At 49.5% G+C, this 139313-nt stretch overlaps 5 protein-coding genes, 1 long non-coding RNA gene and 3 other non-coding genes across 19 annotated transcripts; 6 read left to right on the top strand and 3 right to left on the bottom strand.

Moving 5' to 3' along the window:
- Window positions 1–7227: 7227 nt before the first annotated feature.
- On the bottom strand, window positions 7228–9079 carry LOC125116932 (translation initiation factor IF-2-like). Its single transcript, XM_047762639.1, has 3 exons — window positions 8718–9079; window positions 8109–8166; window positions 7228–8012 (listed from the first exon to the last, which is right to left on the bottom strand). The coding sequence occupies exons 1-3, from the start codon at window positions 9077–9079 to the stop codon at window positions 7797–7799; spliced, it is 636 nt and encodes a 211-aa protein (XP_047618595.1). The 3' UTR covers window positions 7228–7796.
- On the top strand, window positions 9057–34301 carry MSI1 (musashi RNA binding protein 1). Of its 6 annotated transcripts, none has more exons than XM_047761216.1 (15): window positions 9067–9209; window positions 9379–9419; window positions 9982–10063; window positions 10195–10279; window positions 13131–13172; window positions 14670–14762; window positions 18331–18379; window positions 19569–19651; window positions 20384–20501; window positions 24663–24743; window positions 26380–26436; window positions 29234–29302; window positions 30321–30475; window positions 30924–30987; window positions 32487–32736. In XM_047761216.1, the coding sequence occupies exons 1-14, from the start codon at window positions 9151–9153 to the stop codon at window positions 30963–30965; spliced, it is 1056 nt and encodes a 351-aa protein (XP_047617172.1). In that variant the 5' UTR covers window positions 9067–9150; the 3' UTR covers window positions 30966–30987; window positions 32487–32736. The 6 variants fall into 6 exon arrangements, with proteins under 6 accessions (XP_047617175.1, XP_047617173.1, XP_047617172.1 ...); XM_047761215.1 differs by having other exon boundaries at window positions 9073–9209; window positions 30288–30475; window positions 32487–34301; XM_047761219.1 differs by lacking the exon at window positions 26380–26436 and having other exon boundaries at window positions 9057–9209; window positions 32487–32737.
- LOC125117099 (U6 spliceosomal RNA) lies at window positions 22526–22634 on the bottom strand. Its single transcript, XR_007132475.1, has one exon. It is a non-coding gene; the product is annotated as a U6 spliceosomal RNA (small nuclear RNA).
- Window positions 34302–43549: 9248 nt separating the features above from the next.
- On the top strand, window positions 43550–52013 carry PLA2G1B (phospholipase A2 group IB). Its single transcript, XM_047762104.1, has 4 exons — window positions 43550–43680; window positions 46897–47056; window positions 47568–47695; window positions 51801–52013. Exons 1-4 carry the CDS (start codon window positions 43647–43649, stop codon window positions 51917–51919), a joined length of 441 nt encoding a protein of 146 aa, XP_047618060.1. The 5' UTR covers window positions 43550–43646; the 3' UTR covers window positions 51920–52013.
- A 10323-nt stretch (window positions 52014–62336) lies between these two features.
- Window positions 62337–76703, bottom strand: SIRT4 (sirtuin 4). Of its 3 annotated transcripts, none has more exons than XR_007132172.1 (5): window positions 76651–76703; window positions 71506–72003; window positions 68655–68949; window positions 68316–68528; window positions 62337–62764 (listed from the first exon to the last, which is right to left on the bottom strand). XR_007132172.1 is itself a non-coding variant. In XM_047760287.1 (4 exons), exons 2-4 carry the CDS (start codon window positions 72000–72002, stop codon window positions 68376–68378), a joined length of 945 nt encoding a protein of 314 aa, XP_047616243.1. In that variant the 5' UTR covers window position 72003; window positions 76651–76693; the 3' UTR covers window positions 68198–68375. The 3 variants fall into 3 exon arrangements, 1 of the variants encoding a protein (XP_047616243.1); XR_007132171.1 differs by having other exon boundaries at window positions 68230–68528; window positions 76651–76693; XM_047760287.1 differs by lacking the exon at window positions 62337–62764 and having other exon boundaries at window positions 68198–68528; window positions 76651–76693.
- Window positions 76704–79607: 2904 nt separating this feature from the next.
- LOC125116435 (uncharacterized) lies at window positions 79608–80509 on the top strand. Its single transcript, XR_007132322.1, has 2 exons — window positions 79608–79760; window positions 80077–80509. It is a non-coding gene; the product is annotated as an uncharacterized LOC125116435 (long non-coding RNA).
- On the top strand, window positions 79611–79751 carry LOC125117159 (U4 spliceosomal RNA). Its single transcript, XR_007132517.1, has one exon. It is a non-coding gene; the product is annotated as a U4 spliceosomal RNA (small nuclear RNA).
- LOC125117158 (U4 spliceosomal RNA) lies at window positions 80360–80500 on the top strand. The gene has a single exon (XR_007132516.1). It is a non-coding gene; the product is annotated as a U4 spliceosomal RNA (small nuclear RNA).
- A 7714-nt stretch (window positions 80510–88223) lies between the features above and the next one.
- PXN (paxillin) lies at window positions 88224–138775 on the top strand. Of its 4 annotated transcripts, XM_047759838.1 has the most exons (15): window positions 88224–88368; window positions 126967–127193; window positions 127479–127594; window positions 128025–128161; window positions 128247–128448; window positions 129109–129244; window positions 130689–131552; window positions 132713–132979; window positions 133177–133491; window positions 134135–134233; window positions 134501–134671; window positions 134790–134963; window positions 135510–135591; window positions 135730–135878; window positions 136652–138775. In XM_047759838.1, the coding sequence occupies exons 1-15, from the start codon at window positions 88356–88358 to the stop codon at window positions 136916–136918; spliced, it is 3219 nt and encodes a 1072-aa protein (XP_047615794.1). In that variant the 5' UTR covers window positions 88224–88355; the 3' UTR covers window positions 136919–138775. The 4 variants fall into 4 exon arrangements, with proteins under 4 accessions (XP_047615794.1, XP_047615795.1, XP_047615797.1 ...); XM_047759839.1 differs by lacking the exon at window positions 132713–132979; XM_047759840.1 differs by lacking the exon at window positions 133177–133491 and having other exon boundaries at window positions 88225–88368.
- The last annotated feature ends 538 nt before the right edge of the window (window positions 138776–139313 follow it).

The following is a 139313-nucleotide window of genomic DNA, read 5'->3' as shown; positions in this document are numbered from 1 at the left end:
ACAACCCAGATTAAGTAAGATACAGTCCTGTGTTTTCTACTAAAGTGACCTCTCACTGCATGTGGCTACTGAGCATTTGAAATGTGGCTGGTCCAAACTAAGAAGTGTTGTAAGGACAAAATATACACTGGATATCGATGAATATAAAAAAAGAATGTAAAATTTATCTTAATTGTATGTAGTTGACAGCTCTGGATTGTATCTAGTACTATTGAACAGTGCTGGTATAGAAGAAGATCTTCTTCCTCCAGAAAATTCTTTCTTGCTTACCACCCAATATCTACTCCCTTCCTCCCAGAACAAACACTATTCCAACTTTTCTCCCCATAGATTCGTTTTGCCTGTTCCAGAATGTCTTATAAATGGAATCATGCAGTACATATTTTTTGGTGTCCTGCTTCTTCTTCGTCGTCTTTTTTTTTTTTTTTTTTTTGCTTTTTTAGGGCCACACCCACAGCATATGGAGGTTCCAGGCTAGGGTTCTAATCGGAGCTGCAGTTGCCGGCCTACACCACAGCCACAGCAATGCAGCAGCTGAGCGAGTCTTCGACCTACACCACAGCTCACGGCAACACTGGATCCCTAACCCACTGAGCAAGGCCAGGGATCAAACCCGAAACCTCATAGTCCCTAATCGGATTCGTTTCCGCTACACCACGACAGGAACCCCTGGGGTCCAGCTTCTTTTGCTCAACGCAGTGGCTTTGAAATTCATCCATATATTGGTCACTTGTCCCTTTTTATTTTTGCATAGTATTCCACTGTGTGAATATATCATAATTTATTCATTCTATTATTGATGGACATTTGGATTGCTTCCAATTTCTGACTATTATAAATAATGCTGCTATGACTATTCTTGAGAAAATCTTCAAATAGTCTTACCCAAATTATTTTTGCTATGTTTTTTGATTGTTAAGATAAATCCATACCCACAGGAAAAATCCATCCACATACTAACACATAATATGAGTCGCCATCCCCCGTTTGATGTTAATGGTTTGTGGTTTGATGTAGATCCTTTCAGACCTTTTCCTCCATATGTAGAATCAAGTATTATCACTATTATTAAAATTGTCACTTTGGTAGTTTTCCCCTTGGCTGCCCGATCTCTAGAGATGGCTGCATAACTCTTGATTCTTGCCTTTCTTGTTTGAAAGTCCCTAAAAGATCAAAACTGGAAAAGACAAAATGTGGGGTTAGTCTACAGAAGGCAAATATATGGTACTCCTTCCATATTCCCTGATTACCTGTATCCATGTCAGACATAACTAATCGATCACAGCTTTCTATCCTTGCCCTACCCCAGCCACTACTAATCAATAGAAAAACTGAAACCAATTTCCCGTGTCTGAAATAATCTGGCTACCTTCCATTTTGCTGATGAATAAACTAGGGCTCAGAGCGGGGAAGATCCTGCTTCAAGGTCAGAGATGGAGCCTCAGGCTCCAGACTCCCCTGCCTAACGCTTTTTCTACTACATTCACTGACTCCAAAAAATATTTCCCTGGGATACCTGAAAACCTGGTCTCTAGGGAGAGGGCAATTTGTTCCCCAGACTAGGCTCATAGATGCAACCCACTCCTATAGCCAGCTCCTAATCTTTATGCCCTGCCTGAGTGTAACCAGAAGCCCCTGCCAACAGACTGGCATCCCTGCCCCCACAGTCACCACCGACAGACCTGCGGTTTCTGTTCTCCAGGTCTGCAGTTTCAGTTTCCCAAAATAAACACTTAAAAAAATAAAAAATAAAGGAGGCATGCTCTTAGCATCTTTGTCTTCAGCCCCAGGATTTTGGAATTATTAATTGACCAGACTCAATCAAATTGTTAATTACAGCAGAGAGGGACTTCAGATGCTGAAACCGTGAAACTCCCAAAGCATCTCCCTTTCACCAACACATCAAACCGACTCTGGCTGTCATTGGAAGCGACAGTGAGAAAGTGGGAGAGTCAGCAGGTCTGGACAGATTGTGGGTGTTCTCAGCTGGGCAAGCAGAATAGTTTATTTAATTCTCTCCCTGCTCAGGCAAGGGGGAAAAGTCAGAGGGGAACAAATGGAGAGAATGAAGTGTAATGTTTGAGTCAGGCTGAGCTGGGTTTAGACTGACCCCACACACTTGCTAGCAGTGAACCTGGGCATGTCATTTCTGGCATCCTAATCTCTGTTTCTTCATCTGTAAAACAGATGTGTTAACAGAACCTGCTACAGTGGATTATTGCCATGATTAAAAAGACTTGCTTAAAAGGCTGTAAATATAACTCTTGTATTTGGCTCTAGGTTATAAGCTCTGCAAGGGAAGGGGTAGATGTGTGTCTCATTCACAATCACATTCTCCAGCCCTGGCACAGGGACTGGTTTTAGGCAGGTGCTTATTCAACATCTAGTGTAGGATATGGTCCTGAGGATGGGGGTGATGGTGGAAGAGATTGTAGAGAGTCTTAGCAGAGGAACCTTGCTCTTAAGCAGCTCTTATACCAGCCTAACAGACAGCTCAGAACCTCTATGATATTGCATTGTTAGGCAATAAATAGGTAGATAATAATGTCGTAGTCCATGGTGGAGATTCTGGCATCAGACTTGTCAAATCTCAACTCCCTGACTTGCTACTGTTCTGATCTATACTAGCAAGTTTATCTCTCCATGCTTCCATTTCCAATCTTTAAAATAGGGGCCTGCTTCCTAAAGTTGCAAGAATCGAATGAGTTTCCTGAAGCAAAGTGCTTAGTACAGTGCCTGGAACATAGTAATTACTCAGTAAATCTTGACTATTACTTTTACTGTTTACTATGTGATTTTGGACAAATACTAATCTTCTGTAAGACTTGTTCTCCTCATCAGTGAAATAAAAATTCAATACTTCCTACCTTGAAGAGTTATTGGGAGAATGAAATGGGAAAATCCCTGAAAAATGCTTAGCACAATGTCTGGTATATGGAAAGTACTTAATAATTTATAGGTGATGGTAATAATAAGGTGCTATGGGAGAAAAGAGTAAATTCATTTTGATGGATAGACATTAGGCTAAGAGAAAGTTTTATAATAGGTAAGGGTTTTTTTTTTGGTGACAGCTTTATTGATATATAATTCACATATAGTATAATTTATCCATTTAAAGTTTATAATTCAATAATTTTTAGTATATTCACAAAATTGTGCAACTATCACCATAATCAATCTTAGAATATTATCATCACTTCACAGAGAGATCTGTACTCATTAGCAGTCACTTCCTTCTCCCTAGATCTCCCCTACCACCAACCTCCTAAACCCCAGGCAACCACCAGTTTACTTCCCCTTTCTGTGGATTTGCCTATTGTGGACATCTCATGTAAATGGAATCATAACACTGTGGCCTTTTGTTTCTGGCTCCTTTCACTTGGCATCATATCTTCAAGGTTCATCCATGTTGTAGCAGGTCTCGGTACTGCATTCCTTTTTTATGGCCAAATGCTATTCCATTGTATAGTGTTGACAAACATTTGGCTTGTTTCTGCTTTTTGGCTGTTATGAATAATGCTGCTATGAGCTCTTATGTACAAACTTTTGTGGGGATTATATTTCATTTCTCAGGGGGTATATCCCTAGGAGTGGAATTGCTGGATTATTGGTAACTCTCTGCTTAACCTTTTTTTTTAGGGCCAAACCTGAGGCATATGGAAGTTTCCAGACTAGGGGTAGAATTGGAGCTGCAGCTGCTGGCCTGCACCACAGCCACAACAATACAGGATCCAAACCACCTCTGCAATCTATGCTGTAGCTTGCAGCAACACTTCATCCTTAACCCACTAAGTGAGGCAGGGATGAAATCCACATCCTCAAAGAGACTAGTCAGGTTCTTAACCTGCTGAGCCACAATGAGAACCCCTGTTTAAACTTTTGAGCACATGCTTTTCCAGACTGTTTTCCATAGAGTTGTACCATTTTACATTCCCACCAGCAATGTACAAAGGATCTGATTTCTCCACATCTTTACTAACACTTGGTATTATCTATCTTTCTGATTACAGCTATCCTAGTGGGTGGGAAGTGGCATCTCACTGTGGCTTTGATTTGAACTCCTCTGATGGCTAATGACATTGGGCATCTCGTTATGTGCTTATTGGCCATATACACATCTTCTTTGGAGAAATGTCTACTCGGATCCTTTGCTCATTTTTAACTGAGTTACATGTCTTTTTTTTTTTTTTTTTCCTTTTTTAAGGCCGCACTCTCGGCGTATGGAGGTTCCCAGGCTAGGGGTCTAATTGGAGCTGTTGCCACCAGCCTACGCCACAGCCATAGCAATGCAGGATCCAAGCCACATCTGTGACCTACACCACAGCTCACAGCAACTCTGGATCCTTAACCTACTGAGAGAGGCCAAAGATCAAACCCGCAACCTCATGTTTCCTAGTCAGATTCGTTTTCTGCTGCGCCACAATGGGAACTCCTATATATCTTTTTATTATTGAGTTGTACAGTTTCTTTATGTATTCTAGATACAAGTCTCTTATCAAATATATGACTTGCATAATTCTTCTCCTATTCTTGGGTTGTTTATTTCACTTTCTTGTTGGTGTCCTTTGAAGCACAAAGGTTTTAATTTTAATGATGTCCAGCTGAGCTTTCTTTTTATAGTTTACATTTAGGTCTTTGAACCATTTTGAAGTGATTTTTTTCTTTTTAAACAAGTCTTTTTTTGAAAAATTTTTTGGTCGAACCCAAACCTGTGGATGTTCCCCGGCCAGGGATTAAAACTGTGTCGAAGTTGTGACCTTCATCACATCTATGGCAATGTGAGGTCCTTAACCCACTGCACCACAAGGGAACTTCTTTGAATCGATTTTTTTATATGGTGTGATGAAGAGGTGCCATTTAATTCTTTTGAATGTGGCCATCCAGTTGAAAAGACTGTTCGTTTCTGTTGAATTGTGTCCTTACCTTTATCAAAAAATCAGCTGTGTCTCAATGGGATCAGCAGTGTCTTGGGAGCTCTGGGACCTGGGTCCAATTCCCAGCCCAGCACAGTGGGTTAAGAATCTGGGATTGCCACAGCTGCGGCTTAGGTCGAGACTGAAGCTTGGATCTGATCACTAGCCCGTATGCCTCAGGGCAGCCAAAAAAAAATTAGTTGATCATAAATGTAAGGGTTTATTTCTGACCTAAAATCTATTTTATTGATCTATATGTACGTCCTCATGCCAGTTCCACACTGTCCTGAAGTAACTGAATTTTGAACTGGACAAAGTTAATCAGACTTGGGAATGCAGTCACAGAGCCTCCTTACCTTTCTATAGTGCTACAGAATTCTTAAGGTGTTTTCATATACATGATCTCACTTAAGTCTCACAGCAACTGAGAGTAAATGGAAGCTCAGAAGGCGGAGTGGCAAATCCCAAGAGACACTCAACCGGAAACAGTGGTGGGTGCAGGATTAACCTGTGGATCCTTTGACTCTTGGTCAAGTGCTCTCATTATTCCAGCCAGCTGCCTGATGGATGAGTCCAGAAATTTAGAAAAAGTAAAAATTATAGAGAAGAATGAGGGTAAAAATGGGGAAAAGTGTGTAAAACACACTAATTATAAATGTTATTATAAATGTTTGGCTCCTTATTAGCTTATGGTAAATTTTTCCTTCTCCTGTATGGACAAGAAATGGGATGTTCTGGGTAATCCAGGGTTTTGCTTGGGTATTGCATTTTCAGAGAATGAGAACACAGTGAAATACTCTCAACACCAAAACCACACAGACTGTAATTTAATCTTTAATTTTGTTGTTGTTGTTATTCTAGAAGACTCTTTAGTATATTTAAAAATAGTGTTTCTTCAACAGTGGTCCAAGGAAAACCTCAGTTATCAGCATCATCAGATAGAGGTGCTTGTTGAAAAGATGCAGTTTTCAGAGCCCCCATCCACTCTGCATCTGAAAATCACTGGATGATTTTTTTTTTAATGCATGTTAAAGTTTGGGAACCACTGTTTTAGAGCAGTGAAAATCAAATGATGAATATTAATTATCATTGCACTTAAAAGATGCAGACCTGTGGCTTAAGGGAGAATTCTGGATAACAGAGTAAAGGATCTCATTTCCTTAAGGTCTTTGCTAAAACATCACCCTCTCTGTGAGAACTTTCCTGATTTACAATTGCATATCACCCTCTCCCCCATGCCTCCACCCTCCCTATTCCCCTTCCTTCTCCCTAGCACTTACCAACATCCACCTGACATATTACTAATTTATCTATCTGTCTGTCTATCTATCTATCTATCTATCTATCTATCTATCTGTCTGTCTATCTATCTTCTGACTCCTGTCTCTAATGAGCAAGTTTCACTAAGGTAGGTAATAGGAAGATAGCACCTAACACAGTGTCTTAGGTGTTCAATAAACATTTGTGGAATGAATGAAAGTGCCAAGTTGCATCTCGGTGCTTGGGCATGATGTCATTTGCCCACTGTATTTCCCTAAAGGATTTTTTTAAAGTATAAAGCAATTTATGCTTGAATTCTCTGAGTGATGTTCAGGGTGCGTCAAATTAGAGAGAAAGAGCTGGAACCATATCCTCTAATTGCCTAATTCTGGGGTCTGGGCCCGTTGCTCTAAAGATCATTTTTTTCTTAATATGGCTGAGATCTTCAATTTACTGTGAGGATCATCCATTTACACCTGTATTGTCTGTGAGGGCTACCCCTAGAAGGAATCTTTGTCCCTACTGTGAACAAAGTGGAAGGAAGCAGTGAAACTGGGGTGAACCTGCAGTAGGAGGTTCTGTAAGTTCACCCCACATGTGACAGGTAGTGTCAATAAGCAGAGGCTTCCTCTTTTAAGATCCTGCATGAAGATGCTCATAAATAGATCCTATCTCATGCAGGCTTGGCTGGCTCTGAACAGATGACCTTTACTCATTTCCTACCCTCCAAGCCACCTGCCCAACAGCACAGCACCAAAATCAATGCTTATGGGCCCTTGGGGCTCCCCGCTCCCTGCAACTCCATACTGGCCCCGTTTTACACACAGGAAACCAGAGGTTTAGACTTAGGAATAGTCAGTGCCCTAACACCAGAGGTACTCCCCGCTGACCCCCAGGGAGTCTCTTCCAGGACACACCTGATGTTCCAGTTTGTACTAAAATGGTGAGAAATGCCCCATGGTGGGGTGTCCCCCACCCCCAGTCCAGGGAATTCTGAGAAATTGTGGTTTGAGTCTGATGATAAACAAACAAACAAACAAACAAACAAACAAAAAACAGGAAAAAGCAAGTTGTTTCTAGTGTCATGCATACAGGGTGGCAGGATATACCTGCTGAGTATTCCCAGAAGGTCCCAGAGGAAACCATTAACTTGAGTCTCTCACGTTCTTATCCCAGAGGTAGTTGGGGTGGGGGCAGGGGAGGTGTACTAAGAGGAGGGGGATGGGCACCCTTACAGAGGTCAGGGTTGTGTTGCCCAGAGCTCTAGCACACATTAATAAAAAGGTGGGTGACTTGAGAATGGAGGTCAAGGTGGGCAAGGAACTTGTCATCAAGGACTGTCACTGGGTTACACTGGCTAGATTGAAGGTGGGTGGGGGAAGGAGTGGGAGGCAATTGGGCAGGAGTGGCTTGTGTGGCACTGAGACCCCCAGCAGGGTTAGGGATTTGAGCAGGAGTGGCTGGCTGCCTCAGCCTTTGGCTTTGACAGTTTCTTGGCTGATTTCAGCCAGGGGATTGAGGCGGGGACATGGATTTGGAGAAGGGGAGACAGGGAGAGTACTCTGGATCCAGAGGTGATCCAGGATGGGCTTCCTCGGGGTTCCCAGGCTAGAGGGAGGGAGTTTAAGGGGGTGGGTGAGATGGTTCCCAGGAGCCTGGGGCGAAAGCACTGGAAGATTTCAGAGACCTAGAAGCCTGGGTGGGGGGGGAGAAGGAAGCCGGGAAGGCATTTGCCTCCATGGGGAGTGGTCTAAATTGAGATGGACTGAGAGAAGTCACTCCAAACACAGTGGGCCGGCAGCTTAGGTACTTCCAATCCGATGGGGTGGGGTTAGAACTCTGCAAAAAAAAGGGGGGGGGGGTCATTGTAGCGGAAGATGCACAGCTGAGCCACCAGTCTCTGAGCTAAAAACGGGAGGCTCTAGAGCCGCTGACCTTTCTACAGCTTCCGTGGGGAGTGGACGGGGAGACTCTGGAACCGGCTTTCCCGAATCTAGACAGAAGTCCGAGTAGGGCTGACAAGAGTGAGACAGGGAGAGAGGGAAACAGTGGCGACGCCTCACACCCGGGGGTGGGGAGTGGGGGGCCGCGGGGCAAGGCAAACTAAAGACCCGAGCTCGGGGCAGGGAGTTTTCTTCGACTCTGGACGAAGGGGTTTGGGGGACCTGAGGGGAATTCTCACTCGGAGACCGAAAGGGTTGAGGAGAACTGACACGGTTTCTACTGGGTGCTGGTGGAGGCTCCCCGCTCGGGACGCGAGGCACTGAGAGGGGTTCCCACATTGCATATGGGGGACATGGGACACTGGGAGTGGACTGAGGGCCAATGAAAGGGACCCCTCAATTAGGTTCAGAGGAAATTGGGGGCTCGGAGGGCGATAATCGCTCCGACTGGGAGAATGGAGGGATCCTCGCCAGTTGGAACGTGAGAGGATTGGGGGGCTATCTCCCGCCCGACCCAGAGAGATTGGGGACCTCTTAGATTCAGGAGAGCAGGGACCTGAGAGGGAGGACTGGGGAGGTCCCCGATCCGGAACCGAGCTACCTTGAAGGCACCGGGAAGCGCTTCATTCCGGGAGGGCGTTCCCGCGGCCCGGCCCCCGAGCCGGGGTGGGTGTGGGGTGCGGCCGCGCCCAGGTCCCGGCCCGCCTCGGGATTCGGGGTCTCTCTTGCCCTCGGGGACCCGGGAGCCCAACGGGAGTGGGGTCCGGGCGCCGCCGCCTCCGCGGGCGCCTGGGCGCGCGGGCGAGCGCGGGGCTTTATGCTCGCTGGGCGGCGGGGGGAGGAGCCGGCAGGTCGGCCCCCGGCGGGCCCTCCCCTCGGCCGTCCCCGCCCGCCCGCCCGAGCGGGGTCGGGGGAGGGGGCAGCATGGCCTGTCCGTCCGGCCCCCTTCGCCGCGCTCCTCATCTGCCCCGCGCCGAGCGCTGCCGCCGCCGCCGCCGCCGCCGCTCCGCTGCCCGCGCCGCCCGCGGCTCCCGATGGAGACTGACGCGCCCCAGCCCGGCCTCGCCTCCCCGGACTCGCCGCACGACCCCTGGTACGGCCCGGCCCGGCCCGGCCCGGCCTTGCTGGCCCGCGCCCGCCCCGGCCCCGCCAACATGGCCGATCCGGGTCGGGCCGGGCCTCCCCGGGGCCCGGGCCCGCGCCCCCTGCGCCCGGGCGCCCGGCGCTCACGCGGGCCCTTTGTGTCTCTCCTCCTCCCGCAGCAAGATGTTCATCGGGGGACTCAGTTGGCAGACTACGCAGGGTGAGCGAGCCTGGGAGCGTCCGCCGCCCCGGCGGGGCACCCGGGACCCCCCGGCGCCCCGGAACCGGCCACCCCAGCCCGGCCCTGCGCCCTGCTGACCCCGGGCGCCCCCGCGCCGTGTTTCGCGCCCCGCCCGGGGACCCAGAGAGCGCAGGGCGATCGGCAACCGCACACGGCCCAGCGGGTGGAGGGGAGGAGATGAGGGGTTCAGGGGGCATCGGGGGGGTGGGCTGGGCCCCCGGGGCCCGCCGGCGGCAGCGCCAACTCCGCTCGCACCTGCGGCTCAAACTTTTGTGAGGTGGCTCCCGGAGCGGCGGGAACCCGGCCGGAGCCGTCCCCCCTCCAGCCCGGTTCGGCCCTCGGCTTCCTGGGGCCCCCGTGGGCTCTCGGAGGCTCCCCGGGAACCCAGGGAGAGCTGGCTAGGGGGGAGGCGGTGGAGAGCGTGCAGGCTGCTTGGCGCGGGGGCGGCCGGGCCGCGCCGGGGTCACTGGGGGCAAAGGACGGGGGAAGGGGGGCAGGGCGCGGGGCGCGGGCTGGTCCGAAGGCGGGTGTGTGGTTACAGAAGGGCTGCGCGAATACTTCGGCCAGTTCGGGGAGGTGAAGGAGTGTCTGGTGATGCGGGACCCCCTGACCAAGAGATCCAGGTGAGCCCCTCACCCCCTCCTCCTGCTCCCGGCCCGCCCCTCTCCACCACCACCACCACCACCACCACCACCACCACCACCACCACTCACTGCCTTGTAACCATCTGCCTCTCCCTCACTACGGCGCGCAGGGGTTTCGGCTTCGTCACTTTCATGGACCAGGCGGGGGTGGATAAAGTACTGGCGCAGTCGCGGCACGAGCTCGACTCCAAAACAGTGAGTGGCCCTCGGGGATTCGGGGGTCCTTTGGGAGAGGGAGGTCGCTGGAGGAGAGGGTCAGGACTCTCCCCAGGGGACAGTCGGATGGGGTCCTGAAGGAAGGAGGGAGTTTTCTGAGTAAAAGGGCTGCCACGCTCTGAAACTTTGCCACTAGAGTTGAGGGGAGACTGAGCAGAAAAATCCGAGGCCTTCTAAGAGATGTTACATCCCCCCAGCCCCTCCAGTACTGGTGAGGGAGGACGCAGTTACCACCCCCTCCCTGTACATACTAATCTTGATGCCTCAGAGAGGAGCTTGGGGTGGGGCTAGGGCCCTCCCCTAGCCCAAATTGGGTGAGTCAGGGCTACAGTGACCCACCCGTGGCTTCTCTGAACTCTAACTAGTATTTGGCTCCCCCTCCCACCCCATTCCAGACCAATGGCAAAGCCTCACTGAATCCCCCTCCCTTCCTCCCTCCCTCCCTCCCCTGACTTTTGGTCAATGAGCTTCTTGCTTTGTGTGGAATAGGTGAACCTGCTTTGCCCATGAAGGGATTTATGAGAAGGGAGCTAGCTTGCCTGGATACAACCCTTCCTGTCCAGATCTGAGGAAGAAGCTGCTTGTTTGGCCTTCAAACTCCTGGAACATTTTGTGGCCGTCCCACTGCTCCCCAGTGTCTTGGGCCCTGCAGGGGGCGCTGGCCCAGGCCCCAGCTCCAGGGGACAGGGAAAAGGAGAAAGCAGAGGAGGGGTTCCTCTGTGATGGGGTGACTTGTCCGTCAGGGGGCTGCAATCTCTCTCCACACTCCCTTTCCTCCAGCCCTGGGCCTCCCTGTTTGGGTCACTCACTGGCTCCTGTTTACCTGCAACAATAGCTGGTTGTGCCCAAGAATTTGTTAAATTACCGCCTGTCCCCAGCTCCTGTTATCTCTGTCCAGTGGCTCCCACTCCTGCTCCACAGTAATGAGCAAATGAGGCCAGGCCTCGACTTTGCCGGCTCTGAAAGGATCTTCTTGGCGCAGACTGAGTGACCCAAGCTAGGAATGGAGAGACAGTGGCCTATTGTTTTTGGTGATTATCTGCCATCGAGCTGCCTGTTCTCCTACCATCTCCTGTCCTCAGCACTGATGGCTTCAGCAGCACCCCGGAAGCTGAGATTTGAGGGCTGAGGCTGGGGAAGGGAGCATGGAAGACTGATAAGGGGAAGAGAGAGGGGAGGAAGGAGGAGAGATGGGCATCCTTTTGAGATTTGGAACTTGAAAAGGGCAAGGGCTTTGTGTTTGGCGGTCTCCAGCCTGGGAAAGGGGGTGGAAGGGAGGTTTATTGTTTGGAGTCTATTTTAGGTTCTGACTTTCACCTTTTATTTACTTGTTGGGTTTTATTTATGTTGCCAGCTGTGAGTCAGAGTGGAGGTAGGGTGCGTCAGGGTTTGGGTGTGCGTGGGTCTGTGGGACATGGCTTTGGTACCATTTCACCATCAGGGTCTGTGCAGGGGGACTGAGGTATGCTTGGGTGGCTTCTAGGAAAAACGGAAGGATGAACATGTCCATCCAGTATGAATCACACCTACAGACGGGGAATGGGCAGCTGTGATTACACCTGGAGCCCCTTGGGATTTGCGGAGAGAGGAAGCCTTGGCCAGTGTGGATTTTGGAGATTCCTTCTCTGTGGTTAGATTCCAGTGGGGGAGCCTGGAAGAGGCTGGTCCCTGGTTCGAACCATTCAAGCAGAGGAATCAGAGCCTGTTTCCTAGAATGAGGCTGAGTTTTGAATGGAAGGAATTTTGGGAAATGATCTTCCCTGGGATTAGCTGGTTAACTCTGAGTAGTGTCCACCCTGTGAGTGGCAAGAAACTCTGAAATGACTGAGGCTCATAGGTCCTGTGTGCTCTGGTTTTTGCTGTTTGTCAGTATGAATATAGTACCTTGGAGTACCCAGGTGCATCTTACTTTTTCCCTCTGGTTGTTCACAGCCAAGGGCAAAGGTGGCCTGCTGGTAATAGCACCTTTGTTTGTGCAATGAAGGGCAGTTCACAAAGGAATGCTTTCACCTGCGTTATCTCATTTGTTTCCCTACAGCTGCCCCTGGGAAAAGTGGGTGTTATTGTTCCCACTTTGCAGATGGGGGTACTGAGGCTCAGAGAGGTCAGGCAAGTTACCAAGATCACAGGCTTGGCCAGTGGCCCAAAGTGTCTGAGTCCAAATCCTGTGCTCTTGCATGTCGCCAAAGCCTACGCTCTGTTTCACCCCATGCCGAGCTGCATTACCAGGGAACTGTTTGTTTGCAGCCTCAAGAAGGGCTCTTAAATGTCAATAGTATTGGGAAGACAGAACTGAGTCTACATTTGGTAGTTTATGAACTCTTATCTTGAAGCCTTTTTCAGGCACAGAGGGTTTCCATTCACAAGGCTTCCAAAGTCTGGATTGCATGCCTCACCTGGACAGATATCTGTCAGGCAGGAAGGCCCTGGATATACCTGATGCTAGAAGGACTAACACCTTTTTTTCTGGTTCTTGCTGAGGGCTAGACACCATGCCAAGTGCTTTGTAAACATTATCTCAAGTAATCTGCAGACGACTCTTTGAGGTAAATGTTAATATTGGTCCATTTTGCAAGGGAGCTCAAGCCTAAGGCTCAGAGAAGTTAAGTAATCTGTGCAAGACCTCACAGCTGGGAAGCAGTGCAAGTGGGATTTGGACCCAGCAGCCCAGCTTTAGGGTCTAATGCTTAACATTTACACTCTCCTGCCAGACGCTGTGGCAGTTTCTGTCACCTCTGTGTCACCTCTGTGTCCTGAGATGAGAGAGGTCCTCAGATCTGCAGGCTGAGTGTGATAGCCAAGCCCCCTCCACCTCTCTCTTCTCTTTCAGATTGACCCCAAGGTGGCCTTTCCTCGGCGAGCACAGCCTAAGGTAGGTGAGTCTGTGTCTGGGAGCAGCTCTGTACCACCAGCAGTGATTTTCCCAGCATGCCCTTCCATGGAAGATGCTTCTGGTTGGAATGTTAATGGCATGGACTGGGATGGGAGGAGGGAGGATTCTTGTCCTTCTCTGTGGATCACAGATGCCACGCATTTTCCCATTTGTACTCTGGAGTGAACTAGGGAGAAGGGGCTGCATGTGGTGAAAGAAGGAGGAACCTCTCAGGGGATTCATTGTCCTCTATTGGAAGCCAGTAGACTTTGGACCCTGGGTCTAATTCTGACCTTGGAGATCATAGCCTCTGTGCCCAGCACTTCTAGGGGGTCAAACACAGAACAAACTTACCCCCTGAGGCTGAGCTAGAGTCAGGTCAGGGAGCTACCTCTGACCCCCAGTCACCCTCCACCCCCAACCCCCTACCCCCACCTCTAGGGTGAGGTGTGTTGGGCTTGCAGAGCGGGAAGTGATCATAGAGTCTGTCACCTGTTATCTTTCAACTTGGGTGACTGTGGCTGCCCCCTCCAGTGTTCTTTTTCTCTGGTGCTGTGGTGAGTTTTTCCGGGTGTAAGGAAAACAGATTTCTGAGCAGTTGAGCTCTACAGAACTCAAAACTTTGTGTGCAGGACAGGGGTCTAAGAGTTTATTCCAGGCTTGAGGGCAACTGGCCACATCTTAACTTTTAAGCAGTGGGAAGCAGGAGATAGCTGGAAAGCTGACTATGGTGTGGGGAGCATGACCCCTGAGTCTGCTGGCTGATCATGTGTCCTAGGCCTTGGTCCCTCTCCAGGAGATCTCAGTTTCCCCCTTTGCAAGGGGTTGGTGAGAACTGAGATGATTCAAGATTTTGAGCCATGGCAAGGGAGAGAGGCGGGTTTTAGGAGACAGGAAAAGGGCATCACTGGAAGGGTCCAGCAGAGGGCCTGAAAGCAATTATGGAGCAGGTATTCGAAGGAAGCCGCACCAGGGAGCACATGGTCGGAATTGGGTTAATTCCATTAAGCAGTTTGGTGACAGAAGGTGCTTTAGTGTTAGGATGGGGCTGGGAATTGCTGTGGATTAGCCATGCGCTCCTGGGGTAATTAGGACCATGTGTTCTTCCTAAAACAGGGCTGGAACCACGAGGCTGCCAGAGGTTGGGTTGGGAGGAGGCTGATGAGGAAAATGTCGGTGTTGAGTTCAGGGGGACTCTGGAATGGGCCTTCGGTCTCTCCCAGGAGTGGCTGGTGGGGTCTTTGAGGTAGGCTATAGGTCACTAAGCCACCCCCTTCCTGACACAGACCTCAGGGAGCGAGCCAGCCAGGGTGTGGGGTGCACAGCTGCCTGTGACAGGCCTAGAGGTGGGGGTCTGAGGGAGAGCTGGGGGTGTCCAAGTAGCTGGGGCCACAGAGAGCTTGTCAGCTGGCGCCCTGGCAGGAGGGCTGGAGCCCCTGCTGGTGGCAGTAGGCCACAGGACTCAGATGCCCACTTTCTCATTCCCTCCCCTAACAGATGGTGACTCGAACGAAGAAGATCTTTGTTGGGGGCCTATCAGTAAACACCACAGTGGAGGACGTGAAGCAATATTTTGAGCAGTTTGGGAAGGTGGGTCAAAACTGGGGGTGCCGGCTGGGGGTACGAAAGCCCTGTAGAATTTTGGTCAGTAGTGAGCAGAGTCCAGCCAGGCCATTCCAATGCCTGCAAGAGTTGAAAAGGGGGCAGGGTCCTTTTGTGGGTAAGACCAGGCCAACCCACCATGCAGGCTCCTGGCCTATCTGTGGGCCTCAGACTCTGGATGCATCCCTAGGGAGAGAAGCCACACAGTAGCTGTCCCTGTTGTTGCCCTTCTCCTGCTTATCTTCATTCTCCTGAGGGAGGCTGTGCTCCCGAAGCCAGTTCAATCCAGTCACCTCTTAGCCTCCTGGGAGTTTGCACCTGTCCAGTCCACCAGCGGTTGTACCTTCCCCCACTCCTTCCTGGTGAGGATGATAAGGAGGCAATAAATATGACTCCTGGTTGTACTCAGGACCCTGCTGGCACAAGTGGGAGCGGGGGGGGGGGGGGGGGCGGCAGTGTATGCTGATCTCTTAGCTATTGGGAAGGGGCTGAAGAGACCACCCCAAATTCCTGGTCAGTTCCAGAGGATTGGCTCTCAGCTCTGAGGTGCATGGAGAGCTTAAATTTCTGGAGCCATTTAGTCCACGAAGTCAATGTGGTGACATTAGACAAAAGGATGTCCCCAGAAATGTGAGCAATTTGAACTTCAAGCTCCCATAGGGAGATGGCAAAGGGGGCCAAGTTTTAAGTCTTGGGGTGAAGTAGGGCTACTGTGCTTAATGCTGGAGTCCCTGGTCTTTTCTGATGAGCGACAGGCTGCAGGGCTGAGTCTCACTTTCCCATCAAGGCTCTTTTAGTTCCCTGTTAGGCAAAGGGCACATGAGAACGTGGCATGGGAATGGGATGGGAGCTGGGGACTGGGTGGGTCTCCAGCCCTCTGTCCCTAGGGTAGAAGAGGAGAGGGCAGGGTATCCCCTGGCCAGCTGATGCTGGTGATGTGGGGGCCAGAGGCCTAGGCTCAGGCGCCTCTGCGGGGACCCGCGTACAGGACCGAGGGCAGGTCGGCGGCCTGGGCCCCAGAGGGAAGGGCGCTCCTGGGAAGCAGCAGGCCGCTAGGCTCCGGTGGGGTGTCTTTGTGTCTGAGCGCGGAGCATTAGAGCTCGCACTAATCTGATCCAGCAGCTGTGATTGGAGGCCGCCTGCCCCCGGGGCCGGCGTTGCCATGGCAACCGGGCCCCAGGAGAAGCCGTCAGCGGCCGCGTCTTTTGTTCGGGCCTAAATCGGCGTTGGCATGTGAAACCGGCCCGGGGAGGCCAGGGGGAGCCGGAGAATAGGCTGCCAGGGAGCGAGGGGGACAGCCGGGAATGCCAAGGGCCCCGCGGCAGGGGGCCCCCCGCCCGGATCGAGGGGCCGCCGCCGAGGGGGGAACAATGGTCAGCCGCCATGGCTGCCACTCAGGCTTAGCGGCCGCCGAACTTGGCGGCTCCCACTGGTCAGCAGGCCTCGGCCGCCTCCCCTCCCCCTTCCCGATCCCCCCTGCCCCTGGGTTCCCATGGAGACCAAAGCCTATTAAGGACACTGGGCTGGGAGCTTCCCTCCCCTCCGCTGGCCCCAGGAGGGTAGGCCGGTGGGGGTCCCCTGGACCCCCAGCCACTTTCCTTGCTCTGTGCCCTGGCCTCAACCTCACTGCCCTACTCGGAGTTCGCCCAGCCAAAGCCCAGGTTGAAGGGTGTGTGGGGCTGGGCTGGGGGGAGTTGCAAGGTTGGGTGGAGGAAAGGCGGTGGATTTGGGCTGAATGTGTTATGGGTCCACCAGAAACTCAAGGCTGCAGGATCAGAGGAGGAGGGTATGGCTGGTTCTTCTATTCATTCATTCAAAGAGTAATCATTGCGCACAAGTGGAGGTGCCCAATAGGATGGTCCTGGTCATAACTGACACAGGCACTGTCTTCATGGAACCTTCAAAGCCAGCGGTGTTGGGCCGTTTCTCTCTAGCTTTGCCATCCTCCCCCATGTGACTGTGGGCAAGTGCCTCTATAATAAAGGTACTACTATTAATCATAATAATAACTGTTACTTATTAAGTACTTACTGTATCCCAAGTGTTACAAGGCACTATCTCATTTAACTTCTCCCTATAAGACACAGTTATGCCCATTTTACAGATGAAGAACTTGAATCATGCAGACATAAGTCACTTGCCCGAGTTTATTTTCCAGTTCTGGCCTGTCCTACTCTCAAAGCCTATGCTTTTATCACAACCCTCTCTTTCCAGGTTTCTCTTTTCCATGTACTAAGCATGAAGTGTCTGTCCAGTTTGGATGGCCTAATCAGTTTGGGATTGGGACTCAGAATCAGTCCATAAGGATGGGAGTGAGGATGGCACTGTGCTACAGGGCCCTGGGTCAGGAGCCTCCTTGGGAAGAGAGATGTCATTTAGCTCTAAGATTCTTTAGGGACCCAGCTGCCTCCTGGCTTAGTGGGGGTTATGGTCCTCCCAGGGGGAAGTTGTGGGGGGCCTGGTGCAGCTTAGTGCCTAAGAAGAGCTAGCTGGAGGACCACCCTGATCAGGCGCTGCCCTTACCACTTTGACAATGCAGATGCCCGGCCTGGAAAGAGAGCAAAGGAGAGTGGGGAAGAGGCTTGGCCCCAAGGCCTAAGGAAGTTTTCCTTCATCCCTTGGGTGTCTGACCATTTGGGGGAGGTCAGCATCTGGAGTGGGGTGGGGGGATGGTAGGCAGTATCAGAGCCAGCCCTTGATTTCCACTGAGGATGAATCAGACCTTAGCTTAACCCCATGAGACAGCTGACATTGGCTGAAGAATTAAGAGGGCAAGGAGAAAGCAGCAGATGTAGGCAAAGGGAAGGAGATGGGACTGCAGAAGGGAGGCAAAGGCCTCTGGCAGTCCTAGTATCCAAGAGGATACCCTGAGGGAGTAGCAAGAAGAGAAGACTGGGGTCCAAGGGATGGGGGATAATATAGACCCTCCCACTTGCTCCTCCCCTTTCCCCTCCCCCAGTCAGTGGGAGGCAAGCAGCCCAGGCACAGAACTCTACTTGCTTTAATTACAGCCTCTAGCAAGAGGAAACCTCAATTAGAGGAAAAGATCCGTACCAGGAGAGGGGAGTTGGGTCTGGCTGGAGTGGCTGCTGTCCTCCTGGCCTTTTGGAAAAAGGAAAGAGGCTTTCACTTCCCCATCTCATATGCAGCTCTCGTATTTTCTCCTCTAGCACCCACTCTGTGCCTTCTCATCTCAGGCTTGATCTGAGATTTGCTGTGTGACCTTGAACAGGTGGCTTCACCTCTCTGAGCCCATTTCTTTATCTACAAAATCAGGATCTTACCATGCAAAGAATGTGGAGGAGAGGGGCAAAGTACTAGGCGTATACTTGGCGCTTACTCTTTGCAGGCCAGTCCATTGAGACTCTAGTGATTGAATGAGGGTGCCTCTGTGGCACCCAGGGTTGCAGATGGAAAGTTATCCCCTACCTAGCACGCAGGTTTAAGATAAAGCCTGGACTAGACAAGTCGACAGTGGGTGTAGGAGCCCTTGCTTCTGGGCTGCAGTGGTTCACCCCTCGTGTCTGGTGAGTCCTCCACGGCAGCTCTGTTTCAGGTGGACGATGCCATGCTGATGTTTGACAAAACCACCAACCGGCACCGAGGTGAGTGTGGCCCCCTCCCCCTTCCTTGGCCAGTCTGGGGGCCTGTGGTCAGCCAGGGGGCTGCAGGTCACAGCTGTCCTTTCATCTTGCCTCCTGACATCCTATCCCCGAGGATCTGCATCCTCTCCCCGGCCTGGCCTTACAGAAGGCTTTTGTCCCGCTGTTTCCTGTGCTAGAAACTTGCCGAATTACAGACACCCGAGAGGAGCAGAGGAGCAGACCTCTCCTCCCCCTGCAACTGAGCCTCCGCCCCCGCCCCCGCCTGGTGTCTGCCCAGCCCAGCCGGAGTCCGCCGCCTGGGCTTACCTTGTCCCTGGTAACCGGAGCTTAGGCCAGGCCACCCCTGTGTCAGGCTGACTCCACAGCCCAGGGCAGTCTCCTCCTGCCACTGCCCCCTCGCCCCACCCATGGGCTGAGCCCGGCCCCCAGCCCCCTTGCCCCTGAACCTGTGAGCATTTGGACCACCATGTCTGCACTGCCTGGTTGTTTTTCTCTCAAGGGCCTTGCCTTCTGAGAAATCCCATTCCAGCCCCTGGGGTGCACCCAGGAGGAGGCGGGTTTGTTTCTCCAGTGCTTTCAGAGCTTTGGGCCTTTTAGTCTGTTTGGGGTGTGGGGTATGTGCTGGGACGTATGTGTGTGTGTGTGGGGGGGGGTGTTTGTATCTGTGCATGTGAGGATGTCCTGAGTAGTTGTGTATATCTAGTGTCACGGGTAACTGTGTACATGTACACAGGGGCCTTTATGCTTTTGTGAGCACTGGTGAGTGAGTGTCTCTGTGATATGTGGGTACCTAGGGGTGTGTATATGTGTGTGTGTTTGTATAAAAATATATTTGGGTGCCCACACTTTTGTGTACGTTTTAAGAAGTGTTTGTGTGTGTGCTCTTCCCCTCTTTGGAAAGCATCTGAGGAAGAGAAAAGGCTTGTTGAATGTATTTGCATCGTGGCTCTGCCCCTTTCTGATTTGCTGTGTGACCTTGGGCAAGTCATGTCACTGAGCCTTGTTTTTCACATCTGTGATTTAGAAGTTGAAACCCTGTCTCATGGAGTAGTTGAGAGGTTGCTAGGCTGTGAGCAGAGCCTCTCATTAATGCTTAGACACTTGTCTGTGAGGGGAGCGTTGGTGGTTGTATGACTTGGGGCTTGGTTTGGACCCTGAGACCGGTTCTGGCCCTGCCTTTGCCCTCTAGGGTTTGGCTTTGTCACATTTGAGAGCGAAGACATTGTGGAGAAAGTGTGTGAAATCCACTTCCATGAAATCAACAACAAAATGGTAAGCTGGAATTAAATGGGGTGAAAGTTCAGAGGGAGACTGGGGCTCCAGGCTGAGGCAACCAGGGATATTTGGGGGGGGGTTCTGGAGGCAGACAGAGGAGCCTCACAGTCAAGGGAGACAGAGCCAATTCTCCCACCCCCTCAAAATCTGGACGGGAAGGCAGTGTCCTATGGCTGTTAAAAAGCATGGCCGGGGAGTTCCTGTTGTGGCACAGCAGAAACGAACCCGACTAGTATATATGAGGATGCAGGTTCGATCCCTGACCCTGCTCAATGGGTTAAGGATCCGGCATTGCCATGATCTGCAGTGTAGGTCACAGACGCAGCTCGGATTCTGCGTTGCTGTGGCTGTGGTGTAGGCCAGCAGCTGTAGCTCCACTTCAACCCCTCGCCTGGGAACCTCCATATGCCTCGGGTGTGACCCTAAAAAAATAAAAATAAATAAATAAAAAAGCATGGCTGGTAGGCTCAGAGGGACCTGAGCTGGAATCCTTACTCCACCACGTACTTGTCTTATTATGGGACGGATGGCTTTCCCTCTCTGAGCCTCCATTTCCTCATCTGTAAAATGAGTGGTAGTAGCACCTCCCTCATGGGGTTGATGTGAGCATTCGATGAACTATTGCAGAAATGCTAAGTATGAGATTGACAATAAAGAGGTCTGCAGAGAAATAGGAGAGTCGGTGACCTTGGGACTATAGGAGGGACTGACTACCAGGTCTCATTGCAGGTGGAATGTAAGAAAGCTCAGCCAAAAGAGGTGATGTCGCCAACAGGCTCGGCCCGGGGGAGGTCTCGAGTCATGCCCTACGGAATGGACGCCTTTATGCTGGGCATCGGCATGCTGGGTATGTGCTGGGCCTGCACCTGCAGCTTCTTCTTGCCCAGAACTGCTCCCTGGGCTACCAGGAGCTGCGTGGGTGTTGTATCTCCTCTGTGGTCTGCCCTCTTGTCTGAGTCACTGGGCAGGAGTGTGGAGGAAGCATCTCAGGTCTGGCAGCCCTAAGGAAGGTGGGCCGATGTGGTTGTGGGGTGCTGCCCTCTGGTGGTGCTGCTCCTTATTAATTGGTCCTGTCCATCAGTCCATTCCATTTGTTTGTCTGCCCATCCATCCCAGGAAATAGCGACTGGGTAAATGCCAGGCCTGAGTAAATGCCAAGTGACTTTCCTTGGAACTTTATGGTGTGGCAGGGAAAACAAGTAAGAACATAAATAGTTTCAGGATGGAGAAGAATAGTGTGCCAAGGGAGTATGGTCAGAGCAAATTTGACCAAGAATTGGAGAAACTAGGAAGGAAGTTATATTTAAGCTGAGTCTGCAGGTTGAATGGGAGCTAGTTATGGGAGGGCGGGGAGCAGGGAAGGGAAAAAGGTGTTCAGGCAGATGGAACAGCATGTAGAGACCCAAAGGCCATTGGGAAGGTAGAAGAAGGCTGCTGCTTCTTGTACATGTAACTAAATATTTGTTGAGCAGCTTCTGAGAGACAGGACCTGCCTGCCTTCCTGGGGTTTCCCATCAAGTAGGAAATAGGAATGTCACTGTAGAGTGAGAGGAGGCTGTGGGGGGCCTAAAGAGGCATCTAAATCCTTCTGGGAGTCCAAGGGGGCTCCCTGGAGAGATCAAGGCTACCGTGAGACTTGGAAATTGAACAGGAATCAGCAGCTCTTGGGGCGCATGACTGAGGGTGAAAAATCTGAGCTGGGCCCCCAGGAAGATCACAGTCTCCCTGGAGAGAGAAGATTACATATGTTCAAGAAAGGGAACAAGGCAGTTCCTGTTGTGGCTTAGCAAGTTAAGAACCCAACTAGTGTCCATGAGGATACAGGGTTGGATCCCTGGCCTCGCTCAGTGGGTTAAGGACCTGGCATTGCCGAGAGCTGTGGTGTAGGTCACAGACGTGGCTCGGATCCCATGTGGCTGTGGGTAGGCCGGCAGCTGCAGCTCCAATTAGACCCCTAGCCCAAAAGGGAACAGTACTAGGGGGTCATTATGCCAAGGTTGGGGGAGGGGTGCTCTGGTGACTCAGGAGGAGGTATGGCCTGGGCTAGAGGGTCAGGATTGGGATCACAGACAGAAGGGATGAGGAGTACCCACTGAGTGGACTACTGTCTTCTATAATTTTAGTGGTTTTGTTTGTTTGTTTATGGCTGCACCCTCAACATATGGAAGTTCCTGGGCCAGGCATTGAATCTGAGCCGCAGATGCAGTCAGGGATTGAACTTGTATCTCCTGGAAACCCAAACCACTGTAGTTGGATTCCTTTTTTTTTTTTTTTTGTCTTTTTGCCATTTTTCTTGGGCTGCTCCCGCAACGTATGGAGGTTCCCCGGCTAGGGGTCCAATCGGAGCTGTAGCCACTGGCCTACACCAGAGCCACAGCAACGAGGGATCCGAGCCGCATCTGTGAACTACACCACAGCTCACGGCAACACCTGATCCTCAACCCTCTGAGCAAGGCCAGGGATCGAACCCGCAACCTCATGGTTCCTAGTCAGATACATTAACCACTGCGCCACGACAGGAACTCCTGTAGTTGGATTCTTAACCCACTGTGCCACAGCTGAGAACTCCTTTTTTTTCCTTTTTTAAAATTTTATTGGAGTATAGTTGACTTACTGTGTTGTATTGGTTCCAAGAGTACAGCAAAATGAATCAGTCATACATGTACCTATATCCATTATTTTTTCCCATAGAGGTTAATACAAACTATTGAGTAGATTTCCCTGTGCTATACAGTAGGTTCTTATTAATTATCTATTTTATATATTCTAGTGTGTTTATGTGTTATTCCCTTCTTCCTAATTCATCCCCCCTCCTCAGTTTCCCCCATGGTAACCATAGTTTGATTTTGAGATCTGTGTGTTCATTTCTGAAAAAATATGGAACACGTCACGAATTTGCATGTCACCCGTGTGCTGGGACCATGTTTTAATCTTCTCTGTATCAGTGCAATGTTAGCATATGTGCTGCTAAAGCGAGCACTTCTATAGTTTCGGTGCTTGTTTGTTTGTTTTTTGCTTTTTTCCTTTTTAGGGCTGCACCCACAGCATATGGAAGTTCCCTGGCTAGGTGTTGAATAGGAGCTACAGCTGCCAAGCTACACCACAGCCACAGCAAAGCAGGATCTGATCCACATCTGTGACCTACACCACAGCTCATGGCAATGCCGGATCCTTTAACCCACTGTGCAAGGCTGGGGATCAAACCCGCACCTTCATGGATACTAGTCGGGCTCATTATCCCTGAGCCACAACAGAGACTTGGTAGTTTTGTTTTGTTTTTAAAGCTTTTCATTTGAAAGTAATTCCAAACTATCAGAAGAGTTGGAAAAATAAAGTAGTGCCAAAAACATCCATATTGTTGTTGCCAAGGGGAAGGGGGAGGGAGTCGGATGGACTGGGAGTCTGGGGTTAATAGGTGCAAACTATTGCATTTGGAGTGGATAAGCATTGAGATCCTACTGTATAGTACAGGGAACTATATCCAGGCACTTGTGATGGAATGTGATGGAGGATACTATGAGAAAAAGAATGTGTGTATGTGTGTGTGTGTGTACATATACATATATGTATGAATACATATACATATGTGTATGACTGGGTCACTTTGCCGTACAGTATAAATTGACAGAAAATGGTAAATCAACTATAATGGAAAAAATGAAAATCATAAAAAATCCATATGCTCTTTACTAGATTCACCTGTTGTTCACATCATACCCTATTTGCTTTTATCATTTCCTCTATTTGTATATATATGTATATATATACACATATGTACACAGACAAACACACACTATACTTGTGATTTTTCCCTGAATCATTTGAGGATAAGTTACGTGTATTATGGTCCTTTACCCTTAAATACTTCAGTGTGTATCTCCTAAGACTACAGGTGTTCTTTCATGAAACCACATAATTATCAACGTCACACATTTATATTGATAGAATATTTATTCTAATCTATTATTTCCTGATTTTATTAGTCAATCCGGTAATGTTCTTTATAGCTATTTTTCTCCTCCAGAACAAGATCCAGGCTAGAATCATGTATTAAATTTAGTTGTTCTTCTCTTTAGCTTTCTTTGGAATATTAAGAAAATGTTCTTTTCATAATGATTCATTAACTGGTTTCACTTCATTTAAATAGTGGGGGGGGGGGAGAGAAAGAAAACTAACCAACAGCAAGAATTGTGGTTAAGAGACTTGGAGCCTGTCAGATTTGAATTTGAATCCCAGTTACACCATTATTACTCACTATATGACATTTCTTTCAAAGCTGCAAAATATCTATTATATGTATACTAAGTAGCATACATGTGCTGGTGCTGGAGATACAGAAGCCAGAGATGGGGAAGACAGAATCCCGGTCTAAGTTCAGATAATGGTCATCAGTGCCATGAAAGGAAAAAAACAGGGTGACATGATAAATATTGAAAAGGAAAAAACAAGGAGGGTGACATGATAAATATTGTGACTGATGAGAGGGAGGTCTCTTGTGGGATGACCTCTCTTAGGAGGTGACATTTGAGCTGGGACTTGCACTATGAAGACATAGTCATGTGAAAACTTGGGGAAGAGTGTTCTTGGCAGAGGAAAGGTCCTGTGCAAAGGTCCTGGGGTGGGAAGGAGCTTGGTGAACTTGAGAAACAGCAGGGAGGCCAGGGTGGTGGAGCAAAGAGAGAGAAGGGGCAGAATGTAGATGAGGACAGGATAGAGGGAGAAGCCAGAGCATGAAGGGTCTTGATAAGATTTTGGATTATTCTCAGCTAATAAATGTCGCCTTTCTGAAACTCAGCTCCTCTATCTGTAAAATGGGGCTCCTTATGGCACCTCTTGGGAAGCTAATGAGGTTTAAGGAGAGAGCAGTGTACAAAGGGCTTGGCACACAGAAGGCACATGGTAAATTTGACTAATTATTCCTGATACAAGATGGGGAGGGAAGTGAGAGGCTCAGATCCTGACCCGCTGAGGATATGAAGCATCTGACACCGGCCCCCTTGCCTATCAGGTTACCCTGGTTTCCAAGCCACAACCTATGCCAGCCGGAGTTACACAGGCCTCGCCCCTGGCTACACCTACCAGTTCCCCGGTAAGTCCTGCCCAGTGTCTCCTGCTGCCGGCATGTCCCTGGTTCCCTGGCAGTGTGACTCCTCAGGGCGGTATCTTGGGGGTGCATGGCTGGGGGGAGGTCTGCCTGCTGGAGGCTTGGAAGGAAGGGCATGTCTGAGGAAGGAGTGCCTCTCCCTACCCATCCCCTCCCCACCCCATCCCCAGAAACGGGACGGGGCTCCCGCGTGGCCCTGCATGGCAACCCTCCCTTCCAGGCTGATCTCTGCCTGCCTCTTGCCTTTCTCTCTTCCCTACCCTACTCCGGGGTTGCCACTTCCACCAAAAAGGTCACCGGGCTTCTGGTGGGGAGCGTCCCTGAGGGCTAACACTGGTTATGTCTTCACGGACACACTTAACAATGACCATGTGCTGCACTGAGCTCCTTTCAAGGCAGACAAAGCCTTCTGAGACCCTGAATGTTGAAAAATAGTTAAAAGGCATGATAATCACCACTCTCATTTGTAATTCAAAACAAAAAACAACACTAGACCCTCGCATAAGTGGCAAGAAGTCCAACAAAGTTCTGAGCCTTCCCATGATGACTCTTCAGTGTTTTTTTTAAAATCTCAAATATATTTTTGCAAGGCTTTTGTTTGGGTTTTGGTCTTATTTTTCTAGAAAGTCACCTAAGCACTTTCACCTTGGGCTGTCCGGCTTAGAATCCTCTCTACACATTGTTTCTAGTCCTGACAATAATCTGGGGGAGGCACGATGAGCCCCATTTTCTTTCTTTCTTTATTTAGGGCCGCACCCGTGACATATGGAGGTTCCCAGGCTAGGGATGGAATCAGAGCTACAGCTGCCAGCCTATGCCATAGCCACAGCCACGCCAGATCCGAACCATGTCTGCCACCTACACCACAGCCCACAGCAATGCCGGATCCTTAATCCACTGAACAAGGCCAGGAATCGAACCAGCATCCTCATGGATACTAGCTGGGTTCGTTACTGCTAAGCCATGACGGGAACTCCTAAGCCCCATTTTCTAGGTGAGGAATCAGGCTCAGAGGGGAAAGTGACCAAAAAGATAACTAGAAAGTAGCAAGATTGGGAGTGGATCCAGAGTCTGACCTGCTAGGGTCATCAGGGCTGTCTCCCCAGCTCCTCTTTGCCCCCCAAAATAGGAGAAAAGATGGATTCTGGGAGATGTTTTAGTGCAACTTCAAGCCTTTTAAGAAAAACACTGGGGCAGTTCCTTGGTGGTTCAGCGAATTAAGGATCTGGCATTGACACTACTGTGGTACAGATTCCATCCTTGGCCCAGAAACTTCCACATGCTGCAGGCTTGGCCAAAAAAAAAAAAGAAAAAGAAAAAGAAAAGAAAAGAAAGAAAAAAGAAAAACACCAGGAACAGTAGCTCCAGCATCGCCCTGTGCCCAGGGTATAGGTGGCAACTCTGCCCGCTCTCCCCCTCCTCTCTCTCGTCTCTGTCTGTGTCTCCTCCCCCACCCCCTTGCCTGCTGGGGACCGTGCCCTCCCCATTCCATTCCCAGCTCTTGGGTCCCATGCATGGCCTGTCCCCCAACCCAGTGTCTCTGTGGGTGCATTTGTTCTCCCTGGGCCACACCCAAGGGGCCTCCCTGAATCTTCCTAAGCTGTTTTACGTTTCATTTTAGAATTCCGTGTAGAGCGGACCCCTCTCCCGAGCGCCCCAGTCCTCCCCGAGCTTACAGGTCAGTTGCTCGGATTTTGTACACCTCACAGGCCACATGGGGACAAAGAGAAGGACCCAGGGACCTTCCCAGGGAAAGCTAGTGGGGACCCTCTCCTCCTGCCCTCCAGTCCTCTGATGTGAGGATATAGCAGACTCTGCCCGGTCACCGGCTGGTCTGTGTAGTTGCATGGCCCTTAAGGAAGGGGCACAGGGCCAAGCCCAGCAGATGGAGGCGAAGTCACTCATTCATCCATTTAACAAATATTTATCTAGCACCTTCCATATGCCAGGCACCATGTAGGTGCTGGGATCCAGTGGTGAACCAGCCAGGGTCTTCAACTCAGAGCAAAGTGGGCCGGGCAGGGACTTCAGGGCAGGATAGTGGGCGTGGCTCCCCTTGGTGCCGGTGACCATGCCAGGAGGGGATGCAGGCCCAGTATTTTCAGATCTCACTTTCCAAGGGAAGCCAAAAACCCGGCTTTTGCTCTTAAATGAATTTTCCAGTTATTTTCCACTGTTGGCAACAAATTAAAAATTTTTAAACCACCACAGGCCAAATGAAACATATTTGAGGGCCGAATTCAGCCCTCAGGCTGCACATTTGCAACTTCTGGGGCACTAGGATGATGTGCCATTTCATCGAGCTGGAGTTTTCAGTGGGGCTGGTCGGCTCAGCTCTGGAGCTGGAGCTGAGACTCAGACCCAGGCCCAGGGTCAGGTTGGGGCAGGTGCCAGTGAGGTGGACTGCAAGGGATTTCTCTGTCCAACCTGCTTCTCCCCCAACCCCATCCCCAGACTCCCCCCCAACCTAGCCGTGTGTGAAGGATGTGAGAGTGGATGCTGCTTTAGATGAGACCTTCCTTCCAAGGGGTGCTCAAGGGGCTCCCAAAACAGGGGGGGAGAACGAGGAACATGGGGTGAAGGAAGTAGAAGGAGTCCTGGGGAGGGGGGCAGTAGAGCCTCTTCCCTGAGCAGCATGAGGGGAGGCAGAAGGGGGTCTTTTCTACCCATTTCAGAACTCTGTGTTAAGGACCTACTGTGGCACAGTCTACCAAGCCATGGGTGCAAAGCTGGGGCCAGATAGCCAAGCCCTGATCACAGAACTTGAACTCAAGAGAAAGATGAATACTTATTATACAAATGAGTAATGCTTTATCATTGAGATAAAAGCATGCTGATTTTGCTTGGCGGAAATGCCTAACTGGGCCCCAAACCAGACCTCAGCACCCAGCCCTGCCCTTAAAGAACTGAGGGGAGAAATGTCCCCTCTGCAGACATCTTGGCTGGGGAGGATGTGGCTTCAAGGCTTAACAATTCTTGGAGGTCTGGGATCCAAACTTTTCCCTCGCCTTTGATAGACGAGGGTGTCTCCCTCACACATTTAATCAATGTTTGTTGTGCCAAACACTGTCCCAGGCAGCAGGGATTCAGCAGGAATGAGACAGTTAAGATCTCTGCCCTCCTGGAGCTGGGAGTCTAGTGGAGGGAGACAGCAATAAACAAGTGAAACAAGTAAACCATATACTTTCACGGGGTGAGAAGTTCCACAAGGAAAAAACAGGGAGATGTGCTAAGGTATTAAGGTCAGAGGCAAGGGGCTGCCTTAGTGGGGGTGGTCAGGGAAGGCTGACATCTGAGTGAGAAGGTACCAACTATATGAAGATCTTAGGCAAGGCATCTCTCAACAGTGCAGGAATGCTGTCCTAGACTTTAATCCCCTAGCCCAGTGGCTTAGCCAAGGGCTTTCAGGGTTTTTTTCCCTCAGGGTCCCTAGCCCTAGGGCCAGTTCTAGTTAAGGGCCAGTTCTAGTTAATCACCAAGACAGCCCCCAGGTGTGCATCCTTGGATGGGAGGGGGCAAATGCAAACTGCCCAGACCCTGGCCCTGGGTGGGATTATAGCCTCTCGGGGCTGCAGTGGCAGAGCCAAGCAGTAGGGGGCACTCACCCCCCAGGTCCAAGGGAGCTCCCAGCTCATGCCAACCAGTTATTTAAGAAGAGGTCCCCTCTCGTATTGTTCCTTTATTTTATTAAACCCCTGCTGTGTACACGGCAGAGTGCTAGGTACTGTGGAAGTGGGGGTGGCAGTAAACAGCAAACCAGGCGATGGCCAGATCCCTGTGTCTGAAGAGGGGTCAGAGAAAGGGGGACCAGGGGATTTGGGGGAGGGACTGGTCATCTCTGCCTGGACAGTGGTCAGGGGGCCCTGGGGCAGAGAACCAGGTGCACACATTTTATCAGGGACGTGCTCTCAGGAGAAAGGGAGCGAGGGGAGCTGGCCAGGCAGCAGAAGGAGCAAGATGGGGTTGTGGCCTGGACTAGAGTCTAGCTTCAGCCAGACCCCACACAGGGAGCCCTGGGGATGAATGCACATCCAAGTCTGTCCCTTGGGGCAATAGGCTCGGCTTTTTGTATCCATGTCAGTCGGTCACTGGCTCCAGCTGGCTGGAGTTGGGAGAGGGACATAATCTCCGGGTACCCTTGAGCTAAGTGGCCCCCATTTGGCCAAGGGCCCCCACTGGAGAAGGGGGCAGGGTCAGGCAATGCTCAGAACAGCTCAGGGTGGGGTGCCCCCCCTACCCTCTCTGAGATTTGGGGTGTGCAAGTGTCCAGGAGAGAAGCTGAGGCCCAGCTGATCCCTGGGAGGCCATACTCTCGCCTCCTCCTCTCCAAAGGAGCTCTTTCTGCTGGACTCTGGGGCTGTGCTGACCCCTCAGAGGCAGGCTAAGGCCAGAGAGGCTCTGCCCAGAGGGGGCCCTCCCTCATCCACCTCTGCCCCTCACCTGCCACGCTGAGCTGCCCACACCTTTCCTTTCAGCCATTCCTCTCACCGCTTATGGACCAATGGCAGCGGCGGCAGCAGCAGCAGCTGTAGTTCGAGGGACAGGTGAGGCCTTCTAGGGAACAGGAAGCAAGAGAGGGGAGTAGGGGGCAGAGAAGTCTAGAGCGGAGGGAGGCAGCCACTACCACCCCTTTTCAGAGGGACTCACTTGTTCACTCAACAAAGAAGAGCTGAGCACCCAGCAGGCCAGCTGGGAAGGAGACCAACGTGGTCTCTGCCCTCTCCAGCCTCCAGGCTGGTGGGGCATCAGTGTAAAAAGGCAATCATGGAGTTCCTGCTGTGGCACAGTAGAATTGACAACATCTCTGCAGCTCCAGGACACAGGTTCAGTCCCTAGCCTGGCACAGTGTGTTAAGGATCTGGCATTGCTGCAGCTGTGGGTGACATAGGTTGCCTCTGTGGTTCAGATCTGATCCCTGGCCGGGGAGCTCCATATGCCACGTGAAAGCCAGAAAGAAAAAAAAGAAAAAGAAAAGGCAGTCATACTAAGGGATGCTACTGCTCCACCAGGGGAAGTCAGATCAGATCAGAGGAGCTCACAGGCCTCTTGGGAAGGCTCCCAGAATTCAAAGGCAAAGAGGAGGAAAGGTATTCCCAGCAGAGTTATATCAGGTGCAGAGGTTCAGAGGCCACTTAGCATGGGTGGAGTGCAGGAGTGGGGAGTAGGGAGGAGGTGGAAGGAACCAGGTCCTAGGGAGACATGGAACATTTTAAGCAGTGGGGTGATGTCCATGTTAGAAGATGCACAGGGCTGCAGGGTGAGGATAGGCTGAAGGGGCTCCAAAGGGGAGGGGAGGTCAGTGAGGAGGCTGCTGAATGTTCAGACAAGAGATGGTGGGGGCCCAGGCTAGGGCTGGTGGGGATGGATGGACTTGGATCTCCAGGCACTGGACCCACATGCCTTGCTGGGATGTGGGGGTGAGGCAGAGGGGGCGGGGTCAAGGTCAGGCTGGGTGGAATGGGTTGGAGGAGATGCTGTGGGGTCACAGTGGGCGCTGGGGCTATCACTGTCTTCTTTCTGGGTTGCCAGGCTCTCACCCCTGGACGATGGCTCCCCCTCCAGGTTCGACTCCCAGCCGCACAGGGGGCTTCCTGGGGACCACCAGCCCTGGCCCCATGGCCGAGCTCTATGGGGCAACCAACCAGGACTCAGGGGTCAGCAGTTACATCAGTGCTGCCAGCCCCGCCCCCAGCACCGGCTTCGGCCACAGTCTTGGGGTGAGTGGCCGGACCTGGAAGACTCTAAAGTTGAAGGAGGCTGAGGCTTCATCTATCTGTGTGGGCAGAAGGGAGGGGAGAGATGATGGATAGAGAGAGTGTTGCCAACCGGGGAACAGTGAGGTTTTTCATTCAATCAGTGAGCATTTAATGATCACCCTCTGTATGCCAGGCATGGGAGGGCACCTATGGGGATATTGTGCAAATGGGACTCACCATCTGCCTGCATGGAGGCTAAATTCTAGCTCAGGAATGCCTTGTTTTTAACCAGGGTACTGATTATGTGCAGATTCCCAGGTACTACCCTGGAGAATCTTTTAGTGGGGGTGATATGGGCAGGGCTAGAAAAGGTCTGTACCTTACCTGGGACTCCTACAGGAGAGAGAAGGAGCCCCTGGACTTTCTCTGCTGACCTAGGAACCAAGGAGTCAAATTCTTTTCTTTCCAGGGCCCCTTGATTGCCACAGCTTTCACCAATGGGTACCACTGAAGCAGGAGACAGGTGGTAGGAGGTGAGGAGGCGGGCAGGGGCCTTGGGTGAGGGTGGCACCAGGAAGACTTGTACCGGGCAGCCCAGTCTGGGGGCACAGAACCCATCCCTGCCTTTACAGAACCCACAGTCCAGTGGGGGAGACAGACCTTCATCCCAGCAATGGTCAAAGAATGGGAGAAGCTGCTCAAACTGCCCCCATAAAGAATGTAAATAAAGGAGTTCTCATTGCCATGCAGCGGAAATGAATCCGACTAGGAACCATGAGGTTGTGGGTTCGATCCCTGGCCTTCCTTAATGGGTTAAGGATCTGGCTTTGCCATGAGCTGTGGTGTAGGTCACAGACGAAGCTTGGATTTGGCATGGCTGTGGCTGTGGCGTAAGCCGGCAGCTGTAGCTCCAATTCCACCCCTAGCCTGGGAACCTCCATATGCCGCAGGCGTATTCCCAACAAGCAAAAAAAAAAAAAAAAATTAAGATTGATGGTGCCCAGCAGTGGTGAGGGGGGAGGGGAATCTGCAGATTGGGTCAGATTTTCCAAAAGTCAGGGTTTATCCAGACTAAACATTCATGTCTTTAATACAATTCCACTTTAGGCATTTATTTTTAAAACTGCAAATAACCAAAATGCCTTATCAACAAGAGAGTGGTTAAATAGACTGTATGCATACAGTGAAATATCACTCTACTGGTAAAACAGGATTCTGTCAACATAGGTAGGTGAACAGAGAGTGAGAAGCAGGGGACCCTGCACACAGTCATCCTGACAAGATGGTGGGGTACTGGATGAACCAGGGACATTCCCTTTGTTTGTTCATTCATTCATTCATGGTTCCTAGTCAGTTTCATTTCCAATGCCAGGATGGGAGCAACTCATTCATTCAATGAACTATTCAGCACTATTGCAGGAAATAGATGTATGAGACAATCAAGACCCCTCCCTCTACAGACAAAAATTATGTGAGCAAGTGAGGTAATTCCACATTGTGTGTGAGGGGTCTAACCTACTTGGGGGGGTTCAGAGGGCGTCTCTGCAAAGGTGACATTTGAACAAATCCAGCCATTCAAAATCTAGGAAAAAGGAGTTCCCCGTGTGGCTCAGGGGTAACAGATCCAGCAAGTATCCATGAGGATTCGTTTTCATTGCCCTGCCCTGCTCAGTGAGTTAAGGACCCAGAGTTGCCCCTGAGCTTCTGTGTAGGTCCCAGACGTGGCTCTGATCCTGCATTTGTTGCTGTGGCTGTGGTGCAGGCCGGCAGCTGTAGCTCCAATTAGACCCTAGTCTGGGAACTTCCATATGCTGCAGGTGCGGCCCTAAAAAGAAAAAAAAAAGAGAAAGACAAAAATCTAGGGAAAAAGGATTACAAACGGGGAACAGAAAATGCGAAGTGTATGAACAAAGTTTGTCTAGGAAGGGATTAGGGGAAGAGGTCTTATGCACGAGGACACCTGTGTTCTGGGGACCCCGCGCCCCAGAAAAAGGCGGGGGCAGCACCCCCATAACCCACCGCTGTGTTCCAGGGCCCCAGCCTGATGCTGACTGAGGACCACGAGTGAGCCAGCGAGGGGGCGGGACACCTCAGCCGCAGCCGCCGCCCCCTCCCCCGCAGCGACTCGGACGCTACTGCCTCCCCCCAAATCCCTGGGCCCTGGCCCCTGCCCTGCTGCCCCACCCCCACCCCAGACATCCATCGTCTGGCTCCCCTACTAACTGCCCCCTCTTCCGCCCCCTCCACCCACCTCCCCTGTCCTGCCCGCTTTTATTTATTTTGGATTAGCCGATTGCCCCCCACCGCCCCGCCCCTGGTTCTCCCCTCCCCTGTCGGGTCTGCGCCCCCCGCCTCCCTGCCGCGCCCCCATAGGACCCCCCCCCCAAGAAGGCTTTTGTATGTGTGCATAGCTAGAGTGAGGGCGGAGGGGGCTGCTACAGGCCGCAGCCACAACCCTGGTTTTTTTATTCTGATTTTCCCTCCCTTTCTCCTCCCCCCCTTTTTTTTAAGAAACCGTTTTTTTAAACTATTTCTAGGTTTGTGAATGTGAAGCCCCAGGCCGCAGGGGGCAAGGGGCCAGGTGCCCCCCCACCAGCTGAGGACAAAATATCTATGTGGGTGTGGGCCCCTGGCCACCTCCCTCCAGCCCTGGAGAGGAGGACCGGGCTGCGTAGGCCAGGCCGAGCCCCTGGAACCATCCCGTCCTGTATCATATGTAAATACTGTGAGGTGAAGCCCCCACCCCTCTCTAAGACCCCTGGGGGGTGAGGGCGGCACCTGCCTCGCCCCACCCGGCAAAGGTTTCCCCCGTGTTTCTGTACCTTCCTCAGACACCGTTACTGTAAGCTTGCAGGCCTCAACTGTGGCCAAGGCAGGCCCGCTCTCTCAGGCCCTAGGGGTCAAGGCCTTGGGCCCGCTCACCCCAAAAACCCAGTGTGGGGGCGAGGGAAGAGAAGGGCTCGCCCGGAGCCACAGCTGGAAAGGAATTAACTCTCCAAAGGTCTTCCCCTGCCCCCTCCCTAGTCAGACCTTCATGGTTTCTGCCCTGAGCCCTCCCATGAGCGGGCATCAGGGGGCGCTTTGGGAAGGGGCGGACCCCAGGGGAAAGCAAAGGGCTTCTCAGGGAACCCCCACATTCTCTCACTGAAGTTCCCCACCAGGATGGTCCCATGGCCAGAGCCCCCTGGCAGCCCTGAGCCCCCCGAGCCCCCCTCAAAGGAAAAAGAGGCTCAGGTTGTGACTTCATGAACAGTGAATGACTGGGCTGGCAAGGGAGGCAGGGCTGAGGCCCACCCTCTGCCATCACCGCCCCCACACCCTGTGTCCCTCTCCTCCACATCTGAGGCTGGGGACCTGAGCTCCCTCACCATCACTGTCCCCACTCCTTACACCCCCTTTGGAGAGTTAATTGTCTGTGTGAGGTGCTTAACCGATTAGCCCCGAGAACACAAAGCAATAATCTTTGTTACCAAGATGCGTGGCTGTTCGTGTTTTGTTTTTTTTTTTTAATGTTTCCTAATAAAAAAGAAGCTGCATTTTATTGGTTTTTATTTTTAATTTTCTACACATTTGAGCTAAGTCATGAGAGACTTAGCTTCCCTCTCCTCCCCTTCCTGTGATTTCTGCCCAACTTCTCCCCCCATCTCCCCGGGCCCACCCACGGGCTCAGAGCCCTGAGATTCCATTTTCTGATTTGTTTGGGGAATTTTTTTAAAAAAAGATGTTACACGGTGTTTCAAAGCCAGCAAGTTACCACCCTCCGGTGTCTCTTCTCTCCACATCTGTAACTTCTTTTTCCAGGTTTTATTTTCAGTTTTAAATTCCTAATAAATTATTTGAAAATGGGCCTGAGCTTGTGAGTGTCTTGTGTCTCTGTGCATTCAGGTCCAGTTTCCCTGGTGATACCCTGTTTTCCCTTAACTTTTATTTTCCTCCTGGGACAGTTTTCACTTTCTACTTGACCCACCTCCCATCTCCAACTTCTTGACCAACCTCAGAGCTTAGTGTTAATGCTAGATACCACTTCACACTCATTAGGATGGCCACCGTCAAAAAGCCAGAAAGCTATAGAATGGAATACTACTCAGCCATTAAAAAAGAAGGAAATAATGACATTAGCAGCAACATGGATGCAACTAGAGAATCTCATACTAAGTGATGTAAGTCAGAGAAAATCAAATGCCATATAATATCACTTATATGTGGAATCTAAAATACGGTACAAATGAACAAAACAAAAACACTCAGAACAGACTCGTGGTTGCTAAGGGGGACGGGAAAGGAGTGGGGCAGAATTTGGGGTTAGCAGATGCAAACTATTACATTTAGAATGGATAAGCAATGGGGCCAGTACTGAATAGCACAGGGCACTATATCCAATCTCTTGTGATAGAATGTGATGGAAGATAATATGAGAAAAAATAATTATATATATGTATGACTTGGCACTTTCTGTACAGCAGAAATTGATACAACATTGTAAATCAACTATAATAATTTTTTTAATATCAAACATCTGTGAAAATGAGGAGAAATCTAAACCTCTGTGCGTTGTTGCTGGGAATGTAAAGTGGTGCTGTTTTCCAGCTACTGTGGAAAAGAGTTTGGTGGTTCTTCAAAAAGCTAAACATAGCTATACTGGAAAAAAAAAAGTTTTAAAATTTAAAAAAAAGAAAAAAAAAAGCTAAACATAGAATTGCCATGTGATCCAACAATTCCACTCCTAAGAAATTGAAAGTAGGGATTCAAACAGGACTTGTATACCAATGTGTATATAGCAGCATTCTTCACAACAGCCAAAAGGTGGAAACAATCTTAAATACCCATCAACAGATGAATGGGTAAATATGATCTATCCATACAGAGCCATATTATTCAGCCATAAAAAGGAATGAAGTACTGATAACATGCTACAACATGGATGAGCCTTGAAGAATTATGTTAATTGAAAGACACCAGACACAAAAGGAAAAACATTGTATAATTCCACACTTTTGAGTTAACGGAAATAGGCAAATTCATTAAGAGAGAATGTAGATTAAATGTTACCAGGGGCCAGGGAGGAAGGAACAGGGAGTTAGTCCTTGGTGGTTACAGACTTTCTGTTCGGGCAATGAAAACACTTTAGAAATGGTGGCGATGAGGGCACAACATTGTGAATATAATTAATGCCACTGAATCGTACACTTAAAAATGGTAAATCCTGTTAAATATATTCTACCACTTTTTTTAAAAAGCTGAGCACTGGAACCCCTTGCTCTAGTTCACCTTTAACTCAGAGAATCCTGAGAGGGTAAGGTGGAAAAACCAGCTCAGGCTGGACTGGGTATCCCCAAAGGGTGAGAGATGGGGGTTCTAGCACCCAGCTCCTCCCCTTCCTAGCTGAGGGTCCTCCAGCAGATTCCTCAACCTCTCTGAGCCTCAATTTTCTCATCTGCTAATGGGAATGATAAAGAAGGCAGATAGAAAAGGCCATAGTGACAGGCAATGAGGTCCTACTCTATAGCACAGGGAACTACATCCAATCACTTGTGATGGAACATGATGAAAGATAATATGAGAAAGAGGGTGTGTATAGATGTACGACTGGGTCACTTTGTTGTACAGCAGAAATTGACAGAGCAATGTAAATCAACTATAACAAATTTTAAACAAATTCATAACGCTATAAAACAGACTGGTAGTGGCTGGAAGGAAGCGGGCAAGGGAGAGTAATGCTTAATAGTTAAGGGATTTCTTTACTCTCTGGGGTGATGCAAATGTTTTGGAACTAGAAGCGGTGGTGGCCCAACATTCTGGATGTACTAAGTGCCACTGAATTGCTCGGTTTTAAATGGCCATTATATGTTACCGGAGTGTCACCTCAACAAATTTAAAGAGAATGGTAGGGAAGCTCCTTGTGGCACAGCAGGTTAAGGATCTAGTCTTGCCACAGCTCTGGGGCAGCTCACAACTGTGGGATGGGTTTGATCCCTGGTCCAGGAACTTCCACATACTGTGGAAATAAATAAAAAGAGAATGTTGCAGAAACAATAAATAAGTAAAAATAAAAAGAATGGTCCAGCTCAGCCATACCCTGCTCTGCCCTATCTGGGGATGCTCTGCCAGGAATGGGCTGGCAGGGCTGTCCCAGCCTCCCTGGTAGGCAGAGACTCTGGAAAACTTTGGGGTCCTGTTTTTGGCCATGTGATCCCAGGGGTGCACATGGGCCCCTTGGGTATCTGGAACAGAAGGGTGAGGGAGGGGCGCACCCCTGCAGTCCTGCTCTGCTGGTCTAGCAGGCAGCTGCCCACCCTACCTCACCCTGCACTGTGGGCTCCTGAGTCAGCAGATTAAGCATTTTACAAATTGTATTTTAAATACAGGTTTTAAACTTGTCAAAAAAAAAAAAAAGAATGGTAGCAGTAACACAAACAGTTGCTAATTAGACAGGAGGGCAGACACAGAGAGAATTCAACACCAGGCAAGGCACAAAGTAAGTGGTAAATAATAGCTGCTCTTAATACTGAGCTTCCCCAGGTGCCTGGAAACCCATGACTGGGGCTCAGCAGTGGCTGAATATTTGTCATTCAACAAATATCCTTTAGCATCTACTATGTACAAGTCATTATCTTAGGCGCTGATATGGTGACCAACTTGTCCTGCTTTGCTGGAGACTTTTCTGGTTTGCAAACAGAAGCATTGAGTTCTCAGAAGCCTTCAGTCCCTGAAAAACCAGGCCGATTAGGCACCTGATTTAGTGCTGATTCAGTTGGGGTGTGTCGGGGGTCAAGTTCTACTGAGATCTGAAAGAAGGGTAAGAATTAACTAGGCAAGGCTTGACGGGAGGAGCATACCAGGTGGAGAGACCAGCAGGTGCAAACAGCTTGAAAGGGGAGGAAGCTCAAGGACTTTAACAAGGAGCTGAGAGAAGGCCTGCTGTGGCTGGAAAAGAGGGTACCCCAGCCCACTCCAAGCTGAGTGACAGGTGGGGCAGATCAGACTGGGACTCTGGGCTGGGTTTGTTTGTTATATAAGAGTCACTGGGAAGGTGTGAAGGGTTTTTAGGCAGTGGAGTGGGAGAGTGATGACATAATCAGGTTTCCATTTGAAAAGGTCACCAGGCTAGACATTGGGAAATTTTCGGAAGAACGCTATTGTGAAGGGGAGCAGGGAGACACTGAGGAGGCCACTGCATCCACCTGGGCAGCAGATGCTGAGAAATAGTCTCAGCTGAGCTCAGATGCAACTAGAGACACCATGTGATAAGAGGAGGGACGGGAATCAGATCCTTAGGGTGACCCCAGCCACGTGAAACCTAGCCCAGTGTTACCTAAGGTCTTCTGGGAACCTCCCAACAGCCAACAACTGAGCTCAGTGCTGGACTAAGAGGTGGGCACACAGAGGTTCAAATCCTATCCCCACCACTTTCCAGCTGTGTGACTTGAAGCACATTACTTAAGCTCTCTGAAGCTGTTTCATCATCTGTAACAGGAGGAAGATGATGACAATAATAATAACTACATCAGAAGATGGTTTTTAGGCTGCAAAACAGTGTAACACTCTTAGGACAGGGCCAAGCACATAGAATCACTTGGCAGATGATAGCTGGTAGCTGCTTTTGAGCTTTTCTGGGAAGCAGGAGCTGTGTTCTCCAGGAGCCAGGCAGGTGTGACCTTGCTGGAGTGTGGGTAAGTCATCACCTGAAGGAGCCAAGCAGCTATACTTAGCTGTTCTTTCCACTGGAGAGTGTGTTTTCCCAGGCTGGGAGAAGCTGTGCCCCGCACACCTGTGCGTGGAGCAGCATCAGGTCATGGTACAGAGCGTAGGGGCCCAGCAGGCCACTCCGTTACCTGCCAGATCCATTCCTCTGCCACCTCTGTTCCCTGTTGAGGTTTGGATTGTCACATTAAGCAGGTCTCTTGCCAGGGGGAGAGGGTTCCAGGCACAGCCGGATCCCTCTCCCACCAGGTGCTTTCCCGAAGTGCTGGCTCCAATCGCACGTGGGAATTTGTCCAGCCCACCCTTGGGGAAAGCTTCCAGCTGCCTGTGGGAGGGGAGAAAAAGAGAGAAGCATACAGGACTAAACTGCCTTCGGGCCTCCAGGAGTTTTTGGCACCCCCACCCACTACCACAATTCCTTATCCTGAGGTGATAGATACTGTGGTAACATAAGAACCAGATCCAGGAGTTCCCACTGTGGCTCAGCGGTAACAAACCGACTAGTATCTATGAAGACTCAGGTTCAATCCCTGGCCCTGCTCAGTGGGTTAAGGATCCAGCATTGCCTTGATCTGTGGTATAGATTGCAGATGTGGCTTGGGTCCTGTGGTATAGGCTGGCAGCTGCAGCGCAGATTCGACCACTAGCCTGGGAACTTCTGGAAATATGCCACAGGGACAGGCCTAAAAAGGCCAAAAAAAAAAAAAAAAAGAACCAGCTCCAACTCACATCTTGGTCCTGCTGGATGACACTGCAGCAGTCCCTTAACCTCTCTGAGCCTCCCTCATTTCTGTAAAATGAGTTTGTCACTGGACCTACCTCAGAGGTCTGTGCCAGGTTCTTAGCATGGGGCCTGGACTAGTTAGGGGTCAGCAAATGGTAGTCAATACTGTTAGCCTTAGAGGATTTTGTAGCACCAGCTACTCCTCCTTCCCCATATCCCCCTTCAGGAGCAGTGCCTGCTCCTCTGTTTTGTCTCACCCCAATGAATCCAATTCTAGAGGGACCTAGAATTTTGCTGAACACGCCTCCTCATTCCTTGGGCAACCTCCACTCATACTGAGGCTGAAGAGGCAGAACCGTCTGTTAGGCCGATGCAGGGATCCTGAGCTAATCTTATTCCCTCCTGTAGCTCTCACAGCCCCCACCCAACTCTGGGCCAGCACTGGGACAGGCGCTGTGACATACTGTCTAACAGAACCTTCTGCGATGAGGGGACCATTCTGTATCTGCAGCCCCAAGCCACATGTAGCTATTGAACACTTGAAATGTGCCTAGTGGGACAAAGCAACTGATTTCCAATGTGATCTGATTTTAATGAATTTACATAGCTACATGTGGCCAACAGCTCCCATACTGGACAGATGTAGAATGTCTCCAGGCAAGTATAGAGAGATGGGTGGCATGAACTCTGGGTCAAATGGGGCAGACTCAGGCCCAAGCAAATAAGTCAATTCCCATCTCTGGGCCCCAGTTTCCCCATCGGCTTACTAGATGCTGTTTCATTGTTATCTCCTTTCCTGGGGCTGAACTGGGGATGAAACACGGAAGCCCTTCCAGATGGATTTCTTCTTTCTTGGCCCCAGTGGATGCTTGAGGGGAAAGTACAGAAAGCCGGAATCCTGGAGTGCATGAGCAGAGGTCAGACAGGTAGAATTAAGCCAGCCGATTCTGTCTCACACGTGACATAACCTGACATAACCTAACATAATTTTGCCCAAGGAGGAAGGAAGTGGTCCCATGGGAAGAGGCAGCTGTGGATTCAAGCCTTGTCATGGCCACTTCCAGCTCTACTCCAGGCTGAAGTTCTCATCTGGAAAGTGCCTGAGATGTGTTCTTTTTTTTTTTTTTTTCGTCTTTTTGAGGGCCGCACCCATGGCATATGGAGGTTCCCAGGCTAAGGGTCTAATCAGAGCTGTAACTGCTGGCCTACGCCACAGCCACAGCAGATCCAAGCCATGTCTGCGACCTACACCACAGCTCACGGCAACACCGGATTGGATCCTTAACCCACTGAGTGAGGCCAGGGATTGAACCTGCAACCTCATGGTTCCTAGTCATATTCGTTTCCTCTGCGCCACAACAGGAGCTCCCTGAGATGCATTCTAAGATAAGAGATCATTAAACATAACCCAGCCATGGGATGAAAATAACACCTTAACTCTGTGACCTTCTTCACCCAAACCCATAACCAATCCCTCATCTAATCAGGAGAAAAACATCAAATTCCAATAGAGGAGCATCTTATGAATACACCTGACAAGTACCCCTCAAAGCCATCCAGGTCCTCAGCACCAGGGAGGCTGAGAAGTCACCACAGCCAGAAGGGCCTCATCGTGGTTCAGTGGTTAATGAATCTGACTAGTATCCATGAGGACGCAGGTTCGATCCCTGGCCTTGCTCAGTGGCTTAAGGATCTGGCATTGCTTTGAGCTGTGGTGTAGGTCACAGATATGGCTCAGATGTGTTGTTGCTGTGGTTGTGGTGTAGGCCAGCAGCTATAACTCCTATTTGACCCCTAGCCTGGGAACTTCCATACGCTGTGCGTGCAGACCTAAAAATACAAAAAAAAAAAAAAAAAGAAGAAGAAGAAGACATGATAATATAATGTGCTTTCTTGGGTGGATCCTGGAACAGAAAAAGGTCATTTGGGAAGTTCCCACATGGCGCATCAGGTTAAAGGATCTGGGGTTGCTGCAGCTGCGATGTAGGCTACAACCTCAGTGTGGGTACGAACCCTGGTCAGGGAACTTCCACATGCATGGTAGCAGCCAAAAGGAAAAAAGAATAAGGACATTTAGGTTTTTTAAAAAAAATCTGAATAAACTATGGGCCTGATTTATTAACATTATTTTTGATAATAATAATATATCAACATTGGTTCATTAACCATAACAAGTGTACAATACTAAGGTAAGATATTAGGAATAAGTGACACTACAGGAGAGGGTGGGAAGGGTGGCAGCAGGGTATATTGGAACTCTCTGCTCAAGAAAAATAAGTCAGAGTTCTCAGTTCCACTGAGTCGTTGGCTCAGTGGCTAACGAATCCAACTAGGAACCATGAGGTTGTGGGTTCCATCCCTGGCCTTGCTCAGTGGGTTAAGGATCCAGCGTTGCCGTGAGCTGTGGTGTAGGTCGCAGACAGGGCTTGGATCCCACGTTGTTGTGGCTCTGGCGTAGGCCAGTGGCTACAACTCCGATTAGACTCCTAGCCTGGGAACCTCCACATGCCACAGGAGTGGCCCTGGAAAAGGCAAAAAAAGAGACCAAAAAAAAAAAAGAAAGAAAAGAAAAGAAAAGAAAAATAAGTCAGTGAAGGTGCTCCTGCTGTGGCCCAACAGGATTGTGGGCATATTGGGACTTGCCGGGGTATAGGTTTGTTCCCTGGCCTAGGACAGTGGGTTAGGGATCCATCGTGGCTGAAGCTGTGGCTTAGGTCACAACTGTGACTTAGATCCGATCCCTGTCTGGGAGCTCCCTATGCCAAGGGAGGGTCAAAAATGACCAAAAAAAAAAAAGAGAGAGAGAGAGAGAGAAAAGTAAGTAAATAAATACATAAATACATTAAATTAAAACAATAGGGAAGGTCCCGTTGTGGCTCAGCAGTAACAAACCCATGAGAATGCAGGTTCAATCCCTGGCCTCGATCAGTGGGTTAAGGATCCAGTGTTGCCATGAGCTGTGGCATAGGTCGAAGATGAGGCTTGCATCCAGTACTGCTGTGGCTGTGATGTAGGCCAGCAGATGCAGCTCTGATTTGACCCCTAGCCTGGGAACTTCCCTATACCAGGGGTGCAGCCCTAAAAAGAAAAATAGTAAATAAATAAATAAATAAATAAAACAATAGGGCCTCCCTTAGTCACAGGGTTGTTGCAGAGATCACATAAAAACCAAATGGCTAGCACCCACTAAGCCAAGTATAAGATATTACATATTGCGTGAAATATCCAAAAGGGGTAAATCTGTAGAGACAGAAAGCAGATTAGTGGTTGCCAGGGGCTGGGGAAAAGTGACGGCGAATAAGTTCAAGGTTTCCTTTGGAGAAGATACAAATTTTCTAGAATTAGGTAGAGATGATTGTTGCACAGCACTGTGAACGTACTAAATGCCACTAAATTGTTCGCTTTAAAAATAAAATGGTTAGGAGTTCCCTGGTGGCACAGAGGGTTAAGGATCTAGCATTGTCACTGCGGTGGCTCAGGCTTCAGCTGTGGTGCAGTTTGATCCCTGGCTTGGGAAATTTCATGTGCCACAAGGACAGCCAAAAAAAACAATTAGTAGTAATAAATAATACTTCATAAATAAATGTTTTATAATGTGAATTTCACCTAAACAATGTTTTTTTGTTTGTTTTTGTTGTTGTTGCTATTTCTTGGGCTGCTCCTGCGGCATATGGAGGTTCCCAGGCTAGGGGTCTAATCGGAGCTGCAGCCACTGGCCTACACCAGAGCCACAGCAACTCGGGATCCGAGCCGCGTCTGCAACCTACACCACAGCTCACGGCAACGCCGGATTGTTAACCCACTGAGCAAGGCCAGGGACCAAACCCGCAACCTCATGGTTCCTAGTCGGATTCGTTAACCACTGCGCCACGACAGGAACTCCTAAACAATGTTATATAAACCTTTGATATGATCGTTCTAAAACCCTTTTTAGTCTACAAGTCAGCGCCAAGCTTTTAGAACCCCAAAGCGCAGGGTTTTCTTTTTCTTACAAACCCACAGTGGGGAATGGGGAGAGGGGAGTGATGTTGATGAAGAAAGAAAAAAATTAACTGTGTGCCTTAGAATCAGACATACCTAAGTTTGAGCTCCTGCTTTGCCCTTTGCTAGCTGTGTGACCTGGTGCAATTTGCTCCTGTTGTCTGAACCTGTTTCCCCATCTACAAGGTGCATAATTGCTGGGATCATTCAGTGAGACCCATGGCTCAGACTTAAGCACATGAGAAAACACAGAAGCAGTAATCATTTCCTTCCTATCCCAGTTGTTCAATGGAGTCGACAGTTTTGCTCCCCCACCCCACCCCCCCAAGCATTCTGATGAAGCTGGACTGAATGCAAAGGGTTGAATGCGAGGGTCAAGATTCCAAGATATGCGACTCCAGAAATAATCCTTCAAAAAGGGCTGATAATAGGAGTTCCCTGGTGATGCAGTGGGTTAAGGGTCCCGTGTTGTCCCTACTATGGCGTGGGTTTGATCTCTGGCCTGGGAACTTCCACATGACCTGGGGGTGGCCAAAACCAAAACAGAACAGAAAAAAAAAGTCCTGATAACAAGTATATCCACTACTTCCAACCCCATCCCCAAAACCCGGCTGGCAGGGCTTGCTTGTTGTTCAGGATCGTTCCTGCGGCCGACACACTCAAGGCCAACCCAGAGTCAGCAGAGAGCAAAGTAAACACTAGAGTCTTATCTTGGGGCAGCAGGGCGGCTATAAGAAGAGAGGCCATAAGTGACATTAGCCTTTTGCTCACCAACCTGACAGCAGGATGAAATTCCTCGTGTTGGCTGTTCTGCTCACAGGTAGGTGAGTCCCCCCAGCTCCACCCCTTCTTGCAATGACATCTCTCTCCTCCTGGGAACCACAGCTCACAGGGTGGCCAGATGTAGAGTCTTTTTCAGAGCTCATGATGGGGCATGAGAGCTCCAATATTGGGGTTCCCTCAAAGGCCCCCACAGCTGGCACCTTTCCAACCTTCAGGTCTGAATTCAGATGACCCCTCTCAGAAAGCCTTACCCCTGTCCATCCAAGCTCAGAGGGCCCCCTCTCCTCTTCCACTGCCATATGGCCTTGGTATAAGAAGTTAGCACCTCCCTTTGCCTGCAATTCATATCTTTTTTTTTTTTCTGTCTTTTTGCCATTTCTTGGGCGGCTCCTGCTGCATATGGAGGTTCCCAGGTTAGGGGTCAAATAGGAGCTGTAGCCACCAGCCGATGCCATAGCCACAGCAACGCAGGTATCCAAGCCACATCTTCGACCTACACCACAACTCATGGCAACACCGGATCCCTAACCCACGGAGCAAGGCCAGGGATCGAACCTGCAACGTCATGGTTCCTAGTTGGATTCTTGAAGCACTGAGCCACAACGGGAACTCCAATTCATATCTTGTTGATTCATTTCTTTTGTCATCATACACCCACACCAAAGCATAGTCTCCTCAAGAGCAGGGATAAAAGTACTGCTCTTTAATCCCTGGTGCTGTTTGCACCTTTATTGAGTGAATTCATGGAATCAGAATTCACTGGTGTCACAGGGGGTTAAGGATTCAGCATTGTCACCGCAATGGCTTGGGTCACTGCTGTGGCTTGAGTTGGATGCATGGCTGGGGAACTTTCACATGCTGAGGGCACAGCCAAAAACACCAAGCAAACAAAAAGAACTTTAGAATTTACTGGAATTCAGATCCCACCTCATTCATCCATTCCACATTGATGGTATCAGAGCTTCCAAGGCACAGTTGAGACTGGGGACTCAGAGGTGAATGAGGCATGTTCCCTGTCTAAGGAACACACACACACACACACACACACACAAACAGAGCAGTAGTTTTGTGCAGGTCTGGCCTCTACAAAGAGCAAAGCTGGCTGGATCAGAGAGAAAGAAAACAGGGAGGCAGGAGTAGAGTTTGGAGATGGGCCAAGGTGGCCAGGACACTCCTGCCAGACCTGGCTCCAGGTTCTGTTCCTGGACACAGCCTCTGTCAGCTGCCACCACAGAGGCAGCTCAGGGGGGAGAGCGGCCAGCTCCTACCCTTCCTTTGCCCTGGAGCTTAAGCGCAGGGGGTATCAGTGTCCATAGCAGATCAAGGAAAGGAAGGGCCAGGCATGTGGCAGAGAGTCAACGCTGGTGGCTGATTGGACAGGATCCACAAATCACTTAGTGCCATCTTCTCTTTAGGACACCAAACTCACAGGGTAGGTAAAATGTCCTGCTTCTCTAAGTCTGCCATGCCAAGCCTTGTGCTTGATTTGGGCGAATACTTAGCCAGAGGCAGACTTATTTTTTTGGCCACACCCTCAGCATGTGGAAGTTCTCAGGTCAGGGATCAGATCGAACCAGTGCTACAGCAGCATCTTGGGATTCTTAACCCTCTGAGCAACACAAGAATTTCTAGAAGCAGACTTTTAAAACTTATTTAATAATTACTGAGTATCTACTATGTGCCAGGCAATTTCTTTAATTCATGTATGGATGATTTCATTCATTTAACGCATGCTATATGTATTGAGTGCTTCCTTTGTGTCAGGCCCAAAGTCAGGCCCTGGGGAATAAAATGCATGAGGCCTGTCCTTGAGGAGTTTGTGGTTCTATGAGAGAGAGGCATTAAATAAACAGAGGGATACAGATGGTTAGAGGTAATATGAAGCAAATAATATGAAGAAAAGCAGTAGTAAAGGAGCCACTTAGCTTGGGTGCTCAGGAAGGACCTCTGAAGAGGTTGCGTTTAAACCTAGATGTTTCAGAAGTTCCTGCTGGGGCTCAGCAGGTTAAGAAATCAACTAGTGGAGTTCCCGTCGTGGCGCAGTGGTTAACGAATCCGACTAGGAACCATGAGGTTGCGGGTTTGGTCCCTGGCCTTGCTCAGTGGGTTAACGATCCAGCGTTGCCGTGAGCTGTGGTGTAGGTTGCAGACGCGGCTCGGATCCCGCGTTGCTGTGGCTCTGGTGTAGGCTGGTGGCTACAGCTCCGATTAGACCCCTAGCCTGGGAATCTCCATATGCCTCGGGAGCGGCCCAAGAAATAGCAAAAAAAAAAAAAAAAAAAAAAAAAAAGAAATCAATTAGTATCCATGAGGATACAGGTTCGATCCTTGGCCCTGCCCTCTGGGTTAACAATCTAGTGTTGCTGTGAGCTGTGGTGTAGGTTGTAGATGTGGCTCGGATCCCGAGTTCCTGTGGCTGTGACATAGGCCGGCAGCTACAGCTCCAATTTGACCCCTAGCCTGGGAACTTCCATATGCCACAGGTGTGGCTCTCAAAAGAAAAAAAAAAAAAGGCCACATATTGTATGATTTCATTTATATGAAGTGTTCAGAATAGGCAAATCCATAGAAACAGAAAGCAGACTAATGGTTGCCAGAGGGGAGAGGGGGAGAGGGGAGCGATTGTTAATGAGTATAGAGTGTTCTTTTGGAAGTGATGAAAGTGTTCTGGAATTAATAGTGATGGTTGCACAGCTCCATTAATATACTAAAAACCATTGAACTGTTAAAATGGTGAGTTTTCTGTTATGTGAATTTTGTCTCAATTAAATATACATATATATATAAATATTTTGGAGTTCCCATTGTGGCTCAGCGGTAACCAACTGACCAGTATCTATGAGGATGAAGGTTTGACCCCTGGCCTCACTCAGTGGGTTAAGGATCCAGTGTTGCCACAAGCTGTGGCTGGGATCTGGCCTTGCTGTGGCTGTGGTGTAGGCCAGCAGCTGCAGCTCAGATTCCCCCTTGGCCTGGGAACTTCCAAATGCCACAGGTGTGGCAGTAAAAAATATATATATATATATATATTTATAAATATAAAAATATATATTTTATATTTTCCAAAAGTTTTTGTTAAAAAAAAAATCCCGACTCACTTCACCTGTCCTTGTGTCCGCCACTCTGCAGGGGAGGCAGCTGGCCAGGGTCAAGGGCACAGCATGGGGCTTGTGGGAGCTGACCAGCAGTGGGGCCTCTGGGGTGCCAGGAGCCAACCAGGATGGATTTGAACTCTGGCTGTGTCTTCTTGCAGTGGGCGCTGCCCAGGAAGGCATCAGCTCAAGGGCATTATGGCAGTTTCGTAGCATGATTAAGTGCACGATCCCCGGCAGTGACCCCTTCAAGGATTTCAACAACTATGGCTGCTTCTGTGGCCTAGGTGGATCAGGGACCCCTGTGGATGAACTGGACAGGTGAGTGATCTATCTATCTGCAGAGTGTTTCCGGACGGGGGTGGGGCACAAACCAAGGATCTCACAAGGCACAGAAAGGAGATTTGCCTATTTGTTAAGGATAACACACTTTTATCTCTTATATAAACACATGTGTTCTAAGAAGACCCTGAATCCGCTGCTCACTATTAGGGATGGAAAACAGGCCTGATGTAAACTAGTGGGTGCTTCTGCCCTCTAGTGGCAGAATTTTGCAGCACAAAGCATCACTGCAAGGATTCCCTCTTCTACAATGGTGAACACCCGATCACTGCATCTTCAGAATACAGCCTTGTACTGTAGCCCTGCAAACATTTTAAAATCACCTTCTGTTGACCTGATATAAAGACTTAATTTTTTCAAGCCACAGGACAAGCACCTCCCAGAGCATGTCAGCCAAAACATTCCCACGGGTTCCTGAGAGAACAGGGACAAGTTGACTTGCTGCCCTCTACCTCTGCTCCTGCCCAGCTCTGTCCCTCCCCATCTCCAGGTGCTGCGAGACACACGACAACTGCTACACAGATGCCAAGAACCTGGACAGCTGTAAATTCCTCCTGGACAATCCCTACACCAAAAGCTACTCCTATTCATGTTCTAACACTGAGATCACCTGCAACAGTAGGTTTACTTGTTGTTGGATCAAGGGCCCTCACTAAGCATGGGGGGAAGTCATAGTGATGATAACCACCACTGACTGATCATTTTGCTGGTGCCAGGCAGTGTCTCCTTTAATCCTCAAAACAACCCAATAATAGGAGTTCCTGTTGTGGCACAGCGGAAACGAATCCACCTAGGAACCATGAGTTTGCGGGTTTGATCCCTGGCCTCGCTCAGTGGGTTAAGAATCTGGCGTTGCTGTGAACTGTGGTGTAAGGTCTCAGACTAGGCTCAGATCTGGTGTTGCTGTGGCTCTGGCATAGGCTAGCAGCAACAGCTCTGATTAGACCCCTAGCCTGGGAACCTCCATATGCCATGGGTGTGGCCTAAAAAAGACAAAAGACAAAAAATAATAACAATAAAATAATACTGTTATTATCCCCATTTTACAGATGGGGAAACTGAGGCTCAGAAGACTGAGCCAATTGTCTAAAGGAAGGCACATAGCTCATAAATGGTGGTGTTTGATTTTTGAATACAGTCTATATGACTCCAAAGCCTCTGATTTTTGTAAAAAAACTATATTTATGGAGTTGCCATTGCGGCTCAGAGTGTTAAGAACACGACATGGTGTTGGTAAAGATATGGGTTCCATCCCTAGCCTCGCTCAGTGTGCTAGGGATTTGGTATTGCCACAAGCTGCAGCATAGGTCCCAGATGCAGCTCTGATCCTGCATTGCTGTGGCAGCTGCAGCTCCGATTTGACCCCTGTCCTAGGAACTTCCATATGCCTAAAAAAGAAAAAAAAAAAAAGCTAAAAAAATATATAGTTGATTTACAATGTTGTGTTAGTTTCTGGGGTACAGTAAAGTGATTCAGATACACATATATGTACCTTTTTTTTTTTTTGCTTTTTTTTCTGGCTGCACCCAAGGCAAATGGAAGTTCCCAGGATAGGGGTCAAATTGGAGCTACAGCAGCAGGCCTACACCATAGCCACAGCAATGCAGGATCTAAGCCATGTCTATGACCTACACCACAGCTCACAGCAACACTGAATCCTTAACCCACTGATTGAGGCCATGGATCGAACCTGTGTCCTCATGGATACTAGTTGGGTTCATTACCACTGAGCCACAATGGTAACTCCCTATATACATACATATATATACATATATATATATGCATGTATACACACATATATGTATATATATACACACACACATATTCTTTTTCATATTAAAGCCTCTGCTTTTAACTGCCATTCTATACTGCTCCATTATTTCATAAAAAGAGCTTGGAACTAGCATGTATCAGGTACCAGGCTAGGTATTTATATGAGATAGGTTTTATTAAGTCCATTTTATAGGTTATGTAGGTAAGGCTCAAAAATAGTCACACAACTTATGGGTGGTAGGGCCAGCATTTGAATTCAGTTGCTTCTGATTTGTTTTTGTTTGTTTGTTTTTTAGGGCCACACCTGTGGCATATGGAAGTTCCCAGGCTAGGGGTCAAATTAGAGCTGCAGCTGCCGGCCTACACCACAGCTCACAGCAACACCGGATCCTTAACCCACTGGGCGAGGTCAGGGATCAAACCTGCATCCCCATGGATACTAGTCGGGTTCATTACCGCTGAGCCATGACGGGAAATCCAGTTGTTTCTGATTTTAAAGTCTCTGGTCTTAACCACTAAGTTCTACAGCGCTCATGGTGAAAAGGTGAAATGTGTCCCTCTCTGAAGGCGGTTGTAAAGAGCAGACAATTCAGAGAGATGTAGGCTATTGTCCTGTGAGCCCAGCATTCTGGATTTCCATCGCCCTTTGGTTTGCACTCACAGACACATTCCAGTTTTAAAACACTGTACATGGAGTTTCTCTTATGACACAATGGGTTAAGAACCTAATATCCATGAGAATGAGGGTTCGATCCCTGGCTTCACTCAGTAGGTTAAGGATCTAGCCTTGCTGCAAGCTGCAGCATATGTTGCAGACATGGCTTGATCTGTCATTGCTGTGGCTGTTGTGTAAGCTGGCAGCTATCACTCCAATATGACCCATAGCTTCGGAACTTCCATTTATGCCGCACCTGCAGCCCTAAAAAAAAAAAGAAAAGAAAATATCTTGGAAAATGTTTTATAGACATACTTAATTCTTTTAAATATCTGTATAATATTTTATTGCAAGAACATTCTGCAATTTTAAAAATATGTGGTTTAAGGAGTTCTCGTGCTTCAGTGGTAACGAACCCAGTTAGTATCCAGGAGGATGCAGGTTCAATCCCTTGCCTCACTCAATGTGTTAAGGATCTGGCATTGCCGTGAGCTGTGGTGTAGGTTGCATGTGTGACTTGGATCCCACATTACTGTGGCTGTGGTGTAGGCTGGCAGCTGCAGCTCTGATTCAACCCCTGGAGCTTCCATATGCCACAGGGGTAGCCCTAAAATTTTTTTAAAAAAGTGATTTAGGAGTTCCCGTCGTGGCGCAGTGGTTAACGAATCCGACTAGGAACCATGAGGTTGCGGGTTCGGTCCCTGCCCTTGCTCAGTGGGTTAACGATCCGGCGTTGCCCTGAGCTGTGGTGTAGGTTGCAGACGCGGCTCGGATCCCGCGTTGCTGTGGCTCTGGCTTAGGCCGGTGGCTACAGCTCCGATTCAACCCCTAGCCTGGGAACCTCCATATGCCGCGGGAGCGGCCCAAGAAATAGCAGCAACAACAACAACAAAAAAAAGACAAAAGACAAAAAAAAAGTGATTTAGAGAAATGGGAGTTCTCTTGTGGCACAGTGGGTAAGAATCTGTGTTGTCACTGCAGTGACTCAGGTTGCTGCTATGGCGCAGGTTCGATCTCTGGCTCAGGAACTTCCACATGCCCTGGGTATGGCAAATTTTTTTTTTTTTGTCTTTTTAGGGCCACACCCACCCCCGGCATATGGAGGTTCACAGGCTAGGGTCTAATCGGAGCTGTTGTTGCTGGCCACAGCCACAGCCACAGCAACACCAGATCCAAGCTGCATCTGCAAACTACACCACAGGGATCCTTAACCCACTGAGCGAGGCCAGGGATTGAACCCACAACCTCTTGGTTCCTAGTCAGATTCATTTCTGCTGCGCCACCACGGGAACTCCCCAAAAAAATTTTAAATAAAATCTAAAGTAGAGAAATTGGCTTATGAAACTTTACTAAGTTGAAATGTACAATACTTAGTTTAGTATGTTTTAATGTTTTCCACAGAGTTTGCAATTGTTTGCCTATGTTATCAGAGCTCTGCAGCTTTATGAGTTTTAAAAGCAGTGAGTTCATTTAGAGGTGTGAAATAGACAGAACTTTCCAAAAAGCAGCTATTACATCTAGGATCACTGTATAAAACAGGCTTCCCAGTTAAATTTGCTTTCTGGATAGACAAGGAATGATTTTTTTTTTTTAGTCTGTCCCAAATATTGGATTCATTGTTGATCTGAAATTCCAGCTTTTTTTTTTTTGTTTTTGGCTAGAGATTGAACCTGAGCCATAGCAATGACAATGCTGAATCCTTAACCACTAGGCCGCCAGGGAACTCCTCCAGTATATATAAATTTTTTGTCTTTTTGTCTTTTTAGGGCCTCACCCATGGCATATGGAGGTTCCCAGGCTAGGGGTTAATTTGAACTGTAGCCACCAGCCTACACCAGAGCTACAGCAACACTGGATCCAAGCCGTGTCTGCGACCTACCACACAGCTTACTGCAACGCTGGATCCTTAACCCACCGAGCCAGGCCAGGGATCAAACATGCCTTCTCATGGATGCTAGCTGGGTTCGCTAACCACTGAGCCATGACGGGAACTCCTCCAGTATTTTTTTATTTGCTTTATCAGTCAACCCTAAATTTGCACCAATGGAATAGCCACCAGATCGTTTCAGGTAATTCTTCCCACCCCAGGATTGTACAAAACACCGTCCACGGTGTTCCCTGGTGTCTTAGCAAGAAAAGTGTCCAGCATTGTCACTGCTGTGGTGCAGGTTGGATCCCTGGCCCAGAAACTTCTGCATGCCATGGGCGTGGCCAAAAAACAAACAAACAGACAAACAAAAACCAAAGCGTGATCCATCCACCCTGACTCAGTCCTCTGCTCTTTCTCTTTTCCAGGCAAAAACAATGCTTGTGAGGCCTTCATCTGTAACTGTGACCGAAATGCTGCCATTTGCTTCTCAAAGGCCCCATACAACAAGGAGCACAAGAACCTGGACACCAAGAAGTACTGTTAGAGCTAAGTACCACCCCTCGAAAATGTCATCCCTATCTGCTTTATAGCCTTCACCCGTACACTGTGCCCTCCAATAAACACCTTATTGAAAAGCCTCACGTTTGGAAATTTTGGGGTTTTTGTTTTCTTTTTCTTTTTCTTTTTATGGCCTAACCTGCAGCATATGGAAGTTCCTGGGCTAGGGAATTAATCTGAGCCACAGCTGTGACCTGAGCCATTGCAGTTGGATTCTTGTTTTGTTTTGTTGTCTTTTTTAGGGCTGCACCTGCAGCATATGGAGGTTCCCAGGCTAGGAGTCGAATCAGAGCTGTAGCTGCTGGCCTACACCACAGCAATGCGGGATCCAAGCCGAGTCTGCAACCTACACCACAGCTCACAGCAACGCTGGATCCTTAACCCACTGAGCAAGGCCAGGGATCCAACCTGCAACCTCATGGTTACTAACCATGACGGGAACTCCAGCAGTTGGATTCTTAACCCACTGAACCACAGCAGGAACTCCTGTAGATCATTTTATTGTCTACTGAACATGACTAGGTCTCCTCTTAGTCCTTTGTGAACATCATTCCTTCCAGCCTTGGAAGCTGGATTACAGGGATATTTCCAGGAAGAGAGTACCACAAGACCTGAATGAAGATGAACAACCACTGATGATTTACCCTGTGCCAGAACTACGTGTCTCTAAATTCTCTGGACAACTCTATAGGATTTAGACACTATTAGCAAATCCTATTTTTCTAAGCTGAGCCTCAATAGGAGAGATCACCTGTCTACTGAGATGCATCTGGTAAGTAGCAAACAAGGGACCTGAACCCAGCAAGTTCAACAGACACATGCTTTTAACCATGATCCTGCCCTGCCTGAAGTGATAGTCTCTTCAATTTGACCCAGATTCACCCCTTCTTTTTCTGATTTCATTTCCAATGTGTTAAAACCATTTTTTCTGTAACTCCTTTCTAAACCCTTCAAAGTCTTTCACCACACTCTACAAGCTTATCTTTACATTGCAGCCATGAAATATAATTAACAATAACAGCTTCTACTTCTTGAGCACTTACTGCATGTCATTGTGCTAATAAGGGCTTTCTGCATCTCATTAAGTGTTCAAATCAGCTCTGTGAATTCGATATTATTGCCCCCATTTTATGGATGAGGAACTAGAAACTCAGAGAAGTTAAGTCACTTGCCCATGATCACACAAATGGCAGAGTCAGGATTTGACCAGATCTGTCTGATTGGCATTGCCTGAGCTCTTAACCACTAAGTCACTTGGCCAAGTTTCTCTACAAAGGTTTGTGACTACACTAGCACTGAAATTCGCTAGAGAGAGTGGGGAGGGGCACAGAAGAGAATTGAATTGGAAAAGCAAAACTAAGAAAGGACCATGAGGACTATGAGGAGCCATCACCAAGCAGTTTTAAACCACTGAAAGCTGAGAGCATACATATTGTTGGATGTATAGTGGGCAGCAAAGGAGTATGTGCAGAGTTGCCTTTTGACCCAATTTCTCCTTCATTTCATTCATCCATTCAATGAGTATTTATTGAGTCCTCACTCTGGGCCAGACACCAAACAAAATGCTGAGGATACAATGTATTTGCAGCTGGCCTGAAGACAATGATTTATTGTTAGTTTAGTCTTCTCTGAGACTTTTTTTCCCTTGCTCTTCAAACTGGCATATGCTACATTGCATGTGCTATGCTCTACACTCCAGACTGCACCAAGCATTTTGCACAATTATCTCATCATCCTCACAACAGCTCTATAATTGAAGGCATTATCACCTCCCCATTTTACAGATGAGGAAATGGGGAAAGATGAAAAGTAACTTGCCAAATGTCACCCACTCATAGGCAGCATAGCTGAGATCGGAATACCAGTCTGGATAATTTATGGGAAAGGTGTCAATACGCCATGAACCTACTGAAGGCAGAGTGAGATGTCTTAATCATTTTAGTATCCCTAACTGCCTGGTACTGTACTTGACACTTGGGGCACTCAATAATTTCTGAATGTTAAATGAAGTGTTGGTCATTAGGGCTTAAGATATTTTGACAGGCAAGAACAGGACTACTTTTCTTTGTCTTTTGTCTTTTTTTTTTCTTCGTCTTTTTAGGGCCATACCTGAGGCATATGGAGGTCCCCAGGCTAGGGGTCTAATTGGAGATGTAGCCACTGGCCTACACCACAGCAACTCAGATCCAAGCCGTGTCTGCGACCTACACCACAGCTCTCAGCAATGCCGGATCCTTAACCCACTGAGCAAGGGCAGGGATCGAGCCCTCAACCTCATGGTTCCTAGTCGGATTCATTAACCGCTAAGCCACGACGAGAATTCCCAGGACTACTTTCAAGTTCAAATTCATCAAACCTAGACTGAATAGCCATTCCATGCATACTGTGCTATAGTATGATTGCAAAGGATACACAATTAAGTTAGACCTGGTCTCACCATTTGAAGAATTGTAAAAGTCATAAATGTCTTGCTTCAATGAAAGGAAACTGCCAGTCCTCTTAGGATGAAAGAAAAATAAGTTTAGGAAACTGTTGCTTATTCCCATTTTTTCACATGATAAAACAAACAACAGAGAGAAGAGAGTCATCGGAGGACTCAAGCTGGGCCCTAAAAATACCCTCTGATGTAAAAACCTACTTTTTTTTTTTTTAGGGTCACACCTGCCGCACGTGGAAGTTCCCAGGCTAGGGGTCCAATCTGAGCTACAGCGGCCAGCCTACGCCAGAGCAACTCAGAATCTGAGCCGGGTCTGGCACCTATACCACAGCTCGGGAAACGCTGGATCCTTAACCCACAGAGCTAGGCCAGGGATCAAACCCCCATCCTCACCGATACTAGTCGAGTTCGTTAACCGCTGAGCCATGAAGAGAACCTATTTGTATCATCCCAAAAGTTGGCGCAGAGAACAAATTCTTTTTAAAAATTTATTTATTAAAGTAGAGTTTATTTACAATGTTTTGTCAGTTTCTACTGTACAGAAAATTGACCCTCCTTTAACGATCTTTTAATGAACATCTTCAGGTGCTCATTACAGGAGACCGAAGACTGGAAACAGGGTTACAGAGGCTGGGACTATTTAGACGAATAAATAAATAAACTAGACTGAGAGTAATGTGATGTCTGGATTATGTGTATCCTAGCAGCCACGGTATCTTCACCGCACTTAGCACACTACACAAGCTATTTAAATAACTGTTCAAGAAGTACTGCCTAGCGCAATGATTGCCCAAGTCAAAGAGAAACCACGTGGCCATATTTACCTTTTCGAATCACGTGATCCCGCGCGCCCAATCCTATTTGCTGGTCACACTCCTAAGACTGAGGATTTCGGAGGAGGAAATGTGATTGGGTATTTTAAGGGCAAGTAGCTCCAGGCTCAGGCCCCGCCTCTCTCGCGCTGGGTTGGAGGTGGGGGCGAGCCAGCGCAGGCGCAGTAGTTGCTGTCCGCCGAAGTCGGGTTCTGGCGTGCTCTTCGCCAGAGTCCAGCAGGAAGGACAGAGTGGAGGAGTCGACATTGAAAAGAGGGTGAAATCATGTGCGTGTGACGATGGGGCCAATTTTCCCGCCACGTGCGTCCCTCTCTGGGTCTCTCACTCCCAAAACACGCCCCTCCTACCGCAGCGGTCCCAGACCTGTTTTCAGTTGGTAACCCCTCCATTGCATTTATCTTGGGGAGGGACCGAGGGGCCAGGGAAGTGGAGTGCAGCAAATCAAACTGCTGCGAAAAGAAGGAATGACCAAGGAGAGAAGTGAGTGAATTCTGGACGAGCCAGGGGCCTGTGGAGCGTTCCAAGTCCTTACTTGAATCCCCACCCCCACCGTCAAGAGAGGGGGGGAAAAAGTGAAGGGATTTGCAGTTCTAACAGCCGTGCTTTTGCTTTTGTTGCCTTCGTTTGCAATGAACTTTTTCCCACTTGGAGATTACCTATTAATATTTCAAGATCTAGCTCAGGTCACTCTGGAAGTTTCTTGAGCCTTACCCCTCTTTTCTCCTCAAACTATAGTTGCTCGGTTACCCCGCCGGATTTCGAGAACATTCAAAGAGAGAGCGCGGAGTTCCTTTTTGGCACAGTGGGTTGAGGATCGGCGGTTGTCAGGGCAGAGGCTGGGTCGCTCCTCTGGCGTGGGTTTGATCCCTGACAAGGGAAACACATGCCATGGGCAAGACCAAAAAAATAAATAAAATAGTGCATTAGAGCTCAGAACTGGACAGACTATGTTTGATTACTGGCCTGGTCAGTTTAGGTGATCTTGGGCAAGTTACATAAGGTCTCCAAGCTTCAGGATCCTTATCTTTCCTTTTTTTTGGGGGGGGGGTTGTAAAGGAGTGGGGAGGCAAGCGTGCAGTGGTTTAATGTGGGATCTCAGTTCCTAGACCAGATTAAACGTGCTGTAGCAGTGAAAGTGCCAAGTCCTAACCACGAGGGAACTCCTAGGGGTTTTTTCCCTTCTTTTCCCCTCATCTTTCAAAAGAAATAATAGTGCGCAGATCATAGGGTTGTAGGAATTAGGTGGGTTGATGCGTTGTAAAATGGGTGTTTGTTGTATCAGGAATGTTCAGTAAATACTATTCTCCCAAGAAGGAAGGCTGCTATTTTTTTTAACTGTTTTTTTCTTTGGCTGCCCCTGAGACATATGGAGTTCCCAGGCCAGGCATCAGATCCAAGCTACAATGCTGCAGCTGCAGCAACGCCAGCTCCTTAACCCACTGTGCTGGAGGCAGGATGAACCTGCATTCCAGGACTCCAGTGAAGGCACTGATCCATTCTGCCAAAGCAGGAACACTTTAACTTTTTTTTTTTTTTGAATGAAAGATTCTTTAAATTCTGTAGTGCTTTACAATTTTCAAAAGTTTCACACTCATGATTTCATATAATACCATAATAGCCTTTTAAAAAATCTCCTACCCCTATGTTTTCCCTCCCCACATCCCTCTGGTAACCACTAGTTTCTTCTTACTCTTCTGTTTTTTTTCAGTCCTTACCCATGGCATATGGAGGTTCCCAGGCTAAGGGTCTAATCAGAACTACAGCTGCCCGCCTACACCACAGCCACAGAAATTCAGGATCTGAATTTCTACAGCTCACAGCCATGCCAGATCCTTAACCCACTGAGCGAGGCCAGGGATCGAACCCACAACCTCATGGTTCCTAGTCTGATTTGTTTCCACTGTGCCAAGACAGGAACTCCACCATTAGTTTATTCTTTATGTCTTTGAGTCTGCTTCTTTGTTTTATACACTAATTTGTTGTATTTTTTTGAGTTTGTGTATATAAATGATATCAGGAGTTCCTGTCATGGCACAGCGGAAATGAATCTGACTAGGAACCATGAGGTTGAGGGTTCAATCCCTGCTTTGCTCAGTGGGTTAAGGATCCAACGTTGCCATGAGCTGTGGTGCAGGTCGCAGACTTGGCTTGGATCTGGTGTTGCTGTGGCTATAGTGTAGGCCAGCGGCTACAGCTCCTATTAGACCCCTAGCCTGGGAACCTCTATATGCTGCAGATGTGGCCCTAGAAAGACAAAAAGACCAAAAGAAAAAAAAAGTGATATCATACAGTATTTGTCTTTGTCTTATATAACTTAGCATAGAGCCCTCCAAGTCCATCCATGTTGCTTCAAATGGCAAGATTTTGCCCTTTTTTAATGGCTGAGCAGTATTCCATTGCGTATATGTGTATATATAGATATAATATATACACACACACGTATAGCATATTTTATTTTATTTATTTTTTGCTTTTTAGGGCCGCACCTGTAGCATATCGAAGTTCCCAGGCTAAGGGTTGAATCTGAGCTGTAGCTGCCTGCCTACACCACAGTCATAGCAATGCCAGATCCTTAACCCACTGAGTGAGGCCAGGGATCAAACCCGCAACCTCATGATTCCTAGTTGGGTTTGTTAACCACTGAGCCATGAAGGGAACTCCTACACTACACCTTCTTTATCCATTCATCTGCTGATGGACACCTAACTTGCTTCCATACTTTGCCAATTGTAATATGATGCCTCTATGAACACTGGATTGTGTTTATTTTTTCAAATTAGTGTTTTGGGTTTTTTTTTTGGATATATACCAAGGAGTGAAATTGCTGGATCTTATGGTAATTCTCTTTTTGGTATTTTGAGAAAGCTCCATACTGTTTTCCACAGTGGCTCGACCAATTTACATCCCCACCAACTGTGTAAAAGAGTTCCCTTTTTGGAAGGATACTCTTTATTTTCTTTAGAAAAGCTTTATTACGGAGTTCCCGTCGTGGCGCAGTGATTAACGAATCCGACTAGGAACCATGAGGTTGCGGGTTTGGTCCCTGCCCTTGCTCAGTGGGTTAACGATCCGGCGTTGCCGTGAGCTGTGGTGTAGGTTGCAGATGCGGCTCGGATCCCACGTTGCTGTGACTCTGGCATAGGCCGGCGGCTACAGCTCCGATTCCACCCCTAGCCTGGGAACCTCCATATGCCGCGGGAGCGGCCCAAAGAAATAGCAAAAAGACAAAAAAAAAAAAAGAAAAAAAAAGAAAAGCTTTATTACGTCAAAGTCTTGGCTTTTGTAATTTTTTTTTTGTCTTTTTGCTATTTCTTGGGCCGCTCCCTCAGCATATGGAGGTTCCCAGGCTAGGGGTCCAATCGGAGCTGTAGCTACCAGCCTACACCAGAGCCACAGCAACACAGGATCCGAACCGCGTCTGCAACCTACACCACAGCTCACGGCAACGCTGGATCCTTAACCCACTGAGCAAGGCCAGGATGGAACCCGCAACATCATGGTTCCTAGTTGGATTCGTTAACCACTGAGCCATGATGGGAACTCCTGTAATTTTTTTTTAAAAGACAAACAGGTACACAAAAAGGAAACATGGCTTTGGGGAAGATCCATGTGAGTCCACTCAAAGGAATACTCAATAGGAAACAAAGATTTGGCAGGTATAGTGGCTTCCCTCCCACCATCCCATCCTTCCCCCATATCCTAGTGATAATGACTTGAGATTTGTTTTTTGTGAGTCAGGCACGGTGCTGTGAGCTACAGTGCAATGACCTCATTTAACCTTCCTGATCACCTAAGGAGGCAGCTACTATTATCTTCTTTTATAAAGAGATTGAATATTAGGTAAAACAACTTGCCCAAGTTCCCCTAATTAGTAAGTGGCAAGACAGGGTTGGAAATCCAAGTGTGTCTATATCCTAAGAGTTTCAATGCCATGCTCTGTATCTTTTTTTTTTTTTTTGGTCTTTTTAGGGTCACACCCAAGGCATATGGAGGTTCCCAGGCTAGGAGTCCAATTAGGGCTGTAGCTGCCAGCCTATGCCACAGCCATAGCAACTTGGGATCCGAGCGTTGTCTGTGAACTACACCACAGCTCATGGCAACATTGGATCCCTAATCCACTGAGCAAGGCCAGGGATCAAACCCGAATCCTCACGAATGCTAGTTGGGTTCATTAACCGCAGAGCCATGACAGGAACTCCATATATATCTTTTCTAATAAATTGAAAAGAAAAAAAAACACACTGCTTTCTTTGATGAGTTTTTTTTTCTTCATAAAGTGGAATTAATCTGTTGTCACATAAAAATTAAGGGATAGGAATTCCTGCTGTGGCGCAGTGTGTTAATAATCTGGCATTGTCTCTGTGGCAGCGCTGGGCTTTGATCCCCAGCCTGGTGCAGTGGGTTAAGGATCCGGCATTACCACAGTTGGTCGCAGCTGTGGCTTTGATTCAGCCCCTGGACTGGGAACTTCCATATGCCACAGGGCAGCCTAAAAAGAAAAAAAAAAAATAAGGAAATAATCTGGATTTCAGAGCACCATCTTGAATCTCATTAAAGATAATATATCTGGATGGAGTTCTCTTGTGGTGCAGCAGGTTGAGGATCTGGTGTCACTGCAGGACTTGGGTGGCTGCTGTGGTGTGCATTCTGTCCCTGTCCCAGGAACTTCCACATGATGAGCATGCACCCCCAAAAGAATAATATACTTGGAATTAACCATTATATCAGGTGGCAACCCTTGCTATTCTTAGGAGCAGGGTGACCAACACATCTTGCAAACTCCATCAGGAAACCCCTTCTATACTGGGCAGCCTGGGATGGTTGGTCACCCTACCTAGGAGCATTGAATTTCCTAGCCATCCTAACTTTGATCCCCTCAGGAAAAGTTTGGCATTTGCTGACAACTGACCTGTATGAAACCCCAAGCATCTCTTGTGGGATTAACTGATTAAGTGAGCTGATAATGCTGTAAAATGCTTTGCACAATGCTTGGAGGGTAGTGTGTTCAATAAATGGCTATTATTTAAGGGGGAGGATCTTCAATGTATGACAGCAATGAAAGAAGGAATACGAGTTAGTGGGAAGGAGATTTCCAGTATCCTGTACTTGTTTGCCTTTATGGTTTCTACTTACTAAAACTGAGAGAAAAGAGCAGTTGTGGAAGCAACTAGGAATGATATGACAGAAAGCTGGGCTTATACAGTTAGAACCAAGCAACCAGGGTAGTGATGAACTAGTAGCACCTGCTAGAAGATGTCTGTTATTCCAACTGAGGGCACTTACAGCAAGTTAGGAACTGCACTGCACACAGTGTTCCTGTTGTGGCTCAGAGGGTTATGAACCCAGCTAGTATCCATGAGGATGCAGGTTCGATCCCTGGCCTTGCTTAGTGAGCTAAGGATCTGGTGTTGCTGTGAGCTGTGGTGTAGGTCACAGATGAGGCTTGAATCTGGTGTTGCTGTGGCTGTGGCGTAGGCTGGCAGCTGCAGCTCTGATTTGACCCCTAGCCCATAGAAAGCAAAAGATGTAAAGTAGGAGACATCATGAGAGGCAACAGCTTCAGAAAATAACAGGTTCCTCTTGAGACAAATTTTTTGCAAAGAATTCCATCTCAGGAGGAAACACAAACAAAACCAACATTCCTAAGGCCTTCAAGACTCAGTTTCATGAACTGTGCCAGCATTAGGTGATCAAAGAACCTGCCTTCACTCCCTGGTGGCCTAACCTGCTCTCTACTGCCCACATGTTAACCATTCCTGGCCTGGTATATTGTTGGCTTCAACTGCTCCTTCAGGCTGACTTTCTTCTAACTATAATCTTCAGATAAATAAGAAGCACTGATGACTAAAAGAACTGGGAGGAAGACCTACGCCGATTCTAGTGCTGGCTTCACAACCATGTACCATGGCCTTAGGTAAGTCTGCATCTTTGTTTCCTTAAAGATAGAATGGGAGTTCCCCTTATGGCTCAGTGGTAATGAACCTGACTAGCATCCCTGAGGATATGGGTTTGATCCCTGGGCTCACTCAGTGGGTTAAGGATCCAGCATTGCTATGAGCCGTGGTGCTGGTTGCAGATGTGGCTTGGAGCTGGCATTGCTGTGGCTGTGGTGTAGGCTGGCAACTGCAGCTCCAGTTTGACTCCTGGCCTGGGAACTTCCATATGCTGTGGGTGTGGGCCTAAAAAGACAAACAAACAAACAAATAAAAAATAGAATTAAGGGAGGGATAAACTAAATTTTCTCTCCTGGCATTCCATGCATGACTCTGTGACATTTTCTGGTAAAGAATGACAGTGGGGGAGACCTCTGTGAGCCACTTGAGAGTGTGAGGTGACCTAGATTTGGGAGTCCCTGTCGTGGCTCAGTGGAAACAAATCATGACTAGTATCCGTGAGGATGCAGGTTTGATCCTTGGCCTCGCTTAAGGATCTGGCGTTGCTGTGGCTGTGGCATACGCTGGCAGCTGCAGCTCTGATTTGACCCTTAGCCTGGGAACCTCTGTATGCCACCAGTGTGGCCCTAAAAAGAAAAAAAATAAAAAGCCCTAGATTTGAATGCCATTATTGGTGGTACTGACTTGAGGTAACTGAGCAAATGTGATTCAGAGCACCTTACCATCCCTCTCTGCAAAGAAGCTGGAGTAAGATTTACTACAACCTTAATGCCTCTCCAGAATTAATGAATGGTTATGAGCAAACCTACAGTTGTGCAGGTGAAAAGAACTCTTTCGTGTTTTCAAGATCTTGGGTTAACTGAAATTTGCTTCCTAGGCAGATGTAGAATGAACAGGTATTTCTTGCCCTAATTTTAGACAAAAGGCTACCCAGAATAGGCTGTGCTTCTCTCATCCGCTTCACTTTTTGATGAGATTGTGCAGAAAGCTTTAGCCTGTGACAGTGATTCTTTCTGGCTAACACAGTAATCAAACAAGTCTTGCTGCTTCCCTAGGCAGAAACAAATCAATTTAAGAACCCACTTGGGAATTCACTGTTTCCTCTCTACAGACCAGGTTCAAGGCCAGTCTCATTCTGGCAGCTGAAATCAAACAGAAATCCTTAGAGAACCATATCATAAAGCCACAATCCCTTTTAGCTGATTAAAAAAAAATTAAAAGGACAGCCCACATACCTAGTATGGTATTTTTAAAATGATTCCTTTATTCCTTTGTTAATAAAAAATTCATTAAAACTATTGTTCATCTATTTTAAAAAATATATCAAAATGGTTCAGTTAAAGACAACCACTTGGAATTATAAATTAAGTCATTTCCTCCCCACCCCCAATTAGTGAGATTCCTAGGGTAGCACTCCAGAGACCATTCTGGCCTACATATTTCCTGGGCTATTTCTTCTGCCTGGTGAGATAAAAAGGAAGTGAAAGCAGTTTTCCTATCAGGAGAAGCTGTGGGGCAAATCTCATCTTCCTAAAGATCTTCACTCGGGCTCTGAAACCTGCTGGGTTTAGAGGTGGGCTGGCAGAGATGTTGGTCTGCTGCCCTCTGTAGGCTACACTTGGTGAGCCTGGATGGCTTAGAGGAAGCAAGGGTGAATCCTTATGGATCTGAAAAAGAAATGGAAACAAGTTAATGCTAAAGTTAGCCAAAAGTGGGGTGTAAAAAATGATTGTGTACATCAGCCTACCACTCAAAAAACCGTAGCACTGGATTTCCCTTGTGGCGCAATGGGTTAAGGATCTGATGTTGCCACAGCTGCAGCTGGCATTCAATCCCTGGCCCAGGAACTTCCATATGCCCTGGGTACAGCCATTTAAAAAAAAAAAGTGAGGAGTTCCCGTCGTAGCGCAGTGGTTAACGAATCCGACTAGAAACCATGAGGTTGCGGGTTCGGTCCCTGCCCTTGCTCAGTGGGTTAACGATCCGGCGTTGCCGTGAGCTGTGGTGTAGGTTGCAGACACGGCTCAGATCCCGTGTTGCTGTGGCTCTGGTGTAGGCCAGTGGCTACAGCTGCGATTGGACCCCTAGCCTGGGAACCTCCATATGCCACGGGAGCGGCCCAAGAAATAGCAAAAAGACAAAAAAAAAAAAAAGTGATTGTACCAGGGGGACTTCTTAGGTACTAGTAGTGTTCTGTCCCTTGATCTAGATGCTCTGTATCTTCATCAAGCTGTCCACTCATGATACATGCATGATACATGCAATTCTTAGGACTTACAGTTTACTTCAATTAAAATGGTTTTTAAAAAGTGATTTTAGGGAGTTCCTGTCGTGGCTCAGTGGTTAATGAATCCGACTAGGAACCATGAGGTTGCGAGTTCGATCCCTGGCCTTGCTCAGTGGGTTAAGGAACCGGCGTTGCCATGAGCTGTGGTGTAGGTTGCAGATGTGGCTCGAATCCCGTGTTGCTGTGGCTCTGGCGTGGGCCAGCAGCTATAACTCCAGTTCAACTCCTAGCCTGGGAACCTCCGTATGCCAAGGGTGCGTCCCTAGAAAAGGCAAAGAGACAAAAAAAAAAGGTGATTTTATAGGCACTCTCTTTCATTGCTGGTGGGAATGCAAAATAGTACAGCCACTTTGGAAAATACTGTGGCAGCTTCTTACAAAACTAAACAAACTTTTATTAAGGATCCAGCAATCTCACTCCTTGGTATTTACCCAAACATCTACACAGGGATGTTTATAGTGGCTTTATTCATAATTGCCAAAAAGTTGTGATCAATCAACATGTCCTTAGGTAGGTAAATGATATATACCATGTGAGTGAGTGTACAGGGCCACAGAGTGTGTGGGAATTCTCTGCACTTTCTGCTTGATTCTGTCATTAAACTCAAATTGCTCCAAAAAAAAAAGTCTATTTTTTTTAAGTGGCTGTACTCCTCTGGAATATATTAAAAACTATTGAATTGAAGCAATCCACAGATTCAGTGCAATCCCTATCAAATTACCCATGACATTTTTCACAGAACTAGAACAAACAATCCAAAAACTTATATGAAACCACAAAAGACCCAAAATTGCCAAAGCAATTCTGAGGAACAAAAACCAAGCAGGAGGCATAACTCTCCCAGACTTCAGGCAGTATTACAAAGCCACAGTCATCAAGACAGTGTGGTACTGGTAGCAGAACATATATACAGACCAATGGAACAGAACAGAGAACCCAGAAATAAACCCGGACACCTATGGTCAATTAATCTTTGACAAGGGAGGCAAGAACATAAAATGGGAAAAAGGCAGTCTTTTCAGCAAGTATTGCTGGGAAACCTGGACAGCTGCATGCAAATCATTGAAACTAGAACATACCCTCACACCATGCACAAAAATAAACTCAAAATGGCTGAAAGACTTAGATATAAGACGAGACACCATCAAACTCCTGGAAGAGAACATAGGCAAAACATTCTCTGACATCAACCTTATGAATATTTGTTCAAGTTGGTCTCCCAAAGCAACAGAAATAAGAACAAAAATAAACCAATCAAACTGACAAGCTTTTGCACAGCAAAGAAAACCATAAAAAAAAAAAAAAGACAACTTACAGAATGGGAGAAAATAGTTTCAAATGATACGACGTACAAGGGCTTAATCTCTAGAATATACAAGCTACTTATACAACTCAACACCAAAAAGCCAACAACCCAATTGAAAAATGGGCAAAAGACCTGAATAGACATTTTTCTAAGGAAGATGTGTAGATGGCCAACAAGCACATGAAAAAATGCTCAACATCCCTGACTATTACAGAAATGTAAATCAAAACTACCATGAGATACCACCCCACACCAGTCAGAATGGCCATCATTAATAAGTCCACAAATAGCAAATGCTGGGGGGGGAGTGTGGAGAAAAAGGAACCCTCCTGCACTGTTGGTGGGAATGTAAGCTGGTACAACCACTATGGAGAACAGTATGGAGGTACCTTAGAAATCTATACATAGAACTACCATATGACCCAGCAATCCCACTTGTGGACATATGTCTGGACAAAACTTTCCTTAAAAAAGACACATGCGCCTGCATGTTCATTGCAGCTCTATTCACAATGGCCAAGACATGGAAACAACCCAAATGTCCATCAACAGATGACTGGCTTAGGAAGATGTGGTATATATACACAATGGAATACTACTCGGCCATAAAAAAGAATGAAATAATGCCATTTGCAGCAACATGGATGGAACTAGAGACTCTCATACTGAGTGAAGTAAGTCAAAAAGGGAAAGACAAAGGGAATCTAATATAGGGCACAAATGAACCTATCCACAGAAAAGAAAATCATGGACTTGGAGAATAGACTTGTGGTTGCCAAGGGGGAAGGGGAGGGAATGTGAGGGACTGGGAGCTTGGGGTAAATAGATACAAACTATTGCCTTTGGAATGGATAAGCAATGAGATCCTGCTGTGTAGCACTGGGAACTATGTCTGTCTAGTCACTTATGATGGAGCATGATAATGTGAGAAAATAGAATGTGTACATGTATGTGTAACTGGGTCACCATGCTGTACAGTGGAAAACAAATTAATAATTAAAAAAATTTAAAAAAAAACTATTGAATTGTATGCAATCAATGAATGACCTGTATATTTGAATTATATCCCAAAGCTGCTATATTTTTTTAAGGTGGTCAGACTCATAGATTAAAAATGCTATAAAAGGAGTTCCCATTGCGGCACAGCAGAAACGAATCCAACTAGGAACCATGAGGTTGCGGGTTTGATCCCTGGCCTCGCTCTGTGGGTTAAGGATCTGGCATTGCTGTGAGCTGTGGTGTAGGCTGCAGACGCGGCTCGGATCTGGTGTTGCTGTGGCTGTGGGGCAGGCCGGCAGCTGTAGCTCCAGTTAGACCCCTAGCCTGGGAACCTCCATATGCCAAGGATGCAGCCCTAAAAAGACAAAAAAAAGAAAAAAGAAAAATGCTATAAAACCCCCCCAAAAAAAACCCGCTGTAAAGGGGAGTTCTCATCATGGCTCTGTAGTAATGAATCCAACTAGTATCCATGAGGATCTGGGTTCAATCCCTGGCCCCACTCAGTGGGTTAAGAATCTGGTGTTGCCATGAGCTGTGGTGTACATTGCAGATTTGGCTCGGAACCTGTGTTGCTGTGGCTGTGGTGTAGTCCAGCAGCTGCAGCTCCAGTTCGACCCATAGCCTGGTAACTTGCATGTGCCATGGGTGCAGCCTTAAAAAGCAAAAAAAAAAAAAGGCTTTTTAAAATACTGACACCTGCTACCATATGGATGAACCTTGTAAACATTATGCTAATTGGAGAAACCAAACACAAAAAGCTACATACTACACTATATGTCTACAATAGGCAAGTAGAAAAATTAGTTCTTGCCAGGGACTGGGGAGGGTGGGGAATGGGGAACCACTGCTAATGCGTATAGAGTTTCTTCTTGGGATGATAAAAATGCTCTGGAATTAATGGTGATTAAGTTACAACTTCATGAGTGTGCTAAAAAAACACATTAATTGTATACTTTTAAAGTATATTTAAAAGAAAAAAATATGCTTGAGGAGTTCCCTAAAAAGACAAAAAATTTTAAAAATTAAAATAATAAAATATACTTTGGAGTTCCCATCGTGGCTCGGTGGAAACAAATCTGACTAGCATTCTTGAGGATGCAGGTTCAAACCCTTGCCTTCCTCAGTGGGTTAAGGATCCAGCGTTGCCATGAGCTGTGGTGTAGGTCACAGATGTGGCTTGGATCAGGGTTGCTATGGCTGTGGCGTAGGCCGGCAGCTATTGCTCTGATTTGACCCCTAGCCGGGAAACCTCTATATGCCCCGGGTGTGGCCCTAAAAGGTAAAAATTAATTAATTAATTAATTAAAAATAAAGTATACTTGGAGTATCCATTGTAGCTTAGCAGTAACAAGCCTGACTAGTATCCATGAGGATGTGGGTTCAATTCCTGGCCTCCCTGAGTGGATTAAAGATCTGGCGTTGCTATGAGCTGTGGTGTAGGTCACAGACACAGATCGGTTACTGCGTTGCTGTAGCTATGGCGCAGGCTGGCAGCTACAGCTCCTATTTGACCTCTAGCCTGGGAACCTCCATATGCTGCATGTGCAGCCCAAAAAAAGGGGAAAAAAATTAAAGAATAAAGTATACCTTTTTTCTCTTCTTTGTAGGGCCACACCTGTGCCATATGGAGGTTCCCAGGCTAGGCGTCCAATCGGAGCTATAGCTCCTGGCCTACACCACAGCTCTGTGAACTACACCACAGCTCACAGCAACACCAGATCCTTAACCCACTCGTCAAGGCCAGGGATCGAACCCTCATCATCATGGATGCTAGTCGGGTTTGTAAACCACTGAGCCACGACAGGAACTCCAAGAATAAAGTACACTTTTATTTATTTATTTATTTATTTATTTTGTCTTTTTGTTGTTGTTGTTGTTGCTATTTCTTGGGCCGATCCCGCGGCATATGGAGGTTCCCAGGCTAGGGGTTGAATCGGAGCTGTAGCCACCGGCCTACGCCAGAGCCACAGCAACGCGGGATCTGAGCCGCGTCTGCAACCTACACCACAGCTCAGGGCAACGCCGGATCGTTAACCCACTGAGCAAGGGCAGTGATCGAACCCGCAACCTCATGGTTCCTAGTCGGATTCGTTAACCACTGCGCCACGACAGGAACTCCTAAAGTACACTTTTAAAGGGTGAACTTTATGATTTGGAAATCATATCTCAATAAAGCTGTTATTTTTTAAAAATGGGGGAAAAGGTAAGCATTCCCATTTGTGGCTCCGTGGGTTAAAAACCCGACTAATATCCATGAGGGTGCAGGTTCAATCCCTGGCCTCGCTCAGTGGGTTCAGGAAAGGTTGTTGCCATGAGCTGTGGTGTAGGCTGGCAGCTGCAGCTCAGATTCGACCCCTAGCCTGGGAACTTCCATATGCTACAGGTGCAGCCCTAAAAAAATAAAAATGGAGGAAAAGGCAATGGCAGATTTTGGAACATCGTCTTAAATAACTAGGTGCCTAGAATTGGAAAATCATAGTCTTTTGAACAATAAAGCTTAATGCACTTAAAAAATTAATTTTAATTAAGAATGAACATACATTAAGAAGCCTAGAACCTTCTTTCCTTTGTCCGTGCTCTCAGTTGAGTGGGAACTGGAATCTAATATCTGAGAAGGCATTTTTACCTTCAGCAGCAGAATTCAAGGGAAAGTTTCAGTTTCCATCTCAGGAACATCAGGCTGTGGTCAGTGTGGGTCTATTAAAGGCAGCAACTCTCCACAACGTGAATCCAATTTCAGAGACGCCAAGTTATCCGACCGTGTGGGACCAATGTTCAGTATTGCAATGGGCAGCTTTTTCTCCCGGGCTGTGAGGATAAACTTGTAACCGGAGTACACCTGTTGCAGGAGAGGACAGGGGGCAGTTCTCTGGATGCGGGAAGAGATAAACCAAATAGGGAGCCTCTCCATGGCCCCCTAGCCCCCAAAAGGGGGCAGTTACCACCCCGACATCAAGTCAGTTACCTGCAAGGATGACCCCACCACCAGGAGAGAGTCAGCTTCTTTTACACGCTTGTGCACAAAATCCACTGTGTTAGGGTTCACTGTGTCCCCGAAGAAGACAACATCTGGTTTCAGGGGGCCTCCACATCGAGAGCAGGACGGGACCTGGAAGCTCTGTACCTGCTCCTCGGTGAGAAAGACATCACCGTCCGGAGCCAGGCCGTGGGCCTCAGCGCTCCAAGTGGGGTTCAGGACTTCAAACCGCTCCTGCAGCACCCTGCGGGGAGTCTGCTCGCCACAGTCCAAGCAGAGGACCCTGAAACCCAAGAAGAGGCCAGCTGAAGAGCCTGCCCCGGGGAGGCACAAAGCTGCCCAAGATGGCTCATCCCCAACCACTTCAAGCTCCTGCAGCACTACTTTCTTTTCCTGATACCCACCATTTTTCCCACTTTAGGATTACCTTCTCATGACCCCTTTAGCTACCACCTTCCTTCCACTGCCAGCCTTCCAGAACAACAGGCATCTGTTTCCTTACTACACATTTGCTGCTTAAATCTTTTGCTGGCTCACTTTTTTTTTTTCTTTTTTCTTCCCCATAGTCACACCCAGGGCATATGTCAGTTCCCCAGCCAGGGACTGAAACCAAGCCACAGCTGCAGTAATGCTGGATCCTTTAACCCACTGTGCCAGGCCAGGGATCAAACCTGGATCCTGGCACTGCAGAGACGCTGCTGATACTGTGCCACAACAAGAACACCAATTTTTTTTTTTTTTAATTAAAGACTTCCCATGAAATGAAAAGAAGTCTTCCATTTGATTGAAAATATTCAAGAGGGAGTTCCTGCTGTGGTGCAGTGGGTTAAGGATCCAGCATTGCCGCAGCTGTGGCTCAGATTCAGTCCCTAGCCCAGGAACTTCCACATGCTATGGGTATAGTGAAAAAAATAAAATATTTAAGAGACAGGGAGAGAAAGGATAGAGTGGACATGATAAAATCTTTTTCTTCTTTTTAGGGCCCCACTCGATGTGGTTCCCAGGCTAGGGGTTGAATTAGAGCTGCAGCTGCTGGCCTACACCACAGCCACAGCAATGCCAGATCCAAGCCAAGTCTGCGACCTACGCTGTAGCTCACAACAACGCTGGATCCTTAACCCACTGAGCGAGGCCTGGGATTGAACCTGCATCCTCATGGATACTAGTCAGGTTCATTTCTGCTGAGCCACAACGGGAACTCCTTTAAAAAATTTTTTTAATGGACCCATAGCCATCCTTGGCTCTCTTGTTCCCTGATATCATCTTCGTCTGAGTCCTTCCAGCTGACCTCTAAGCTACTCTAATCCTGTCTAGACTACCTCAAATGCTATTTTTATCATATTGCTTTCTTGCTCAGAAACCACTAACAGTCCCCTTTGGTCTATCACAACAGACCCAAATTGCACTGCATGATTTTCAAATGCATCCAGGATTTGGGTTTAGCCTTTCCAGACAACCTGATTATTAGTCTTCAAGGAGGCCAGGCAGGCTCTACAAGTTCCCTTCATTTTTGTTTGTTTGTTTGGTTGGTTGGTTTTTTTTTTTTTTTTTTTGGTCTTTTTCTTTTTAGGGCTACACCTGTGGCATATGGAAGTTACCAGGCTAGAGGTTGAATCAGAGCTACAGCCGCCAGCCTATACCACAGCCACAGCAACACCAGATCCAAGTCGAGTCTGTGACCTACACCACAGCTCATGGCAATGCCAGATCCTTAACCCACTGAACGAGGCCAGGGATCAAACACTCATCCTCATGGATACTAGTCAGGTTCGCTACCACTGAGCCACAATGGGAACTCCAAGTTCTCTTCCTTTGGAAAGCCCTCTTTCTCCTCCTTTGCCTAGTCAAACCTGAGCTATTCTCAAGCCCCACCTTACTCATAAAAGTGTTCCTGATGACTGCAATTTTTATTCTGTGTCTCTGAACCTGTAAGATATGTCTATCAAGGAGCGCACAATTTAACAATCACATGTGGAGTTGTTTGTTGTTAGACATATTATTTTGGGGTCCCCGAGCAAAGAGATTACAAATTCTCATATGTAAGGCAGACCACGCTTTATATTTTGGTTTTAACCCCTCCACACCAGCAAGGAGCACACCAGAACATGCCGCATGTTGCAGGCACACAATAAATATTTTACGATTGGCAGACTGATTTCAGTCCTCAGAGGAAGACCTCTGGGACTTAAGGATAAGGAAATAGTCTCCAATTAGCTATAGGTTATTGCCAGGGAAGGCTACACGTGCTCGTTTTATCAATATTTATTGCGTTCTGGCTATATGTATTTTTATTGGTCCAGGTTATCCTGGGTTCAGGCACCGGAGACCCAACAGTGTGTAGCGCATGCTGTTGGTGCTCTGCTCACAGTTCCCTCGGGTCGCTCACAGGACACCTGCACACAATTCTCTGTCTCTCCTGTCTTGGGAATTCTCTGGCCATGGAAGCCTTCTCTGGAGGAGCAGTGTTAGGGAGTTAATCCCCCCAGAGTTACCCTCGACCAACGAAGGATGGGAGATGGTGGATAAGTGCCCAGGCTCCCTTGATGCTGCGAGACAATTCTGAAGCAGCTCTAGACTGTCAGAGAGATAGGCAGGATTGAGCCCCAGCTACCCAAAGCAGTAACCCATTCATAATGTGACGTTTCCCTGGCTTTCCTACTTTCCCTGTTTCACTTCCTGCTCCCTCACTGAGTTTGCTGGGATCCATTCCAAAGTAAACAACTTCCCCCCAAATCACTTCCTGATGGTCTAACGAAGACAACAGTTATGAGGATGGCTAATGTCCCTGTTCTGACGGAGCACACCTGTCTGCATTCCCACTGTTTAGGCTTTCCTGTACCTGTGCATGCATCCGTGGAGTTCTGTCAGGCGCTGACTCCCCGCCTTGGTGTGCAAGGCATCCACATTTTGGGTCACCAACCAGTACAGCTTTCCCAGTCTCTCCCAGTTGCTCAAAGCCCAGTGTGCAGGATTAGGCTGGTGGGAGGAGAACTGAGGCCAGCCTACAAAGTTTCTTGCCCAGTACCGTTGGCGGATTGGAGCGCTCCGTACAAAATCCCCATGCTGGATGGGCCTCCGGTCTGTGCGGGCATAAAGTCCCACCTTTTCTGACCTGTAGTCTGGAATCCCTGACTCAGTGGAGATTCCTGCTCCAGTCATCACTAGCAGTCTCTTGGAAAGGGTGATAAAGCGCTGGAACTCTTTGACCTTCTCAGGGTCCAAAGGAGGACTTGATGGCACAAACAATTCAGTGGATCCACGTGAGCACTGCCGGCTGAGCTTTGCCATCCAGCGGCCTTTTGCTGTCCTAAAAATTAAGCCAAAGCTCATTCTCATTCTAGAGAGAAAAAAAGTCACATGAGAGACCCAGTTTTAAAAACAAAGGTAAACTGGGAGTTCCTGCTCTGGTGCAATGGGATCTGCAGCATCTCTGCAGCGCCAAGGACTCAGGTTTGATCCCTGGCCTGGCACACTGTGTTGAGGATCTGTCATTACCACAGCTGCATAGGTCACAACTACATCTTTTTTTTTTTTAATTACTCAAATGAATTTATCACATCTGTAATCACAACTACATCTTGGATCTGATCCCTGGCTCCAGAACTCCAGATGCCACCGGGTGGCCAAAAAAAAAGCAACAAGGTAATCAAGGGAAGGGGGGCAGGGCAAATGGGATAGAGGATTAAGAGGTACAAATTACTATGTATAAAATAAATAAGCTACAAGGATATATAGTACAACACAGGGAATACAGCCAATGTTTTATAATAATAACAAATGGACTATAACCCTAAAAATTGTGAATCACTATGTTGTACCCCCAAAACTTATATATCAGCTATATCTAAATTTTTTTTTAAATTTTTTTAAAATACCAGTGATAGGAGTTCCTGTCGTGGTGCAGTGGTTAATGAATCCGACTAGGAAACGTGAGGTTGCAGGTTCGATCCCTGGCCTTGCTCAGTGGGTTAAGAATCCGGTGTTGCCGTGAGCTGTGGTGTAGGTCACAGACGCGGCTCGGATCCCGAGTTGCTGTAGCCCTGGCATAGGCTGGTGGCTACAGCTCCGATTCGACCCCTAGCCTGGGAACCTCTGTGTGCCACACGAGTGGCCCTAGAGAAGGCAAAAAGACACACAGAAAAATAAAATAAAAAATGAAAAAACAGTGACAGTCAGAACGAATCTAACTAGGAGCCAGGAGGTTGCAGTTTCGATACCTGGCCTTGATCAGTGGGTTGAGGGTCCGGCATTGCCATGAGGTGTGGTGTAGGTCACAACATGGCTCGGATACTGCATTGCTGTGGCTGTGGTGTAGGCCGGCAGCTGTAGCTCTGATCAGACCCCTAGCCTGGGAACCTCTATATGCTGCGGGTGTGGCCCTAAAAAGCAAAAAAAATTTTTTTTTAAATAATAAATAAAATAATAAAAAAAACACTGACAGCTGGATAAACAAAATGTAGTCTATCCATAAAATGGAATATTATTCAACTATAAAAATTAATGAGGAGTTCCCTCTGTGGTTTAGTGGGTAAAGAACTTGACTAGCAGAAGTTCCCGTTGTGGCACAATGGAAACAAATCCAACTAGTATCCGTGCGCATGCAGGTCCGATCCCTGGCCTTGCTCAGTGGGTTAAAGATCTGGCATTGCCGTGAGCTGTGGTGTAGTGGCCAAAGCAATGTGTTAGATGATACCATTTGTCAATCAGCAAAGTCTATGGGAAAATCTACAGGATGGACAAATCAGTTTCTTCAACAAATAAATTGCAAAAGAAGTTCCCTGGTGGTTCAGTGGGTTAAGGATCCCACATTGTCACTGCAGCAGCTGCAGGGGTTGCTGCTGTGGCACAGGTTTGATCCCTGGCCCAGGAACTTCCATATGCCACAGATACAGCCAAATATTTTTTTTTAAATAAAAAAACTGCAAGAGATGGAGATAAAGAGATATAAAAGAAGATCAAAAGAGATTTAAAGACATACCAATTATGGGTCCTATTTGGATCCTGATTCAAATAAACTTCAAAAATATAATATTTGGGAGTTCCCGTCATGGATCAGCGGCAACGAACCGACTAGAACCCATGAGGACATACTGATAGTGAATTAATCAATGACTTCAGTATCTTACAGGATGACCCCAAAATAAACAAGAATATCTTTCATTGTAAAAGTACAGCCCCTTCCCCACCCCTGCCACACCCCCAGAGTGTATTCGTAATCCAAATCTTTGGTAAAATGTGTAAGGGTGTGAGCTAGCTCAGGATCTAATAACTCAAGAATGTACTGAACACTAGGGCTCCAGGCTGAGAGGAAAAACTGACTTTTGCCATGGATGTGCTGGTAAACTGAGTTCCATCTACCCTCCCCATCAAAAACAGATAAAAGAAAATAATCCCATCATGGCCATTTTCAGGCTACCAATTTGGCTAGTAAATTCCCAAATATTGGAGTTCCTGTTGTGGCTTAGCAGAAATAAATCTGACTAGCATCCATGAGGACACAGGTTCAATCCCTGGCCTCGCTCAGTGGGTTAAGGATCCCGCAAGGCGGTGAGCTGTGGTGTAGGTCGCAGACGTGGCTTGGATCTGGCATTACTGTGACTGTGGCACAGGCCAGCAGCTACAGCTCTGATTCATCCCTGGCCTAGGAACTTCCATATGCTGCTGGTGTAGACCTAAAATTAAAAAAAAAAAAAAAAAATCCCAAATATTTCACAACTGGCCCTCACTGATACAAACCTATTTCAATTCACCTTCCTGGGTCCTATGAAGTCCAACCTGAAACAACAAACTTACCTCTTTATATCTTTTTTTTTTTTTGTCCCTGCCTATAGCATGTGGAAGTTTCCTGGCCAGGGATCAAACCCATGCCACAGAATCCACCCAAGCCGCTGCAGTGCCAATGCTGAATCCTTAACCCACTGAGCCACAAGAGAACTCTTACATTTTTATTATCTTTTTAGTAATTTCTTCTGGTCAAGAATTTCTTTCTCTTTTTTGCTTTTTAGGGCTGCACCCATGGCATATGGAGGTTCCAAGGCTAGGGGTCAAATCAGAGCTACAGCTGCTGGCCTACGCCACAGCCACAGCAACGCAGGATCTGAGCCTTGTCTGCGACCTACAACACAGCTCATGGCAACACCAGATCCTTAACCCACTGGTTGAGGCCAGGGATCGAACCTGTAACCTCATGGCTCCTAGTTGGACTTGTTTCCACTGTGCCACAATGGGAACTCCAAGAATTTCTAATACTTACAAAATAAAACTTTGTCCCCCATACTAGATCATTTCACGACACTCAAGCCAATTTTATCTTCCTACTCTCTTAAGAACCTACAGCCAGAGCTCGTCTATGCAGTAGCCATCAGATGGAAATTAACTATGGCTGGCAAATCTGCCAAGGCTTTCTGCATCCAAGGGAAACTGTATATCTTGGTTTCCTAAAGAAAAAGAGGGGGGGTCTCTAAAAAATAAAGTCTACTTTAAAAAAGAGGAAGGTCAGAGTTCCCACCATGGTGCCATGGGTTAAGAATCCAACTGCAGTGACTTGGATCACTGCAGAGGTGTTGGTTCGATTGCCAGCCCAGTGCAGTGGGTTAAAGGATCCAGCATTGCTGCAGCTGTGCATGGATCACAGCTGTGGCTGGGACTCAGTCCCTGGCCTGGGAACTTCCATATGCCTTGAGTGTGGCCATAACATTTTCTAAAAATTAAAAATAAATAAAAAATAGGAGAAAGGTAAAGTAAAAAACTGATAAAACAGGAATTCCTATTGTGGCTCATCAGTAACGAATCTGACTAGTATTCATGAGGATGGAGGTTCGATCCCTGGCCTTGCTTAGTGGGTTAAGTATATGGCATTGCTGTGGCTGTGGCATAGACCTGACAGCTACAGCTCCAATTCGACCCCTAGCCTGGGAACATCCATATGCCGCACGTGTGGCCCTAAAAAGCAAAAAAAAATTGATAAAGCACAATTCTAGCATAACATTAGGCCTATTCTGTCTCTCCCAGTAACACCTGGCTGGTCAGCAATGAATCTTATAAACTTCAAAAGGTTAATGGCCTACCCCAGTATCTTTTAAGACCGTTAATAGCTCAGTGTTAATCCACTTGTGACATCTAAAGATGCCTCTATCAGAGGAATACATTTATATTTTTAGTTAATAACACCCCTTGGGGGAACTGTGTGTCCCATAAACCTACTTCCCATTTTATTTTATTTTTTTATTTTTTTGTCTTTTTGTCCTTTTAGGACCGCACCTGCAGCATATGGAGCTTCCCAGGCTAGGGGTCTAATCAGAGCTACGGCCACCGGCCTACACCACAGCCACAGCAACGCCAGATCCGAGCCGCGTCTGCAACCTACACCACAGCTCACGGCAACACCGGATCCTTAACCCACTAAGCTAGGCCAAGGATCAAACCCACAACCTCATGGTTCATAGTCGGATTCGTTAACCACTGAGCCACGATGGGAACTCCTGCTTTGCCTTTTTGTCTTTCTTTCTTTCTTTTTTTCTTTTTCTTTTTGCCATGCCTGCAGCATGTGGAAGTTCCTGCACCACAGCAGCAACCTGAGCCACTGCAGTGACAAGGCTGGATCCTTAACCCGCTGTGCCACAAGGGAATATCTACTCCAGCTTTTCTAGTTGTGAAAACAAGGCTTTGACATATTGCATGGTCAAATGCAGAAATTCTCTAGTGACGTGTACCCCATATGTAAACATTATTTCATGCTGAGCTTTCCAAACCTGGGATCAGGACTCTGATTTCTCCTTGACACACCACAGCAACACGTGAACAGCTAGACAAATACATAATCTGGGTTCCTGAGACCAAAGGACTTGGGAAACCCCTTTGAAAACGCTCTGTTGGAACAGCTGCTGTCTCCCAGTTCCCACCAAAGGGCAAAGAAGAGAAATGGTATCCCTTACGAGAAATCCACAATTTTTAGAAACCTGCAGTCTGAACAGAACACACTTACCTTTCACAGTTTAAGGGACACTCCACACCCGGCAGTGGGACTGACTGACTATATTTGCATTTTGGGAAATGTAGTGCATGAAGCTGAAATGATGCAAAAAAAAACTACAAGTCCCACAATCCTATGGGCTTCCCATTTGAGGGCCCCAGATTGTCCCATAGCGCCTCTGTCGGCCCATTATGGTCAGACGTTTCCAACCTTCGTTTGCAAAGTGTGCTTTTCCAAAAAGCCAACAAGCCTATCATCTGTTTGAGAAGTGGTTAAGAGCTTGGATGCTACTGTCCTGAGTGCAATGTAGTACATCCAAATAGCAATAACTTAGGAATTCATTCTCTCTTAAGCTAGAAGCTTTAATACTGGATCTAGATTTTTTTTTTTTCTTTTCAGGGCCACTGGGAAGTCATCCATGGAGGATGAAGTTACCCAAAACAGCTGGTGAATCACAATTTCCCTTGATAGATTCTGACAGAGTGTAATGAGCCACCAATCAAGACTTTCTTGGAGTTTCCATGGCTCAGCAGTTAACAAACCTGGCCAGCATCCGTGTGTGAGGACACAGGTTTGATCCCTGTCCTCGTTCTGAGGGCTAGGGATCCAGTGTTGCCGTGAGCTGTGGTGTAGGTCGCAGATGCAGCTCGGATCCCATGTTGCTGGGGCTGTGATATAGGCCGGTGGTTACAGCTCCGACTGGACCCCTAGCCTGGGAACCTCCATATGCCTGTGGGTTTAGCCCTAAAAAGACAGAAAGCCCAAAACAAAACAAAACAAAACAAAACAAAAAAAACACATTCTCAAGGGCTAAGAAATTCTTTGGATGATCCTAGTTTTTTTATTTCTCATGACTCGACCACACCACAAATTAGTGACAAAGTTCTTGATTGGATCAAAGTAAATTACTTTAAATTAATCGGATTGCTAGTATTTCCCCACCACCACCCTGGCAGTTATGGATGTGAAAAAAAAATTAATTACCCATCAGCATCAAACAGACCTTTTATGTCATGTTTTTTTCCTTTCTAGTCCCACACCTGTGGCATAAGGAAGTTCCTGGGCTAGGGCTTGAATTGGAGCTGCAGCTGCCAGCCTAGACCACAGCTTGTGACAATGCCGGATCCTTAATCCATTGAGCAAGGCCAGGGATCAAACCTGCATCCTCATGGATACTAGTCAGGTTCTTAACCTGATGAACCACAATGGAAACTCCTTATGTCATTTTTTTACATCTAGTCAATGACTACATAAATGGTCATTAAGCAATACTTTGAATGTTTCATGTTTAAAATTTTCATAATAAAATGCTGGAGGAAATGTCATTTTCTTGGAGACTACTATTTGCATCTTATTTAGTAGCAAAAAACAAGTCTTTTGGAGAATATAGTTCAGAGCTGAACCAAGTCTAGGCACATGTTTCAAGTAGCTTTTGACTTGACAAGGCAATGAGAGTGAAAGTAACTTCAAACTCATGAATTGTGGGCATTTCTGTGGAAATAGCCTCTTTCAGCCTCTCTCCTCTGAATTAAGGTGTCTACAGAAAACCCTTTGGGGTTAAACATAGAATTACCACATGATCCAGATATTCTACTTCTAGATAGATACACCCAAAAGAATTGAAAACAAGGACTCAGACTGATATCTCTGTGCTGCTGTTCATGGAAGTATTGTTACAGCCAAATCGTGGAAGCAATGTCCTGTCAAAGAATAAATGGATAACAAAATTCCATACAATAGAATATCAGCCCTAAAAAGGAATGAAATTCTGAAATATACCACAACATGGATGGGCTTAAAAACATTCTATGAAATAAGCCATGCACAAAAGATTAAATAATTATGCGATTATTTTATCTGAGGTACTGAGAGACCAAATTCGTAGAAAGTGGAATAGAAGTTGCCAGGGCCCTGGGGAGGGAAGAATGGGGAGTTGGTGGTTTTTTGTTTCTGTTTTTTGTCTTTTTAGGGCTGCACTTCTGGCATGTGGAAGTTCCAGGGCTAGGAGTCCAATGGGAGCTGTAGCTGCTGGCCTACACCACAGCCACAGCAAGGCAGGAGCCAAGCTATGTCTGTAACCTACACCATAGTTCATAGCAATGCAGGATCTTTAACCCACTGAGCAGAGGCCAGGGATGGAACCCTCATCTTCATGGACCCTATTCTTGTTCCTTAACTGCTGAGCCACAAAGGGAACTCAGGGAGTTAGTATTGTTAAGGAGTACAGTTTCAGTTTGGGATGATGAAAAATTTCTGGAGATGTACAGTGGTAATGGTTGCAAACAGTGTAAATATATTATTCTGAACTGAACACTTAGGAATGGTTCAAATGGTTAATTTTACATTATGTATATTTTATCACAATTAAAACCAACCAAACAGGAGTTCCCGTCGTGGCTCTGCGGTTAACGAATCTGACTAGCTTCTATGAGGACTCAGGTTCGAGCCCTGGCCTCACTCAGTGGGTTAAGGATCCGGCGTGCCGTGAGCTGTGGTGTAGATTGCAGACTCGGCTCAGATCCTGGGTTGCTGTGGATGTGTCATAGGCTGGCAACTGTAGCTCCAGTTTGACACCTAGCCTGGGAACTGCCATATGCCGAAGGTGCAGTCCTAAAAAAAGCAAAAAAACCCCAACCAACAAACAACCCCAAGTCTTTTGGAGAGGTTACACAGCGAATCAGGAGCCAAGTGAACAGCAACTGAGACATTTCTCATTGTCCTCATTCATTGTCTAAATTGTGTATTAGCATGTTCCCTCCCACAATGCTTTGCTTCATCGCCACTTAAAAAAACTAAGTGAAATCAAGCAACTGAATATTAAGAAACAATATATAATTTCCTAAAGGGAGCTTCATATAGTTTTATAATTTCAGCCAATCAATAATTGAGGGTTTTTCCCGGAGACTTAAACGCACCTTTCTGTAATAGGAACCTTACTTATTGGGAGTGATGAGTCGTGGGCGGTGCTTTTCAGCTTTGCGCAGTGGCAGTATCGTAGCCAATGAGGTTTATCCGAGGCGCGATTATTGCTAATTGAAAACTTTTCCCAATACCCCGCCGTGACGACTTGAAATATAGTCGGCATTGGCAATTTTTGACGGTCTCTACGGAGACTGAATCATGTAAGTTATAAAGAAAGCTTGGGCGATCTGAGCGTCTTTCTGTTTATTTCAGTTTTGCGCTTCATCGTTGCTTGATTATTCAAACAATGAGAAAGTGTTTTGCATTTAGGGTTTTTAGTTTGATGGGGTGTTTTGTTTTTTTTTTTATTGTTTTATCTTCTTAGTGTGTCTGTTACCCAATTTCTCCCACAGTTGTGTTTTTTTTGGATTGGTCACGTTCGCATTTGAGATCTTCTTTACTGAAGATGATCCCCTCCCCACGCCGGACCCAGCCTCCCCACCACCCCGTTCGGTTTACTCGTTTTCTCTCTTCCAGCCGCTGTTTCTTAGGAGTTCAAGTCGTAAGCAGATCGGCTCTGTGGCGTCATGCTAATTTGCATGAAATCCCCCAGCATTCCCCGCAAATGAGCTCTCGTTTCTAAAATATAAATGTTCGGCAAGAGATGATCCAACAAGAAGAAGCCCCCCATGCAGACGAGTCTTAGACATAACTGCTCTCAGAGAAACGCTTCATGTCCACGAACTCGCTGGCGATTGCTCACCGTCACTGAAAGGGTAGTTGTCATCCATGGGGGTCAGGGTTCGTGCGGTAGCTTGTCAGCTTTGCGCAGTGGCAGTATCGTAGCCAATGAGGTTTATCCGAGGCGCGATTATTGCTAATTGAAAACTTTTCCCAATACCCCGCCATGACGACTTGAAATATAGTCGGCATTGGCAATTTTTGACAGTCTCTACGGAGACTGAATAAAGGTGCTCTTAAAAAGAGATTGAAATTGTTTAGCAGTATGTGGTTAAGGTGTAGTGGTTCCATTACGGACAGGGGAGGCTGTGTTTTTTCCCCGCTTAAGTTCGTTTAGACCGGGAGGGGTGTAGTTTGGCTGTTGCGCGCTACGCGGAGTATGTTTCTGGTTATAGCAGTGAAGGAGGGTCTGATTTCACCGAAGTAGACGACAATCAAAGAAAGTATTTCATCCTAATACTTTCTAAGATGACCAAAAGGGAGATGGACACAGGCTTGCTCAGGCTTCTCATTGCGGAATCCCGAGCAAGAGCTGGACTTGGAACCATGTTTCTATTGGGGTGCTGGTTTTCACTCCATACTTCTAGCTTTGTCTTGTTAAGAAGGCTGGGCGTGTGGAATTCCTGGTGTATTGCAGTGGAAACGAATCCTACTAGTAACCAAGATGTCTTGTGTTCGATCCATGGCCCTGCTTAGTGGGTTAATAAGGATCCCGCTTTGCCCTGAGTTGTGGTGTACTGGATAATTATAGATTATTACAGTGTTATGAAGAAAATAAACAAGATGTGATGAAGCCATCCAAGAGACCAGCCAAGTTCCAACAGCAACAACTATTGAACACTTACTGTGTGCCTCACTGCATGAAAAGTGTTTAGCATGATTTATTTAATTTTCACAAGAAAACATTCTCCCCTTCTTTTTACAAACAGCTCTATTGAGGCATAATTCATGTTCAATATACTGCACATATTTAGAGCATACAACTTGGTACATTTTGAAAACATGTACATCCATGAAACCATTACTGCAATCCAGCTAGTAAACAGCACGTCCATCACTCCCCAGAGTTTCCTGATGTTTATTTGCAATCCATCCATCTCTCCTATCTTCCTACTACTCCTACTTTGTCACTATAGATTAGTTTGCATTTTCTGGAATTTTACATAAATGGACTCACACAGTATGATTTTTTTTTTTTGAGACTTTTTTCATCAAATTCCAGGGTTTGTTCAACCATTCAGCTATTGAAGGACATTTGAGTTGTTTCCAGTATTTTGCTATCATGAATAAAGCTGCTAAGAGTGTTTCTGTACAAGTTTGTGTGCGAGAGTGTGTAAGATTTCACTGGGCGTTATACTAAGTTGCATGTTCAGTTTTCTAAGAAGCTGCCACATTATCTTACAGAGTGGCTGTATCATTTCACTTTCCAAATGCAGTTTTTAAAAATCTAGGCAAATCCCTCTACCTTTTTTCTTTCGTTCCTGACATTGATTTCTGAAGAGTCTGAGACAGTTATCTTGAAGTCTCACATTCTGACATCACTGATTGTGTTCTGTGTGGTGTTAACACGTTCTTCTGTCCCTTTTATTTCCTGTGACCAAGACCACAGCTTGATTGGATTCAAAAGAACTTCAGGAGTTCCCGTGATGGTGCAGTGCAAACGAATCTGACTAGGAACCATGAGGCTGCAGGTTCAATCCCTGGCCTCACTCAGTAGGTTAAGGATCTGGCGTTGCCGTGAGCTGTGGTGTGGGTCGCAGATGCAGCTCAGATCCTGCGTTGCTGTGGCTGTGACGTAGCTGGCAGCTGTAGCTTAGATTGACCCCTAGCCTGGGAACCTCCATGTGCCACGGGTGCAGCCCTAAAAAACAAAAAAACAAAAAACAAAACAACTTCAGAGATGGCATTGTGAACTGCCTCTGCCACTATAATTGATGGTGAATTTAAGCACCTAGATAAAGCAGTAACTATTCTCTATTGTAAAAGTGCATTTTCCTCTATGTAATCAGTAAGCTGTGGAATGAACAATCCTTGACACAGGAACCATTTGGTACTAAAAGCCCTTTGCTTTCCACAACTGCTTCCTTAAACCACTTCCTGATCAGTCATCAAAATATGGCTAAGTAAGACAAGTTAATTCATTTCTTCTCTGGGACTCAGCTGGTTTGTTGGAACCAAGGAAAACCCTGTGTTCAGGAGGACCTGTGGTCCCAGGAAAGGGAGGCAGAGCCCCCTGAGGAGCCAGTGTTTCAGAACTGAGCAAACATGATGGAAAGAGGGAATCAGTGGTAACTGCCCAAAGGGGCATCCTGAAGAGCCCACAAGAGCAGCCACACAGAGCCTGAAGAGCCCACAACAATCATGGGAACCACAAGAGGAGCCAGCATGCGCTAGCCAGAAGCTGAAATTTAAAATACCCTTGGGAGGAGTTCCCCTCGTGGCGCAGTGGTTAACGAATCTGTCTAGGAACCATGAGGTTGAAGGTTCAATCCCTGGCCTAGCTCAGCGGGTTAAGGATCCGGCATTGCAGTGAACTGTGGTGTAGGTGGCAGACGCATCTCGGATCCCACATTGCTGTGGCTGTGATGTGATGTAGGCCAGCAGCTACAGCTCTGATTAGACCAGCAGCCTGGGAACACCCATGTGCTACAGAAGTGGCCCTAGAAAAGGCAAAAAGACCAAAAAAAAAAAAAAGATCCTTGGGAGTTCCTGTTGTGGCTCAGGGATAAAAAACCTGACTAGTATGCATGAGGCAGGGGCAGGTTTGATCCCTGGGCCCACTCAGTGGGTTAAGGATCCCGTGTTGCTGTGGCTGTGGCATAGGCTAGCAGCTACAGCTCCAATTTGAACCCTAGCCTGGGAAATTCCATATGCTACAGGTGTGGCCCTAAAAAGACAAGGAAAAAAAAATCCTTGGATGTGCATTTTTGCCTACCCGTGGGGTGTTTTTAGGGGAGTTTGGTCCATAGTGGGCTATTTCTAGGGGGACTTTCTGTAGGTGAGATTGCTTGCACAAAAGCCATTCATATTTTGCATTTTAAGATGTGCCCCATGCTGGGTACCCTGAGACTTGAACCAATGTATTCTCCCACAAAGCCACAAGGAGAGCGACTGGAGAATGGTTGATGTGTATATTTGGACGTGCTCTGCCGCTTTCACAGGACTCTTCTGGGTTAGGGAGGGGAAGAGGGGGGAGGGTGAATTCATACCCAGTTCCAACACTTGTTTGTTCTCCAGCTCCTTTCCAGGCAGCGAGCAGGGAGAAGGGGCTGGGTTGGGTGAGGTAATCCTGACCCTCTCCCCTTCCACCATGTATGGAAATATCCTTGCAAACATCAGTTCCAGATGGAGCCAAACCCTCTGACCCCCTCCCACCCCGTCGCTTGAGTCAGCCAGCACCTCCTGGCTCCAGGGGACGGAAAAGCCGGACTCTGAGGAGTCTCTCAGCAGGGAAAGGGTCCACCAGCCCCCAAACAATTACCCAGTGTTCAAGTCACTGCAGGCTGTCTGCAAGAATCGCTTGCTTCTCTAGGTTAAAAATATCTCATGCCCGAGGGGCCCATGGTGTCTGTCTCAGAAGAGAGCTGGCTCACAGCTCCCCACTGCTGGGGAACTTAACTGAGACCAATTGATTGTTTTCCTGTGAAAGCCATACTTTCTGGGTTCAAATCCTCCCTCCACTATTCGCCAGCTTCGTGACCTTAGGCCACTTACCTAATTGCTCTGTGCCTTTGTTTCCCTGGATGTAAAAGGAGTGTCAGGATCATCACATCTGTCACAGAGGCCAGAGAGTTCCCGTTGTGGCTCAGCGGGTTAGAAAATCAAGTAATATCCATAAGGATGCATGTTCCAGAGAGTTCGCTCAGTGGGTTAAGGATCTGGCTTTGCCCTGAGCTGAGCTGTGGTGTAGGTCACAGATGTGGGTTGGATGCTGTGTTTCTGTGGCTATGGTGTCTCAGAAGCCAGTGGGTCTCCACCCTGGCTGAGCACTAAAAATCGCCTGGGCAATAGTGCCCAGGCTGCATTCTGGGCCGATTAAATCAGAATTCCTGGAGTTCCTGTCGTGGCTCAACAGAAACGAATCCGAATCTGACTAGAATCCATGAAGATGTGGGTTCGATCCCTGGCCTCACTCAGTGGGTTAAGGATCCAGCGTTGCCATGAGCTGTGGGGCAGGTTGCAGACGTGGCTCAGATCCCATGTTGCTGTGGCTGTGGCCTAGGCCAGCAGCTGTAGCTCCGATTCAGCGCCTAACTTGGGACCTTCCACATGCTGCAGGTGCAGCCCTAAAAAGAAAAAAAAATTTTTTTAATCAATTTCTGAGCATTTGTTCTGGGCAAAATAAATAAATAAATAAAGCTTCCCAGATGATTCCAACGTGCCACTGGCTCTAGAGATTTTGTGAATATTAAAGGAGATAATATAGGAAAAGTGCTTCCCATGGTGCTTGATACAGAGTTAAATGCTTTGGTGGGGGTCATGGGATCAATTATCCAAGCCAGGGTGGTTGTCAGGAAAGGCTTCCTGGAGGAGGCAATGCTTGATGCAGGTCAGGAGTTAACCAAGAGAAAGAGGACAGGATGCATTTCAGCCAGGGAAACAGTACTTGCAGGGATCTGGAGCCAGGAGAATGTGGCCTCTTAGAGGAAATGAGAGTCATCCTCTGTGACTGGTTAAGAATCCGGCATTGTCATTGCAGCAGCTTAGGTAGCTGCAGTGGCTCGGATTTGATCCCTGGCCTGAGAACTTCCACATGCTGCAGACATTGCCAAAAAAAAAAAAAAAAGAAAAAAAAAGAAAAAAAAAAGAAGAAGATGAAGGACTTCTCTTTGTGGCACAGTGGAAACGAATCTGACTAGGAACCATGAGGTTGTGGGTTCAATCCCTGGCCTCGCTTAGTGGGTTAAGGATCTAGGCATTGTAATGAGCTGTGGTGTGGGTCCCAGATGCAGCTCTGATCCTGCATTGCTGTGGCTGTGGTGTAGGTCACAGACATGGCTTGGCTCTGAGGTTGCTGTAGCTTTGATTCGACCCCTAGCCTGGGAACCTCCACAGGCCGCGGGTGCGGCCCTAAAAAGAAAAAGAAAAAAGCATGGAAAGCATTCAGCCCACAGCCTGTTCATTACATTGATAATCCTCTCATAATTGTTACTGCTGTTCTGATGGGAACTCACTGACCTCCTCTAGAGGACGTATGACATTACTTCTCCATTGCAATATCCCCTTTTACAGTTTTAGCATAGTGTTCACCCAAAAACCCCAGGACTTAATGTGAATTTGACTAATTGTGGATTCTTCTTTATATTTCTCCCAGCTTTAGCCCAGCAGGATAGGTGCCCCTGCTGACCCCTCTGTTCCCCCATTATCATTCCTTACCTTGTATCCCTTACTGAAATTTCCTTCTAGATCTTCCAATGCACCATGGTCTCTGTCTTGCCTAAAGGCCTTTGCATATACTGTTCCAGGCAGCTGGGAATGGTGTGAGACTATTCATCCTTCATATGGTTCTGCTTGCTCTTCTGCCTGCAGTTTTGGACTATAAATCCCCCAAAGGCAGGCATCATATCAGTCCCCCCCCCCTTTTTTTTCCTTTTTTTGGCTGCCCTGTGGCATATGGAGTTCCCAGGCCGGGGATCAGATCCAAGCCACAGTTGTGACCTACATCAGAGTTGTGGCAACACTGGATCCTTAACCCAGTGGACCAGGCTGGGCATCAAACCTGTGTCCCACCGTGCGAGAGATGCCACTGAATCCTGTTGCATCACAGCAGGAACTTCTACCATATCAGTCATCATTTAATCTCCAGCCACAAAGCAGCACAGAACCTGTACAGAAGGAGTGCCGTTAATGGCTTATCACTGATTGAATGAATGAGTGATCTCACTATATTAATCTTCTGTTTCCTCTGTTAAACTGTGAACTTTCTGAGGAAAGGGACTACGGTTTGCTTTGCTCCAAGGGTCGGGCACAACACCTGCCAGCCTTTCAGCAAATATACATTGAATGCTTACTATATGCTACACACATACTAAATACAGATATGTGGTGAGCAGACGTGGACATGGTTCCTGCCCCATGACCTTTTGGTCTTAAAGGGAAAGAGACATTTACCAAATAATCCTACCAATAAATGTAAACTGCACCAGTGAGACACGGCTACAACATGGGAGTACATGAAAGGTGTTGGAAAGGGATGCAAGAGTGACTGCTTAGTTGGGAAGCAGTCTTAGCCCTTGAATTTTAATATAGGAGGATGTAGCACCCAGAGAATAAAGCCACTTGGTTCTTGAGCTTGTCATCCAGCTCAAGAAATGACAACATCCAGATGCAGGGCCTTCAGGGCAAGGCCACATGTTTCCTGGACATTTCCAGCTGAAATGGAACATGATAGGGGAACTGGGGCCTCCTGGACATTTCTGCCCAATGGGACTCCTCTAATGAATGAATCTTTATTCCAGGTTCCCAGGTGGGTTAGCTCCTCCTTTTTTTCTTTGGCCAAACCCATGTCATGTAGAAGTCCCTGGGCCAGGGATCGAACATGTGCTGCAGCTGCAGCCTGCTCCACAACTGTGGCAAGGCTGGATCTCAACTCTGTGCCACAGGGAAACTCTGGGTTGGCTCTTCTTTGTTAGATCTGAGTCCCTCCTTGTCTGTCTTGCTTTTTCTTCTTTCTCTTTCACAGGCATTACTCCAGCTCTATCTCAGCATCTGCTTCCTAGAAGACCTGACCTGACACAGAGGGTCTGGAGGGCTGGATTCTTGTGGGAAGGGGAGCCTGAAGCTGTGCTTACAGAGCACTTTTACCTAAAATCAACAAACTATTATTGTCCCATCCAAAGTGTGTGGAAGTGCTGATACTAACAACCATCTCTATGAGAATTAATTTAATATAGTATCTGGAAGTTCCTGTCATGGCTCAGTGGTTAACGAATCCGACTAGGGTTCAATCCCTGGCCCTGCTCAGTGGGTTAAGGATCCAGGATTGCTGTGAACTGTGGTGTAGGCTGCAGACACAGCTGGGATCTGGCATTGTGGCTGTGGTGTAGGCTGGCGGCTACAGCTCCGATTAGACCCCTAGCCTAGGAACCTCCATATGCCGCGGATGTGGCCCTCAAAAAGACAAAAGACAAAATAATAATAATAATATAGTATCTGGGCCTCAATAAATGGCAGCTGTTGTTATTACCCAATTTCTGAGTCTGTGGGAGCAGAGCCCTTCTAGGGTCTGGGGTGGCAGTGGGATGTTTCAGGAAACTGTGCCCAGCACTGGATACTTCCCTGTAGCTTTTCTTTAATGTCTAAGATGGGGTCCCTTCTGCTCCTTGTGGAGTTTTGGAAGTCTTTCTCCAGGGAGGGAGGATATGTAGAGGATTAAGAGATATCCAACCGCAAAAGAACTGAGTCTGTCCCCAAAGGCTGGACTGCGAGCTGCAATGCCATTGATCCAGAGGGCGACTCCAGGAAAGGTCCTCCAAATATTCCAGTTTCTCCTGGCACTGATTAAGGATCCTTTCGGGAGGTGACTTACTGGGAGATAGGCGGACGAATCTGACTCCAATGGACAGACATACGATGAGCGAGTGACTGGTGGATGGACAGACACAGGTCAGACTGTGAGATGTCAAGACAGGCAGGTGGATCTCTCAGCCAGACAGTCAGGCATGTGACTGAGAGTGACAGAAAGACTGACAGAGGGTCAGGCCTGGGAATCTCCCACCCTCCGGCTCTGCCGCGAGAGGGCGCCGCCGCCCCGCCCAGTGGAGCCCACAGTCCGGGCTAGGCGCGCGCTCGAGGGCCAGCGACAGGGGCGGGGCCAGCGTGCGCGCGGGGCGGGACCGGCATGCTCGCGGGGGCGACCACGGGCGATTCGCACGGCGGGACAGCGGGGGCGGGGCGCGCGTGCTCGCGGGGGCGGCCGGGGGCGGGGCGCGCGGCGGGCGCGGGCACGCGCGGCGGCGGCGCGTTCCGTTCCGGGCCGAGGCTCGCGGCGGAAAAGTTGCACGGCGGAGAGGAGCGGCCCTGGGACGGGCAGTAAGCGCGACGCGGAGCCGGTTCCCGGCGCCTGCGGCCACGCCATGGACGACCTCGGTGAGTGAGCGGAGGCCGAGGGAGGAGACAGCAAAGGGCGCGCGGCCCCGGGCCGGGCGGGCGCGAGCGAGCGAGTGGCGGGCGGAATCCCACCTCCCGCGGCCCGGGTCTTGGTTCTGGTTCCGGCTGGCCGGAACCCTGCGGGGTCTGGATCCCCGGCTGGGCCTGAGTCCTGGGCCAGGCCAGCCTCGGCGCCGTCCTCTCAGCTCCCAGCCCCCAGCCTCGAGTACAGCCCCACCTCCGGACCCCCCAACCTCGGGGATCCAGCCCCATTTCCCAGAGCAACCCCAGGGACGAGCTTGCAGGTCAAGGACCCTCCGTGTCTGCCTCAGGGACGGGCCCCCCCACTGCGTGAGGTGACTGACCATCTTCCCAGCTATGGGACCCTCACTTCACAGACCGCTCCCCCACCCCCATCGCACGAATGGAACACCCAACTTGGGGATCAGCTGCCTAATCTCACAGGATGGGCCCTCAATTCCAGTACCTGCTTCCACCCCCTCTGAGGACCACCCTCATCGCGCACCCCCCACTTTAGGCATAGCCTTTCCGAACGACCGCTTCATTTCATAGATCAGATTCACGAGTTCTGAATGAGGCTCCAATAACCCCATCCCCACAAAGACAAGTTTCCCATCCGCCCCACTAACTTCCCATTTCATTTCCCTGCCAGCCCTGGCCACTCTGTGGACCAGCCCCTCCCCTTGCATATCACAGACCAGCCTAATCCTAGAAGAGTAAGCTGGGGAGACATGACTCTCCTCTGACTCTCAGACTCCGGTGAAATGCCAGGGGAATGAGGTGGGAAGTGGGCCCCTGAGGTATGGTCCTCTCTGAACTTGTCCATACTAGTGGGATTCCTCTAACCACCCCCACCCCCCAGAATCAGAACTTACAGGAGGCACACAGGTAAGGAGGACACGATGCCCAGAACAGAGTTATACTGTTTTCATGTTACTGGAGCACCCACACTCCTCCCTTCAGTCCAGTCTCGATCTGATGTTAGGACAGGGAAAGGTATCTCCTGGGACTGGGGGACACTCAGCCAACCCAGGGGCTTGTTGCCAGGGTTCTAGGAAGGCCTTGAGTGGTGTGGAATTTGGGGTGGGAGAATTCACTCTCCCTCCTTCACAAAGTCTGTAACTGGAGGGCCTCTGAGCCTGGGAGTTGAGAGGAGGGGGAGTTGCTTCTCTGTAGGAGCCTTGTCTTCCCTCCATGGACTGTGAGTGGCTTGTGTGACCACTGATGCTTTCTCTGTCCCGGGCTCTGAGGAGTGGATTCATCAGACAGGACTGATGGGCTTCCCCAAGCGCACAGGGCACTATATTAAGACTGGCTATTTGTAGGCACTGAACTTCCAAGGGGAAAGGGAGGAGGATTGGGATTTGATTTGCTTCCCAGAAGCTTCCTTTGGGTATCTGGGTGCCTCTCCCTGGCCCCTGAGATCCTGGAGTGGGGATGGTGTATGGTTCTGCCTGTTTTGCAGAGAGCGATGGCTGCCAAGCATAGTTCTGCCTTTGGGTCAGGCTTGGCACCCATTTTTCGAACACACTCAAAGTTGGCATGCCTTCCAGGCAGGTATTTTTTTCACATAAAAATAACTGAGCTGAAAGGAGGCTGGGGGATATTTTTCAAATCAGGATCTGAAAGTCTCCATGCTTTCCCAGTGGGGCGACCTCCTTTTCAGAGTGACAGTTTCTGAAATGCTGATGTGGTTCTGTTGCTTCCAGACAGTCCCCGTGCTGTTTGAAGGACTGAGAAAGTCTTTGCAGAGTTCGTAGTTGAAGCCTGGAATTCCTGTCCTCTGACAACCTTCCATTTAGGGCCAGGAAAGTGAGTTTGTCTCTGAAAGGAAAGAAAGTGTCCTGGCAGAGCAGATTGTAGGAATTTAAATTTGCTGTTCCTGGAGTACTTCCCCATACCTCAGCTCATCCTGTCCTCACAGCAACCTTTTCTGAGAGCCCATTTAGGGTCACGGCTGTCATTATGACCGTCTTTTACAAATTGAGAAAAATGAGGCTAAGAGAGGCTGGTTCACTTGCCCAAGGCTGCACAGCCATAGAGTGACAAAATCATGGCTGGAAGCCCAGTTCCTAGCTCCTAGATTTGCAGCTGTGTACCACGAGGCCTTTCTTCCTGAGGAGGGGTCACAGTGGGGGTGATGGCTGCCACCTGTAACTTCTGCTACCTTCCACCATGGGCTCCCCAGTTGTCTGGATCCGGGCTGCTGGCTTCCTTGGCTTAAGCTCCCAGGGGGCCAGCCACGCCTGGCTGACCGGGGCCTGGGGTGGGAGGAATGGGGCGTGCAGGAGGGAAGAGGAATTTGCCTCTGTGTTCAGGCCCCATCAGCTGTCTGAATGGCTGCTTAGCACCCTGCCCGTCAGCTGTTTTCCTTAGTTAGGGTGGACACAAAGGCCAGGCCTCTTGTTTTTATTTTTCTCCTGAGAGTGCTCTCAGCCCTAGGCCTCTCAGTCCCTGAAACAGGGGATTTTATGGTCTGCCCTCTGCCAAGTCTACAGGGGTCAGAGTCTCTGCTGTGACTTCGTTTTTTGGTCAAAAAAAAAAAAAAAATTGGGGAACTCTCCCCTCCCCGTAGCTGTTAGTGACAAACTCACCATGTGCTGTTTAATAAGTTACAAATTTATAGCTCTTTGGGCAGAAAAACATAAACACAGTGCGTCCTGCCCCTCCCTGTGTGTTCTCTCTGCTTTGTACTGCGGGGTGGCTGCTGGTGGCTTTTCTCATTACTGTTTAGATGCTGGTTTGGCCAGGAGTTCTCCCTGTTCGAGTTCTGGCTGGAGTTTCCTGGACAGAGTTCCCACAACACTGCATTGCACTCTGATTATGTTTTCTGAGCTGACTTCTCGCTCTCCCCTTGCCCACGTTCCTCTTGCACTTGGGGTGGGGGTGGGGTCTCTGAGCACAGCTGGGGGCTAACAACCATCAGGCGTACTTGATGGGAGCCAGACACCCTACCCAGTGCTCCGTGATATCGTCCCAGCCGTTCTGAGAGGGAGGTGTTTAATCTCCACTTTGCAGATGAGGAAATCTGAGTCAGGAAAGTTCAGTGGGGGAGCTGGGATCGTAACCCAGATTGATCCAGTTCCAGATCTGGTCATCTTCTTCATAATAAGGTAGTAAGGGCTCAGTGATTAACCAGGGAGGATGAGCCATGGGGCCTGCTGAGTAATTGCTAGGTATCTTTTAAAATTTCTACCCTGGGGCCATCCCATAAGGCTATGATGGCAAAGGGTGGTCTAGTTCAGGCCTGGATAGCTTGGCCTTTCCCATCCCTTGTAGGGGAACAGCCAGCTGTTGGCAATACCCAGTTGCCGCTGGAATCTGGACCTGTCTTCTTTCAACTTCTCAGCAGTCTTGACCCTCTGGAAAACAGTGCCTCATTGTCTTTTGGGGGGAGTGCTGGGGGGCAGAGGAGTTGCCTGGGGCATTCCGGGCTATGAAGCTTCTCTGTTTCCGTGGAAAGTCTGAACTTTGGGCTGGACCATCTGTGGTGCCTCTGTGTGTTAGGCCAGGGTCAGGGCACCCAGCTGCTGGGCTTGTGGCAGAGGCGGCCTGTGGACTGATGGCGCTCCTAGTGTGCTCTGCATCAGTGCCAGGGCTCCAGGGCCATGTGTTAGTGAGGTGCAGAGCTGGGGTTCAACCCTGGTGTGTCTGATACTTAAGCAGGTGCCCTTCCTTTGGGCAGCCACAGCTTAGTGTGGAGAAGTTCACATTGCTGGTGACCAGAGCCTTGCCACTGTGGGTTTGAGGTCCACCAAGGGCACATCTCAGTATTCCTTTCTTCCAGTGTCCCCAGGGATGGTCAGGGGAAGGACAGAGTTACTGTGGCTGTGCTGATCAGCCCTCCTTCCCCATGTATTCATTCATGCATGGATCGAGTTGACCCTCCGAAACGTCCCTTGGACCTTTTTACCTTGTTCCCAGGCCAGAGATGTTGAAAAACTTCCTCCTAGCTTCCCTCTCATTCCAGCCCTCCCCTGGGTTGTCCTAGTCTCAGTGCTTTCTTAGTAATAACAACCATCTGTAGAACACTCTTCCTTTTTTTAGAGTGTTTACAGAACTTCTACTGTAATGTTTATTGAGCACTTACTATGTGCTGGCCCCATGCTGTGCTCCTTACATGCATTGTTTCATTGAATCATGTTAGCCCTGCGAGGCACACGTTCTGTTATTATTACTGTACCCATTTTATAGATGATGAAATGGAGGCACAGAAAGGGTGAGCCCAATTGCCTAAGTTCTATAGCTAGTGAGTGGCACGGCTGGGAGTTAAATCCAGGGCTGGGATTAAACAGAGGTTGGGTTTGTAACCATTTTTACACGTCTCTTCATGATACTGGATCGGATCTGGGTTGCCTGTGGTTTGATTGCTTTCCATGTCTAGGATGCTATAAAAATCTTTCCTGCCCCCTTCCCACCCCTGCATTCTTTGTTCAGTGTCTCACATTTGTCCTTTTCCCATCTTCTGCAGCTTCTTCCCTTCCCTTTGTTCTTTCTCAGGGAGGCCACTCTCAGGATGAGGATGGGATGCTCGGCGGAGGACCTCACTCCACTCTCTCCTTTTACCTCTCCCGTCACCTGTTAGCCTCAATATAGAGATGCAGGCTTACAATACAGCTGCCAAGGAGACCCTGGGGAAGGCTCTGAGCTCCCTCCTCTACCCCTTGTGGTTGGAATCAGAAACTGTCTGTGCCCCATACCCCTTATACTCTCCTGTCTTTGTTCAGGTGTTTGCATGTTGCTGCCATTTGGAACCAGCCCATTTCCAAAGGAGGAGGGCTTCAAAAACTTTTAGGGCGGAGAATTGAGGATGTCCTGTGGAAGGGAGAGAAAGCATTAGGAAGCTGAGTTTTCCAGAAATCCAACAGAGTAAAAAGGGTTTTGGGGTCTCCCCTGTGGTGCAGTGGGGTCAGCAGAGTGTCTGCAGTGTCAGGGCGCAGGTTCGATCCTTGGCCAGATACAGTGGGTAAAAGGATCCAGCATTACTGCAACTGTGGTGTAGGTCACAACTGTGGCTCGAATTTTATCCCTGGCCTGGAAACTCCATATGCTGCAGGGCGGCCAGAAAAGAAAAAAAAAAAAAAGGGTATCCAGGGATCATTTCCTGAGTCTCCACACCCTCCCAGCTCCCCTTGCCTTTTCAGTTGGAGTCTTATTGGAAGCCTCACATCTGGCCTCAAGCATCCATTCACATCCAGATAAATCTTCCAACTAACAAATTGATTGCCTAACCAGTGGGGCTCAGGGCTGGTCTCTTCAGGGAGGCCTTGGATACTGGGCCAGTGACAGGCAGAATGTGTGGTTGGCCAGTCCCGGCAGAGCCCCACTGGCCAAGTTTTCCCTTAAAGATGGCCTTTTAATGCGTATTTCTTGTACGATTGTGGTACTGTGGTTTTATGGGTGAACATTGTTATTGTTAGGTGCATGCAGAAGTATTTGGGAGTGAAATGTCATGATGTCTGCATCTTAGTTTTAAATGATATTGTAAAAAAAAAGGGAGCTATGTATACACTGTATATACATGTGTGGGGGGGAGAAAAAATTTGTGCTTGTGTTTATACAAAATGGTAAGACATTGACTATGGCTGAATCTGAGTATATGGGTGCTTGATGTGGTGGCCTTTCAGCTTCTCTGTATGTTTAGACATTTTCATGATAAAATGTTGGGAGGGAAAAAGAAACCCCTGCTTTTCTATAGTGGGCTCAGAGCTGTTCGGTCAGGGGTGCTCATAAATGTCTACTTGTGGTTGACCTGAGTGATTCTCAGCCTCCTGTGACTCTGCGCAGGTGGTGAAAAGACTGAGTGGGCAGAGCCAGGAGCCAGGCCGGCCTGGGCGGGTAGTGACTGGTGACTCTCAGCTGGGCATGGGGGTGCACAGGGTCCCGTGGAGAGAAAAGGACAGGGCCAGGTAGAGACAGCAAGCCTCCCTAGTGTGGAGGGAGCCTTGGTGGTCGTTTTGGGTGTGGTGACATTAACTGGACCAGGGTCAGGGCAAGAGAGATGCTGGAGTTTGGAAGGGGTTGCCTGGGTGGGATGCAGAGCGAGGCTTTACAAAAGGCAGAGAGCAGCCTCTGGGCAGCTGGAGCCTGGGGGTGGGGACAAAATGCCATTCGTTTCACATCATGAACGTCTTATCTGTGGCCAAAGAAACGCCATTAGCCTGTGGGCAGCAGAGGCCAGAGTGGCCCCAGGCTCTTGCTTGTAGCTCTGAGCTGGCCATCCACTTCTCTAGGCTCAGAGCTCCCTGGCCTGGAATCCCCACTTGCAGGTCCCTCATTTCTCGGTTAGTGCTGACTCCAAGCCAGGCCACTGGGCTTCCCATCTGTTTGGGGGAAATAGCTGGATCCCAGCATCAGTGGCCTCCTTGGCTTTGAGGGCCATGGTGACTACTGGAAGCATTTGGGGCAGCCAGTCAGCCCTCATAAGAGGATCGTGTCTCACGAAGGTCTTTTTGAGCCTCCCATCTGTCTTTCGGTGTCAAGCAAAGACGTAGAGGCTGGCCACTGGGTTGTGATCCTAGGGTCATCCTAGTGAGGTCTCAGGGCCTGCCTTTGCCTGTTTGAGAAGCAGTATGATGTGTGTTTTATGGGGGGGAGGGGTGGCGCTGGGAGGAAGCTTTATGTAATTCTTGGCTGGGACTCAGGTAATTGTTTTAATGAAATGGAATGCAGCTTATTCAGAACTCGCTTGGCAGAAACAGCCATGTTCTGTTCTGTTTTCTTGTTGGGGAGAGCGAGTCACACACACACTTCCAGCCATTTGGAAGAGTGGGACCCCGGGGAGGAGTGTGAGCAAGGTGGGCAGAGGCCTCTGAGGACCTCCTCTCAGTTCAGTGCCAGGGTCCTCAGAGGGCTCAACCTTCCTCTGGACACCAGGCTGGGTGCCTTTGAATGAACCATGGACACTTGGGCCTCTTGCAACACCAGAAAGACCCTGTGGCAAGTGGGCTATAAACTGAGCCTGAAGCCTCCTCCCTTGATGTGAGGCGGCTGCGTGAGGTGAGGGATGTGGGCCTGCTCAGCACACAGCAGACAGGCCCTCCAGGACAGCCCGCTATTCCCTGTGTCCCCTCTTTTCCACCTCAACACCTCCTCTAACTCCCCACGCTCCCCAACCCCCCAGCATCTCTCATCAGTGTCGACACCTGTGGCCCACTCTTCTCCATCCTCAGCTACACCTGCACCCTCTTTCCTTCTGGTTCCCTTTTTTCCTCTGTCTGCCGTTTTTAACTTCTTTAGTTTGCGCCTTTCTCTGTTTTTAATGCAGGCTGGGCCATTCTTCAAGTTTTTTTCTTTTGCTAAGAATGCATCCCACTCTCTAGTGGCCTCATTTTTCCTCCCTTCCTTAAAATCTGCTTCTCTGAAGAACCCCCTAGCCTCCTTCCCCACCTCCTTCTCCCATCCCTTCCTGGGGGCACACCATTGTGTTTTCCTAAAGGCTTTTCCTGGGCTCCCCGTTTCTCTCCTGGGTACCCAGGTCAGTTTATCTGCTTGCATGACCTCTTTTGTCACTTGTATGTTGGTGACTCCTAAATTTATATTTCCCCCCTGACGTGGATTCTATTGTCCAGATTCTTCCGGTCTGCACGCCAGCAAGACCCAACTCATTTCCTTCTCACTCTCTCTTCTTGGCCTCATCTATTGTCTGCTCTCTCTGTTGTGGTCCCCTCCCTTTTCTTGGTCTATATTAAACCATTTCTGCAATTTTTTAAGCTTTAGGAAACATGTTTATGTGCTTCATCATTTTTGACAATTCTGTCAATAGCCCTTTGGGGTAGGTGGCATTTCTTACAGATGAGGAAGCTAAACTGCAGCTTAGGGGAAGAGGACACACCCAGTGTCACCACAGATAATGTTGCAAGAACTTGGTCTTAGATCTTTGAGTGCCCAACTTGTTCCCTTTTCGGTTTTCATACTAGAAACCTTAGGACAGAGATGGGAAATCACAGGTTGGCTTTGGCCTGAAGACCTGTGATACCTGGCCTTCATGATATTTAAAAATACTCCAAATTTGGAGTTCCCGTCATGGTGTAGCAGAAACAATCCGACTAGGAACCAGGAGGTTTCGGGTTCCATCCCTGGTCTTGCTCAGTGGGTGAAGGATTTGGCGTTGCCGTGAGCTGTGGTATAGATCGCAGATGCGGCTCGGAGCCCGCATTGCTGTGGCTGTGGGGCAGGCCGGCAGCTGTGGCTCCAATTGGACCCTAGTCTGGGAACCTCCATATGCCACGGGTGCGGCCCTAAAAGGAGAAAAAGACAAAAATAAATAAATAAGTAGAAATATTTCAAATTAGTCGCCAGCATTTAAAGTATCAGGAATTGGGGTTCCCGTCATGGTGCAGCAGAATCCGACTAGGAAGCATGAGGATGCGGGTTCGATCCCCGGCCCTCGCTCAGTGGGTTAAGGATCCAGCGTTGCTATGAGCCATGGTGTAGGTCGCAGATGCAGCTTGGATCCCGAATTGCTGTGGCTGTGGTGAAGGCCGGCAGCTGTAGCTCTCATTAGACCCCTAGCCTGGTTACTTCCATATGCCGTGGGTGCAGCCCTAAAAAGACAAAAGACAAAAAAAATCTTTAAATAAAAATAAAATAGGCTGGAGTTCCCGTCGTGGCGCAGTGGTTAACGAATCCGACTAGGAACCATGAGGTTGCGGGTTCGGTCCCTGCCCTTGCTCAGTGGGTTAATGATCCGGCGTTGCCGTGAGCTGTGGTGTAAGTTGCAGACGCGGCTCGGATCCCACGTTGCTGTGGCTCTGGCGTAGGCCGGCGGCTACAGCTCCAATTAGACTCCTAGCCTGGGAACCTCCATATGCGGCGGGAGCGGCCCAAGAAATGCCAAAAAGACAATAAATAAATAAATAAATAAAATAAAATAAAATGAAAAAGAAAGTATCAGGAGATTGGACTTCCCCAGTGGCTCAGTGGGTTAGGGATCTGGCATTGTTTCTGCTGTGGTGTGAGTTCAATCCCTGGCCTGTGAACTTCCCCATGCCATGGGCTCAGCCAGAAAAAAAAAAAAAAAAAAATCAGGAGATGGCACCTAAAAATCCATTTTTGGTTTCTCTTGAAAACTCAGAGCTGGCTATGCTGGAAGCCCATCTTCCATGGCACTGGTTGGTTGAACTCAACAGCTCTGGCCTTGACATCAGCTCTCTCTGTTGCCTGCAGTGGGTCTGCTTTGGAAGGTTCTAAGAATCCTCTCCTTCTGCCTTATATTTATGGCAAACACACAGTTGCTGAGTCTAGGGGGTTTCTTGCACTACATCTCTGAGCTAGATTTGATTTTTGACCACTCCAAGCATTTAGCTCTGTCTGGAGTGTGGACCTTTGTCCGAGTTGCAGAAAATAGCCTCTTGACCTATTTGTCTTCCCTCACTCTCTACCTTTAAGGTCTCTGCTGCAGTCACTTTCTTCTTCTTCTTTTTTTTTTTTTCTTGGTCTTTTGTCCTTTTAAGGGCCGCACCTGTGGCATATGAACGTTCCCAGGCTAGGGGTCTAATCAGAGCTGCAGCTGCCAGCCAACACCACAGCTGCAGCAAAGCAGGATCCGAGCTGCATCTGCGACCTACACTACAGCTCACGGCAACACTGGATCCTTAAGCCACTGAGTGAGGGCAGGGATCAAAACCGCAACCTCATGGTTCCTAGTCAGATTCGTTTCCACTGTGCCACAACGGGAACTCCTCACTTTCTTCTTTTTGTTTGTTTTTGTTTTTTGGCTGCACCTGCAGGGTGCAAAAGTTCCTGTGCCATAGTGACTCAAACTAGCAGTAATTTGAGGCATAGTAGTGACAATGCTGGATCCTTAACCTGCCCAGCCACTGGGAAACTTCTATAGCCATCTTTTCTTTTCTTTCTTTCTTTCTTTTTTTTTTCCTTTCTTTTTTTTTTTTTTTTTGTCTTTTTAGGGCTGAGTTCATGGCACGTAGAGGTTCCCAGGCTAGCGGTCAAATTGGAGCTGAAGCTGCTGGCCTACACCAAGAGCCACAGTAACTCAGGATCCAAGCCACATCTGTGATCTATACCACAGCTCACAGCAACGCTGGATCCTTAACCCACTGAGCGAGACCAGGGATTGAACCCTCATCCTCATGGTTCCTAGTCGGGTTCGTTAACTGCTGAGCCACAATGGGAACGCCCCACATTTTTTTTTTTTTGTCTTTTTGCTATTTCTTGGGCCACTCCTGCGGCATATGGAGGTTCCCAGGCTAGGGGTCAAATCGGAGCTGTAGCGCTGGCCTACGCCATATTGACGTCTAGTTGATGTACAAGGTTGGGATAATTTCTGCTGTACAACGAAGTGATTGCCACCTTCTTGAGAAGGCTTTTTTTCTAGTTGAAACTAGTCAGCCCCTTGACCCTCCTATTGCACTAGAGCTTCAGTGATGTGTACATTGGGCTTTTCTCCTTTTGTCTTGTCCTCTGCCCCATAAGCCTCTTGAAGGCAGGGATCTTACCTGCCTTTAAGTTGTCTCTTATCTCCAAGTATGGCTTGGTTCTCCCTGCAGTTTGCTTAATAAATATTTGATGGTGGTTGATGATTAAATGGTATGAACTGCGGACACCCACCATAATGCCGAGCCTCCAGCAAACCACTTCCTCCGCTGGAGAATCTGAGCGAGAAACCCTCTGGGTTCCAGGCAGGTCGGGAGGCAGCAGATGCCACAGACAGAATGCAGGCCCCCCTTCTCCTGGGTCTGTGTCCATGCTGCCACTTGCCAACTGCATGAACTCGGCAGGTCACCTTCCACCCTGAGCCTCGGTCCCCTCCTCTATGAAACAGGCGCATTTCCTGAAAGGCTTTAACGTGCTCAAGAAGCAGAAATGATTATCATTATTCTTCATCCCTGGAATAATCTAGACATTGCTCTGGGGGTGTGGCTTTCTCTGTCACCTCTTCACTTCTCCAGTCCACTGCTGGTGGGCATTTAGAGCACGTGTACCTGGATAGCCATTCACCTGGGCCCGGGGGAGGAATCTGACTTTAGTTATCTCCCTCAAGAATGTGATATGGGACCCTCTGTGGCCCTGTGGGGTGATGAATGTTTGGGGCTTGGTGAAATGGTCATACCCTAGTGCTGGTGGTGTTAAGATGGGTTTAGGTTATATGACATTTCATTTCCCTCGAGCCTTGTTGGTGGCTTTGAGGAGGAAGTGGTGGGGGAGAAGGTTGCTTGGTGGCTTGGTTTATACTGATCACTCATCTAATGCTAAAATTTGAGAGCGGCCAGGGAGCCAGTCTGAGATTAGCACTGGGTTTCTCCCAGAGCTTGCAGGGCTTCCTCTGGCGAAGGCAGCCAGGAAAGGGATGCTCTGTGTCATCTGCACAGCCTTCCAGGATAGTTGTGGGCTAGTGAGCAGTAGAAACAGGGAGAGTTTGGTTTTCTGGACCAGGAACTGTGTCTTTTGGCAGTTGAGTGTATAGCCACTAGCTAGAGGCTGAAACAGTGACTGGGTTGCCGCCCTGCCTGCCTCTGTCCCCTCTTAGGGGCAGTTGCTCTATTGGGTCAGCCCCAGGCACTATTGGGGGTTTGAAGTGGCTCTGGGAGTCCCTGCCAGGCTTTCCCTTGTTCTCTGTTTCCAGGAATGTTCCTCTTCCTGGAGGTGAAAATGGGAGTGACCCTCGGCCTGCACTTGGCTTTCTCTGGATTATCATTTGCCCGAGGATGCCTGGCTCGCTGGGCCAGTGGGGGTGGGTTCTCATCAGTGATGAGCTGCAGGACAATGGTGTCAGGCTGGCTCTTCTGGGCTGGTGTGAAGGAGCAGCCATGGCTCCTGGAGCACTATGCTGGTGTCTTGGAGACCTGACCTGGTGTTCCCCTGGGCTTGCTTGGTCATGCGCCACTGGTCTTGGAAAGTCCTGTGTTCCCATAGGGGCTGTGTGGTTTCCTTACTGTCCTTGGGATTGTCATCCTGGCTGCATCTTTGGGGCTAGGGGGCTGTTGGGAGAGCTCGGTGGCCTTGTTTCCTCCCCGTCTCAACCCCTCAGATGGCCTCTTCTGCCGTGTCCTGAACTTTCCAAGAATTCCCACCCCCTCTCTGTCTTTGGAGAGCCGCACTGGAAGTCTTTTTGCCTTGTCTGCCGAGGTAGCCATAAGAAAAGCAAGCTAGGGAAGAAGAAGAGAGTCACCTGGAGGTGGTTGTCATGCTTCCTGTGGTCATTTGTGGTCATCTGTTCCCAAACATCCTGTTTGCACCCTTAGTGCAGCAGGAACACTGACTTGGAGACAGCTGCTATCTGTCTGTCTGACCTAGGACAGAGGTGTGTGGCTGAGGGTGTCACAGCCCACTCGCTCCGGCGACCCTTGCTTTACTGGTCCCTCCCTGTCGATGGCATTGCTGGTAGCAGCTCCTTTCCTCATCGCTGGCTTGGGCTTCATTCCAGCTCTGCCCTTTCTCTTCTCCCTGCTTCTACTGACTGTGAGTTTTTTTTTTTCCTCTGAATGTTTTGCTGGGTGTGACCAGATTCCCTTTTCTGTGGCCCTGGACCAGTTCAGTCTTTCTTAGACTCTGGTGCTTCCAGAGTGGTGCAGCCTTAGGATGTTACCATTCCTGTGGTTGGGGTCTCTGCCTATCACTTCTTCAGTCACAGCTGCTCACTTTGTATCTGTTTATATATTGCACTTCCATTGAAGACTGCAATTGCAAACAGGATTTTGCGGCTTTTAAAAAATTTGGGGAGTTCCAAATCAGACTCAGGTTCGATCCCTGGCCTCCCTCAGTGGGTTAAGGATCCGGTGTTGCCGTGAGCTGTGGTGTAGGTTGCAGACGCAGCTTGGATCCCGCATTGCTGTGGCTGTGGTGCAGGCCAGCAGCTGCAGCTCTGATTCGACCCCTAGCCTGGAAACTTCTGCATGCGCAGGTATGGCCAAAAAAAAATTGAAAATAAAAATTTAAAAACGTTTGAAAATCATTTATGAGTCTCACCCCTCCTGTTTTACAGAGACACACCTTGAGACCCTCTGAGGAGAAAGCACTTGCCTGAGATGCTTAGTAGCAGAGCAGGGCTGTGCTTCTTTCCCTTTTTCTAGTTCTTTTAAGGAAATATCTAGGGGTCCTAGTTTTCTTTGTTTCTGTACTCACACACTTGCCACTGTGTAGCCTCAAATCTTGTTTTCTTCTAGAGACCTTTTTCTTGTCATTTTGTATCTGATATTGTTACTTACTTTGTAAAAGTTTTAAGTCAAAGCAGATACATGCTTATTATAAAAATGAAAAAGAAAAAACTTTCTTTTTTTGAGGGGGGGGAACAGGAGTTACTATTGTTAATAGTATGGTGTATGTCTTTGCCCAACTATCTTCTATATGTTTATAAATAGATAAACATGCCTGTGATATACATACCCTTCTTTCCTTTTTTGGCTACCCCAAGGCCGATGGAGTCCTTGGGTCAGGGATCAGATCTGAGCCATAATTGCTACCTATGCCACAGCTGCAGCAACACCAGATCCTTTAACTTGGGGATCAAACCTATGTCCTGGCGCTGCAGAGATGACACCAACCCCATTGTGCCACAGCAGGAACTCCATACCCTTCATTTTTTAAAAATTAAGATTAATTCACATAACATAAATTAACCACTTTAAAGTATAGAGTTTAGGAAATTCCTGTCGTGGCTTAGTGGAAACGAATCTGACTAGTAACCATGAGGACTCGGGTTCAATACCTGGCCTTGATCAGTGGGTTAAGGATCTGGTGTTGCCCGGAGCTGTGGTGTAGGTTGAAAACGCGGCTCAGATCTGCTGTTGCTGTGACTGTGGCGTAGGCCAGCGGCTATAGCCCCAATTTTACCCCTAGCTGGGAACTTCCATATGCTGTGGGTACAGCCCTAAAAAAATAACAAAAAAAAGTTACAGTTCAGTGGCATTTGGTACATTCACAATTTGTGCAATCACCCTCTCTAGTGCAGAACAGTTTCATTATCACCAAAGGACCCCTGTCACCTTGAAGCAGTCTATTCCCTTTAATCTCTCCCCATAGCCCCTGGCAACTAATAATCTGTTTTCTGTCTCTATAGATTTTCCTATTCTGGTTATTTGATATAAGTGGAATCATACAATACATGGCCTTTTGTTTTGGGCTTCTTTCAGTTAGCATCATGTTTTTGAGGTTCATCCATGTTAGAGCATGTCTTGATGCTTTATTCCTTTTTATGGCTGAATAATATTCCATTGTATATATTGACCACATTTTTTTTACCCATTCATTTCTTGATGATCATTTGGGTTATTTCCACCTTTTGACTATAGTGAAGAGTGTGGCTATGAACATTCTTTTTTTTCTTCTTCAAAGGTTCTACGTTTTATTTATTTATTTATGTTGTCTTTTCTAGGGCCACACCCGAGGCATATGGAGGTTCCCAGGCTAGGGATCTAATCAGAGCTATAGCTGTCGGCCTACGCCACAGCCATAGCAACACAGGATCCAAGTCACATCTTCAACCTACACCACAGCTCATGGCAACACTGGATCCTCAACCCACTGAGCAAGGCCAGGGACCAAACCCGCAACCTCATGGTTCCTAGTCGGATTCATTAACCACTCATTCACAACAGAAACTCCAGCTATGAACATTCTTGCTCAAGGGTTTATTTAAATACTTGTTTTCAGTTCATTTGTATTTATACCTCTTCATTGTTTTTATCTCTCTTTTTAAATTGAAGTACAGTTTATTTACAATACTATGTTTGTTAGTTTCAGGTGTACAGTATAGTGATCGAGTTTTTTTGGTTTTTTGGGGAGTTTTTTGAGATTATATTCCTTTATAGGTTATTACAAGATATTGGGTGTAATTCTCTGTGCTACACAGTAAATCCTTGGTGCTTATCTTTTTTATGTATAGTAGTTTTCTTCATTATTTTTGTTTTGTTTGTTTTTGCTTTGGCCACAGGCGTGGCATGAGGAAGTTCCAGGGCCAGGGACAGAACCTGACCAGAGCTACAGTAGTGACAATGCCAGATCCTTAACCTGCTGCATCACAAATGAACTCCCTTCATTTTTTTTTTTTTAGGGCCGCACCCACAGCATATGGAGGTTTCCAGGCTAGGGGTCAAATCAGAGCTGCAGCTGCTGGCCTACAGCCACAGCTCCAGCAATGCAGGATCTGAGCTGCATCTGTGACCTACACCACAGCTCACGGCAGCACCAGATCCTTATAACCCACTGAATGAGGCCAGGGATTGAATCTTCATCCTCATGGATGCTAGTCAGATTCATTTCCGCTGAGCCACGATGGGAACTCCAGCTTCTTCATTGTTTTTAAAGCTTATTTTTCTATATTATTGTAAATGCCTATTAAGGACTCATTATATTCATGTTCCTTTTATTTTTATTTTTTACTTTTTAGGGCCACACTCATGGCATATGGAGGTTCCCAGGCTAGGGGTCTAATTAGAGCTACATCTGCCAGCCTACACTACAACCATAGCAACACAGGGTCTGAGCCACATCTGCAACCTACACCACAGCTCACGGCAATGCCAGATCCTTAACCCACTGATCGAGGCCAGGGATCGAACCTACAACTTCACGGTTCCTAGTCGGATTTGTTTCCACTGCACCACTATGGGAACTCCATATTCATGTTACTTGTAATATTTAACCTTTTTTTTTTTTGCCTGTACCCATGACATGCTCTAGTTCCCAGGCCAGGAATGAACCTGCACCACAACAGTAACCTAAGCCACAGCAGTGACAATGCTGGATTCTTTTTTTCTTTTTTATGGCCCCATCTGTGGCATATGGAACTTCCCTCACCAGGGGTTGAATCTGAGCCATAGTGGCAACCTGAGCCGCAGTTGCAGCAACACCAGATCCTTTAATCCACTGCACCAGGCTGGAGATCAAACCCACACCTATACAGGGACCCGAGCCATTGTGGTCAGATTCTTAACCCTCTGCACCACGGTAGGAACTCCACAACACCAGATTCTTAATAGCTAGGCCATGGCACAGGTTCTTGTCCAATCCCTGGCCCAGGAACTTCCACATGCCATGGGCATGGCCAAAAACAAACAGACAGCCAGGCCACCAGGGAACTCCTTTCCTGCTTCCTTTTGAAAGGTTTTTTTTCCTCAATTACTGAACTTTCTCAATTAGAGGGGTTGAACTCTCCCACTATAATCATGGATTTATTTCTTTTTCCTTTTATTTCTATTTTGCTTCATCTAGTTTGAAGCTCTGTTATTGGATGCATGTGTGTTCATGCTGAGTTGACCTTTTTGTCATTATGAAATGTCCCTCCTTATTTCTCATAATATCTCCACCTCCCAGTCTACCTCGTCTGATGTTAACAGAATAACTCCAATTTACTTGATATTTTTCTCCATTGTTTCATACCTATCAAACTGATAGGAACTGTTTATCTGTGTTTTTATATTTGAAGACTTTATTTCTTATCTTAATTTTAATTTAATTTAATTTAATTTTTTTGCTTTTTAGGGCCACACTTGAGGCATATGGAAGTTCCTAGGCTGGGGTCGAATGGGAGCTACAGCTGCCGGCCTACACTACAGCCACAGTAACGCCGGATCTGAGCCATGCTGCGACCTACACCACAGCTCCTGGCAACACTAGATTCTTAACCCACTGGGCGAGGCCAGGGATCGAATCTACATCCTCATGGATACCAGTTGGATTTGTTTCCTCTGAGCCGCCACAGGAACTCCCCTTTCCTTCTTTCCTTTCTCCCTCCCTCCTTCCTTCCCTCTCTCCCCACAGCATATGGAGTTCCTGGGCCAGGGATCAGATCCAAGCTGCAGTTGTGACCTGTAGTGCAGCTGTGGCAATACCAGATCCTTTAACCCACTGGACTGAGCCAGGAATTGAACCTGCACCCTGGCACTGCAGAGATGCCACCGATCCCATTGCACCACAGCAGGAATTCCTGAAGTGTTTCTTATAGATAGCTTATTTTGGGTCTTGCACTTTCATCCAGTCTGACAATCTCTACCTTTTAATTGGAGTATATAGACCTTCTTATATTTAAAATAATTATTGGGAGTTCCCGTTGTGACTCATTGGGTTACGAACCCGACTAGTATCCATAAGGATGTGGGTTTGATCCCTGGCCTTGCTTAGTAGGTTAAGGATCCAGCATTGCTATGAGCCATGGTGTAGCAGGCACGGCTTGGATCCTGTGTTGCTGTAGCTGTAGCGTAGGCTGGCAGCTGCAGCTCTGATTCAACCCCTAGCCTGGGAACTTCTATATGCTGCAAGTATGCTGTGAGTATGGCCCTAAAAAGAAAAAAGAAAAAAAGTAATTATTAATATGATAAGGTTTAAGCCTACCATCTTGCCATATGTTTTCTGTTCCTACTGTTTATTCTTTATTCTTCTTTTCCTGCCTTCTTCTGGATTCACTGAGTACTTTTTATTTTGCTTTTTAGGGACACACTCGGAGCATATAGAAGTTCCCAGGCTACAGGTTGAATCAGAGCTACAGCTGCCAGCCCACGCCACAGCCACAGCAATGCAGGATCTGAGCTGTCTACAACCTCCACCACAACTCATGGCAATGCCGGATCCCCGACCCATTAATCGAGGCCAGGGATCAAACCCACATCCTCATGGATACTAGTCGGATTCATTTCTCCTGCACCACAATGGGAACTCCCTCACTGAGTACTTTTTAAGGTTCCATTTTATCTCCATTAGTGGCTTATATTTGGCTGTCCTTTGTTGGTTTACTTTTTTTAGTGGTGTCTGTATGGTTTACAGGTTTAACTTAACACAGTCTGTCTTCAAATCATATTATACCATTACACATACAACGTGAGAACCTTACAACCACGCAAGTATATCTGTGTTATTGTCATAAATTTTACACTTCTACTTGTATTATAAAACCCACACTATGTTGTTAGTCTTTTATATTTACCAAAAGATTTATTATTTTTGGCACTCTTTGTTCAGGAACAAATCTAAAGAAATGAACAAAAATGTTTGCAAATCATTTTTTCCCCTCCCTCCCCCATTCACTTTCTCTTCCAAAAACTTGTCCTTCTCTCCCTTTCCCTCGTGGGTTTTTCCTGCCTGGGGAGCTTCTCTTTGCATTGCTAATCTGTGCATGCTTTTTGACTGTCTCATCTGTGGCTTGGTCGTGATAATCAATGAAGCTATCAGCAGCCCCTTTGGTGTTGCTAACACATTCCAGTGGCCCACGTTTCAGAAGATCTGCACATTCCGGCTTATGTCTCCTGCCTGGTCTGCCCCATGGGGAGAGGTGTAGCAGAACGCTGGGGCTGCATTTCTCCCTGCGCCTCCTCATCCTGCCCTGTCACTTGGTTCGGCCCCTCCCCCTCCCCCTCAGCAAGTGAAAGTGCCACTGATCCCAGGGCCTGGCTGCCTGGGTACCAGATTCCCGCCATCTGCCTCACTCCTCTGAGCCAGACCCCCTCCCTGACTTGCCTTCCCCCACCCGCAAAGGAAGCCAGACAGGCCACACAGTGAGTTGAAACCTTAAGTACGCACAAGGGGCTGCTCTGCTCAGGCCACAGACACAGAGTCTTGTGCAGTGTTCCTTTGATTTCTCTTTTTTTTTTTCTTTAAAGGGTAGGAGTGGTGCCGGTTGGGGAGGGGTGGTGGTAACTAGATCACAGTAGAGGGGAATTTCCTGGGCTAGGAGGGGAGGAAAGGCTTGGGCCCTGTGTTTATGTGTTGCTTGCCCCCATCATGCTTTACATGTAATGAGCACTCACAGAGGCCCGGAGTAGCATGGACTGCAGTGGTGAGGTCTTGGTGACAGATGGGCTTGGTGGGGCTAGGTTCTGCTTGAATCAAGGAGGTAAAGATAAAGACAGACTCCCTGCCCTTGGTGAGCTGTGATGGGCTGGTGGGACATAGGCACTCAGGCAGATACTTCCTTTGAGTTTGACACGTGCTGTCACAGGATGTGTATGAAAGGGCCTGTGTGGCGGGAATGTGGTCAGGGAGGGCTCCCTGGAGGAAAAGGTATTCTAAGCTGATTCTTCAATATGTGTTTAATTGGAAACTTGACATTTAGGAAGGTCCCAAACCTTTGTCCTTTATATAAATTATAAGGATCTCCATAATAAGATTTGAAAAGTCTCTTGCAGAAGATGCTGTAAAACCTTGGAGTTCCTGCTGTGGTGCAGCAGGTTAAGGATCTGGCACTATCTTTGAGCCCCAGCACAGTGGGTTAAGGATCTGGTGTTGCTGTGGCTGTGGCGTGGGTTGCAGCTGACACTCAGATTTGAACTTCCATATGCTGCAGGTGCAGCCGTTAAAAACAAAACAAAACGAAACAAAAACCTGAAACTTGTACATTTGTCCCTAAATAAGTGTTGTTTTCTCCTCTTCAATATTGCTGTAAACAGTGATACCTGTTTAGCATATATTTGTCTTTTAAAAGAAAAAAGTTTTGTTTCCTTATTGTAAATAGATTTGTCTTCCTCTCCAGATTTTTTTTTGCCTGTAGCATGTAGAAATTCCTGGGCCAGGAATTGAACCCATGCCACAGCAGCAGCCTGAGCTGCTGTAGTGACAGTGTTGGATCCTTAACCTGATGCACCACAAGGGAACACCACCCTCTGGATTTTTTTTTTTTTAACGTATATTTCTTCTACCAATTAACTACTATAATAATACAGGTTTTAAGCCTGTATTATTTCTTCTACTTTGTTTTGTGTAAAAGGGGAAAAATGAAAAAGCTGGAATCCTACCCCCAAAAATAAAATTTTCCATAATAAGTTTTGGGAAAGTCTTACCGAAGAGGCCCCCTCATAAAAACCACGCATTCCTTTTTCTTTAGGTAGGCAGGGTGGGTCCTTTTTATCCTCGTGTTGAGGAGGAAACTGAACTGTTGATGAGTCTCCCTGGATAAGAAAGGATTTAGCCTGTGAAGGAGACAGGAGGGTGGTCTAGGCACACAGCATAGCACATGCAAAGGCCTGGGGGAAGAGGCCTTTGCATGTATGTTCTAGTAAGTTCATTGGCTCTTATTTGGCATCCTGTATTGTCCCATTTGGATCTGTCAAACTCAGACCCAGTCCACAAGGCTAAGGACAGTCTTAATGCTAATTAAAAAAAAAATTTTTTTTTTAGGGCCACACCCGCAGCATATAATGTTCCCAGGCTAGGGGTCGAATCAGAGGTATAGCTGCTGGCCTACAACCACAGCCACAGCAATGACAGTTCTGAGCTGTGTCTGTGACCTATACTGCAGCTCATTGCAACTTTGGATTATTAACCCACTGAGCAGAGCCAGGGATTGAACCTTCATCCTCATGGATACTAGTCAGGTTTGTTACCGCTGAGCCACAAGGGGAACTCCCCAAGGACAGTCTTTAGCCTTTGCTTCCTCAGTGGAATGACCTTTTGGGGTGGCTGTAGTATGGCAGTTGAGGTGGGGCTGGCCTCTGTGGCTTCTGTTATCCTCCACTCAGATGTTGAGCTCTGTGGGTGCAAATTCTTCTTGGGCTCCACTCGGGTGGAGCCCGGGGCCGGTTCCGAAGGCCATTTCCACAAGAGTTTGGGGCCTGAGATTGCGTCCTGGGCCCACTGGCCCCAGCGGTGAGCCCGTATGCTTTTGTGGCAGGAAGGACCTGGTTCCTGTGATAAACGCTTGACCTGCCCCTCTTCCGGAGGGAAGCTGTCAGGGGAGGGAGCTAGCTTTGTATTTGGATTTCAGGGCTGGACTTTGGCACCGAGGGAGTGGGCTGAGGGAGGGATGAGCACTCTGAGAATTCCCGGAGCTGGCTGCATGCAACTTCCCCACACCCAGGCCAGAACAAACAGGAGTAGCGGCTCTGTATGGTTTCTCAGACCTCTGCTTCCTGCGTCCCTGAGATGTTCAGAGGTGACTTGGTCAGGGGAGGAGAAAGGCCCTTGGTTCGGATAGCCCCATGGCTCTTCCTGTCCTCGGTTGCTGCCCTGTCCCCCTGACCCTCTTGTGCAACTTCTTCCCCCGGCCCTGCTCCCCCTTCCAACCAGCAGAGCTCATCTGGGGGATGTTCCATCCTCCTGCAGGAAACAAACGTGGGAGGCATCCTGTACTCCTCTTTCTTCAGAGCCACTCAATTACTGGCTCTCCTTGATTTACCTAGTTTTATTTAGAGCTCTGTGACTCTCCATCCACCTCGGGTGAGCCACCCCCTCCCCCCCCAGCCCCAGTTCTCCTGCACATGCTGCTGATGTAAATTGCAAGCCTGGTCCTGCCCTTCCCTGCCTGCAGCCTTCCTTCCAAGGCTTGCCCTTCCAAGTCCAGACGCCGCAGCCGGCCTGCGCTCCTCTTCCCCCAAGCTGGGACTTGTGCTCTGAACGCCAACCCCTTCTGTCTGCCAGGCTGTGTCTCACCTCTGCCTCTGCTCCTTCCTGTGCCAAGGAAACCCTTCCTGCCCCCTCCCCCAGCCCCAAATATGACAGTTTCCCACTAGTTAGCGCTCCCTGGGGACACACACTGTATATTTGTCACCCTTGTGCCCAGCATGGTGTTTGTGGACACTAATGGGGCCACCACGGGTAGAGATGAGGTGGTACCTGGGGGACAGATGGAAGGATTGGCGGTATTCCCCCATCCTTGCGATGTCAGAGGCTCTTGTCGCACAAATTCTATAGATGCAGGAACTGAGCTCAAAGAGGTGTAGTGCTAGCAAGTGACAGAGTCAGGACTTAGACCTGCATTATCCAGCTACAAAACCCACGCTATGTTGTTTTGCAAACTCATATACTTGCTGAGGCCACATAGTGAATGGATGGAGTGGGCCAAAAAGAAGGGAGTAAGGCACTAAATTTCATGCTACAGCCTGTGGTGGCCCTGCAGGAAAATAGACCAGTGTCGTTAGTTCTTTTTTTGGTTTGTTTGTTTTAGGGCCGCACCCAAGGCATATGGAGGTTCCCAGGCTAGGGGTCAAATTGGAGCTACAGTTGCCAGCCTAGGCCACAGCCACAGCAACGCAGGATCCAAGCCGAGTATGTGACCTACACCACAGCTCACAGGAATGCCGAATCCTTAACTCACTGAGCGAGACCAGGGATCAAACCCGTATCCTCGTGGATTCTAGTCAGGTTCGTTAACCACTGAGCCACAAGTGAACTCCAGTGCTAGTTCTGACTCCTCCTAGGAAGCTAAACAGTCTGGCTTTCATGTGAAATATCACCATTTCTTTAAAAGGCACAGAGATACCCAGAGGGTGGTGTGGTGGGTTGCAGCCTGCAGGCTTTAGGCTGGGGCCTCTGCCATATTTATTCTCCATTGCCTCTTTTAACCCCCCTTCCCCTTCCCTTGGTCCTGGGGCCTCTAGAATCCCCTCCGAAAGAAGAATCAGAGTTCATTACTTGAAAGAGATCTTGCAAAATTATCTGGGCCAACCCTAGCCATTGATGATTCCTATTTCACCAAAAAGATAGGTGTGGACAAGACAGGAACTGTGAAATCTCTGCTCTGGAGGCTGTGCTTGAGGGCCTGAGCTGCTGGTCCAGCCCCATCGCCCCACCCTCAGAAGCTGCTGGCACTTCATGATGTCTGCCACCGCACACCAAATTGCCCTTGGCTCTAAGGGTGGCACCACCCCTGGGATCTTCCCTCAGAAGACCTGGATGCCGGGCAAGAGCACTGTGGCAGCGCTTTGTACCTGGTTTTGAAGTTTGTCCCTCTTGTGGAAACAGAAGTCCTTTTTCATAGCCAGTGAGACTTGACTCCTCTCATCCCAGCTCCTACCTCAACTACGTGTGGGGTAGGACAGTGGACTGGGGCCAGGCACCCCTTTTGCTTACAGGCAACCTTCCCACACACGCTGCCAGGGAAGGTGCTCATGGAGGAAGACATCACAGTTCTGGGCACAGCAGGAAGGGTGGATGGGGACAGAGACTTGTACCTTTTTAAAATTTTTATTTTTTTATTGAAGTATAGTTTATTTACAGTGTTTCAGGTACAGCAAAGTGATTCCATTTTATTCATTTTATTTTTTTCTTTTTTTGGCTGCCCTGTGGCATATGGAGTTCCCAGGCTAGGGATCAGATCCGAGTCATAGTTGTGGCCTAAGCTACAAGTGTGGCAATGCCAGATCCTTAACCCACTGTGCTGGGCTAGGGATTGAACCTTTGTCCCAGCCCTCCCAAGACACCATTGATCCCATTGTGCCACAGTGAGAACTCCTATTTTGTGTATATGTGTGTGCGTGTGTGTATAATATGTGGTATTTTTTCAGATTCTTTTCCATTATAAGTTATTACAAGATATTGACTATAGTTCCCTGTGCTATACAGTAGGTCCTTATTTATCTTTTATTTTTTTTTTAAATTTTATTTATTGGCCACGCCTGTGGCATGCAGAAGTTCAAGGGCCAGGGATCGAACCCATGCCACAGCAGCACCGTGAGCCGCAGCAGTGACAAGGCCAGATCCTTAACCTGCTGAGCCACACAGGAACTCCATATATAGTAGTGTGGATCTTTTAATCCCAAATTCCAAATTTATCCTCCCCCCTTTCTCCTTTGGTAACCGTGAGGTTGTGGCACAGCAGAAACGGATCCAACTAGGAACCGTGAGGTTGCGGGTTCTATCCCTGGTCTTGCTCAGCGGGACAAGGATCCGGCATTGCTGTGAGCTGTGGTGTAGGTCACAGACACAGCTCAGATCTGGTGTTGCTGTGGCTATGGTGTAGGCCAACGGCAACAACTCCGATTAGACCCCTAGCCTGGGAACCTCCATATGCCACAGGTACGGCTCTAGAAAAGACAAAAAAAAACGAAAAATAATAATAATAAGTAAAATAAATAAAAAATAAAAAGGAGAAACAGAGAGTTCCTGTTGTGGCTTAGTGGGTTAAGAACCTGGCATAATGTCCACGAAGATGGGATTTGATTCCTGGCCTCATTCAGTGGGTTAAGGATCCAGCATTGCCATGAGCTGAGGTGTAGGTTGCAAATGCAGCTCGGATCTGGTTTCGCTGTGACTGTGGTGTAGGCCGGCAGCTGCAGCTCTGATTCGACCCCTAGCCTGCAAACTTCCATATGCCATGGGTGTGGCCCTAAACAAAACAAAACAAAAAAAGGAGAAACAGAAGTTCCCCGCTATGGCACAACAGGATCAGTGGCATCTCTGTAGCACCAGGATGCAGGTTTGCTCCCTGGCTGGGCATAGTGGGTTAAAGGATCTGGGCACAGTGGATTAAGGGATCCATGGTTGCCGCAGCTGTGGGGTAGGTCTGATCCCTGGCCTAGGAACTCCACATGCCAAGGGGCAGCCAAAAAAGAAGAAAGGAGAAAAAAAGGAGAAACAAGTGGTGTTGAAGAGGGCAGTAGTGGGTGGTGCTTCATCAGCTCACTGCCTGTCTTGGTGAATACTTCCTTTCTGGACATAGAGACAGGCAGGGGAAGAGGCAGCAGCCTTGCTGGCAGTTTTGTTCAGATCAGAGTTTGCCTATGTAACCACAAGGCTCGCAGGTTTTTGATTTTTTTTTTGTCTTTTTGCCTTTTCTTAAGTCGCTCCCGCAGCATATGGAGGTTCCCAGGCTAGGAGTCTAATTGGAGCTGTAGCCATCGGCCTACACCGGAGCCACAGCAACACTGGATCCGAGCTGCATCTGTGACCTACACCACAGCTCATGGCAATGCAGGATCCTTAACCCACTGAGCAAGGCCAGGGATCGAACCCGCAACCTCATGGTTCCTAGTCGGATTTGTTAACCACCGTGCCACAACAGGAACTCCGAGGCTCCCAGTTTTATACACAGTTGCTCAGGGGCAGAAGCAACAAGATTTCTTGTCCTGTGTATTCTTGGGACCTTTACATTTTTTTTTTTTTATTTTCCCACTGTACAGCAAGGGGGTCAGGTTATCCTTACATGTATACATTACAATTACATTTTTCCCCCAGCCTTTCTTCTGTTGCAACATGAGTATCTAGACAAAGTTCTCAATGCTATTCAGCAGGATCTCCTTGTAAATCTATTCTAAGTTGTGTCTGATAAGCCCAAGCTCCTGATCCCTCCCACTCCCTCCCCCTCCCATCAGGCAGCCACAAGTCTCTTCTCCAAGTCCATGATTTTCTTTTCTAAGGAGATGTTCATTTGTGCTGGATATTAGATTCCAGTTATGAGTGATATCCTATGGTATTTGTCTTTGTCTTTCTGGCTCATTTCACTCAGTATGAGAGTCTCTAGTTCCATCCATGTTGCTGCAAATGGCATTATGTCATTCTTTTTTATGGCTGAGTAGTATTCCATTGTGTATATATACCACTTCTTCCGAATCCAATCATCTGTCAATGGACATTTGGGTTGTTTCCATGTCCTGGCTATTGTGAATAGTGCTGCAATGAACATGCGGGTGCACGTGTCTCTTTTAAGGAGAGTTTTGTCCGGATAGATGCCCAAGAGTGGGATTGCGGGGTCATGTGGAAGTTCTATGTGTAGATTTCTAAGGTATCTCCAAACTGTTCTCCATAGTGGCTGTACCAGTTTACATTCCCACCAACAGTGTAGGAGGGTTCCCTTTTCACCACAGCCCCTCCAGCACTTGTTATTTGTGGATTTATTAATGATGGCCATTCTGATCTTGGGACCTTTAGACCAGGAGTTTCCAGGGCAGCTGTATCCCCCAGTGCACAGCACATGGCCGGGCATAGAGCAGGTACATTGAGTGCAGAATGAGGGGGTTCGATGCTTTTGACTCATGCTGGCCTTCCCCCTCCTCTGGCCTCTGGTCCTCGGCCCCTCAGAGTGAGAAAGCATTCTTAGCAAACTGCAGAACCTGGCGTGTCTCGTGGACTGAGTGATAGAAATGGTCTACCTGAACTGTCACCCAAAAGAAGACAGTCTCCACAGTTCAAAATCTAACTTCCAGGGAGCTCCCTTTGTGACTCAGCGGTAATGAATTCAGCTAGTATCCATGAGGATGCAGGTTCGATCCCTGGCCTTGGTGGGTTAAGGATCTGGCGTTGCCATTAGCTGCGATGTAGGTTGCAGATGCAGATCGGATCTGGCATTGCTGTGGCTGTGGTGTAGGCTGGCAGCTGGAGCTCCAGTTCAACCTCTAGCCTGTGAACTTCCGTATACTGTAGCTGTGGCCCTAAAAAGACAAAAACAAACAAACAAAAAAAACCCAAATTGATTTCCAGACAGACTTTTGGAATACTCTCTGGACATTGGGGACTTCCTGAGTGATGTTTTGGGACATTATGGTTGGGTACTGCTTTTGCCATCTGTCCTGGCTCTGCTGGGTTGGATTCCCAGAGCCCCAGATGTCAACTCCAGTAAAACACAAAGCAGGGCTGAGATGGCTCCTTCTCCCTCCCCCCATCAATCTCCTGAGGTAACCAGCTGGGCTTGGTGGAGGGAGGCCAGCTCAGCCATGCCAAGCTGTGACCTGGGACCCTTTGCCACGTGAGCCCCCCTCAGACACAGACCGTGCTGTTCGGTTCTCCCATGAGAGAACCTGCCTCTGCTCTGGGTCTAGTGGGCTTCTTGCTGGTGGACTACAGGATCTCATTTTGGTTCTGTTCCCCCTCCTCTGCACTTTTTTTCCCTGCATGTGAGCCCTGCTAGCAAGACTGACAGTCCAGAGGAGTCCCTTCCCTGGGTGCTTTTCCTTTTAGGAAGGTCTTTCCCTCCTTTCTTTCTCGTGTGGTTTCCCAGTGTGACTCTGGTTAGCCAGAGCCCCAAGGACTGTGTCCTCTATCTGCTCCCTCCCGATCAAGGAAGAGGCTGAGTTCCCAACGCAGAGAGTCGACAAGGATCTGAGCTTGCAGAGAAATCTGTCTTGCCCTCCTTTGTAGATGAGTGACACCATCCCACCAGGGCCTGTGTGGGGTGCTTTGGAGGGACAGGGACAAGACTTGGGGCTCCCCCCCTTACTCTGGAGGTGCTGACAGTCAGTCATGTGGCCCAAAAATCTTGTCTTGCCCCAAACCAAGCAGATGGCTTCCAAATTTGTGAAACTGGAAAGGTCAGGGCCAGATGGTGTAGATACTTCTTGGGAAGTAAAAGTGTCATCGAGGGTCAGTTTGGAGGCTGCTGGTCCTGGCTCTTTCCTGCCCCACCTGCCCCTTCTCTGCTCTTGATCATGTCAAATAGCAGTTCCAGCTGTGTTCTGCAGTGTCATACCCTCCCCATGACATTTGTGGCAGATAAGGATCACGAACTGCCCATCCTAACCGAGGACGCAGCCTGGGATTCTGAGCACCTCCCCACTCTCTCGCTCAAGAAAGCACATCGGGAATTCCCCTTGTGGCTCAGCAGGCTAAGAACCTAACTAGTATCCATGAGGATGCGGGTTTGATGCCTGGCCTCACTCAGTGGGTTAAGGATCTGGCATTGCTATGGCTCTGATTCAGCCTGTAGCCAGGGAGTTTCCATAAGCTGCGGATGTGGCCCTAAAAAGACAAAAAAAAAAAAAAAAGCAAGCATATTGGACCTTGTGTGAGTGGGACTGACAGTCATAGAGTCATCTGGAACTCATTCAGTTTATTTTTGAAAAGTAAAAGCAAATAAGTTGAAAAGTAAGTACTTTATGATCCTTAGCTAAGGACAGGTGGTGGCACACCTCAGGCTGATCGATCACACATCAGGCCCAAGATCCTTTGTCCCTCCCCCAGTTGGCCATTAGGTGCCTTCAGTGGAGCTCTGACTGCCTGTCTGTCTCCTGATGACTCTCATGCTGCTTCTGCCTAATTCTGGGGAGCCAGTGATCTGTCTGTGCCCCAGAACCAGAACCATGGCCCAGGCCCCTCCCTCTGTCCAGATAAGAAATCCATGGGGTAGTAAGGGAGGGAGGTCCTCAGTGCCTGGGGTGACCCTGTCTTGCATCACACTGTTCAGGTGGGCCCTAGCATGGCACAGCAGGGAAACACTCTTGCAAGTCGACCCACCAGGCAGCAAGTTAACCTGGAACATGGAGCTCCCCATGCCACCACTAGGGGCTCATCTGTGGCTCAGCACCCCAGCTGAGGGGGAAAGAAAGGGTGGAGGGCATGCTAGTGGCCAGCCTTCTTGGATTGCTCCAGGGGCTCCAGAGACTGAGGCTTTGAAACAGAGAGTGTGGAGAGTGGTGACAGAGCGAGGGACAGCTGCTGGCAGCAATGTTTCCTTCCCAGGGGTATCATGGAAGAACATGAATGAGCTATTCTCGTGGGGTGGGGAACTCTGCTGGCCTGCAGAGCACCCTTATCAGGCATCTCTTAGCCTCTTTGCCCCGACCTAGAAAATGAGGTTGTGAGGTCAGCCTCCTGGTAGATGCTCAGTAAGGATTATTTCACATCTCTGTCTCTCCCTATGTCCCCCTTCTGAGCTTCTTTCTGGCCTTGCAGCTCTGTCTTTGGGTCCCTTTGTAAAACTCTGCGGGGTTCAGAGCCTAGGTGGCAGGAGCAGAGGCTTCTCTCCTCTGGGAGGTCAGAGGCAGGGAGCTTCTGAGAAGCTTAGCCAGCTCCTTCTATTGACATGATTCCAGGTTCTAAGCCACAGGACTCTCAGACAACGGTGACTTCCCAGCAGGTGGCAGAGCTGGTGTGGGGTAGGGGTCGGGGGGTGGGGGGGGGCTAGAGCCCTGCAGCTTCTCTCTTGCCTTCGTCCTTGCAAGAGAATGAGTAGGAAGCTTCTGGGCTCAGCTGATGAGGACTTGGAATGAACTGGAGGCACAGAAGGGTGAGGTCAGTGGTTTGCTCAGCAAGGGGGCCAAAGTTAGTGACAGACCTGTCACAGCTCCCAAGATTCCTGGCAACAGTCCCTGGCTCCACTCCCTCCCCATCGTGTCCTTAGGGAGATGCAAGTTGGTGTCAGGATGGGTTTCTTTACTGAGGCCTCCTTGTATGACAGCAGGAGGCCCAGGAGGCTCTCCCCAGCAGGAGTGGTGGCTTTTGTATACTTTTTCATTGATTACTCACCCTGTGCTCTATGAGGTGTCTGAGTAACTAAAGCCCAGAATTGCCACCCAGGCAAGTGAGTGGTGTAGATTTGAACTGTCCCCCTCTCTACTTGGAGGTCCGTTCTTTCCACTGAGCCACACTGCCACATGGGCAGGATGCCAGGAGGGTACAAAGAGCTAGGTGACCATCACAGCTCCTAATACCACCAGAGCGGCCAAGTCTCTGGTATGGTCAGATGGCTTTGTGGTGCTACTTAAATGTCACCCTGAGCCCCCACGTGCACATGCCAAGAGTCTCTTTGAAGCCTCACTTCTTATCTTGCAGTTCATTTGCATTTTGTATTTGACTCCCTGAAGTAGCCCTTTTTCTTTCTTTTTTTTTTTTTTGTCTTTTTGCCATTTCTTGGGCCGATCCCGCGGCATATGGAGGTTCCCAGGCTAGGGGTCCAATCGGAGCTGTAGCCACCGGCCTATGCCAGAGCCACAGCAACGCGGGATCCCAGCCACATCTGCGACCTACACCACAGCTCATGGCAACGCCAGATCCTTTAACCCACTGAGCAAGATCAAACCCGCAACCTCGTGGTCCCTAGTCGGATTCGTTAACCACTGTGCCACGACGGGAACTCCCATGAAGTAGACTTTTAATTTAAAGCAGTGGTTTCAATTTTTTGTTCCTGAGGTGGTTTGATCCCCTCAGATGGTGTTCCTGTGCCCCTGGCCGCCATCCGCCCCCTAAGAGTATGGACATCCCTCTAGATGGTGGGGGAGGGGGACATGTCAGTATTTTGAATAAATAAAGGAAGGAGGGGTCCCCTTTGACCAGAGAGGCAGTTTGCAGAGAGCAGGCCTGGGCAGGAGGTAAAGGCTAGTTGGGATCATTTTCTGAGCGGCTCCGGACCACAGTGCCAAGCCCAGGGCTTTCAGTCTCCTCCTGTGTCCTGTAGGCAGCAGGGGCCATCCCCCTTGCTTGCATCCAGAGGCTCATGAGGATGTTCATGGTGCTGTGGATCTAGCAAGGGGGAGGGAGGTTCCTGCCTTCAGAAGGCAAGTGTCTAGTTAGTGGATGCACACAGAAGAGGTGGGATTTCGGGGGTCTGCTGCCAGAGCTAGAGCAGGGGAACCCAGGGCAGGGGTTTGAGAAGGGGCTGAGTGAAGATTTGATGCCAGTCCAAGTTGTTGGCTTCCTGTGATGGAAAGAAAGGGAGGCCAGGAAAGGGGAGGCTCCTGGGAAGGAAGGAAGAACCTGTGACACTCAGAGACAAGGAAATGTGGGAGCTGGAAAGGGGCCTGGCGAGAGAGCGCAGGATCGGGAGATGGCCCAGATGCTTGATCGGGGAGCTGGGACCTGTTCCGAGGCCTTTTGAGCCGTATTCACTAGAACTTATTGGCCAAGAGTGGGTAACTAGCGCTGTGAGATCCACAAACATCAGGAAGACTGAAGCTCATTCCTAGAACAGGCAAACTTTTGAACTTTGTGTTTGGGTCTGTGTAGGGTGGCTGAGTCACTTGGAGCCCCTCCTAACCTCTGCTGATGATTAGCAGGGGTGAGAGGCCCCCGGAGCCGCCCTGCTGTGCAATAGGCGGACTTGCCTCAAAGAGCCCAGATTGCAGGAACGGATTGGAGTGAATGTGGAATAGCTGAGAAAAACCCCAGCCCCTATGCCTCCTGGTTTCCAGGCAGTCAGATTTTTTTTTTGTTAATCCACGTTTCACCCTGTGAAGGAACCACGGGGATGGACCTGGAGTTGGACCCTAGGCGTGACCTTAAAAAGTCCAGAAGTCGCTGGGTGACCTGAAGAGGTGGATGACTCTGACCAATGAAATGCATCCAGTGTTCTGGGCGTTCTGGGGGAGGGCGGGGCCTGCCGATCCTGGACCCAGAGATGTGTTACTGACAATAGAAGTGAGACTCTGCTGGCCCGTCAGCCTGGCCCACTGCTGTGCCCGTTGTGGGGGGTAGGGGTGGGCAGAGTGTACCTGGGCAACTTGTCCCACCTGCTGCTGCTTAACCTGCCAGAGCCCCATGGATGGGGAAGCTGTAGAGGCCTGGGGCCTGGTCCATGGGGGGCTCTGTGTGTGTGCTGGTGCTGCAGACAGGGCCTGGCACAGTTGGGCTTCTGCCTGGAGCTCAGGGTGACCTCCAGAGTTGCCTTTCTGCCTTTATTCTCTCAAGTGTCTGGTTACCTATGACCTTGGGTGCCAGCCAGGCACCCAGCAAAAAGCCAACCTGTCGGCACACTCAGGCTGTGTCAGCCCCTGCTAGCAGGGCAGACAGGACCCTGCCCTCCTAAGGCATCTGGGCAGTCCAGGGAAGAAAGGGCCACCTCCCAGCCCTCTGAGCAGCAGATTGGAAGACTCTGGCCTTCTCCCCTGGTTTCCTGTGTGTCACCCCCGGCCCACACTTCCTTCAGGGCTGAGAGTAAAATGACAGTTCCTGTTGAGGAGGCATGAGTCAGCAAAGGAGAGTGGTGGCTGAGTCTTTATAACCTCCAGGCATGGCTATTAAATATTTAAATGACACTACAGTATTGATTGTTTCTCATCCATCCCCTTAGGAAAGCAGTTCCTGTCTGGGATTTGGATAATAGAGATATCTTGGATTTAGACAAACTCTAAAGGTTCTGTATAAATCTCACCTGAAATTATGTTATCTCCCCCTCAGAGCTTGCTACCAGGCATGGGAGCAAATTGGGTTCTGCCCATTTTACAGATAGAGAAGACGACCCCGAAAGGTGGTTCTACCTGACGATGACGACGGGCACCCAGCAGCCTGGGCCTGGCATCACAGCATCCTAGCACAGGCTGTGGTCTCTGCTCACGGCCTGTTTTCTCTGGTCACAGTTCCTTTCCCACCTTTCTCCTCCTCCTCACACCGTCCCTCTGTCATTCGGCTGTTCATTCTAGCTGCTGGGGATGTGGCAACGAGCAAGGTAGACAGAGCCCCTGCTCTGGAGAGCTTAATTCTTGGAGAGGAGGCAGTCAGTTGACAGGAGCTCAAACTGGCAGGGAAGGACCCTCTAGGAGCTTAAGTTCCTAGTCAGTGTCCAGACCCTGGGTCCCCGGGCTGGGTGGTGCAGAGCATATCTGGCCTAATTGTAGATTGGCCCTTACTGGTCCCAGATCTGCCTTTCTTCCCAGGACAGTTATCAGGATAAATATACCCAGCTCCCCATTCCTAGGGAGTTACTCACCGAGTGCAAGGGCCCCGCCGTGGATTAGATTACCTCTGCTCCAACTGCACCCTGCTCAGAGCTGGGGGAGGGGGAGAGTGCCTCCTCTCCTGCACTCCTTCCTAATGTGGAAGAGTGTCAGGGGAGGGGCTGAGATGAGACCATCCCTGAGGAGAGGAGCCCGCCTGCCCTGCTGTTTACATAGCTCCTTCCTTAAGAAGGACTGAGCCCTGCTCACTGCTTATGTCCTGAGCTCAGGCAGCTGTAAGGAGGCTGGGCAGCTTCTTCTCTGACACTTGAGGCCACCAAGGCTGCACAGGTGGTCCATCCAGGGGGCCCGAAACCTCTTTTGCCCAGAGTTCTGAAGGAGCGGAGTAGGCAGGCTGAAAGGCTGGACCTCTCCAGGACTGGTGGGGAAGGGCCTTGCCGAGTTGGTGCTGTCGCTCTGAGAGTCAGGGTCAAGAATTAAGTGGCAGGGATGGACAGTTGGCCCTGGGCTGTTGGGAAGGCCTGGTGCTATGGCAGCCTCTTATAGCCTGTGTTGGGGCTCTCATGGCAGTGTTGGCCACACCTTGCTTCTGCTTGTCAGGTCCTAAGGAAACAGCTGCCTGGGGCCATGAAAGCTGAGTTAAATTGGCCTGTGGAAAGAAGGTGGGTGAACTGAGTCTTGGAGAGATCTTATTTTTATCCTGGGCCTCTCCTAGGCTGGGCCTCAAGAATACAAGGCTAGGAGTTCTTGTTGTGGCAGAGCAGAAATGAATCCGACTAGTCTCCATGAGATTGCGGGTTCAATCCCTGGCCTTACTCAGTGGGTTGGGGATCTGGTGTTGCAGTGAGCTGTGGTGTAGGTTGCAGATGAGGCTTGGATCTGGCATTGCTGTGGCTGTGGTGTAGCCCAGCAGCTGCGGCTCCGATTTGACCCCTGGCCTGGGAACCTCCATGTGCCGTGGGTGCGGCCCTAAAAAGCACACATGCACAAAAACAGAAAAAAACAAGGCTGGTCGAGGTGGAGTCTTCCAGGTGGCCAAAGGACCCTGTTTCTTTTAGCTCAGCCTCATGCCAGTGTGGCAGGGGAGCCTATGAACTCTGGGATGGGACAATGCCCCACACATATCTACCCCATCATGAAGACACGGTGGGGAGGCTTGACCATAGCAACTTTGTTTTCTTCAGAGTGGTGCCCCTAACTACTGATCCAGGATTGCAACATCCTTTGCCTTCAGGAGTGGAATGGGACAGGAAGGCGCTTTTCTTCTTCCCCTCCAGGGCTCACCATCTCTCTGGGAGGGAGCTCTATTCCAGGGACTGTGCTAAAGCAAGCCATTACTATCATCTCATGTCATTTTCACTCCTGTGACAGGTAGAATGCCCATTGAACAGATGAGAAGACTGAGGCCGTAGAGCAGTTAAGCAGCCTGGCCAAGCAACCTGGCCACAGAGTAGCTGTGTGACTCAGGATGCCCCTGTGTGATTTCCAACATCTAGTGACCTCAGAGCCTGGGAGGGAGGATGAAATGGCTCTGCCCCCCCCCCCCACACACACCTTTGAGGAATCCTGGATGGCCCTTTATCTCACTCTCTTTGGAGTCCGCCCAGTTCTAGGTCCCTGAGCTTGACAGTCTTTATCACACACTAGGAAGTGGCCGGGTGTTTGAAAGAGGCTTGACTTGTCTTTCTACTCCAGTTGGGGGTAGAGGTGGGAAGGGTTAATTGATTATCTTTAACTTATTATTGGGTGTATCTGTGGCTTAGCCCAGGGCCCCAGAGCTGAAATCAGGGGGAGATCCCTTATGGGGACTCTGTCCTGTGGTCTTGTGCTCCTGAGCAGGTTTGGGAATGTGAGGGGCGCAGCTACAGCATTTGCCCTGGAATGCGGGCAGACTGGCCCCTAGGTCCCCTCCCACCCACAGCAGAGAGCCTGGACACCTGAATCTGAAGTCCCTGGGGGCTGTAGACCCATCAGCTCCCACCTGCTCTTCAGGATTATGCTCACTGGTGGTCGCTGGGGCCCAGGAAAGGTGTTTCACCCTGGCCTGGGCCTGGTGCGCTGTGCCCACCCAGGTGCCTGCCCTAGGGCAGTGCAGCCTCAGCTGAGGCGACAACTACTCTGAGCCACTGTTCAGGTGCTGCCATGGCATCTGCCAAGGCGGCACTGGAAGTGAGGGCATGTCTGTCACCTGGGTTCCCACGCTCTGCATCACTCTTGGATCGCACCTTCAAATGATGTGTGCTTCATGCACAGGGCAGAGGCTTGGCACCCAGACCCTCTTGTGTTCCTCCTCATATCCTGCTCCGCCCCTCCAGTCTGGTGCAGCACATTCCCTGCCTCGTTGAAACTTTACTGGCGGCTGGGGGCTCCTGGTGGTTACCTTCGGTTACTCTCCTCAGTGGGGAGCTGACGCACCAATGGCGCCCTCTGGTGGGCAATGCCCTTCCCTGCTAGGGAGCCGCTGGGTGGCCTTTGCCTCTGCTGTGCGCGGAGACTTTGCATTAACGTCCCCCGCCCCCGCGGCCTGAACCGAGAACCTTTCATCTCCACAAGTGTGGTGGACAGACACACCCAGGGACCTGGGCTTTCTCTCCTCTTGGATGGAAGTACCAGAGCCTCCATTACCTGGCCCAGAGAGGCAAAAAGCCTACAGAATCTAGGGTAGTGTCCTCCAGAAAAGGCAAGCCCCAGAGAGAGCTCCTTCACTAGGGCGACTGGAATGGTCAGAGTGCCACTGACTTGTCTGTTGGGTCTCAGGCCTGGGTCCAGAAATTTAGTGGAACCCTGCTTAGGAAGTTCCAGGCCTGCATGAGTGAGCCCTGACTGCTTCAGGTACTGCTCCTGTGTGTATGGGAGGTGTCCTTCAAACATGTGGAGGGAGGGGGTGTTTTAGCCACACCATTTTCTCTGACTCCTTTTTGGTACATAGCAGGAATCTCTGAGCCTGCTCCAAGAGTATTCAGAGCTGGCGCCAGGCAGTCACTGTAGCTGAAATCTACACTCCCCGTCCCACCACCACCATGGGGCACTGCCAGCAAGTGGACTCCCCTGTCCAGTCCTCCATCTTCCACCTCTGTTTACTCAGGCGGGGTGGGGTTTGCTGAGCTTGCAAGGAGACTTTGCCCCGGCACAGTTTGCAGCCCGTGGGGAGATAGTAGGCTTCGGCGCCCATAGAAATCCAAAGAAGAGGCCAGCAAGTGCTCCTCAGTGTCTCCTGACGTCCTGGCTCTTCCCTGAGGCACTTGTGGGGGGCCCGGGGGAGGACAGAACCAAGGATGGAGAGAATGAAGGAAGCTGCATTGCAACCTGCAGCTGTACGTGTCCTCTCATGCAGTCAGACACAAGTTTGGACAGTGATCTGCCTCATATCTCTGACAGCCACACGTGTTTCACTTTGAATGTTACTTTATACTTTGCTTTTCTCTTCAAGGTTGCCCTTTTCTTGTCTAGCTCAGATCCTACCCATAGAGGACTTAGGAGGAAAAGCTAGCACTTTGCACCCAACCTGACCTCCTTGGAGAAAAATCTTTTTCTGATTTCACAGAGTCAGTAAGATGTGATGTTTGAAGCTTCCCGTCTACTAGCGTCTGCTATTCCATATAAACCTCATACCAGGTGGGGGTTAGAAAGCCCAGCTTACTGAGGACACTGAGGCTCAGGGAGGCTGTGATTTGCTCTGTGGCCATGGGTAGTATAGATGGAGGAGCTGGCACTGAACTGGTGTCTGGCTCGACTCTCCAACTTGTGATATTTTGTTTCTGCTCCTTTCCACCAACAGAGGTATCTGTGTTGAAAAGACTTTGTTGAAGACTCACAGAGTAGCCAACAGACTTGTGGTTGCCGAGAGGGAGGGGGACAGGGAGGGATGGACTGGGAGTTTGGGTTTAGTAGATGCAAACTATTACATTTAGAATGGATAAACAGGGGTTCCTGTTGTGGCTCAGTGGGTTAAGAACCCACCTAGAAGCCATGAGCATGCGGGTTCAATCCTTGGCCTCAGTCAGTGGGTTAAAGGATCTGGCAGTGCTGCAAGCTTCGGCTTGGATCCCGCGTTGCCGTGGCTGTGGTGTAAGCCGGCAACTGCAGATCTGATTCGACCCCAAGCCCAGGAACTTCCACATGTCACAGGTGCAGCCCTAAAAATTAAAATAAATAAATAAATAAATGAATGGGGAGTTCCCTTCGTGGCTCAGCCTTAACGAACCTGACTAGGATCCATGAGGATGTGGGTTCGATCCTGGCCTCACTGAATGGGTTAAGGATCCAGTGTTGCAGTGAGCTGTGGTGTAGGTCGCAGACATGGCTCAGATCCTGCAATGCTGTGGCTGTGGCATAGACTGGGAGCTGTAGCTCCAATTTGACCCCTAGCCTGGGAACTTCAAAAAAAAAAAAAAAAAGAGAGAGAGAGAGAGAGAGAGAGAGAAAGAAAGAAAAAGAAAAGAGAAGAGCCTGTTGAAGTCAAAAACCAATAAGCCAAACTTGGAGTCAGTCATGAGTGAGGTGGGGGGAGGTGATGCAGAGGGCAGTAGTGTCCCTGCCTCAGAAGGTTTGATGAGGGAGGTGAATCATCTGTCCTCTGTTAAGTGTTTGTAGCCTCAGGTAGGAGCCTGGGGTAGGTATGTCCCAGCTGTGTCACTTCATCCAGCTCAGGTGGTATGGGAGTGTGCCTGTGCCTCTCTGAACCTCAGTTTTGCCATCTGTGCTGGTGGGGTTAGGAGGAAGTAAGGTGACAGGTGAACCTCCTGGCACATGGTGGGCATTCAGACATGGCAGCTGCCTATTACCCCTACCAGGCTTGCCCTTGTTGCTCTGGGGGGTTGGCTTTGCCCATGAGGGAGAAGGAGGGACCCCACCACTGCTGGCTTAAGCCCAGAGGAAGTGGAAACTCCGTGTGAAGCCAAGATAGCAGGTGTGGCCCTGGAGAGCCTGCTGGGATTGGCCCTGGACACTGGTTCCTTTTCCGCTGTTACCTAGACTCACACTGACTCCCTCCAGTTCCGGTTTGCTAGAGACAGGAAGTCAGACCTCTTCTGAAGGACCAGGAGAGGGAGGGGGCATAGAAACTGACTTTCCTTGGAAGTCAGGAGACATTCTGGGCTGTGGAACAAGCTTCTGATCAGCTGGGTAGGAGCCTGGGGTAGGTATCTATTACCAGCCTAGGGTAGGAGCCTGGGGATAGGATACAGCTGGGAGAAGGTGTGGGCCCACAGGCCCAGGCCCTGGGTGAGGCCCTTGATCCTTCTTACTTCCTCTGAGCAGGGGTGGGGGTGGGGATAGGGCCACCAGAAAGGATTGGACTGGCCGCGCTCAAAGTCTGGGCCCTGCCATACAGAAAGTTGTCCTGTGATCATAGCAGCCTCTTGCAGGGCAGATTTTTGGGGCTTGGGGCTTTTAAGGAATCAGACAGTCCTGTCACTTACCAGCTTTGTTATCTGGGGCCTGTCCCACCACCTTTCAAAACCAATTTCCCCATCTGTAAAGGGAGGGGAATTCCCACTTCATGGGTATTAGGAGGACTCACTAATACCATGCATGTAACATGCCCGGCACAGTGCCTGTCAATAGTAAACAGCCAAGATCCAGCCATTGCTTTTTGGTGATTGTACTGAGTGTCCCCAACCCCAGTAGGTCAGCGGTGGGGGGACAGGGGAGGGGGGGCGGCAGTGATCCAGGCAGGAATGAGGGTGTGGCATGTGGGGCTCAGGCTCTCGGCTTTGGGGCTGTTGAGGGCCCCAGGAGCGGGAAGATCAGCAGTTGTCACCCCTGCCCCTCTAGCTGTACCCTCCTTGTCTGGGGACAGGGGAGATGCAGGCTGCCTGGTCCAGGGTAATGGAATTTTGCTCTTGAGGGCCAATTCAGCTCCTTGCTGCTGTTAAAAGCAGAATAGTGGGGCCCTTGAGCCTCTGGGGCCAGGCTGCTTGCCAGGCTTCCACAGAAACAGCCTACAGAGCAGTCCTGCCCGGCTCTGCCGAGGAGGTGGGGAGCACTGCACCAGCCTCATCCCAGCCCCCACCTCCCCACACACCTCGCCAGTAGCCCAGAGACTGAGGAGGAGCTTGGTGCCTGAGGTTTGCTTCTACCTGATCAGGAAGGCAGGTACCACTGCAGGGGCCCCTTCATTGGGGGGGCGCTGAGAAGGCCTAGGCTCTTGGAAATTAAGTGGGACCTGGTAGTGCCCAGGCCCCTCCCTGTGACGTGGGGCCCCTCCCGCCCATGCTCTCCGCCTTGCCCTGTGGAGTCAGTGCCTGGTTCCAGACAGGCATTTCTGACTCCCAGCCAGCCAGCTGCACTGCCAGGGCCTGGTCGGGAGGGAGTGCAGGTGCCCAACTCCCGGAGGTAGGAGAGCCCCCAGGGCGGCCCCAGGGGCCTCCAGAGCACCTTCTTCTTGGGCTGGGGGCGGAGCTTCGGGGGCTGTTCTTAGTTAGGTGTGCCCCGGGCTGATACCTTTCTGACCAGAGGCTGGTCATTTCTCCCATGGGCGGGGCAGGTGCTCAGAAGTTGTTAACTCTCCGGTGCCAGCAGGGAGGCTGCTGCCACTGGAGACTACTTTCCAGGATCCCTTTCTTTACCTGCTCCCTACGCCTTCTCTTTGCAGACGCTCTGCTGGCGGACTTGGAGTCCACCACCTCCCATATCTCCAAACGGCCTGTGTTCTTGTCAGAGGAGACCCCCTACTCGTACCCAACTGGAAACCACACATACCAGGAGATTGCCGTGCCACCCCCTGTCCCCCCACCCCCATCCAGTGAGGCCCTCAATGGCTCAGTTCTTGACCCGATAGACCAGTGGCAACCCAGCACCTCCCGATTCATCCACCAGCAGGTAAGGTGGGGACAAGGCTTGGAAGTCAGCTTTGGAGCCAAAGGAGCTTGTCTGGCCGTGGATAGGGAGCCAGGGATCAGGGACAAGGGGAGGAGGCAGGAAGCACCCAGCTCCCCGCACCAGATGCCACCACGTGAGGGCCAGTGACCAAGTGTTAGTCACCTATCTCCTGGCCAGAGTGTGGAAATACCCTGGGGAGACTGGCTGTGAGCAGGAGCCTCCCGGGGTGAGTTGGGCTATTCCCTTCCCTCACCGAGGAGACCCTGAACATTCTCTTTCCTGCAGCCTCAGGCCCCATCCCCTGTGTACGGCTCCAGTGCCAAAACTTCCAGTTCCTCCAACCCCCAGGACGGCATCAGCCTTCCGTGTCCACGAGCTAGCGAGGAGGAGCACGTGTACAGGTACCCCCCCAGCGCCTCTGTCTGCTTGGAAATCCTGTGAGTTGTCTGGGCTGGGGGCAGGGGGTAGCTGAGGCCAGGGACAGGCATGGTCACAGCCCTGGGTGGGGGGTTCTGCCTCAAAGGTCACTGGGTTAGGCTGTGGAAGCCCCTGGGTGCCTGGCCAGGTCCTGAAGCTTCTCGCCTGGCCCAGTAGCCTTATTGCTGTCATCTCTGCGCTGTGGCTGGGCTGGCTGTCATATCACCCTGCACTGAGGAAGGTTCAGGAACTGAAGCAAGACTTACTTCCTCCAGTCTTCTTACCACATCCCTTTCCCGCTGTCCGTTCTCTGGCTGGCGGAGGCACCGTATCCCCTCTGTTTATTCTTGAGCATTTGGGGGCCACCGGCAAAAGGAAGCATGTCTCACTGCGGTCTTCCCTTTGCCTCTCAAGCTTTCCCAACAAGCAGAAGTCAGCTGAGCCTTCACCCACCGTCATGAGCTCCTCCTTGGGCAGCAACCTTTCTGAACTCGACCGCCTGCTGCTGGAGCTGAATGCTGTGCAGCATAACGCCCCAGGCTTCCCCACAGGTAGGCCTCGGCCAGGCCCCCCAGGGTCTCCCCTACAGATCCCCCGCATGGCTCCGGGCTGAGCAGCTTTTCTCTCTCCTTGCAGATGAGGCCAACTCAAGCCCCCCACTGCCTGGGGCTCTGAGCCCACACTATGGCGTCCTGGAACACAACAGCTCACTGGGGGGCAAAGCCGGGCCGGTGACCAAAGAGAAGCCCAAGCGGAATGGAGGCCGTGGCCTGGAGGACGTGCGCCCCAGCGTGGAGAGTCTCCTGGACGAGCTGGAGAGCTCCGTGCCCAGCCCTGTGTGAGTATTCCCTGAGCCTGCCCCATGCTCCAGTGTCTGTCCTCTCATCCCTAGTGTCACCTGTTCCCTCTGAAGGTCCCTCTTGTTTGCCAGACTTTGTCCCAGGCCTTTCGGGCAGCTGGTGAGTCACACAGACGCCATGCCTGCCCTCAGGCAGGTGAGCACAGTCCATCCAAAGAGACTGATGCTGTGTACGCTGTAGCCCAGTGGCTGTCAGCACCGGCTTTGGAGCCACACGATAGGGTTCGCATCTTGCCCTTCTGTTGTCTCTCGGGCCTGTGTCTTCACGTCTGTAGAATGGGATAAGGGATACAGGACAACAGAAATGGGACCACCTACCTCAATATGGGTGAGACCCGACACCACGGTGCCTGAGGAGGAAAGTGCCGATGGAACATTAGCTCTTCTTGGTGTTAGCATGTTGTGGGAGCACATGCAGCCTTGTGGAGGATACACAGGCTGCGTGGGCTTGTTGAACAGGCAGGACTGGACTTGGTCTTCCTGGGAAAGGTGCCCTCTGAGCAGGCCTCAGGGCTCTGTTCCCCTGGCTGACAGCAGTCCCCTCCCAGTGACAGGTCCCCAGGAGAGATTGGGGGGCTCCCCTGGGGAGGGGATTGCACTGGACTCTGGGGTCCTCGCTGATGCCATGCTTGTCTGCAGCCCCGCCATCACTGTGAACCAGGGTGAGATGAACAGCCCCCAGCGAGTCACCTCCAGCCAGCAGCAGACGCGCATCTCAGCCTCCTCTGCCACCAGGGAGCTGGACGAGCTGATGGCCTCGCTGTCAGATTTTAAGGTGCCCTGAGATCCCTCCTCTTCCCAGCTCTGTTCCCTCAGAACTCCCACCCTGGTTCTTCCCTCCCATACCTCAGTGTGAGTAGCTGGAACTTGGCCCCTTAGGGTTTGGGTGTTTCACCCCGAGCCCAGGACCCAGCGGGCAGTGCCCCGGCCATGCCAGGGTACAGGGAAGGGAGGGCCAGGCCAGGTTCCTAGCTGAGCTGCCTGGAAGCCTGTGAAGGCTGGAAAGTGCTCAGCAGGACATTCCTAACGCCCTGGGTGCTCCCAGCTCCCAGTCACCCTGGGAGGGATCAGGAGGCTGGGACAAAGGACCCTGTGTTAATGGCTGCTCCTGGTGGGGGAGGGTGTTCTTTTTCTCCTGGGCCGTGGAACTTGGGATCCTGTGCTGAGAGGTCATTGGCCCTGGAGCCCTTTGCCCACACTGGCTGTCTTCAGCATGTCCCCTTTCTTTCTGCCTCTGGTTCCTGAATCCACAGGCTTCCTTCACCAGCCTCCATTCATCCTCTGTGGCCTCTGAGTCCCCATGGGTTCTGTCTGGGACGCCTCACCCGTCAGGCTGCTGGGCCAGTCCTGCACGAGGCGTCCCTTCCCCTCCATCCTGGCCCCCCAGGCCTGCCAGACCCAAGATGTTTTATTTAGAGGATGCAGTGCCTTGATGGTGACTGATATTGACCGAACTCTAATGGTTGCTGACTCCACCCTTCCATGTGGGCCTGACTTAGGGAATCTGAGAAGGGGAGCCAGGTCTTGGCCCCAGTGGGGCCTCCAGGCCTTCCTTCGGTTGGGGTTTCATGCTGGGGGTGGGGATGGGGGCAGCCTGGGCTTGTGACCCTCGTGTGCCAGCATTTCTGGGCAGCCACAGTCAGAAGCAAGTCTGTTGGACTCAGCCCTTAGCCTCAGTGTCTTTTAGGCTGTGCGACTTTCTGAGACCACAGCGTCGTGATGCCCCTTGAGCAGCAACACTGGTTCCAGCTGTGCCCCTAGAGCAAGGTCGTGGAGCCCTGGGATTACCTGGGGGAGGGGGGACAGGGCCGAGAGCCGAGGCTGCAGGAGGCAGGGTGTCTGTCCCAGCTGCCCTCCCTGTGCTCCACCTCGCCACAGCCTTTTCTCTGTCTCCCTGCTGACTGGGGTGACCCCAACAGGAATGGCTTGGAGGCCGCTTTCTGCTGCCTGGGTTTGATGGGGGCCAAGGACACGGAGTCCAGGAAAACCTTTTTTGAGGGGTGGGGCTTCTTCCAGAGCCAGTTCTCACACTTCGGCTTTGCCTCCACCTCAGTCTGATCAGTGTAGACAGTGTAGATGGTGTAGACAGTCTGGTCAGTGTAGGTGGTGGCTCTTGGAGCCCTGAGCCCGGGCCTGCCCCTTGCAGAGAACTTCCTTCCTCACCTCTCCCGTCTCTCTCTCTCCTCTCCCCTCTGCCTTTTGTTTTTCTCCTCCTCCAGACCAGCTCCTCTGCTGTGGCCTTGAGCTCCCCGGGGCTGCTGTCCAGCTCAGCTCCTTCCACACACCACATGCTTCCTCCTCCTGCTCCTCCTCCTTCTCCTCCCCGGCCCTCTGTATTCCTGCCGCCTGCTGGGAAACCCCCCACTCGAGGCCCTGGCCACACCCCTGAGGTCGTCTGCACTGAGGACAGTGATAACTTAGCTCAGGGCCTTGTACCTCCTGTGGCCCCCAGCTGGCTTGATTTGGCTGGCTTTGGGGTGACACCAGACACCCCAAACTCAAGGTCTCCCTCCATGGAGGGTTCTCTGGGGCCACTGGGTACAGAGAGCCAGGCCCACATTTGGAGGGACCCACCCAACCTGGTGTGTGAACTCTCCAGGGCATCCCCTGGGAACATTCTACCTCACACTGGGTGCGTAGGTCCCCAGGAGTCTGGGGACCCCCAACTTCCATCAGCCAACCCTCTGTGTCAAGGGGAGGCTATGGCTGCCACGCAGGGGCGCCCGTGGGGTCTGGAGGTTGTCAGGCCTAAGACTCCTCAGGGAGCTATGCCCAGCATCCAGCAAGTATCTGAGCCCACCTTGGTGGCTGCAGACCGTCAGGCTGTCTTCCCAGATACCTGGAGTCTTCCGAAGGAACGTGGACAGCAGGAGAGGGCCAGGCCAGGGCCAGGGGAGCAGTTAGGTGGAGAGACACCCATGGGGGGCAGCCTTGTCAGACCAATCCAAGGACTCAAGACCCCCAGGACGCCAGAGGGCACCACGGAAACTGCCTCTGAGGCCAGGAGGGAACAGCTGGAGCTTCCGCATGCTGTGGTCATGGATACACCCAACACCACTGAGAGGATTTCCACCTCTGGCCAGGCAGGCGGAGCTCGCACGGCTGCTAGGCACGGTCCCAGTCCTGGGGGGCGCCTGGCACGGGGCCACGCCTGCCTAACTGCATGCGACCTCCCACTCTGCGCATGTCTGCTTGGGCAGCCGAGATGTCGTGGCCCAAGAACCTGACGACTGGCACTGGGCAGCGAGCTCTGTGGGGCTGACAGAATTCCTTGAGCCCCAGAATTTCTCATAGTGACTGCCTCTGGCTTGATTAAGGCCTTTCCTTTAGATGAGCTTCCCCTGACACCTTAAAGGATGTGTGCGGGATGGTTAAAAGCATGGGCTTTGGGGGAGTTTCCTAATGGCTAGGATTTGGCGCTTTCACCATTGCGGGTTCAATCCCTGGTCTGGGAACTGAGGTCCTCCATGAAGCTGCTGCATGCTGCAGCCAAAAAAAAAAAAAAAAAAAAAGGCATGGGCTTTGGAACCAGATAGAATTGAATACGAACCACGCCTCCAGCACGTGCTCCCTGTGTGACCTTGGGCAACCAGCTTCAGTTTTCTCATCTTTAAAGTGAGGGTAATAGGCCATTTCCCCCACAAGGCTGTCCAGAGGCTTAAATGAAGGTAGTGCCTTAAATGAAGAAAGAACACAGCACATGGTCCCCAGTAGGCCGTGGCTGACCTTACCGTTATTATTTGCTTCTTACTTGATTGAAATTTTAGGCCCTTTTCAAAAACAAAACAAAGTAAAACAACAACAACAAACCCAAACCGCTAAAAACAAGTAGTTTATAATATAAACAAGGGGGAAAAAAAGCAGTTAAAGGATTTACTACAAAGACCACATTTTTCTATTATGAATTTAAAAAAAAAAAGGAAGGAAAAGTCTTCTTCCCTTTCAAGACTGTCCACTTCTATTCTTTCAAATAATTCTTGTGATAGCCCTGTAAGGCAGCTGAGAAAACATCACTAGCCCACTGCAAGAATGGAGAAGCAGAGGCCCTGGAAGTGAAGTGTCTTGCCCAAGGTCAGGGCTGACTTGGAAAGCATCCTCTCTGCCCCCTGCCTCCACCCTAGTCCAGCTTGGCTTTTCCCTGGTGGTGTGGTTCAGCCCTCCCCTCCTGAGTGCACCCCCAGTGTGGACTGAGCAGCATCGGGGGAGTCCAAAGTGGCCCATGACAGCTTCCCTCCCTCCTCAGATCCGCTCGGTGATCAGGAGGAGCCGGGAGACGGGCCACGCACACCCCATGTCCCGGGAGCCCTCCCCTCGCCGCCGGCTGGACCCCGCCACCCTGAGCAGGACCCCATCCCAGGAGCGGCTCATCGCAGAGCTGCAGGGCCGGCTGGGCATCCAGCCGGAGGTGGAGGAGGCCACGGAAGCCTCTGCGGAGGACTGGCTGACAGAGGGCGTCATCATCACTGTGCAGCCGCGTGGGAGGCGGGCTGGGGGGCAGCTGGTAGAGAAGGTAGCGAGCAGGTGCCCAGGGCCGGGCCAGGGCGGAGGTCCTCCAGTTCTTCCCCAGCACTGGCTGGAGGGGAGGTCTGGTGTGTGTGGGGGTCCTGCATCCTGTGGCCTCGTGAGTGGGGAGGCCAGGAGCCCCTGTTTGCAGAGCTGATGTTTCTGCTGTCATCCTCATCTCTCTCCCTCTTTCCTTCCTCCCAGGTTGTCTTCCCTCCCGGCTCTCCCATTCCCCTGAGAAGAACCTTCTCTGTTCTGCCTTCTCCTCCTCCTCCCAGCCCTTTGCTCCAGCGTCGCAGAGACACTTCGGCCAGCAGCTCTTCGCCCCCACCCAGCCCACCTGGCCCCTCTACCCTGGGGCCCCCGGCTCTCCCCTGCGCTTCCCCTGGGGTCCAGAGCACTGGGGTGGGGCCATGGGAAGCTGATGCGCAGGGCCCCAGCCCTTTCTCACCTGCGCCCCGCTCTGTGAGCTCTGTGGGCTGCCAGACTGACGAGGACCCACTCTTCCCCCCGATGCAGGCAGGCCTCCTGGGGCCCCTCCCTGTCCTCATGCCTGAGCCAAGTCCCCATGCTGCACACACATGCTTGCCTCTCCTTGTCCCTCCTACAGTACAGTTCGCATAACTAGGGTCCTTCCTTAGATCTGTCCTTGACCCTGGACCCTCACAAACGTAACCTGATGTCCACAGTCCCACCTCTGAGACATCAGCAGCCCCTTTCTTCCCTGTGGGGCCTGCCCTCCGATGGCCCTTTCCTGCTGCCCCTCAGCCCTGCCCCAGGCTCTGTCTGAGGAAGCCATTTCCAGAAGGAAAACCAAAACCTGTTCTCCTCTTCAGCCCCAGACCCAGTACCGGGCAAGGCCTCCTTGCTCTCTGGCCCCATCACCTCCCCTCCTTAAGTCCTGTGCCTTTGACTCCCTTTAAGACTTTTTGTCTCTTCACCTCTCCCTGGGCCTCTCTCTCATGGTGGTTTTTCTCTGGACTTTTTCTCCTGATTTTGGTACTACCAGTGTGTGTTTGGGGGTGGGGGTGGGGGAGGGCAGAATCTATCCTCTTATCTCATCCTAAATTCCCTTTTGTGAAATGGTCCAATGACAAGGTCTCGTGTTCTCTCTTTCTTAATTTTTTAAAAGGAAATTCTTCTCCTTGTTTCCTCCCCTAAGACCCAGGGCTTGGAACAAAGAGTGGACAGAGAACTGTGCTGGGCAGCTGGCTGGAGGAATGGCAGGCAGAGCAGCCCTGAAGGGCAGGACGAGGGAGGGGTCAGTGCCAAGGCTGGAGCCTTGTGTCCTGCTTGCCGTGTGTTTCTGGGGGCTCAGTCAGGCCCTCAGGGTGCTGTGAGCCCCTCTGACCACCACAATACCTTACAGATGCCACTCCCACCCTGAGGGCTCCTGAGGCCCCTGGAGGGGCTGCACTTCCTACCGCCATCAGCTCATGTGTCCAGGAGGGAAAAGAGCCCCAGTGCTGCAAGAGCCTATCCCCAGGGCCTGGATATCCTGACCTGTCCTCTCTCTCTGTCTCCGCAGTTCATGGCCCAGGGCAAGACCGGGAGCAGCTCTCCTCCAGGGGGCCCCCCAAAGCCGGGAAGCCAGCTGGACAGCATGCTAGGGAGCCTGCAGTCTGACCTGAACAAACTGGGGGTCGCCACGGTTGCAAAGGGGGTCTGCGGAGCCTGCAAAAAACCCATCGCGGGGCAGGTGATGATGGCGGGGGCGGGGGGGGCATGCGTCAGGTGGGCCTGGGACCTTGGCTCCTCTGGGAGGGTACACCAGGCAGACCCAGGCCCTGAAGATCCTGCCTCCCTCCTCTCCTCAGGTCGTGACCGCCATGGGGAAGACGTGGCACCCAGAGCATTTCGTCTGCACCCACTGCCAGGAGGAGATCGGGTCCCGGAACTTCTTTGAGCGGGATGGACAGCCCTACTGTGAAAAGGACTATCACAACCTCTTCTCTCCACGCTGCTACTACTGCAACGGGCCCATCCTGGATGTGAGTTCCTCCTGCACGGGTGGCCCCATCCAAGGCTCAGAGAGGTCAACTTACATGCCTGAGCTCACCCAGCTGGGAACCGGGTTTTCACTCAGGCCACATTAAGTGGCCCTGGCTCCCTCCCATCTCCCATCCCTGGTTCCCTTTGGCCCAGACTCCCAGAGGTTAGGAGCCCTGCCCGGATAAATGGAGTGGAGTGTTGCTCCCTTGCTCCTGCTGTGTGATGTTAGGGGGGTGCCTAGCCTCTCTGAGCCTAAGTTTCATATAAAATGGGAGTCACAATAGAACCTATGACCTTGACCACATGTGAGGGTTAAAGGAGATAGAGTGGGTCTGGCATGTCACATCCTTCATTCACTAAATCGGAATCCTCGGTGCTTCAGAGCACAAGTAGGGGAGACCTCCATCTTCGGAGTGTTTTGCTCTTTCCTGGCCTGGAGCTGGGGGAAGGGGTGGGAAGAAGAGAGCCTTGCTGCTGGGTCTCAGCTGTGGGATCTGCTCAGTGGGGCTGCAGCTCAGCTTTGGTCCCACACTTTGCTTTTACAGAAAGTGGTGACAGCCCTTGACCGGACGTGGCACCCGGAGCACTTCTTCTGTGCCCAGTGTGGCGCCTTCTTCGGGCCTGAAGGTACTGACTGGTGCCTGCCAACTCACTGTCTCCTGGAGGATTGGGGTGGGAGGGGTTCCAGGGAGACTTGGCAGAGGTTGGTGCCAGGGTGGCGCCCCCTCTAGAGGCCCTCATCTGCCCCACACCCCACCTCCGCAGGGTTCCACGAGAAAGACGGCAAGGCCTACTGCCGGAAGGATTACTTTGACATGTTCGCGCCCAAGTGTGGCGGCTGTGCCCGGGCCATCCTGGAGAACTACATCTCGGCCCTCAACACCCTCTGGCATCCCGAGTGCTTCGTGTGTCGGGTGAGGAGCCCCCAGACCCTCTAGGGGGGTGAGGGTGAGCAGTGGGGAAGAGAAGGGCCTGCTTCACTTTCTGAACTTGGAGGCCCCACTTGGGTTATTAATGGGAGTGGGAAGGCAGGGGGTACACTTCCTCAAATCCAGTAGGTCCTGGGCCAGGACTTGAACTGAGACTAGTAGAAAAGTGCAAGGTGGTCCTGTGCCACAGCCCTGAGACTGGTCACGTTCGGGAGAGGGGTGTGTGAGAGTGAAATGGGGTAACGCAAGCATTTAGCAGCCTCAGCGGAAATGGGCAAGGGTTTCCAGACTGCATTCTAGGGGTAATAGCCCACAGATGTTATTAGGGTTCCACCAAGAGTCAAATAAGTTTGGGGAACACCTGATCAAATAAGTTTGGGGAACACCGTGCATTACAGGACTTCTCAGAGTCTTTAATACCCAGATGTGCATGTGGATCTCCAAATGGAAATCTAGGATGCAGAGTTTGACCGCAGAACCCTTTTTTTAGAACCAGTCTTTCTGGGCACATCCTTACAGCCACCTGCTAAAGTGCCCAGGAGTCAGATCCTTGTTGGAATCCAGGCAGCGCAGGTTAGCAGTGGCAGGTCAAGGAGAACAGTAAGTGTTTAGCATCGCACTTGACACTCAGGGAATGCTTAGCAAGTGGGAGTTGTTCCCAGAGTGATGACCCTGCCCATCACCTGGGAGCTCCCTCAGTCCCCAGCCCCAGCCCCAGGCTGAGCCCTCTGCCCCCCGCCGCCCCCTTCTGTGTCCAGGAATGCTTCACGCCATTCGTCAACGGCAGCTTCTTCGAGCACGATGGGCAGCCCTACTGTGAGGTGCACTACCACGAGCGGCGGGGCTCACTGTGCTCTGGCTGCCAGAAGCCCATCACGGGCCGCTGCATCACGGCCATGGCCAAGAAGTTCCACCCGGAGCACTTCGTCTGTGCCTTCTGCCTCAAGCAGCTCAACAAGGGCACCTTCAAGGAGCAGAATGACAAGCCTTACTGTCAGAACTGCTTCCTCAAGCTCTTCTGCTAGGCGCCCCTGTCCCTCCTCTGCCCCCCTTCCCAACCCAGCCTTCCAGCCGCTACTGTGACCCAGAGGCCTCACTGGGGTGAAGGGGCAAACCCAACTGAAACTGGAACCATGTCCATGGCTGGTGCAGGATGGCAAGAAGACCTTGTGGGGTCCCACCTGCTTTTCTTACCCCCCTGCCAGAGCCTCTGGGCCTCCTTCCTCCTGCAGCTCTCCCCAGGCTGCTAGCTCTTCACCCTCCCTGGAGGTGGAGGCTGGAGGGCCCACCTGTGTCCTCATGAACCCGCCTGGCCAGCCCAGCACCCCACACTGGAGCCATCTCTTACTCATACTTCGGCAGTAGAGCCAGGGGGTGGGGGAGGGCAGGCAGGGTCAGATGGGGGCCCCTTTTCATCCTCATCCTCCCCCATCAACCTCGTTATCCTTGTTCCGAGAGTACTGGGGACAACAGCTCCCTCCAGACAAAGCCAGCATCCACCCAAGGCTGGAAGTGCCCAGGGGGCCATGGAAGGTTCCTTGTGCTCCTTCTGCCCTTCCAGGCTCCCCCGGCCTGGGCAGCTGCCTCCGCAAAACCGCTCTGGTTCTACTGAGAAAGGCCTCTCCAGCAATAATGTTTTCTAGTCACTTACTCTCTCTCCAGGGATGGCATGAGGTGGGGAGTTTCACCCCGTGCCTGGACACTGTACCGACTTTGATAGATTTCTACACTGAGGTTTGAATTCATATCGTCTGACTTGCTTTTACTTCTCTGTACAAAAATGATTTTGAAGAGATTTTAAAGATGTCCCCTTTGTACTCCCCTGTGTCGGCCGCCACTGATCCTGTCAGTGATGGTGGCCGTGGTGTGGAGTTTGCCTTGTACTGAGGGTTCAGGGTGGGGAAGCAATTTGTATTTTATTTTTTTCTTAGCATAAGCAGGTGAACTGGGAGCAGCTCTGTGACTCCCCTTCTTTAACTTCACAGCTCACCAGGACTGTTTTTATAAACTGCTGTATTTTGAAACCCCTTCCTTACTTAACCCAGGCCAGCAAGCTCTTTACTGAAATTGGCCTTAAGGGGCTCTTGCCCTTGGGGGCCTGGAATTCTGAACCTCATCCGTCCTGCTCCTGAGGGGGGAGAAGGGGAAGTGCACTTTGGAGTGTTGTTTCCTAAGTAAGCCATTAGGAGCGTCCACTCCCCTGTGAACTTTCTGGCAACAAAGAGAACATTCTCTCTGGGGCTCTTTCTCCTGCCTTCTCAGGAAAGCTGGTATCCGATTTTTGACCATTAGTCTTGTTGATTCCACTGGGTGCATCCCTTCCCCAAATTTCCTGCCCTCCCTGGAGACTGGAGGCCTGGGGAAAAAGAATCCAGGTTCTCAAATGGGGGCCTGGTAGGATTCTGAGCAGAGCGACAGGATCCTGCTGACACAACAGGAAGCCCCAGAGTGCTCTCTCCCAGAGGGGAAACAGATAGGGCTGGTGTTCTGGGTCAGCAGAACGGGACCCCAGTGGGGTCTGAATTGATGAAGAGCCAGACCACTCCACTAGCCTCATAGCAGAGGCTGGGTGTGCTGAGGTCTCAGAAGAGGGTCCTCTTTGGTGGCAGGGCTGGGAGCAGCCTGGATCTGGAGTGGTCAGCCAGGCCTAGCCACAGGTCTGATGTCTCCACTTGTACCCATAGGCCGTATCGCTCTGTTTACAGTGACCTGCCCCAAGCCCTTCCCCCCAGAGGGCCTGGGGTTTCAGAGGTCTGTCTCCCCTTTGGTTCTATGGTTATTCAATGATTTGATTTTTTTTTTTCCTCCATAAACTTATTAACCTGGCTTTCCCCCATTTCAATTCCTGTGATTTATGCCAATAAAGTTTGCCATTATTTTCACCTGTGCCAGTGCCTGTTCTTTGTGGTCTGAGATAACAACTTTCAGAAGAGACCAAACTCCCTACCCCAGACTTACAAGGACCACAGTTTGAGGGTAAATCATTGAAATTCCCTTACTTGAGGCCGAAGTCCTAGGGATGGGATTCCTGCCCCACCAGGCACCTGTGGTTCTCCTGGCTTCCTGCGTGGGCCAGGCCCTGTCCACTGCACTTTCCCATGGGTTTGCTGAGGGCATCCTGACATGGGCCTCTGGACCGCCTTACACTTGCAGCTGGGGAAAGAGGTTCAGAGAGGAGAAATGATATGCAATCCTCCGAGTGAGCCTAGAGACAGGATGTGAACCCAGGGTTTGTCTCTGCCTGTATTCCTACCTTGACCAGACACCACTATTGCCACGTGCTGGCACCCCTTGGGTATAGAACCTATCCAGTTGAAGGTGGCATGACTTACAGTTGAGGCTGGGTCTCCACTGCCCTCTGGTGCTCATGTCCGTGTTTGCATGCTTCCTCCTTCCTCTCAACAGAGCCACAACTCTAGC

This window comes from Phacochoerus africanus, chromosome 15, assembly GCF_016906955.1.
Source record: "Phacochoerus africanus isolate WHEZ1 chromosome 15, ROS_Pafr_v1, whole genome shotgun sequence".
In the NCBI taxonomy this organism is placed as follows: Eukaryota; Metazoa; Chordata; class Mammalia; order Artiodactyla; family Suidae; genus Phacochoerus; species Phacochoerus africanus.
The sequence above is the reverse complement of the archived record's forward strand: the minus strand, read 5'-3'. Positions and strand labels throughout refer to the sequence as shown.

Bases quoted from the DNA above. Each gene is read 5' to 3' on its own strand.
- LOC125116932 (XM_047762639.1), bottom strand. From the start codon at position 9,079: ATGAGGAGCGCGGCGAAGGGGGCCGGACGGACAGGCCATGCTGCCCCC. The intron at 8,167-8,717 runs GTAGCTCGGTTC...ACTTCTGTCTAG, and splicing joins CGCTTCCCGGTGCCTTCAAG to ATTCGGGAAAGCCGGTTCCA. The intron at 8,013-8,108 runs GTCAGCGGCTCT...TTTTTTTTGCAG, and splicing joins CCCACGGAAGCTGTAGAAAG to AGTTCTAACCCCACCCCATC.
- MSI1 (XM_047761215.1), top strand. From the start codon at position 9,151: ATGGAGACTGACGCGCCCCAGCCCGGCCTCGCCTCCCCGGACTCGCCG. The intron at 9,420-9,981 runs GTGAGCGAGCCT...GTGTGGTTACAG, and splicing joins CAGTTGGCAGACTACGCAGG to AAGGGCTGCGCGAATACTTC. The intron at 30,476-30,923 runs GTGAGTGGCCGG...TTTTCTTTCCAG, and splicing joins GCTTCGGCCACAGTCTTGGG to GGCCCCTTGATTGCCACAGC.
- PLA2G1B (XM_047762104.1), top strand. From the start codon at position 43,647: ATGAAATTCCTCGTGTTGGCTGTTCTGCTCACAG. The intron at 43,681-46,896 runs GTAGGTGAGTCC...GTCTTCTTGCAG, and splicing joins GTTGGCTGTTCTGCTCACAG to TGGGCGCTGCCCAGGAAGGC. The intron at 47,696-51,800 runs GTAGGTTTACTT...TCTCTTTTCCAG, and splicing joins CACTGAGATCACCTGCAACA to GCAAAAACAATGCTTGTGAG.
- SIRT4 (XM_047760287.1), bottom strand. From the start codon at position 72,002: ATGAGAATGAGCTTTGGCTTAATTTTTAGGACAGCAAAAGGCCGCTGG. The intron at 68,950-71,505 runs GTACAGGAAAGC...CTTGGGTTTCAG, and splicing joins CTCCACGGATGCATGCACAG to GGTCCTCTGCTTGGACTGTG. The intron at 68,529-68,654 runs GTAACTGACTTG...CTCCTGCAACAG, and splicing joins TGGTGGGGTCATCCTTGCAG to GTGTACTCCGGTTACAAGTT.
- PXN (XM_047759838.1), top strand. The intron at 128,162-128,246 runs GTAGGCCTCGGC...CTCTCCTTGCAG, and splicing joins CGCCCCAGGCTTCCCCACAG to ATGAGGCCAACTCAAGCCCC. The intron at 134,234-134,500 runs GTCAGTGCCAAG...CTGTCTCCGCAG, and splicing joins AAGGGCAGGACGAGGGAGGG to TTCATGGCCCAGGGCAAGAC.